Genomic DNA, 144,179 nt, shown 5'->3' on the forward strand with positions numbered 1-144,179 from the left:
ATCCGTAGCACACCGCAAAGGTAGCAAGGCAAATCTTCGGCAAGGAAAAAGTTAAGATATTGAATTGGTCTGCGCACAAACTGGGCCTCAATCCAATAGAAAATTTATGGAATGATATCAAAAGACAAATATCATAAAAACATTCAAAATTTTGGACAATCCCAAAGGAACGATCTCAAAAACTTGGGGGAAGTATGCAGCAAAGTTGGGAATAAATAACGAAAAATAGTGGATATAGCACAAAATACTAACCAAGTCAACAATTTTATGCCATTTATTAATCAGTTGTATACTTTTTTCGTATTATTCTAAATTTTTTAAAATTGTGCTATTTATGTGTCCCAGCTGTTTCGTTGGACTGTGATGTTTTCATCTAGAATAATTATTTTTGCGTTTTCATAATATGAAAGTGTATCATTTGTAAAATTAAACTAATGGCTCCCAATTCTTACACGATAAACTTAATGAAGAAATAAACGTTTTTTCCTGTTGAAGACCAAGTGTGCTATTTATGTGTCCATGGCTGTACATCTCTACTGTCGCAGCTTCTCGTATTTGGGCGACTCCATAAGATTTTTAAGCCAGCTCCGAGTGGCTCTTGAAGTAAATGAGATTATTTTTCTTGGAAGAAACGCACTAACAACCAATAAAGCACTAGTTTAAAATAAACTTTATTTGATACCAGCAGGGAAAAATGGAATATCGCCGGAATCCTTCGAAAGAATATCGCGAACCAGTAGCAGCAACAGGCTGTAGCAAATCTTCAAAGATTCATAAAATGAAAACGACGAACTAATATGTATCAACTAATATATGCACCACGCATATGATACTAATACTGAATAAAATTACGATTTTTTCTTATGTTATATAAGGAACAGAAATCTAAGTTTATTTCATTTTATATATTTCTTCTTCCAAAATCTTTTCAAATATTCATTGTTTTCAAATTTGCTTTCATTATGCTACAATTTATTATTAAAAATATATAAACTTATTATTGTTGTAGTTTATATGTAGAGCACATTTGTATGTATGGAAAACCGTTAGGCATAATAATAACAGAAAATTTTAAAAATTCCACACACAAAGCGCATGCAATTGTGAAATGATATGATCTCGAGAGTTGTGTTTTTTGTATGGTATGTTCAAAATGTATGCAGATGAAAAACGCTCGGGAATTACAAATTCGATAAACGCTTAGTAATAAATGAAAAATTCTGTTAAATTTAATACAACAGCACCATTGCACGCCTTGCTGCTGAACTCATCTCCCTCCTTCCTGCCGACTACAAAACTAACTAGTAAATATTTATAAACTGTTGTATAACTTTCGTTTGGAGCTAGAAAACATTTCTACTTTGCTATGTTGTTGTTCGTTGTTGTTTATACGGTACAAAAGAAATCAATCAATTTCGCATTAAGCCATATCCGTTACTTTGAGATTTTTCGCTTCATTTGAAAAGAATAAAATTTTAAATTTCATTAACAGGCTTAGTGTAATCCATGTTTTCAAATACTTCACAAATACTTGGTATATTTTTTTTTTCTTTTCCAAATCATAAATTAAGAGTTTATTATTTTCATTACTTTTCTTTTTGTTTGTTTTATAAAAACGGTGTATTAGTTCTTGCCCTCGGTAACCAATGGTTTTTTGGGACTTGGTTCTGTGCAATCCTCGTGATCTGGTACAGCGATGGCTTCAGCTTCCTTTGCCTCCTCTTCATGATTGGCTGCCGAACCAATGCCATTTTTCGTTTCGGCCGGCGCACGACATTCTTCCGGATGTGATACTTTTCGGAGTTCAATTCTCTCGAGTAGTTCTTTGTGCAGTAACGCCATATCCGCAGGACGTCCCATCACTAAAAATATTTTGATTTTACCAGTATTGTCCATTGCAGTAAGGCGCAGTGATTTGTTGCTTGGACGTTGCGCTACCATACCAGCCCAAACCTACAAATATTTACAAGCAATACTATGTAAATAAGTTTCGTTTGCACCTTCAATTTCAATTGTTACTCACTTTTGTGTTAAGCAAAAGGCGCAGATTGCCCGATGTACGAAACACAACACGAGAGCATTCCTGTTCGTTTTTCGAGTCATTCAAACGTAGACTGCCACGCCCGCGCTCTTCCCAGTTGCTGTTGACGAAGGCAAATAACTTACAATTCACCTGCAAATTATTAAAATTTTTTAATATATTAATATGATGCGTGCAATACGTGCAAATTTGAAACTTTCGGAAAACTCACATCGACAATATTTATTTCATTCTCTTCGCCTGTGAATGTCTCCACCTCCTCGTATTTGCGTTTCTGTGCACGACTTTCCTCGTATTCACGCGCTACATCGGTTAGTGTCTTTGTTTCGTTCTCTTTTGGCGTGGCACCTTTGTCCGTCTCCCCAGCCTTTGCCGCATTTTGTATAACACTTGAAAATAGCAATTCTCCAGAAGTGGAGCAGCTTGCCTCGGAATTATCTGTTCTCTGTACACCATCAGGATTGATATTCTCCTATAAAACAAAATTAAAAAAAAAAAAATAGAAAAATACAGAAATGTAAAACACTGTAGAACTTACGCCAACAACTCGTTCATGCACGTTTTGTCCAAAAACAAAACCGGATTTTTCCACCAGCGGCATAGAGCTTTTGGCAGCCGCAAAAAGATTTGCACGCTCCAGCCCATTTTTGCGCAGCAAGCTTAATGGATCTGAACGCTTAATAATTAACAAATGAAAATTGTTAGGTTTATAAGTTTCACATATTGTACAAATTACTCTTACTTCATCCGGCTCATCATCGTCTGCCGATTTTTTATCCTCCGTCGCCTTCTCACTAGCTGTTTCGCCGCCAACAGCACCTTCTGCAGCATTCGATTCATTTTCTGTGCTCTCTTCCTCATCATCATCTTTCTGTTCCCGCATAAAAGGATTATGATTGGTTGTGCTGCTTACAGAGTCCTCCTCATCGTCACCATTATTACTAGTGGCTGTTGAATTGGAAATCGAATTTGCATTGACATTAGCAAGTGAATTGTTATTGCTGTTGCCCAGCGCTGCTGCGCCCAATACAGATGGACCAAGCACCGACGGTCGCAATACTCCTGAACGTATAACAGGATTTACACCACCACCAGTTAAACGCGATGACTGTAAGATTGAATCGCTACCAAGACTATTTGATTCGTTGGAGGTATCTGAAAATTATAAACGAAACGTGCAATTACCGGCTTATACTTGCAGAAATTTTCTAACATTTCCCCAATAGATCCTCTAAAATACATGACTCCTAACAGCAATATATACGTACAATTATACTGCTATAGGTCACTCTCTAATTGACCATAATACATACCATTATTCTCGGACATTTTAAATGTATACTTTTTAAGCTAATAGAATTTGTTAAAAAATGAAATGAATGAAAGTCTTTTAAGTTTTTGCAAATTAAAATGCTGAATTGTCAAACTTCGCCGAGTAGGATGAGGAAGCCAGAAAAAGCGTATGCAGAATGTCAGGGCAAAGCAAACTAAAAAAGCCGTGCTAATAGAATTGCCATATCAAAATAAAGTTTAACGAATATATCAGCTGGCCAATGGGAGAATATGCAATTAGATTTTTTTTTTTTCAAAAAATTTGATTCTAATTGCCGTTGAATCTTATACAAATAGTGCATATAATGGAAATGAGTGGAAAAATATATTTTGACAACTTCGCATTACTGACAGAATCATAAAAAGTCAGTTATATAAGTAATATTTAATCGATGTAAGTATTTATTTTAACAGTTACATCTTTCTTTGAAATTAACCACTATAGATTCAAAATTCAAAAATAAATAAATTAGCAAAGTATAACCAACATTATTAAACGTATAATTAAAAAATAATAATTTTGAAGTAACCTTTTACAATTTTCAGTTTAATGATATGCTTTATCATTTTATAATTTATCGGGAGCAGTTTAGCTGATTCAAATTTGAAATAATTTCAACTTTTTAGAATTAAGGGGCCACTTTCTAAATAAGAAACGATGTTCCTCACCAGATTCAGATCCTTCGGATCTAAAGTTGCTCATTATAGAGAAAGTAAACGAAGAAGTTAGTAGACGTGACCTCTTCCAACTGGAGTACCATGAAAATATATTTGCGATCCAATTGCTGGACAATAGTATATATGTAAAGTAGATGATTGAAAAGGTACCACCATCTGATACACCTCCCCTTTCGATTCAATTAGTGATTTTTTTTATGTTCATACTACCAACCCCATTGTTTTCTCAAGATTATGGTGTTTATAAATTGTTTAGGGATAATTCGATAAGGAGAGATAAAACGATCTTTAGTGATAAACGAATAAAAAATCAGTTTTAAATTAATATATTTATATGTTTTAATATAAAATATATTAAAGAGTTTATTTCTAATGATGTTTTCATATAAATTGCTTATAATTATAATAATAAAATTACTGTTACAAACATATATGTCTGTATGTATATGCACTTTTCTCTGAAATCTTATTAGTATTCATTATAACTAACATTTGTAGTTTCGAAAACAATTTGTGACATGGATAATGAGAAATCTTATTAGTTCTAAATCAATATCACAGCTTAACAATTACATACTTCCAACTAGGTGCTACAACTAAGCTCGGCTTTACAAAATACATACTTATATATTTTTACTAAGCACTGCGCTTCAACTAAAGTATTGAAAAAATACTTCAAATGCCACACATTACTCACAATTACAAACTACTACTATTAAATGTAAATTGCCGCCTTCCACGAAATGAAAGTAAAATGCCCAGCTTGATACTTAAAATTGCACCAATATACGTCGATGTTTATGATAATCATAAATTTTAGAACGGAAAGTGACTAGCTCTAGGAAAGTGCCGCATAAAATATCTTGGTAATAAATAAATTATCAGATTTAACAATGTTTAGTTTCGCAGACTTCCTCCCTTTCACTTTTCACTTTACTTCCTCCGCACTCTTTTACACAACAGTTCCAGTTTGTTTCGGTCACGACTCTCACACGTACCCACCCTGAGGAAGGCAATCTGGTGCGGCTGTGTGACTTGGCGCAACCGTGCATATCTCGTAGCGTCTTAAACAATTAACATTTAAATATGCATTCATAGTTATATATGATAGCGTAGAGTTGTGTTGAAAACTTGTGTTGAATTAAATTAAATGAAATTAATGGCAATTAACTGCTAACTAAGTGAAAACATGCCTGACGTTGACAATTCCTTTGTACACTTTGTTGCAATTAAAACTAAGTCCACGAGTCTGTAAACGATTGTGTGTCTCCAAATCACCAGCGCCGGTCAACAGACTCACTGCTCGGCAGATAAAAGTCATCATCGTCGTTGACGAGCAACTCGCGCATCGCATAGCGTCGTCTGGTTTGAAAAACAAAACACAAACAAATAAAGAATAAATTATACCAAATGTATTAAAAGCTAAAATTATAGATAATTTATAACAGCGTGAAAGGCATCGCAGCAATTATATCGGAATTTAATTGCATATTTATGAAACATACAAGTTTTACTATATTTGATAGGCATGAGTTGCATAGGTTGACTTTAAGGCATACTACTTACTCAAGGTATGAACGCCAGAGTACAAGCGCCACATATAAAGATATCGAAAACAGCGCCACGAACACCAGCACCATTGTGAGTATCATGTGACTGTGCTTTGTGTCGCTGCCATCGTCATCATCATCATCGCCGTCGTCGTCATTGTCGTTACTTGCTTTTTGGAGTTTTTGCTTGTCATCAGCATTAACCGCGTTCACCTCGATATTTTCCGAAACGAAATTATCCGTGTCCATTTTGATGGCGGGTCCCCTGGAAATATATAAATTTAAAAGTATAAAAGTATAAAACCTGGTTCATTTCGTTATATGGAAAGGGTATCCTACCTAAATCGTTCCTCTAGCTCCGCTGTCTCTTTATTAATATCGCGCACTTCCAACACCTCCACATCGTATTTAAGTCGTTGATCTTCACTCAGATCGGTTACTATACGTATTGAGTCTTCATCGTAGTGTTTGAAGCCGGCTGGTTCGGGCTTTGGCTGTAATCAGAATTATGAATATTAAATAGTTATAGATGATTTTTATAGATAAATCGTGTAATATAAATTATGCAGTTAGGTGCTCCTCGATCGTTTCTGTTAAATTGATCGGTTTATAAATTATTTATATATGTACCTTAACGAGTAATTTGTTAAATATTCCACAGACTCGACTCAGTAAAAATTAAATCGAACTAAAGTGAAGACTTATAATTTAAAACTTATATTCGTAAAAAGTCTGTATGTTTATGCAAATCTGCTGTAATTTATTGCATTTTACTAAATAATAAATGCAATCGGAGATTTATTACGCAAGTTTTGAATTTATATACTTTATTTTTGGAACTTTCAAATAGTGGTCAGACTCTTACGAAGAAGGAAGCTCATTTAAATTTAAAGTTTCAGCTGATTTTATCGATATGACATGTGGGGACTCCTGCGAACAAAGAGCAATTAATGTGCAAGACATAAATAAATTCAGCAGAAAATCGTTTAAAAATAGTGTGAACATCGTTTAATGGAACGAAGGTAGTGAGTGCCTTAAAAAGCAAATAATGATTAATGCATCTGGCTGCTTGTATTTCAAGTAAAAGGGGATGGGCGACTTTCCAGAAATAAGTATTATAATTTGAGAGTGTCGCAGACTTTTCAAAATATTTATTTATACATGCAGACAGCAATCCAATGGTGCTTAACCACAGGGTAAATTAAAATTTTCCACAGATTAATTAAATTGTTTATTAGTACAAGTAGGTATTTACGGATGCGTTTGACAGAATTTAGGCTTTCGACATATTAAGTGGAAAATTTATGAGTCATGTGTATGACGCCAATTCGGGCTTAAAATGTATGTATTTATATGTAAACATGTAGGATTCGAGACAGGAGAAATGATTTGTACAAATATCGAGTATGTGCTTTAACTTAATTTTATACATACATACATTTGTACATATGTATATAAAAAATTGCATTGGTTGCAATCATCGTAATTAGAGTGTTTTAAATTCCATTAAAATTGTTTTCAAATGAATTATGTATTAAAGCGGTATTATGAAATTTGTAAGGCTAAAATGAAACCGGATTAACTCAGAATTCTACTGCTACGATTACTCAGTAGCAAATACGTTTATACAGTAAAGTTGTAATTCGCATTTGATTATTTTGTTTTTCACTTTCAACTAAAAATTTTTCACATCTAAATCTATATACTATAATATATAAGATATACATATGTATATAACTTTCCATACATACAAACACTACTTATATATATGTAGTATGTTTGCATTTGTTTACAAAAACGAACGTGACTCTCCAATAGGTGATTTATTCTCATACGCGAAACGTCAAAATTGGCCAAATAAACAGTTGCTGTGCTAGCAGCTAGACGTGCCATCGCGTAATCTCATTAGCTGACAAACTCACCCTCATTTCCATATGAATTAGATAATTCCGAATTACTTTCAACTACTGTCTCAACCGCAACAAGTCAATATATTATGTAGAAGTATATACTATATGTAGTAAATGTGAATCAATTCATTGTAGATTCTACGAAGCTTAATTTAATTTGCGTGTGACTCATACGAGAGACTCGCGTAGAATTCGTTTCGTCATCATCAGTCGAATTTCCCTGGCCAACGGGTATTCAGTTACACAAGCATACAATGTGTGTATAAATGTGTGACTGAATATGAATTGGTATTCATTAAATGGGAATCACGTTGGAATTTGTACTTTTGCGGTTGGCTTACCAGAAAAGAAGAAAGGCTTGAAAATACACGAATTACAAATCGCAGTGCCAATAATCTGACAGATTAAGTTTGGTCAATTTATCTTGCTAACGGTTGCTTCTCCAAAGATATACAGATGGTATAAAACGGGATGAGGAATTAAAGATTGATTAAATAAATACCAGTCAAATTCTTATTTTGATTTGGAGGTTGAGGTCTGCTTTTCTGTTGCGTCTTTAAGTATTTATAGTTAATTTCAAGAATATCCCATTTACATTACAAATTCAATAAAAGTATATTTTTTCATCACCAAAACTCCATTATACACATTTATTTATCCAACTATGAGTTATTTGTTTCTCTCATTTTGAAAAAAATCCTTACCTGGAGACTCGTTGTACGTTTCAGAGGTATCTTATTTAGATCGCTCAGCTCCGATCGGCGGGAGGTTTCGTCAATGGGACTCATGTTAGCTGTAAAGAATTAATCACAATATTTTTATAAGGAAAATGCTGAGTTGTGACGCCGATTAACAATAAGCAATAGGTCTATTTCCATAAGATTAACTGATATACTTTATATTTCAATATCCTACGAAAGAATTGACAGATTTTAGTGTTATATGCCAGTCTATGCCTACTTCAAAATATATGTAGATAAAAAGTGTGGTTCATGTCGAATTTCTAGTTGTACGTAATCTAGTATGTTTCCTGACTGGAACAACAAGTATGATGCTTCACTGTAGCATTAAAATGCACATTAATCTCTTTAAATATTTGATTTATGCACACACAAATGTACTTTGACTCGGAGCATTTTTAGCATGTTTTCACTTTACAACTTTCAGTTAATTTACGGCAATCAAACACATTTTGTATGCAAACGCCTGTTTTTCTAGTAAACTCACATATTTACTGCTGAGTGCATTTACATCTGCATGATTTTTCATTTTCCGCTGAAATTTTTCCAAGAAGTTCTATGCAAACTTTGCTATAGGGTGATTTTTTAAGAGCTTGATAACTTTTTAAAAAAAACGCATAAAATTTGCAAAATCTCATCGGTTCTTTATTTGAAACGTTAGATTGGTTCATGACATTTACTTTTTGAAGATAATTTCATTTAAATGTTGACCGCGGCTGCGTCTTAGGTGGTCCATTCGGAAAGTCCAATTTTGGGCAACTTTTTCGAGCATTTCGGCCGGAATAGCCCGAATTTCTTCGGAAATGTTGTCTTCCAAAGCTGGAATAGTTGCTGGCTTATTTCTGTAGACTTTAGACTTGACGTAGCCCCACAAAAAATAGTCTAAAGGCGTTAAATCGCATGATCTTGGTGGCCAACTTACGGGTCCATTTCTTGAGATGAATTGTTCTCCGAAGTTTTCCCTCAAAATGGCCATAGAATCGCGAGCTGTGTGGCATGTAGCGCCATCTTGTTGAAACCACATGTCAACCAAGTTCAGTTCTTCCATTTTTGGCAACAAAAAGTTTGTTAGCATCGAACGATAGCGATCGCCATTCACCGTAACGTTGCGTCCAACAGCATCTTTGAAAAAATACGGTCCAATGATTCCACCAGCGTACAAACCACACCAAACAGTGCATTTTTCGGGATGCATGGGCAGTTCTTGAACGGCTTCTGGTTGCTCTTCACCCCAAATGCGGCAATTTTGCTTATTTACGTAGCCATTCAACCAGAAATGAGCCTCATCGCTGAACAAAATTTGTCGATAAAAAAGCGGATTTCACATTTCGAACCGAACACTGATTTTGGTAATAAAATTCAATGATTTGCAAGCGTTGCTCGTTAGTAAGTCTATTCATGATGAAATGTCAAAGCATACTGAGCATCTTTCTCTTTGACACCATGTCTGAAATCCCACGTGATCTGTCAAATACTAATGCATGAAAATCCTAACCTCAAAAAAATCACCCGTTACTAGCGCCAGCATGTCGAGCATCTGTTGTTTTTGTTGTGTGAGGTAATAAAAAGCGGTCATATTTACATTTGCAGATATGAGATACGTGTAAACAAGCCTAGCGTGTAATTATGGAAGTGCATGGATATCTCATGCGTATCTACTTTAATTGCAGCTATCTCGCAGCAACTCGCTCACATCACAATTTAACGGTATTGCTTTTTATTACACTGTATTCATACAGATATCGTGGGTGTCAAATGACCTTGCTCTTTCTTATCGTTGCACTTTAAGCAAATAAAAATTACACAATTTTGATGAATTACATGCAAATAAGTACGATTGTAATCATAAACATTCATACTATTTATTTATTTCATGAATGTATAAATGGCAAACATGTTTCTCAACTTCTTTCAAGTTCAAAATCACAGTCGCACGAACCGTTTATTTGGCGCCCTACATTAAAATACTTTTTTGATTGCTATCAATTGGCATATTGTCCCATATTTGTTATACATAAATAGTGCCGAAGCCGTTAAAAATAAAAACAACAAGCGACTGCTCACTGCTACTTGTTACAATATGAGCTTCATGCGCTAATCTTTAATGTGAAGCAAGTCAAAATTATAAAGTTTTGGAGCTTCCGTTTTGTATTGGATTCAGCTAAGTGTTTTTTATTTTATAATAATATTTATTATTTTTCAAATTTCTATTAATTAATTTTTTTCCAAGAACAACATCAGTACGTAATTAAAACTTTTATTCATTGATTGCTAAAACTTTAGTAACTCGTTTCATTATTTTAGATTATGATTTATAAACAATATATTCTCTAAATATGTTTAATTTATTATGGAAGGAAACAATTAATTAATATTTTGGGCGATACATTAATCTAAAAGCTCCTATGAAATCCTAACATGTATGCAATTATAGAATATTTTGAATTTCGATAATTTGAAGTTATGTCATTTCAGCGTTTTTGCTTGCATTTGCAAACTCGCAATGCTTTTGTAAATGTCAATCAAATGAAATAAATCGCAAGCCTGCGTACTGGAGCTCACTTAGGTTTGCTTTGGTCCTACCTGAAGCGCCGTCGCTAATGTCATTTCGTATGCACAACAGCAACAAAGTATTTAGGGTATTTTCATTTGCATACAAATTAATGCTTTTCGTTGAGTACTGTCTTCAAAGCGTTTCTTTTCTTTGAAGCCAACAATTTAAACACATATATACATATGCACCTTTGGATGTGTGTACTCGTTGTGTTAAATGGATAGGCAAGCAGGCGCTACAAAATTGGCTACAATTGGCCACAATTTCTGCATTCTTTAACAACTTTTTGCAATGAACCGAATTATTGTTGACGAAAATATTGCCTAATGAAATTGAGTTGCGATTTCTGGCGTCATGGTCGGCGCTCGTAGATACATATTTAAGTTAATATGCCTGCCCTGTAGGAATATCTAATCAATTATTCCGGACTAGTACTGATTGAGATGCATTTTTACCAAAAATTCATACATACATATATATATGTTGTGATATGTTGTAATATCATATGGTAAATCGAGACAAGTATTGCTGTATGAATATTTTTATACTTAAATATTGCTCAATGCAAAATTTTATTTAAATTAAAAAATAAACACACTTTATAAAGAAAACTATAAAAAAGAGGAATTTGAGCAATTTAATCTCTGATTGTTCTCTGTTTACCACTTAATGCAACAATTATCTAATTTCAAAACAATTAGTAGTTAATAGCGATAAACTTATGTAGAAATTTCAACGGAATCTTGTTAAATGTTTTCAATGAGAGAGAAAATCAACTAGAGGAAACGAAAATCAGTTATAAGAAAACCCACAATACAGCCGAGATTTAATTGTATTATATGCTATAGGTAATCTGTTTGGCATGCCAATCAGTTTAAATTTTATAGTTTTCAGTTATTTCATAGAAGAAAGCCAGGGAAATGCATGCCTGAATTTCACACAGGGAAACTTGTACTCATGTTTGTTTGTTTGCTTGTAGGTATTTATCTACGTATGCAAAAACACCTGTTTCGCGCGCTTAGCTGACTCTGTGACGCTCGTTGACACTGATAGGGCATTGTTGGCAAAGTAAAAAGGTAAATGAAAGTAATAATTGTATTAGCTGGCTTGTTGTTGCTGACGTTAATTTTATGTCAATGAAAGCTTTGTATTTTTCATAAACATATTTGTGAATATCAAGCGGGTGTTGTACAAATATACATATGTACATATTCGTCAGAATCAAATGAATCACCTACTATTAATATTCTTATGATAAAATGTCCCAAAGGTGTCTTATCAACTTAATTCATTTATTATATTTATCTAATCATTTATCTTGCGACAAAATGTAATGAATTTGTTTGGTATATTGAATACTGAATCAAATTTTTTTAAATTAAAATTTAAGCATATATTCTGAAGGTCTTAATTGCTAAAGGTCTCGTGTCCCTGAATTAATTGGATTTCAAATAATTCATATTTTATTTAATTAATTATTTATTTATAATATCTATAACACATTTCAATGACAACGTAATTGCACTAAATATGATTATATCTGTTTAGTGAAATAAACATACCTGTGCATATAGCATATAGACGTATAAATATACATACAGACATACGTCTATTGTACATTCGTAATAATTTCGTCAGAATGTTGTTGCCGACATTGAAGAAAATGAATAAATTTGCAATTAATTAACTTAGCACAATGAAAAATAGAATTATTGTATATGGAAGTTAAAAAGTCAATGTGGGAATTCTTATCGAGAATGACATAACATATTTTTTATGCGCCAAGGTGCTCAAGAATGCAAGTAAGAGATAACTTAGTTAGATATTTACTTTAACTTAATGTAGTCGATATAGTTTTATTTATTAAAATATGTATTATCGAGTCGGATTATGTTCAGATATAACGATAGTGGGTTTGTAAGTATATCAAAACCGTAATTTAAGATATTTTGGTCCATGTCTAGAGAAGTGGGGATTCATTAATAAAACGATCCTCAGAGTTTATATTTTACTCAATATTACATCTACTTTAATTGGTGATTTCAGAAAACGAAGTTATTGTGGAAGAAAAGTCCGAAAATAAAAAATATTTAATAAAATATTTTTTAGGGGATGTGTATATATTTGTGAGAAACGTCTTATTTAGGAAGCCCACGTTAAAGTCATCCAATAAATGGAGGACACTCGAACTTTTAAATCGACACCGAATGGATGATGGATTTTATGAGAAGATTTTTCATCGCAGTTATACAGCTGAAGGTATTAAATACCGAAAAAAGTTGGGAATTAAGATAAGCTTTTAATAATTTCCGGCCTCTGTATAATCCGCCTTTGTATAAAGTGTTATACCTCATAATTCATTTGAAAAGCCATTCATTGACAAAAGAGTTTATGGAAGAGGTTCTTAATTAGCATACCATCGATATTTAAGGAAGTATACTTCCTAATTAATGACTTATCAATATTGCATTATTAGAGATATGTACGTAAAAATTCCAAAAAATTTTCAATTCCTCATATATTACCCTATAAAAACCTTGCTATGTATATTAAAATGTCCATATGAAGCAAAAATTTATGATTATTTTGCGAATTTGCAAATGTATAAATAGATGCTAAATATTCATTGTTCTCTTGAAAGACAGCATTAAAAATAAAGTATGAAACGGGCGGCATTAACATATATACATACATACATATGTACTTATTTGCATTTGTTTGTATGTAAATAAATATTTTTTGTTTCTTTATTTGTGGTTTATTCAGTAAACCGCTTGCTCGACTCGCTGAGGAACTTCCACATCCTCATCCTCACACAGATAAAGAAGCAAATAAGATTCCGCAGCAAAACGTCAACAAATACAACAAAAGTGAAGCAGAAAAATTCTTACGAATATTTCAAATTTGGTCGAAGACGTCGAAAAGATAGCGCAAAACACGCACAAACAGTTGTATAAATATCGAAAAGAATTCGCTACGCGCAAAGCTACGAATGCTGATAAAGAAAGACTCTTAAGACCTGCTATGAATGTCATCGTATATACAGTGTAAGTACATTTTGTTGTTCTTCTGTGATCTTACCATGGTCTAGGATGGCTGTCAATGCCACCAATACGAAAAGGGCCAACTTCGGCAACCGGCTCACGTACATTTTTGCTACTTTGTTATTGTTGTTCTTATTGATTGGTAAAAGTGGTTGATTTCTCTCTTTTGAAGTGATAGTGCGTTTCCTACGCTTGCAATTGATTGAAATATGTTTACAAATGCTGCTACACGGTTTGTACGTGTGTATGTATGATCACCTTATACGCGTACTGAATGGGCCAATAACTTTTCCGTTATCAGTCACACACACTTATCGGAGTGGTTTATATGAAACACACTTATCAAAAAGGTGATATTGAAATAGTCGAAGCTCTTAACGCCACCGTTATAAATTATGCGAATTTCGTAAAAACAAAAGTTAAATAAATTTACACAATTAAAGAATTCGAAAATAGCAACTCGCAGAATTTTGCTTTGCGAACCACGGCGACGACGATCATTACCGAAATGCGCTTACGACATGGAAAGCGGGAAAATTGTATTGAAAAACTTGACTTTTGTATTTAACAGAAGAGCGCGCACTTTAAACTTGATCTTGACTTCGCGAATGTTGCTGAAAGACTGTCTAAAATTGGTCGACAGCGCAGCGATGAAGTGGCGTTGATGACGCATTTCGTGGTGAGACTGAGTGGCTAAGAGAGTGGAATAATTACAGAGTCTAGGAGAGAAAGCAGTTTGGCGGTTAATAAGATACAGATCATAACTGGTTTCTCTGTTAGAAGTGTTCTTAAAGTTGTTTTGCTGTGGTATACCTGTTTACAATGAATTGGCACTAATGTAATTGTAAACATTTATTTTCTTTAAGTAATTTTAATTAATTCAGTAAAATTACTTTGATTGAATATTTTTCTTATCTTATTATTTTTAAAAAATTATTTTATATTAAAAAAATAGAAAACAAAAAAAATTTTTTCATTTGTCAGGTGTGGGGTTCGAACCCACGCTCCCTCTCGGGAACCAGAGCTTAAATCTGGCGCCTTAGACCGCTCGGCCAACCTGACTATATAGGAACAATTGTCAAAATCGCCACAAAAGGGGATTCGCCATTAAAAGATTTTACTGTCCAGGGGAAATTTTAATCACTTGGTTCTTGTCATTACTAATTTAGTTTATTCAAAAACCTGGGGAAATTTGTTTAGTATTGCCACTTATATAATATTTAGTGTTGAATGTATCAAATTTTATAACTTTGAAGGATTTATCTTAATTAAGGCAGTTATATTTACGTAAATTTTAAATAATAACTTAGGAGAATATGAAATAAAAGCAAATAATGGAAATTATTTTAAATAAACTCATATAGCATTTAGAAGTGGTTAGTGTTGTGAACTGAAAATTATATCCACATTTATGAACTTCCTCAACGATTGCTTTGAACATATCCTTACCTCTTGACGGTCATAACCTCACAATTATCGCACACGTTATCGTTGTTTAATAAAATATTTACACTTTTACTTTTTGGAATATGTTTAACAGAAAAATAAATGGGTCCGTGACGTCAAGAACGAAAAGAGAGCAAGTGTTTGATTACAATTATTATGACAATTTAATAGTTCGTTCCGTTTATGCTGTTGTGTGTCGCAAACTTGTCGCTACCATTCTTCGTTCTAAAAGAGTTTCACATAATAAACTCTTAGTGCTCAAAAATTCAATATTTTGGAATATTTAAGTTTATATAGTTTCTATTTCGTTATAAAGAAAGTATGTTGGTCATTTAATACATATCTTCCTTATAGGACCTATCTTCATTAAGAAATACAAATTAAAATTATTTTCTTTACTTGTATCATTTATCAATAATTTGTAAATTTTCAAGTTAATATTTTAACACATTCATAGGTTTGTTTAGAATTTGTATACTAAAAGAAATTAGTAAAAAAAGAATTTCCGTTTGTCAGGTGTGGGGTTCGAACCCACGCTCCCTCTCGGGAACCAGAGCTTAAATCTGGCGCCTTAGACCGCTCGGCCAACCTGACTACATCACTCTCTCAGCACAAATTCTTATTTATACTGAATTATTGTTATATATAAACAATTTGTTCTAGATGCTGCCGCCACAAGGGTTTGCGTCGATGCTTTTTGCTTTAGTGGAGCCAACAACCAGCATGAGAATAAATACAGAATTTGTTGGTAGATGTAGAAGATCGAAGAATTTAATTCAAACTTTTCTTATAAATTGGATATGGAGGGTACTTCATAGGTAGTACCAGGTATCACTTAAACTCCACCTTTTACTAACGTCCGTGTTCTTATTATTATCAATTTTTCAGCGGTTAAACTGAACTTAATTTTACAACGAATGTGAATCTCATTGTACTGAGTGGGAAGTGGCCCGAACACGAGCCCGAGAACAACTACTCCTTTTCAATTTACTTCTTTAAAGCTTGCTTGATAGAACTTAGACGGCCAAAACTCGCCTTCGTTTCAGTTACTAACGTATCCACTATGAAAAGGACTAACTCTTATAATTACTCGCAGAGATATGGTGCTGCCGCTAATATGCTCTCGGAACTGTATGCGTTGAAGACTTCTAATCCAAAGAAAATATATTGAAACAATGCAATTTCATGTATAAAGTATTTATTTTCCATAGATACTATTCATGTTAGTTGTAGTTTTGTATACATAAAATTATAAATAGACATTCTTAATGTGTAATTTCTTTAATTTCTTCAATCTACCTTTTTTGCTAATCATAACAAGACATAGTAGTTCACATATACTGTTATTTAGTAAAATAAACAAATAGCTCATAAGACTTATTATTCCATGTGGGTATGCCAATAAGTATACTCAAGCCGTACACATGCAATTTAAATCACATCAATTTAGTTTTTCTTATGAATTATGAATCTGTAGATTGCGTTTGTATGTAGGTGTATTGGTACTTGTGGTATTGCGAATGTAGACACAGAAAGTTTATAATATTATAATTGATAGAGAATTAAAGTACATTTATATACTGTTAGGAATCGTGTATTCGTTTGAGAGAAATGTGTTTACAATCAAGTTGTTGATATATATTTGCTTTAATAAATTTTTATTAAGTAGTGAGCTCACTTAGTGATTCATACATTAAAGTTTCTAGCTAATTCTGCTTTTATGTATTTTATGCTAAACGAATGTTCAAAGTTTTACAATACTGCTCAAAAGTTGTTGGTATTATTGCCATAAGATGGCATTGTATCAGAGTGAATGCAAACAAAAATACTTCTATTGTTGTTGTATAAATTCTGCAGCACTTTAATTTGAATATTAAGTGTAACTAATTATAATGCGTTTCTAGAAAAACCAACAACTGCTTCAAATGCATTACATCACGCTTTCACAAATTTTGCAACATTTTAAATACGAATTTCTGCAACTCATATAATACTAATAGATTTTTTGATTTGATAAGACCAAATCTACTGCTACATACATATATGTATGTATTTCCCTTGCTCTTGTAGACACATTGAAAGCACATTGACTGACGGTTCTTTGTTTGATTATTAAAAAATCGTTTTGCAAAAATACACATACAATTTCTGTAATAATTTATTTAATCACTACTTTTGATTTACTCAATCTCATCAACTTAATAGTTGACCCCTATATAAACTGTTTTCAATTAGTCCACATATTTCCTTTTCCTTACTGCCTTACTTCTTTGCGCGTACACGTGTACGACTGTGGGAACATGCTTAGCTATATTTTAGTTATTATTAGCACCCAGATTTTTATAAGGTTTGCCGCCGTTGCGTTCCCATTCACGATTAAATTCATGCTCCAAAATCTCAGCGCCACGTTTGCGTGTTAAACCGGTCTCCTCCAGACTAAGTTCGCACATTTGCATGTCATCCACGCCTATCATGGAAGAAGAAGAGAGAACATTATATTTAATAATAAATAAAGATATAAACACTAAAAAAGGTAAAATAAATTAATAACAAATACTCACCAGCCACCAGCAGTATGGGCGGCTTGTCTGCGTGCAACTCCATTTGTCGCGCTATCCATTGTCCATCAAAGTGTGCATACCAGAGACCGCGTTTAGCTAATGAAGAGTAAATTAAAAAAAAAAATAATAATATTATAATTTTAAAGTTGTGCTCACTGTTTTCGGGCGCATTTGCACGCATGAATGGTATACGGAAGTAACGATGCTGAGCAGTAGTGATTTCCTGTTTCGGATGAGCCAAAGGTGGTGCCTTGTAAGCTGTGTGAATTCAAAAATAAATGAAACAATTAAAAATATATTTGAAATAACGGCATAATTACGTTATGATTAGACTACAAAGTGACTCAAGTTAACCAAAGTTTATTAAAGCCCAAATTACTGTTTTTAACATTAAAAAAAAAAAAAATTTTAGGATTAGATCAAGGTCACTTACATTAAGTTGTATCTTAACTAACACTTTGATATCTTTAATGAAATAATTCTTCCAAAAATATCCCCATAAAAACACCTTAAAGTAAGAAAGCTTTAGGCATTGTATTGCAAATAACCGTTCTTTTGTTTATCAGTGGAAAATTGTAACGACTGTAGACGAGTGAGATAACTACTTTATCTAGTGTTTAGTATGTTATCATTAATTGTTTGCGATTATTAAATAACTCATTATGATAAAATGTGTGTGCAATGAATTCCCCTGTATATATTTGCAGCAAATGCTTTTAAAGCACTTTTTTAATATTTTAATAACAATAGCCGACATAAAAAATGTTTAAATTTATTGGTTTCGACTGCGTTGCATAAGTATAAAATGCACTGTCAAGGTCGTTTCGAACCTATTGATTCTATTAAAATATAGTTACATAACAGTTGGCTCACCTGCTTCCATCACGCTCTTCGGTGCCCGCTCATTCTCCTCCATGGTGGTGCGTTTGCGATTCTTTGCCTTCCAGGCGTGGTAGACCTTCAAGCGGCGATGGAACTCTTGACGGCAAGCCTAAAGTAAATAAGCAATTGCAGTTAGTAAGCACCACTTTGAGATTACAATTAGCTAAGGGCTTACTTCGAGCAACTCAATATCACAGGATGTGTTAATAGCATCACGTAACTCCGAGTATTTCCATTTAGACAAATCGTATTTCTGCTTACCCAACGCCTGTTGTTGAGCGCGGACGTTTTCAGATCTGAGTAAGGCAGAAATTTTATCAAACATCATATCATATCAAAATTATTTATAATTAAAATGAAGAAGAATAAATGAATTGAGTAAATTATATTAAAAATGTATTTATGAATAATCACATATTTATGTGGCGCAATAAATATTTGCTGTTGCATTTTAAAGCCGTTCCTTAAAGTTGGTAGGCGATGTGATAAATAAAGCTACATATTTTTCTAAATGTTATAGACTATGGTGTATGAAAATTTACAGTGACTAAAAACAATCGCCGTTTGCGCGTTATTGACTATTTTATAACTATTTAATATATTTAGATATACATTTGTTGATAGCTAGCAAATAGCTAACTTCAAGTGTGCTGATGTTGAATGTTTTTTGTAAGTATATACATATATACATAGTACATCTAAATATGTGTAATGGCAAAAAAAATCAAAATCAATGATTTTAAAAATGTTTCTGCATGAATTCAAGTGTAAATAAAAAGTAAAGTTAAACAATTCGCCAACTCACTTATTCAAATATCGAGATGCAAACGTTGTAACACCTCGCGTAAAACTTTTTTATGGTAAAAAATACATTCAAATTTTCAAAAATATATAAAATATATTAGTGGTTATTTCCAATTCAATATTAAAACTATTTGTTAATTAGAAGTTGTGCATAGTTTTTGTTTAGTACGTCATCATAAAATATTATAAAAAAAAATAAAGCGTGCTGTTGTGTACCTGATAAGTTTGTTGGGAGCCATGGGCGACACATCACTTTGACCACTGAACGCAGAGGAAAAGAAATTTTGTAAATATACAAAAAAAATTTAAGATAATGAATACATCACATATTACATAGATGGTGGCATGTTTTGGATATTTTATACATAAGCGCAAATTTTAAATATAAATAATATACAATGACTAAAATATGTACAGTTATTCTAAATAAAAAATAAAATTAAAAATGAAAACTAAAAATATATTCTATAAGTGGGGGATTTTCGTATGCCATTGAGCCAACCCCATAACCAGATTATGATATTAAAATTACTAATTCAATAATAAATTTATTATAATAATTTAATAAATAATAAATTACTACAAGTTACTCAGTTTTGGAAATAAAGCTTTTTACAAATATACTTTGTAACTTAAACACTCAACATACTTGCGTATAACCGGTGGACTTTCCTCAACCATGCCATTGGTTTCGTTGGCCAAACGCAATGCCAATTCATGATCACGCCGTTCCTGCTCCAATTGCTGCCTGTACTTGGCGTCGTCTTGTGCTTCCTTCTCCAGTTGTGCTTGCAACGCCAAAGCGGCCCTGCGATCCTCCTCCTCTTGTCTAAGCCGCTGCAGCTCTTCGGCCTTTCGGCGCGATTCCATTTCAGCTTTGCTGCAAGTGATTGAAAGTGACATTAGATACGTGTTGGTGGGTATTCAACTTGAGTTCTTTAGTAATTATTTTTGATGCTTACAGTCGTTTGTTTTCTTCCTCTTCAAGTTTCTTGCGCTCTTCCTCCTCCTTGGCGCGTCGTTCTGCCTCGAGCGCTTCCTGTATTTTGCGCAGACGTTCTTGCTCTTCTGCCTGCTTTTGTTCCTATAAAAACGAAGAAGAAAACCTCAGCATTATTATTGCAAGAACTTAGGTTAAATGTAGCAGTGACCACACATTTTGTTTTCTCTTTTATAAAATCGTTCGTAAAAATATGAAAAAAAAATTCACCCACCTTCAATTTGGAGTTCAAATCAACAGTGAGCTTATTCATATTGGCCATAACGACGGTGTAGAGGCCATCGATTTCTCTTGAGGATATTTTCTCGTTTGTCTGAAATAAAAAGAACTTTCGTATTTGTAATCTCTTGTTGTCATTTATTGTTGTTAAATGGACTCATAACGTACCTTAATCGTTTTTATGGCTTCGTCCACTTGGCGATTTATACCATTCACTTCGTTAATAAACTCATCGCGACCCTTCTTCAGGCCACCGGCAATTTCAATAGTCTTTTGCGCATTAATGCGGATTTTGTTGATCTTTGCGATGCCTTGATAGCGCGGACGATGCTGTTTGCGCGCCAAATAGCCACGCACAGTGCGTTGTATAAGTAGAACACAATTGTTGCGATACTTGATGCGATTACGTACTGCAGAATAGAAATCAAAAGAAAGTTTTTGAAACGTTGCTTAAAAATAATAAAGGTGCTCATTTCCACTCACACTTGATCACACACACAGCGCCGAGTGCCGACTTCACCCAGCGTGAACGTATCAACCATTTCTTGACCTTAGCCACGATCGCCAACAGATTTTCTGGATCAGATTTCATAATGCGATCGAATTCAACGAACTTGCCAGGGCGGAAGAATACCTTCTTCACGCCAAACTTGAAATCCTTTGAGCTGAGATTGAGCGATTGCAACATGGCCTCGCAGAAAGTGCGTGGCGGCAACTTGGCTAACTCAGGTGGCAGAACCGATTTGTACATGTTATACAAATCGGCGAACTGCACGCGCGACGGATATCCATGCTCCATGAGCTCCAGCACCGAAATTGTGCCGGAGCATTTGAGTTGTGCCAAAGCTAAGCCACCCTCGAAATCGCGATCGATCATTTTGCTGTTTGGCTTGATGCAACGTATGAAATTAGTGCCCTGGAATTATACATAAATTTATTATTACGAACGCAAATTCGAATATTGATTACTGCTTACATTCTTCTCTAATTTCTCCATCAATTCGGCGAGTTGCGATTTGAATTTGGAGCCAACAGATATGAAATTCAATTTGCCACGCAATGCTGTGTTGCTGCCCGATGGAAATAGTGTTTTTAGCAGCGGGTTCTCGCACTCCTGCACCAAACCCTCCAGCGAAGCATGCAAAGCATCATTGTTTTTCTCAATAAATTGCTCCTGTAATATACAAATAAATGGTTATCCGAATGTCACACTTACTCACACAACTAAGCACTCACCGTATTGTAGCAGACAGCGCCAGCAAAGTGGCGCACCAGGAAACCATCCTCATCCCTTAGCGTGCGATGCGCCTTCAAGCGCGATGAGCGCGGCAAACCCAAACGGTAGTGATTTGACCACGCCTTGTGCACCTCGGCGGTGAAGTGCGGTGCCGACGGCTTCGGCAGCTTCGACTCCTCATCCAAGAGCGTATAAATGCCGTTCGACTTCGCTTCGATTAAATCGATGATATCCTGATTATCGGTAAATGTGATTTCCGGCACATTCAAACCCTCGCTCTTGTACAGCTCTTGCTCGTTCTTGAGTATGTTGTCGTTGAAGAATTTCTGCAGTTTCTCATTGCAATAATTAATGCAGAATTGCTCGAACGAATTCACAGTGAAGTACTCGAAACCGGCGATATCCAAGACGCCAATGTAGAAGTTGGAGGCTTGGAAGGGAATGCTTTGATTAATTAAAGCAACAATGCGATCAAACAGACGACTGTATATTGCTTTGGCAAGTGCATCACGCGCATTGCTGGCCTCGTAAATCTTCAAGGGTACCCTGAAAGTGGTAAAAAAGATAATGCTAATTTAGTGAGCTTGATTAAGACACTTTATTTGTACTTACATAATTACTGTGCCCTTAAAGCCGCCACCCTTGCTTTGCATCACGCGCGATACCAGCGCTTGTCTCAACTCCGACGGGTCCACACCCAAGAGTTTCGATGTAATGGTCAGTGATTTCTCCGAAGTTTCTGACACTTGACAGCCACCACGCGCATCATCGGGAATCTCTTCAAAGGCAATATTACCCAAATGCAAAACGGCGGCCACCAGCGAATAGATTTCCAGCTTATTCACTTCGCTCAAACCCAGACGACCCAGTGCGCGATCGAGATTTTGAAAATGATTGTAATCATCTATTATGGGATCCTTAAGCGGTCCTTTTTTCACGTGATTTGTGGATTTTTGCGCAGCCGGAATCAGTTGTTCCGTTTTGGCATTGGCAAAATACTGTGTACAGCCGGAGAGATACTGGAAGACAAGAGAGAAATGGAAAATATTATAATTGAGCACTTTTGTTTATGTTTAAAAAATATTGTTAGCCAAAATTGCTTCTTTAACAAAATATACCAACTCTCTTATTATCTTCTTTTCATTTGGCCTATTTATCTATCATTTAATTACATGTGAACGGAATCGAAATAAAAATATGAGAAACAGTAAATAACAATAAAAAGTATTAAATTTTTTATATCACGGTCACACAAGCCTTTGCATATCAATCTATGCGCATACATACATACAAAAGTGGTATCATAAAAATCTTTCGGTTACATACACATTTCCCAACGCCTCACTCACCCGATAATCATCCGGTTTGCCCAAATTGAGCTTATCGCGCAGCTGTTGCGGCGCACCTGCGAGCAGCATATAGAATACATGATAGTTGCGCTCCTCCGAACTCTGCGTGCATATGCGACTCTTCTCCAGCAGATAATGGGAAATATAGCCGCCAACCACTTGACACTTGGCGTCATAGTGCACTTCAATGAACTTGCCGAAACGCGACGAGTTGTTGTTGCGCGTAGTCTTCGCATTACCAAAAGCCTCCAGCACGGGATTGGCTGCAATAAAAAGTGTAATAAATTACATTTGGCGGGCATAAAAGCGAGTGGCATGCTTGCTTCATTGCTTTGCTATGCGCTTACCATCTAGAATTTTTTGCTCAATCGGTCCGGCACTGTCGCTGGAATGACACAAATACTTCAGCAGATACTTGGTGGATTCTGTTTTGCCAGCACCCGATTCGCCAGATACGATAATTGATTGTGACGATTTGAGTACGCGCATATCGCGTATGGCCTTATCAGCTGCAACAATTAGAAGTGTAAGTATGTAGTTATGTTTCTTTAAGGTTTTCAGTGGAATTTTGTTTAACAACTTTTTTTGTTTTATTTTCGTTTTTTTGGTTGTAGATAATTGTTATCTTACCTATCGCAAACACATGTGGCGGCAATTCGCCCAAGGAACGTCCAGTATACTGCTTAATTGTAGCTGATGAGTAGAGATCACTGATTTCACGATAGGGATTCACAGCAATTAGTATGTTGGCCACATATGTCTGCGAAGAAATTAAGAATTCAATTTTAGTGGAAGAATAATATTATAAAAATCATGGTTAAGACTTTGATGGCAAAGTTGTTAGAATTAATATCTAACTTTTTACCAAATTTGGTATAAACTTACATAAATTTTATCTTTATAGTAACGTGTTTTTAAATTATCCAAAAATGTTGCTTCATTCAGCAGCATAAGTTCACCTGAAAGATATAATTCATATAAGTATGTTGTTGTTAACCGCATGAGTTTATTTGTAGCTTCATATTATATACAGGCGCCCAAAAACCCCACCAATAAATATTTTCAGGGTAATTAGTGAGTAATGTCTTTCCAGAAATTAGTCTTATCACTCAAAACGATTTCGGTGGCATTAGATTGTACATTAATGACATGCAACAGCTTTTGTGATTAGCTTTTTTAACGAAACGGAAGCACGAATCTGGAATTTTTGAAGAAGGCTTGAATGAAAGCTAAATTTGATATTGAAGGCGTGCCTTTTAAAATGCTTTCTGCTGGGTTATTATAAAGCAAAACAGAGTACTAAGCGCCAGAGTATATGCTAGAAAACATTTCACATGTTGATCATAAAAAAAGAAAGTTTAAGACAGTCTGCGCAATTAAAACTTATGATATTATTGTGCGCAACTTGTTGTATCTCTATTTTTATGATTTTTGTCATGTAAGCGATTGTGGTCATAAATTGAAGCGACTTTTAGCGCTTGCGGTCTCAAGTGATCTCACAGGCAAGCTGTGGTCAGACTGATATAACTTGCCTCAATAACTTAGGTTGTTTATGATAAACTGGACGTGAAGGCAATACTCAAATCGCTTGGTCAGTTCAAATAATCGAAAAGATGGTCAAGATTTCTAAAACAAATCAAAAAATCAGCAAAACGCTGCTAAACCGACAAATAGCTTTTACAAAAGCAAGAAGACCAGCGTTGGTGAATGAAGGGTAATTGTGGTCTAAACACACCTTGGTATGCCGCAGACAGCGCAACAAAGCGAGAAAGAGTTGCTTTGGCTACAGACAATTGTATTCTGCGCGGAATATGTAAATAAATAGGCCTTACAATGGTTGAGGTAAAACCATTTGATTCGTCTTGCAAGTTTAGATAAAAGACTTTTGTCAAATTCTAAAAATAATAAAAGATTTTAACAGTTAATCTTAAAGTCGTCGACGCTGGGTAGCACGTGATACTCGACCGCTGATAAGGTGCTTTGTTTTAAAGTCAGTTGAGCTAGATACACATGCATATATTCTATATAATTCTAATTTTGTCGTTGTATTTACTAAAACACTGTGATATAACACCGCTAATGAACTAATTATCTAAACAACACTCACAATTGTCGTCATGATCTTGAGGGCCATCGCACGATGAGAATATATCGTCGACATGACAGGAACGTTTTGGATATTTCCGATCGACGGGTGTTACCTCGAACTCCTTAGCACCGATCTCCGAGATGCGACACTGTATATAGCCCTCGACGGGATCGCGTGCCCACACCAATTGTGTGTCCATTTTGCGCACTGAAAGCAAAACAAAAACGAAACTCGTTATAAAATTGTACCGTTAGCATTTTATTATAAGTAAAAAATTCATATATACACTCATAAAAAAACACTTCAATAAATGCTTACAATATTTTCTATTTATCACAAAAAAGTAGCAGCAACGGGCTTATCGTGTGCTTATGCTTTCTAAACAAAAAAAAAAAAAAAACAAAAAAAAAGGAAATAATGAAATAAAGTAACAAAACACCGACACTCGGCTGAAGGCTCGTTAGAAAAAGCACTAACACGATTCTTTTCTGGTTAAAAGTGTTCCGCAACGCTACCAAAAGTCAACTAACTACGCGCTCCGACTGCAGAGCACCGCCAACCCGAAACCCAACAGCGGCGACGGGTTCAGCGAACACGCTGCTCCACTTCGATGCGCCGCTGCGGCACGAATCAAACGCTCCGCGCTCAGTTTCGTTGACTCGTTTAGTAACTGTGCTGGCTGGTTCATTGGTTGGCTAGTAGCTGATCGACTGGTTGGTGGTTTGGTCGGTCGCCGGTGTGGCAATCTCGAAGCAAGCAAGTTCTGTGCACTTTTTGCACAATCGCTTATTGCCATTCTCTCGCCACTCTCGCGCGCCTCGGCTGCCTTGCCGCTCTTCTTTAGGCCATTTCTGGCTTTAGGTTTTTTTGAGATATACATATTAAAGTTATAGTTGTTGTACTGCTTAATTGTACTATTATAGCGATTTTGCAAGCTGTGTGCTTTTCCATTTCTGTCGCTAAATATTTCTATATTTCTGTACAAAAGTGTTGCTCTGACTCATATTTCGCTACCTGATAAGATTAAGTTGCTTGGCTGGGCTCAAGTACATACCAAACTTTTCGCTATTTTGCTTTTGCTTTTGTTGTTGTTTGATGTTTTCATTCACCTAGGTGCGAAGACATGAAATACTTGTCATTCGATATCAAATGGATTGTGGGAATATTGCAATTCTATATCCTATATTTAACGAAGTAACAATTTGGTCACTGTTTACCACTCACGCCTTACCACCAATTTGCAAAGACAGCGAAAGTTACGCGCCAAGATCATTAGTGGTCATCGGTCGTGAGTGAGTGAGCGTCGAGTGTGAATTTAAGAACAAGTACTGGACTATTAAATTATGTTGTAGAGGATGACAACAAAGAATATTAGATAATGAGCGGTTAGTTTGCCGTGTAGGCGAATTATAATAAGTTTGGACTTCACCCACATTTGCCTATTACTGCGACCCCCAGACCGCGCGCACCGCTCACTTTTGGCGTTGAAAATAAATAAATTTGAGTAATAAAGGCGAAGCTTACGCAAATAAATGAGAGTAGAAAAAAGAGTGTGCGTGTTCACTAATATGTAAAGTACATATACATATGTATTATATGTATGAGGAAAGGTGGTTGGGAAAGCAAAACAATCTAAAACCGTTTAAGCGACTCGTTAAAATGTTCATAATGACTTTCCATGATGACTGCAATAGATGGCTGTTGGTAATAATGATGTTCATCATCATTGTTGTAGTTGTAGTTGTCGCTCATGTTTTTTCTCTCATGATGACGCTAACAGTTTTTGGTTTAATCATTTGGCAAGGTGAAATTTATTAAAACTGTCAGTTAGCAAACCTAAATTGCTGTCAGCGTTTACCGGGTGCATCAGCAAACGAGGGTGTGCACATATTATTTACATATGTACATATGTCTATAGATCTACATATATACAATTATAGGTCTGTATACGATAAAAACTTTTAATTTAATAAATTTTATTTCGTGCTTTTGTAGTATTTGCAATTGAAAAGTACATTTACATTTGTATAGTTAAGTGACATGTTTAGCTTGACTGTGCAGATGAGACCTCCGATAGCTTTTTTTGAAAGGAAAAATAATATCGGAGTATAAATAACTATTAAAAGAAAGCAATTAGATCTATCAATATATAATTTGGATACAAGTAGTATTAGATCAACTTTGCTTCCGCCGTTTTCCAATAGATGTCTCTAGGGTCAAGCACTCGTCGATTAAATCGTTTTATATCGATCTTGGACATTTGTGTCAACATTAACCCAACAAAATATTCCAATATTTTGAATAACATTTTTGTAACCGTTTTTATACAAAAAAAAAAACCTTAAATTTACAAAAAAAAAACAAAGTTGTAGACATAATATAATATTTGATATTTAATTTTACTAATGTTTTATGCTTTGATCTGGAAATTTTTATTGTTTCGCATTGGGAAATTTAATAAAATTAAATATTTCAATGACAAGCGTCTCAACATGTAATTAATTTCATACTTTAACGACGGTCAGCTAGCACTAAAATATATTCAATTCTCACAAGAAAAGAACTCTTTGCTTAATTGCATGCATTATTTTAAAATTTAGCTCCTTTAAATTATATATTACTTTAGGTAAGTGCAACATAAATTATGGAGTCTAGTTGCTCTATACACAGCTACCATAATCTCGTCTAAGTAAGTGCTCGAATTTCTTAAATTTGCACTCAAAGAAGCGCAACAAATTAGCAACAATTTCGCAGACAATTTAACATTATCTTTATTATGTTATTTCGTATTCTCTTTAAGCTCCTAACGAAAAGTAGTTTCATATAGCGGAGTTGATTAGTACAAAGTGGAGTTGCAGCACTAAGAGTGGAGAGCAGCCGCAGCTATCATCTTGCACTTAACCTACGAGTAGCTTGGTTGCACCGTATACGAGGGGAGTTCAAAAAATAACGGGAATTTTGGGTTTTGAAAAAATTGTTTGTTCATTTGTCTACATTAATAGTCCCCATTTGGCAAATACAATAGTGCTCACTCGACGACATAACGTTCTCTAACAATCGATAAGATGATTATAATCGAACTCCCAGTTCTTCTTTTGGAAACCGCCATCTCATCTTTTCTGGAACTCTTAAATATATATATTTCCATAATTTAAAATTAATGACAACAACAATGGTAAATTATGAAAATCAGTGTGTCAGCACACCCCTAGCTCGTGAATAGCACTCGCAAACACTCCTTTTTAAGATTTGATGTACATACAAAGCATGTCATATAGGACAGCAAACACTTATTAAGTCACAGACTACACCCTCAGTGCGTTAAATTGATGTGAAGGAAGTGTTATACAAACATGCAGCTATTAGATCACACATGAAGCTTTTTAAAGACGACGACAAATCCACAAATAAATTAAAAAAGCGAACAACACTTTGTCTCAGCTGCAGTTGCTATTCAGCCGTCACTCATTATTCGCATTTACAAGTATACATAGACTATATATGTATATTGTAAAGATGTGAATTTATATGCATGAATATGCTGCAATCGGTGGATGTGTTTCCAGTTGCAACTCATTTGACTAGTACTCTTTGCATTACAAGTGCGCTCAAGTGCAACACATGCTTCTTTTAATGTCGCTTCGTAAGCCTCGCTTTGGATTCTTCTTCTAGTTCTACATATGCAGATGTGCAATTTAAAGGCCATCTTCTACTCCGTAGAATGGACTGATGGCAGTGCAGTGTAGCAAACCAGTCGACATTGACAGTGGTTGGCTGGTTGGTTCTACGTTCGGTTGATGTGCGGAGCAGCAGCCACCAAGGAAACCCCATGAATTACGAATATTTGGTAGTTGGTTATTGAAATTGCGAATAGTGGAAATATGCACAAAGTCAAAAGTGACATGCCTGAGTGCATGCATTCAACATACATATGAAGATATACTGATTTTTTGCTATAGAGGCAAAAAGTAATACTTAAATTTATGTAGCATTTAGACCATGGCGAAGTGCAAAAGTGTTGAGCTCTAAGCCCTTACATACACACATCTGCAGTTGTCTAGATTATCGCCATGGTTTGTAAGGTTTGTTTCCATCGCCAAATACAATGTCCGTCTGTCCTTCCGTCTTCCGTTATTCATGCTTGAGTTTGTCACAAGCGCGTTGACATTGACTGGACTGTGAAGTACTAAGCACTCAGCGCTTAGTCGGATGTCAACGATTTATGAACATGCAAATGTAGGTACACATACATATATATATACAAAGTATATAGGATATTCATATGTACATGCGTTTGATTTATGCACAATGAAACTGCAGTGTTGTATGGAGGCGTTATGAAATTTGGGCCCGAATTCGCTACATACAGGAAATATAAATAATGTTCTATTGAATGAAAATTGCGGAACGGTCTGATAGGTCTTTATGAGATCTTGGACGGCATGAGTGGAAACTTCAACATTTAGTTAGACTATCAGGATAACCGATTGAGCGAACTTTATGGACTGACTTTTTGGAAAATATCGGTATGACTTGAGGATTACGGTCTATCCTCATAATCATTGTATGTTTCCTCTCAAACCAAACGTAATACGCCTCTGTGCAGTATTACTGGGAATTGCTGCAAAAGCGACAAGAGGAAACCCCGCTGACGATGCATGGCGATGCGCTTAAGGTTAAGCTTATGATATTCGATGCTTGTGTGACATAATTACTAAACCGTGAAATATTTGCAACTACAGCTATGCATATCTTAGTGGAAAAGACAACGCTGTACGTATTACTATTTAGTAATAACCAAGAAGCCTATGTAAAAGAACTGTTCTCTGTTTTTTTCGCTTGTTTATGCACTCCACTTTCGATACAACGCCTTTAAACAAAAAGCTACAATTTTATATATCGCCGTTGCACATTCGCTGTGTTCGCCTACGCAACCTTGACGCTTTTAAAGCCGCCAACAACAACAACTCGTACTATGGATAATGCAAAACTGCTGCGCCAAACAAGGCATAAAGAGGAGGTGGCGGCTCATGCATGGTTGAGAAGATTTCTGGGCATAGGTCTAAAAGCGGTAAATGGCTCTGCCCATGCAGGTTGCACTGCAAAGCCAGGCGACCAAAGTGATTAGTGCGATTTTGCCTTGGAATCGCACTTGCACATTGCACAGTTACTAAGTGAATGCGAGCTTTTTCGATAAGCTGAACAAAGTGACACTTTTTGCCGCAGAAATACAGGCCGTGGTAATTAATAGCCTTAACATCGTTTTTGAAAACGGCTCTATGCTGAGGTGGTGTACTGAGTGCCTTTAGACTTACTAAGCATTAATCCGAAAGGTTTGCAACACTACCAGCCGATGGAATGCCGTAAATTTGCGTTGAAAGAGCTGAAATCCTCATTTACTTGTAGTTGTTACTGTGAGTATTGCTTTGTGTAAGGTGGAATGCAACAAATTGAGAACACCAAAAATAGTTGCAATTGTTGCATGCGTCTCAGATAAAAAACAAATAACTTTGGAATTACAATTTCCATTGCAGTAAGAATTGAGGACAATAAGAAGATACGAGTAGTGTTCAAAATTAACGCGAAACCAAAAGTACAATTTTTTCATTAATTTGACTTTGAAGGCAACAACATTAATGTAGACGAATAAATAAATATTAAAAAAAAAAAAAAAAAAATCCCGTTATTTTTTGAACACATCTCGTATTACAATCCCAACTGCCAATAATAGCTCTTTAAATAGTATTAGCGCTTTTTTCGTAGAATTTGCCAATATTAGATCAGGGAAATTAGTACACTCTATTACAATTTGGACAGAGACCTCTAGTATATATTTGTATTTGGAAAATCTGCACACTCTTGTTTGCACTTATGCACTCCAACCAAATATGTCTAAATTTCTTGTCAGACAAAGTCAAATGACATTTGTCGATGTTATCTCCGTGAGTTGTTAGGTTCATGAACATTGCGCGCTGATAAGCAATCAGTCATTAAAAGGAAAGCGAAAAGACTGCAAATGTTTGCTTTTCTATTGGAGAAAGAGTTGATGTTGAAATAACAGTTAATTGCAATTTTTCTGCGAAATTAATACCTTCTAAGTGCGGCAATAAATTAATTGCGCGCTGTTGTATAGTACAAAATAATTGAACGACCGCTGCAGCAGCAAAGGGGATTAAACTGTCAATAAGAGAGAGAGAGAGACAGAGTTGAACATTCGCACAAACTGGTTAACAAACTTACCGCCGTCTTTGTCGTTGTGACGTTCTGCCTTCGTATAGAAATCCATTATAACGCTAATAAATTACTAATTAAACGTCGCGTTGAATACGAGAGTATCGGGTTCAAGTTGTGTCACCGCGCGCTCACATACACGGTTGAGGGCCCCCACTAAAGATCACACTCTCTATTCGTACTATGGATGTTCCACTTTTTAATTGGCTTGTGGGCGAAATCGATGCGTTTTTTTATTTATTTGTAGTTAACTTATTTGCATATGGCGCACACATACGTATACTTAAGTGTACTGCAGTACAGTTTGAGACACGTTAAAGCTCACTACACACCCGTATGTATGTCTGCGAAATCACACGAATGCGAATATCTACGAAAATTCTGCTTGTGCATATATTTGGTGTGATTTTCCACCAACCAATTGCGGCGTTGTTGCAAGTTCACATATGAATCAGTATAAAAAGTCGTTAATATTATTTTAATTTGCTCGGCTTCCTGCTGCACTCAACTGTAAGTGAATAATAGTTTAAGTCACATGCCAGAGCATATATGTTCACGTACAAAGTTAACTGTATATGCACATATAGGGGCTTGTAATGTCAGTAGTCACAAATACATACATACACATATCGCATATTTTCGCATCAATGTTGCAAGCAACTTTGATTGCCACATTTCTTCATAACGATTTTCACTTTCACTTAAACGATACCGCATTATTGTACATAAATATTTCGCAATTTATTAATTTTTCTGTAATTTCAATTTCCCCATTTCTTTCACTTAAACGCTACAATTTGCTTGCTCTCATGTATGAGGCAAGCCACATTTTCTCATAAAAAGAAGCACTTGTACAACAATTGTGGAGAAGAAACAATCAGACGATTGCGTTGCAATTGCACAATTTTGCAAATCACTCGCCTGTTCGCCAGACTTTGCGTGGATTTTTACTAAATCATTGTTGCGGCCCCTTTGTACAGTGGTCCCAATGTCGATTATTATTCATTTTGTAGTTAATAAAGATAAAATTCGCGCTCTTCAAAATTCAAAATTGTATTCTAATTTATTACAATTTAGAGAATTATTTAAAAGAATTCATTCAATAAATCTTGTTCAAAGAAACAAGACGCCTCTTGGAAAAAACTTCGACGTGGAACCTGTTAAATTCTATTATTTTATTCGAACATATTTTAAATTACAGATATCCATAATGACCTCAAATATATTTGCACCTAAAAAGCTCTCTGGAAGAAACATTTAAGCGGCTAAGTGCTGAAGAAGAAATCATTAAATGAAAAATCGGTAAAAGTAATCAGATTTATAAATATCAAGTAATCTATTCTATATAATTCAGTTTGTTTCAACCGATTTTACGGATAGCCGAGCTTTTCTATAAACCTTTAAAGTATTTCAACTCTTTAATAGAGCTTAAAGAGCGTCTCAAAAACTTTTGCGATTCTTAAATTCAATATTTTCTTTCGCATAAATCTTGAAATTAATGAAATTACCGCGTTATAATCTTTTTAAGTTCACTGTTTTTGTGTTGCAGACAATGCATGATGATGTTTGATTCACCACTATTGCAGATGTGGCAGCTAGTTAAGTCAGTGCCGCTGTCATTAAAGCCATATTGTTATTGTTTTTGCTGTTGTTTGTATTAGTGCAATTCTGACCTACATTACCACATCGAACAGTACGTCATGTCGTACGTAAACATAACGTGAGGCAGCTGTAACATGTAACAATAAAGATTTGCAGACAAATCACAATGCTTTACGCCACGGCGTGTAGCATTATCATACGACAGCTAATTTGGCTACAACAACAACAATAATAACGGCGAAAAGTCGAGCGTGCAAAATGTTATGCGGTATGGCAAATGCGAGTTTGCTTGATCGATTTTTATTTCACATTTCATTTCATTTTCATTTCCATTGCACCAAAAACACAGTCACTGAAACTGTAATAATAACAAAAGAGTTGAGATAAAATGGAACGCAACCCGAAAAATTGCCATATGACACGATACTGCAATTGCTCACACCACCGCCCGCGGGTGTTACTCGCACACCGCTTGCATGTTGATATTCCGCAAACATGTACACACTATTTGCTTGCAACATACGAGCGCACACGTACAACTTGCAACCACGAAAATATGCATTAAATTTAAATGCAAGTCGCGAAAGTGACTACAAAGCGTTTTACTGCCGCAGTGCCCGAGAATTCCTTTTTGTTTGCGTTGGAGATTTTCGTGTGGCACAGGGAAGCCAACCGCACCAGCGAGGTGCAGCCGCAGCTACTCCCTACACGCCGCCAACAACTGTGCATGTATGTATGTATGTATGTTTGTGCCAAATTTACCCAGTAACCGAGTTAAATACTTTGCTCAGTGCATAGTTCACTGTTTGTGTTTGTTCGCGTTACGAGTTCTCGTCTTCGGCGTTCGCGTTGTTGCTGTTTTTGTGTATTACGTGCTCCGCGCTTGTCGACGTCACGAATTGCACTGACACCGTTTTGCATTGACGTTAAATGTTTAGCTAGGATTTTTTATTCCAATCAGGGTGTGTAGCGTCGTCCACCCTTAGAGACTACCGAACACGGACTGTGAACGCATATGCACTCCGTAGGCGTGTGCCCATATCGTTTACGATATAATGACCTCGTACTCGTGTCGTTACTGGAGGAAGCTTTTACTTGCGCTTTCTAGTGCGCAGACTCCGTGGATGGCGGTCATGATGACGCTACACAGATGCTATAGATAAATTCGAATTAATGCCCATTGCACAGTGGCGAGACAATGCTTATTGCTAAGTAAGGGGAGTATATAGTATAATTGTGCTGGAAACTACGTGATTTGCTTTGAGAAGCAGCGGAGAGTGGATTAAAGAGAGAAATGAGATCGTTGCATTATATGTTCAATTATTATAAATTTGTGGGTTACGTCCTACACATAAACTGCTTTTGGGTTAACAACAAAATCTGACTAAGTACACTTTGCTATACAATACTTCTATCTCACCTTCGACCCCAATATAACAGATATTTAGAGAAATGCACTGCGACCTGTGGTCAATTGTGCCCTCCCTATGTCTACAAAAACTCCATCAGTCCCAGCACTCTTATAAATTACAGAATGATGCTGGGAGTGAGGGAGTTGATGCGTTCCTCAGTCGGGTTGCTAAGTCCTAACCTTTGACCCTAGCAGAAAATCATTTTATGGGTGTATTGCTCAGATACATAATCTGACAACCTGCTTCTGAAATTTTACTAGCAACTACCCATAAGTAGGTACATACATATAAATTTGTTAATCGTGCTAATGAACGCCTATTCTTGTTGTAGACTGTAGTTTACTGATTCTTGTGATATGTTGACACATTTTCTTGTGCGATGACTAATTTAAATGTTCTAATGTTCTTACTGAAAATGTAAATGTCGTTTGTTAGATAATACAGGTCAGGTTGGCCGAGCGGTCTAAGGCGCCAGATTTAAGCTCTGGTTCCCGAGAGGGAGCGTGGGTTCGAACCCCACACCTGACAAGAACTATGAAATATAGTATTTTATAAAATCCTTATTTTTTTAAGAATATTTAGAAATTGTTGATATAATTTGTAATTTCACTGGCGATTTAAGAAGTAGTCAGGTTGGCCGAGCGGTCTAAGGCGCCAGATTTAAGCTCTGGTTCCCGAGAGGGAGCGTGGGTTCGAACCCCACACCTGACATAAGCTAGGCTATACAATATTTTATAAAATTCATCAGGATAAATTAAAGGATAAATATAAAAAAAATATTTCCTTAAGAATTTCATTAAAGTGCTAGGACAGTGAAAGCCTAAAAAGCTATCTTTGATTAATTATACTGCGAGTAAGGAATGGCTTAAGATCATTTGAGAATAAAAATTATTGTTATTAATATTTTGCTACGAAATGTCGGCTACTGGATTAAACTTTGTAAAGACGTTTTCCAAGAGTTGGGTGACGGTGATTCTAGTAATTCATGCTATCATTTTAGAACGTACTTTAAACAAAAAAAAAATTTTTTAATATATTTATATATAGTAAAATACACAAATGTCTACATCAATTACAACAATATTATTCTAACCATATACATATGTATCCTTACAAAAAACACATAGAATTTCTTAACACCATACATTTTTAAATTCCAAACATTCACAGTTCACTCAGAAAGCTTGCAAGCCACTATGGCATTATGTTCATACAAATTTAATGCGTAGCCAAAGCTTAATAGCAGCCACGCTCCCTAGCGCAACGTTTAATTTGCATCCGCTTGAACAACAGATCAAAAGCCCCCAACGAAGTGACTTCCACATTTCTGCTCCAATTCACCGCAACGAGTTGAGTTAACGATTCGAGAACACCGCACCACACGTTTGAATTAACAAAAAAAATCTCTAAAGCGAGTAGATTTCTATACAATGCACTGAAGTGCACTTCAACAGGGGTTAGGAGAAAGCCAGAAAGCACATAAGCTATGTATGCGAGGAGCAGAGGAGAAAGAGAATTCTGAATGCTTTGACAATTTACACAAAGTAGTAAGGGTAAGGGGTGGATAGGCAGGTGTGCTAGCAAGCACTGCATAGAAAAGTCATTGTACATGCGCGGTACGCAACAACTTCCGGTTCAACAGCCAGTTCAGTAGTGTCAGCGGCTACTGCTGCAACATGCAACGCAACTGGCATTGTGTCAGCATGTTACAGGTAAACTTGCATAAAGTCAGCGCCATACGCATTGGCAGTGGAAATAAGCGACCAACACGCTACTAGTATTTCGTGAATTGAGTTATTATGGAGAGCTATTAAATATTTATTACTAAAGTTTTGCTGCAAGCTTTTAGCAGAGCGCCACACAAAGTTCGCATGCAAAATCAAAGAAAATGCTTGTAAAACAAAATAAACAATTTGAGCAGCGCGTGCTCTTCTATCAGATTTGTGTAATTCTCGCGCTTCCGCTCTTTGCGTGAGTTACGCTCGGTGCTCGTTGCTTTTTAATTTAGCAGCGCGCCTTAATTGCACTTGACATTAAATTTGCAAGCGAATCGCAGAAAATCGACAAAACACAAATCGCCAGAAAGAGCGGGGAAAGGTTGCTTATGTAAAATAGGGTGGTAAACAAGGGCGGGATGTGCGCCTGAGAGTTGTGTGTACATCGTTCTCGGCCATTGAGTTGTTGATGTTCTTGTTGCCGGTCGACTGACTGGCAAATTTTTTTCATTCGTACGCGATGACGTAGTTTTCTCTTGCTGATAAAGCGATTTGTGCGCGTTGTTCTATATGAGTCAGGTTGGCCGAGCGGTCTAAGGCGCCAGATTTAAGCTCTGGTTCCCGAGAGGGAGCGTGGGTTCGAACCCCACACCTGACAAGGCAATGTACATTACTAACAGAATGTGCAATATTTTGAAGAAATGCTTTTTTAAAAAATATAAAATTAAAAAAAAATTAAAATTTCGTACACCGAAATATATATATATGAATGTAATTGTAGATATTAATCAATTACTTGTGAATTTGTTAGAATAGTACAAAGCGATTTGCGATAAGAACTAGCATACGGTATTTAAACTCATAAATTAGTTGTGTAATAAAATTGTGAATGTTCATGAATATAAAAATAAATACAAAAGTTAAAAGTAAGCAACAACTTAACAATAACATGTTAGAACTAAAAATATAAGAATTCAAAGCTTCGGGATTTCACGCGCATTATTACTGTTACTTTTGCAGTACTTTAATATACGAGGCTCATTTTTCTACTCTACTCTACTGCTTAAAGATAAAACATTAAATTTTGCAAACAGTCAGAAAACATAATGAGCACGTGAAGAACGGGCGAAGTGTAAGCAAAGGTAAATTATGAATGTCTGCCTCGTTAGGCTGTCAGTCAGTCAGTCAGTTGCACAGACAGCCGGTGTAAAGCCTGTTCATCATTTGACTTTTAGTTGTGCTTTTCCGGTGCAATGTCTTTAACATTTGTTGTTATTAAAATTGTATGGCATGTTCGCCTGATTACAATAGGACAAAGACTGACTAAATGCAGGTATTAACTTGGTTGTTGGCATGTGCTCGGATAGTTGTGAATGATTCATGAAGAAATGCCGTACAAATGCATTATTGGCTCGGAAAATATTAAGTTTTTCCTGGCTAAAATGGTTCTAGATATATGGTGTTATGGGATAAGAGAGACACTAATAGTTACATCTTCATTATCACAGCTATTCTGTAAGTGTCATAAAATGGAATTTCTTTATATTGATATTAATATTTTAAGCACTTCTCGACTGGGAAAGCGGCTGTAAAGTCTAAAATTTCAACTGTGTTTGGGAGGAGATTTTCAAATAACACTGCCACTGGAGTTAACATAGCTTTTCATGTAACCATCTGGTTTTGGTCTTAACCCCAACAATGTGGCGGTAATGAAATATCGATGCCAACACCAAATGCATTTATTATGTACACATGTTACATGTTTCATGCAATCTTCAAAATCACTACGCCAGCGCTTGAATGACACACTAATGACACATAAAATTGCAGTAGATAAAGAAATGAGACAAACGAATGCATGGGAGTCATTTCGAAAGAACTCGTGCATTAAAACATCCACACAAACACAAGTAGGCATCCAGTAATTTAATTTTTTAATATTCACAGAGTTCTCTGGTTTCGGTTTCATGCTTAATTATATACTTTCGTTGCTTGTTGCCCCAGCGGAAAACGGAACAAAATGTAGCGTTGCGCTGACTGGTGAAGGAGGTTAATGCATATGTAAATTTAAATTTAAAAAACGGTACTGTATGTACACTTGCAACAGCAATGCATTTGGCGTGACCATATGGAGATCTTTCGCTCGGAACCATTAATTATGCCAGAACCAGTATAGTAGATTTGTTAATTGACGTTTGTGTGTGGTTGGATTGGGTACTGTTTGGTTATTATGTGCAACAAGTTGACAAAGAAACAAAATGGGAAGTGACTATACATTGATTTATGGCAACAACATGAAGTATACAAATAATTATTTTTTTCATATATGAATTTATGCGACTTTGATCCAGCAATAATCTTAGTCGCTCTCTATCCAAAAAATAATCCTTTGCAAATGACTAAAAGTTATACCAAACGTGGTGTTGAAGTGGTATAACATATGTCTAACCTATAACTATTTGATTATACCAGTCTGTATAATTTATATCAGTTTTTGTGCGATTCGCCATTCAACAAAACTTGTGGATTCAAAGACAACTTTAGAAAATTTATATTTTTTCAAATATGATACTTTTTTGCATTAAACTAAAATGCAAATCAGAAATCAAAGGTGAAATCTGAAGTATGACAAATATAATTAAAACAGTATTTTACAATAATTTCGAAGCAAATTTGCTAGGTAATTAGAATATTATTATATACTGGTTATAGTAATTAAAAATATATACATATATATGAAAAAAGGTATACAAAATGGGTAAACGCATGAGTCAGATAATTTCATTTTCACTTTTAAGCCTACTTTGCAACTACTTAACTCACAGCTGAATGAATTAGTCGCGGTTTGTATTAGTAAACCAAACCAATTTGCCAAAAGGTCAAAGTACTAAACTGTGATACATACATACACACTAACAGTTACTCACAAAAAGCACAGTATTCAAATAGAAAATTATTTTCCATATTCCCTCTAACCAAACGTGACGGACAGTTTCTGTGAGCAAAAAGTAAAACATAATGCATTGGTCCAACCCTTTTTGTATTTTGTTGTTGTTTGTACGTGCAAAAAACCAATTTTAACTCACGTTTAATGCCGAAATAGCCATGGCTATGCCACTTCATGGCATTAAAAGATCCAGTTGGTATACATATAGTTTATCTAGTTGGTATAAATCACGTTTAGGATCGAAATAAAACTTCTAGCCGACTTTGCCACACACAACACTAACATGGTAACTCAAAGAGAATTAACGGTTGCAGAGAGAGAGAGAGACAGCGGGATCAGGTGATTCGCACATGTGTGGAAGAAGCTGTTTTGTCGATGGGGTCCCAGTGATATGCATACTTTTTTACTTTTTTTTTTTTTGCAAAAATTGCTTTTCAAGTCAGCGCTCAGCTGAAAGGAGAAGCTTGCTGGCGTGGAATATCGCGCAACATTAACTGACTAAAATGGTACTTTATTGTGTGCCATTGCCGTTATAATGCCCGAAAAAACGTAACAATTTTCATTGTTTTTATGCTTTTTATGATTTTTTTTCGGTAAAGAATTGCTTAACTTTCCATGTTTATTTTACGGTACAGTGAACTATTATTTACAATACATATTTACATACATACATAGGTACATCCAAAGAATCACGTACACTCAGTAATTGTTTAATCATATTTATTTGTTTGTGTCAGTTATAAAATATATAAAAAAACTAATTAATTTGTTTTTAAATGAAAGCTTGAATGAAGTATTAAAAAAAGAAAGCTAATACTCACATGTATACATTTGAAATTGTACACATTTTATCGATCATAAAAATTAAATTTTTTTTAGAGAAAAGCGAAAATTTTTGAAGAAATGTAAACGAAGAATATTTATTAAGCTACGATTATATTAAATGAATCGCAAGAGGTCTACTGAGCTCTTCGTCTTTAGCAAAGTTCATATCTCCCTAGTCGTAGGAGTTCTAACTGGCCATTGACTCATCGGGATCCACATTGTTAGGTTAAAAATCTTAGGGGATGCTAGCTGTAGAAGTGACCTGGAAGACGACGACGTGGAATCATCTAATTAAGATAAAGATTTCTTGGACGTCACTTTTTTTGAACAACCGCGCAAACTAAGTGATATAGAAGAAGAATGTTGAGTCTTAATATCTAATCAAGGAAGGGATCCTGGCTTCACAAAGGACTGTCTCTCATAGTCTAAGTATGTCCCTATGGGGAAAAGCCTAACCTAACCATAATGTTTCTAGATCTTATCGCAACAAGAATTTAATATGTATAATACATTTTTGTAGCAAGACCTAACCTCCAAAAGAACACAATAGAATTGGTTCGCGAGATATAGCAATATGAGTAATGCCAGTTTCGTTTTTGCTTAATAAAGGAATAAAAAGGATGGTAGAAGAAAGTAAAGAAGGAAGTGTGTTATGGAATGCACATTATTTAGAGAAGAAAAAATAACAAGCAACATCGCGTCTTCGGAATACGTTAAAAAGTAAATGCATAAGAAGAAACTAACTGCATTTCGCTCATAAACCTGTCGCGATAACTGCCTGTCACCGTTACACCGCACAGCTAGTATGTATTAGCCATGATGTCACAGAAAGCGTAATTAGCTGCAACTTTTTTCAGTTAACAATTTGCAAATGCCTGACGTAAATAAATAAATTCCTTACTTGCTGCAAAAAAACCCACAATATTGACTACCTAACAGAGCTTTGTAATGACTTTAAAGACGCAAACAGCTTTTCGACATTTTAATGGGCAAAAACAGTTAATGAAAATGTAGTTGGGTGGTTCTTAAAGGGTGGTTGTAATGCAAGTTTTTTTTTAACTTATGATTCAAGCCTTTAAATTAAAATTTTCAAAGAACGTACTTAAAGAAAACTGGAAACTTATTCCTTACCTCCTCTGCGGGACTGAAAGATGAATTAGATAGAGTATTAATTACGAATTCTTAATTTCAATGCAGAAAATATGATTTCTTCGCTTAACTATCATTTGGACCACACATTACTAGCGTGTACAATTCACGTTAGCGTTTTGCCATTTCGCAACATTGTTGTGAGCAGACACTCATAAAGGTAAATGCTTTGTGGCAGCAACAGCACCGAAAGTCAAGGTGGTAGAATCTCCGGCCAAGAGACATTACCAAGTTGGGTGATTACTGGGCGGACGGGCAATGTATGGACGGCTGATAAGTTACACTGGCGTCGTCAGCGCAAAACGTGTTGAACCGGTTATGTGTACATATGTTTGTATGTAAGTATTTTTATGCCGCAGTCGTTGTGTGCATTGCAATGTAAAAGTTGCCGCAAAGTAGAAAATCCATGTAAGAAGAGAATACCACAATTAGCACATAAAACAAAAGACAAGCTAAGAAGAATACCGACTTGCGCGCAATTCTTATTGCTCGTACTTGTTGACTGCTGCCAATGCACCGTTAAAGACTTGGCCGATGTGTCGATACTGTGGCGATGTCGAACTGGTTGAACTTGATATTGAAACGAGAACGAGTATCGCTTTGGTGGTGAGGAGCTTCTTGACCAACAGTTTTTCTGCCTTCTTTTAGGTGCATACATGGTACATACGTCAGTTTGTAGTTGAAAGCAACTTGTAAATCCACCGCTATGTTGTGACGATTGTGCAAAAGTGGTACTACGAACCCGCTCAAAAATGGTGCGACTGCATCAACAATCGGCAGAATGGTCAAAAGCAGTGATCAACATTTAACCTAAGATTTAGTTATCAGTTAAAGAAGAACACAGCGAATTGGACTAAGAAAATTTTTTGTTTTGTTTTCAGATAATGTTTCTTCTTCTGTTGTTCGGGAAACTTGAGTGAAAAACAATTAAATTGGACTGAATTTTACTGATGCAACGACCTTATCATACCAACAAAACAACTGAATTTAAAATCAATTAAGGAAATGGGTCTAGAACTGATGTAGTTAGATGTTTGCTAGCAATGCCAACCAGCGAGTGAGTTTCTAATTAGTCTGAGAACTATTTAAAATTTGAAATTAAATTGGAAAAGCAAATCCCACTAACCGACAAAACACAAACAAACACGAAGCGCTTGCGAATACTCACATACAGCAAACCACCTAGAAACGTGCCCAGCGTAGGTGGTAAGAAAAAAGCACGTAATTACTGGTAATCAATAGTGGAAATATAAAAAAAAAAATTTGCGACGAATTTGAAATAATAAGCAATGGAATAAACACAGACAATAAATAGAAAAATCAAAAGATGGAAGGTCGTTCATGCATTTTCCAGCGCTTAACTCGGGCACGTGTTTGCCCTTCACATCATGACACCTTCCCAGCTCCGCAATAGAGGCATATGGGTACAGTTGCCATGACGAATGTGGTAGAATGCGGCGTTGAAAATCAGTGCCGCGAAAAAGGAATGTTGCTACACCCACACACACATGCATTTACGTAATCACATTCTTCCATTACCTATCTTATTGCAAGTTGTGATAGAAGGCTATCACACTTTGTTTTGCAAATAATTGCACGATCACTAATTGATTCGTCGAATGTGTGTTTTTTGTTGCGAAAAATACCAAAAACATACTAAAAATAGAAATACTAAAATACACAATTTAATTACAAGTTATTAAAAAAATTAAACGAATACAGCACCAAGGTCTGCGCGTAGAAAAACAGTCTTCATTATAGCGCAAAAATTTGTCAAAACTGAAGCGTGTCAAAACCGATTTCGTTAATTGAAAAGGAGTACAAAAAGCGTATACTTTGCTGGCAAATATCAACACTCTTTGATTGTCAAGTTCAAGTCGCAGCATTTATGGTCGCCTGCCATATTTGTATTACTTAATACTAGACGCACGTATTTGCTTATTGTATTTGTCAGCGCGCTGAAATGATAAATAGTTTTTTAAAGTCAATTTGTAAGCGACGCTTTTGTTGAAAGTAGGTAAATGTCTTAAAAAAACTCACAAATGTCTTACTAATAGATTTGTGTGTGGTGATTATTAGCCAACCTACTGACTGAATGGCGTTGCGAGTTTGCCAAATGCATATGTATTCAAGTATATAGCTATTTATATGCGTGTATTTCACGCTTGTAAGCCTATTCATTCATACAACTGCCATGTCTACAAACAATGCGAGTTTGTTATGAAAGACAGTCTCTCAATCTTTAGACAATTTGTTGATTAATTACTGTTTACGTATAAGAAAATAATGCAAAAAGCATACAAAAATGTGAAAAATAAAAAGAGAGGTGCAGAGTTTAAACAATAAATATTATGAAATTGCATAGTAAAAACAATAATAGAATAGCTATCAATGATTTTATAACACACATTGAAATTTTATTTTGGAAATATTTAATAAAATATAGAGGTCCACACTTTGACGATATAACGTTATCTCGAAGCATCTCTACTTCTATATATTTATTGATTTCAATCATTGTTGTTAATAACACCTGGAAATTTTAGTTTAATTTCGGTTCAAAGCCTCTCTATTTCGCAAATCCCTGAGCTCCGGACCATAAAAAATTAATATTTCTATTTACTGTATCGGAAAATATTGCAGTTTAATATAAAGTAATGATAAAGGTATAGTTTTTGGACGTGTACAGAAGTCTAACTCTTAGAAATATATTATCTTATATTACCAATAAGAAAAATGGGTCCATTGCTTACTTATTTCACAAAAATGTTAAGTTCTATGTATTGAAAAGACTCACTGTATATGAGTTCACATAGAAGAATTATGTTCAAAGCACTTCAAATCCTTTAGGTAAAATATTCACCAATTTACGACTGACTCATTGCAAAAATTAATAAATAAATATTCACGAATAACTCACATTTCTCCAATTCTTTCGTTGGCTTGTTTTCACAATGCAAAACCGGTGACATTTCGAATTTGTTTGACGTTTAGAATTAAAACGCCACTCTTGATGCACCAAACTCTGAACTACAACTAACAGTGGGCAATAACAAAACAATTCCATAACCATTGCCACTGTTGGATGGATGAGGACAATGCAAGTATAAACGTATGTACGTGTTATACACACACCATCTATAAATGGATTTACGATATAAACGAGCACTCATCATACTTGGCTACGTAGAAGAATAAACAGAGTTTTTATTGTCAAGGCGACCGCTCTGACTACGCGGCGGCACAGCTGATGTGGTGTTGACGGAGTAGAAACAACCCCAAATAAAAGTTGTGGGCTGTGTGGGAATACGAAAATTACATGCACCATATTGTCAGGAAGAAAACACCCTCAACATTCATGCCTTGTGATGCCTCGAAATTCGTTTGTTTGTTTAAAAAATTGATCTAACCATATAGCATGTGAAGTTAAAGAGGAAATGGAAAATTTATTAATCGGTGATCGATAGGCTGCAAATGTGCAGCATCATTGCCATGTATTATTCAGTAAAAATTCCTTATATTTAATGTTATTTTACTCAAGTAATATGCGCATGCACACATCATTTACGAAAAGCCACCGAAAGAGGAATCGAGAAAAGGTGTCAACGTACTGAGCGTTTAGCAAAGTTGAGCCGAATGACGAGCTAACCAGCCGGCCGGCGTTTTTCTCCCATTTAGGCAGCAGTAAACAAAAATCTAACGCAACAGCCTTTACGAGTAAAAGTTGAATTAGTATGCACACTGTGCTTTCCTATCAAACACATTTTCGATTATTTTATTTTTTCGCTATTTATTTGGTGGTAATTCACGCTGTACGCACCCACGACGCACGACACGCCACGAGTAAGGCTAAAGCCAACACATGTGTGATGGCAAAAGGAACAGCGATTTACCCGCAAAAATTACTGACCGTAGTACGAAGAGCGAGGGCGATCTTGTATTCACGGTGGTTGAACACCCACGCTTCATACATTAACCGTGTGTATTTTGGGAATACTCACTCCACCGAAGCAGAGTCACTTCCGAATTGGAATTACAAAAGTGCGAGTTTTGTCATTGTACGGTGTTCAACTACCATTGTTTGTTGTTGTGAAGTAACACGCTCCAGTGGGCCGAGCAATACAAAATACATGTATGGACTCATACTAATATTCACTCATGAACTTATATACACATAAAATTTTGGTCTTCGTGGTTTGCTTTTGCTTTCGAGCCAAACTCACAGAGATCCCAGTGAGAATGCAGAAAGCCCAGAACTTATAATTTAAACTTATTGTTGTTGTCATTTGTGTATCTATGCATTCGTTAAATTAAAATGCGTAACATAAATCCACATCAAGTTATTGTCAGTGCAGTTCTATGTATGCTTCAGAATTGTGCGTCTGCCTCGTACGCTTGCATTTTTCTGTGGACTCTAGTCTGCGTTGTGTCGCCAATGATTCAGACACTTTACTGTCGTGTCGTGCTTTAATCGAACTGCCTGGAAATGCAGAGGCAATTGTACATATGCAAATGACTTTATTCCAATTGGATAGCGCTTGTGGTTGATTAAGCAAGTCACGTTTCAACGTTGTCCATCGTTTTAGGGCTCAATATAAATTCACATTAAAAATAGTTCGGCTACTATAATGATTAAATGTAAGAGCAGTTTCCAGCAGGTTCAGATCGCCTCAAAATGACTCAGTACATTTTACTTAAACTATACAAAACTGGTTTCTACTTCCTTATTTCCAAATACAGTTGAGCTTCTCTAACTCGAATCACTACAAAACCATTCGATTTAAAGAGACTTCAAGTTATAAAATTTTTCATTGAATAATAAATTGTTCAAAAAACTGTAATTTATTTACTACGCGAAAAGTTTTATATACATACGTTAAAACCAGTATTCTGTAATTTCGTTTGTTTGGCTCTTGACGTCTGTATATTATGCCTTTTTTATATGATTTTTGCAATTCTTAAATGTGAAATCATATTTTTTGTTCGCCTATATATTGTATATGGGGAATCTGTTAAAATTTTGCCTCGAGAGTAAAATTTTAAATTTTGTTTTATGCCCCGGTCGAAAAGTTTGATTTATGGAATTAATTTATTTGAAATTTGACCTCTATTGGCAATTCAAGAGATCGAGTTACGGAGAACTTCGAATTAGGGAAGTTTGAGTTATGAAAGTTCGAATTACAGTGGAAGTATTAAGAATGATTTTCAAAATATATTCTTCACAAAAAATGTTTAATTTTAGTTCTTATGGTATCTTAGACTTTTACATTGACATTAGAAAATATTATGTCTCATCTTATTAGTTGATACAACAACAAAAAATCTATATTCCAAATAATCAATAAGCAAAAACCGGATTCGCTAATTAAAACACAATTTAGAAATATGCAAAGCATTAAGTGCATTTCCTATTGTTCCGCAAAAGAAATAAAGTTAGTATTGACTTGAAGCCAATAAGATTTCGAAAATAGTGTGTGAATTAAAGCGAATTGTTCAAAACACAAGCATATAATTTCCTTCATCTGCTTACCTGTTGATATCTGATGTTTAAGCTGTAAATATGATGGCTTGAGTTAGACTCCTTTTTTGTTTAGTTTGCTGTGTTTATTGTTACACGCGTTTTTTCTGCTTTCAACTCGCTGCGCTGCCGCAGTTTACACTAGGCTCCAACACCTGCTACACTAAAAAGAATTGGAGTTGGAGCTAATCAGCAGAAGCTCTGAAGTCAACGAATATCAAGCAAATTTAACACTACAATACATATACATAAGTCGAAGTTGAGAACTTGCATGCATAAAATATCTGCAGCTAGTATATTTTTCTGTTGACACAGCAATTTGGTAAAGAAATACCTGTGTAAGTATGTATATACGTTTTTATATAAAGAATTTCGCTAGTTAAAGCGACGCTGCTTTACGTCCGCACGTACACTTTTTTGAAATTACTTTATTTATATATCTTTATTTATTGCTCACTTCACTTTACTAATTTAATTTATTTAAGACATTTCGCGAATAAAAAGATAATTTTATTTTGAAATACTGCGCGCAACATTGTTTTAAAGTTGCGCGGACAAATACAAATGATAAATAAAATAGGAATATCAAAAAGGGAAACCGAATTGGTCGAGTGTCAAATGAAAACAAACAAAAAACTGTTGACAATAGATGTTGGCGGTTACTGATTACTCAGCTATATTGCTGGGTGCAACCCTGTTAGTTTAGCAACATGTAGCCGAGCTGCCACATTAATTAAATCGTTATTACTGTAAGAAAACTTTTTGTGGAGCGTAAATTTTATATTTACAACATTTGTGTTTCTAATAATATTAAATACTAAATCAATAAATACATATGAATATCAATTTATCTGGATTGCTGGTATTTGTTTATATTTATATGCACTTTCAGTTTTTAGTTTTAACTTAATTATGTTTTTCGTGTTCTGACGACAGTTGGGCCCATAAAATAAGAACGGATGCGATATATAACTAGCCAGAAAGTGTTCACTCAGCAGTATTCTTTAAATTTTTTGGAGGAATGTCCTCCCCTATACATCTACAACACGCAAACTTAGAAGTAAGACCCAACTCCATACTTATTGTAACTTGCCAATAGATGCGATTAGTTCCAATTGCCAATGTTTATTTCCATTTATATCAGAAAGTACGGTAGTTTTATTTGCATATTGTTTGTGTCAGTTGAACTTTATAATTGAGTAATCATAGATTAGTGTACATATGTATGTATTTAATATATTCTTAATACATTTTGTTTGAAAGTTCGTAAATAGCGGTTTCCCGAACATTAATTCAAATAACCATAAAAAGAAAACATACATAAAAAACTACAGGAAATAACTTAAAATATATAATATATATATTAGATACATAAACAGGTTTCGAGAAAAAAATATAGGAAATCAAAATAGGAAATTGAGAAATACGAAACATTCGTATTTTACTACAGAAAAATAATTCGCCTATAAATACAACTTATGACATTATCTTACTAATTAATCACTATCGTAATCATTTTTGTTGCCCACAGTAAGAGGACGTCGCGACTCGTCCTCCGAGCCATAAACAACCTCCTCATCTGAATCGTTAATCATCGAAAATGCGGGATTATCCTTGGTTACAGAGACTTCTGAAATACATTTTTTTTTAGTCACGAAAGCTTCTTCATAAATAATAAGATATACCTTGTGAAAAGCGCCCATTCGGAGAATAAACATAAGCCATTGTGTATAGGTAAAAATTCAGGAGCCCATAGAAACACATGAATTGCGCCGAACTGTGGTAGGTGGTATTAAGAGTGGCCACAAAATTATCCTCCAAAATGCCGAAGCCAAAGCGACATGTTGTTACCGATATGGTAATTGAGATGACGAAGAGCATTAAGAGCGTTAAGAACTTCAGGCGCATATCTAGAGTAACACAATTTTAAAATTAAACTATTCCACAATTAAATTTAAAGCAAATGTGTATTTGCAGAGTGCTTACCAAAATAAGGCATCGACCTGAGCTCAGTATAGGCGCGTAACACTAATAAGGCCAAATACAATATATACATACAGCCAGCTATGAAAAAGAACAACTTGAAGCCCTACAAGGATAAAATAGAATTAAAAAAGTGCTATATTTGTTAGCATATACGCACATTATAATTTCGAGTGTCCACAAAGTGACTATAGGTGGGATCGCGTAACTCGTTGCATTTCTCCCAAGTGGCCAGTACTATGGCGCATAGCCAAATTGGTAATATAACGATGATTTTGGGTAAGTAGAACCGTATGAAACGTCTTTCATTCTGTCGCAAGCCATGATATATACAAAGCCAGAACATGAGTAGGGAACACAGGAATGTAGCCTGAAGGATAGCGTCCAACATGCCTGGGAACCACGAGTTCATTAGAAAAATTAATGGGAAAAATGGATCTGTAAAAAGAAAGAAGACACAAGCTTGTTTAAAATTTCTAAATTTTATTTATTGTTTTCATACTTACTGTCATACAGTAAGAGTAGTGGTAGGAGTATTGACATCCATTTCTGTTCAATAGACCAATCGTAGATGGGATATTTGCGGAGCGTGTGAGCGTACCAACACTATGTATGTTCAAAACAAGGTACATATTCGAATTATGGAGGTCTTACATATTACATATACTTACAATTACAATGAACGTAAATAATAGAAAGATGAAGCGGAACCATATCTCGATTTGTGTAAACTCGGGGCTATAAGTTTTGAACTGTAAAAGCAAATAAATATTTTATTCTTTTTTTAATGAAATAATAATATCCAGAAAACTTACATAAAATGTTATGCTGCGTATATTATATTTCTGATGGAAGGTCTCCAGTCCATAGAAACGCACAGTGATTATATAATGTGCATACTCTAGAAAGCCCAAATGAAGTATCGTAAACTCCTCACAATCGTTTCGCACGCAGGACAAATGTCGAGTACGGTTACGAACTGAATCGGCGCGAAGTATGCTCAGAGGTTTGTGTTGTTCTGTAATGCCATCTATGGCCACGCTCACATGGAAACTCTTATCATACTTTTCGTCTGTAAAAAAATATTACATAAATAGACTAGTTATTACTTTTTACTTTACTATAACGCCTTTCAACTTACCATCATTGTTGTCCGTCACCAATTTGGCAATCAGCCACAGTTGCTGAGAGTATGTGGTCATGAGTGGTGATTTCATCGCAAATGGCCCCGTCGCCAAAACCGTTTTACTGTTAGCCAATGATGTGTTCGCCAGTATATTTTTGGCGGTGATTTCCGATGTGCTTGTAATGGGTGGTCCGGTGAGACCAATTACAATGGCCAAACCGAAACAGATTAGAAATCCCAGAAATACCATAACGAATTCGCGTTTTTGCATTGAATATAGACGCATATGCACCGAACGCTCGCATCGATCATGATGGTAGGCCGGTGCAATATATCTGTTGAACTCACTGAATAGATCGCTAAATTGTGATAGGGAATTCTTGAGACGTAAAAGTAAACCACCCGAGGGCAGGTGGTATGAGTAGCCCAGACCCGTGGTGTCTGTGGGTGGTTTGGACATTGTGACAGCACTTACAGAGTGGCGATGGTGCTTGTTTGGTATTAGCGATTTCTATCTAGAGCGGAAGCGATAGTATTCTAAGATATTATTGGTGATGAGGAAGGACGGTGATTGTAAGATTGTAATGAATATGGTGTTATTGTTGGTGCTGTCGACAGTTTTTTTTTTATTTTTAATTGTGTTGGATGTGCTTGTCTTGTTACTAGCTGGTGGGAGCTGGAGTTTAGTGCGCTTTTTTGCTACTGTTATCTAATCTGTGAGGAGTCGTGAGGGAATGAGATGCTTTTGTAATGGGACTAAATATGCTGTGAAAATATTTGTTTTGGTTTTTAGTTTTCAAACACTGCTCTCAAGCAAAATAATTGTGTTTACTTCATTTTCATTTTCACTTTCACATCACAATTATTGCCGAACGACCATGAACTGTACTACAAATAGTGGTCTGCTGTGACTACATTTTTCACTTATTCCACTTAACGGTCGCTAATGAAAAACGTTGTATTCACTTCAAGAAAAATAAGTTCGAGTGTTATTTTCGAGTAGTAATTGGAATTTTGGTTTTAATTTCACAAATATTTCTATTAATTTGTATGGAAATTGTACGCGGCTGTTAAAATCGATTATTTTCACTTCGTAGACAAATCACATATGGCGTATCACTTTCTTATTTAATAAAGCTATAGGGGTGTCAGTTGTTTAGCTACATGAAAAATACTCACGATTTGACAGTGACTTTTGGCCACAGTGCGCATGCCCCGCTGTTATCAGTTATTTTGTTTAGCATCTTGGCGCATGGTCTTGTCGCAGAAGGTGGAATTGTTTGTAAACAAATGCAAAAATGGTGTAAACAAATTTGAAATTGAGTGGCTCTGGGTGGAGTTAAATGAAATTCAGTTTCTCACTTGAGTAAAATAATACTCAAATAAATTTGGTTTTTGTTTTGATTGAGTGAAATGCTTGAGTCAAAGTACTGATAACGCAAACGTTTTTAAACGTATAATTTCTTTTTAAAAAATTCGGCATTTATCTTTAAAATATTATATTCAAATACACAGCTACTGCAGAATAAATTGTCGTCTAACAATTTCGTGAAATTGATATATGTAAGTCTTCAAAATGTATTCATAATCCATGTTTATGATTGTTATTTCTTTTGTTTTTATTTCTATCATATAAAACTATTACAACTGTATGAGGTGTGCAGTACTTAACGTTTTCCGCTATGGAGTGTCCTTGTTTTTGTTTGTTCTTCAACTAATCCCAGTACTTGATGAGGCCATCCCAACCAGCTGTCACCACTTTACTTGCTTCGTGCGGATGCCACATTGTGCTGATACACACACCCTCGTGCGCCTGCCATTTCTTGTACATTTTCGTTGTTTTCCAATCCCATATATAACATTTGCCATCGCCATCGCCGCTAACCAAATAACTCATGTCGGGGGAAAAGTCGAGCTGACAGGCATAGCCGGAAACCATGTGACCACTGAATGTCTTCTTGCGATTCATTTTAAAACGATTTAAAGCGGAGAATATCACGATTTTGTTATCCAACGACTGGCATGCCAACCATTTGCCATTCGGCGCAAGCGTTACAGCCGGCATGGAATGCATTGTGGGATCGGCTATGTACTTCATGTCGACTGGTATGTCCCATTCCCAAATACGCATGGACTTGTCATCAGAGGTAGTAACGAAACGTCGATTCTCGTCGACAAAAGTAATTGTGTTGACTGCACCCAAATGGCGATCATATTCTTGCACAATATCCCCGCTGCGCGTGTCCCACTGTGGATGAGAATTAAATGTTAATAAAAAATAAAATTTTTCTTGCCATCAGTAAAGAACTTACGCAAATAATTTTCTTATCAGATGTGCCTGCGACAAATAGATGTTGTTTGCTATTGTCCGGATGAAACTTGACGCAGAAGGGCATTTTTCGTGCGGTGAAACGTGATATAACATCACCGGTTTCGGCATCCCACAGTTTTATATAACGATCATAGGAAGCAGAGAGGAATTTCGTGCCTTTATTGTTCCATGCGACGTCCTTGATCGCTTGTCTATGGCCGGAGAATGTACGAATGCAACGTCGTTCGCCGAACACTTCCCACAGCTTTACACGACAATCCATGGAGCCCGATAGTAATAAGTGCGCGGTTTGTGGGAACCATTTGATTGAGGAAATACCTTTCGTGTGCCCAGTCCAAGTGTGTATGTGTGATTTGGGTAAGAAACATTTGTTGGGCGCCGACGTTGAGCGCAAGTTAATACCCAAGTCGTGTGGTGCATGCAGATACGAGCGTCCTTGATAATCGTAGGCATCTTTGACTGTAATTAAATTTTTTGCATATTAAATACCTATAAGCATTGCTATTTTAAACAACTTACTGTGAAGCACAGATTTTTCCTCCAATGGCTTATCCTCAACAATACGATTGCGCCTATGTCTTTTCGCTAAAATCTCTTCCAATTCTGCTTTCTCTTGGTCATTTGGTCGTGCTATGGATTGTTCATCTTGATATTTACCCCAAGGGCCGACGAAACCTTCTATGTCTTCGGGGTTGTCATTTTTATCTTGTTTGCGTTTCTTTTTCTGCTTCGGTGATTCAAACACAGTTTTGCCGTCATCGTCATACGCGGATTGCAAGTCACCAACAAATGCTTGCCCGTCAACAACTTCGTCGACGGATGGATCCAACGCATATCCATAAGTGTGAAATGTGCGTCGCTGATTTTCAAATTCAAACGCGTTAATGTGCGCCTTTTCCACATACCCAGAAAGTGTGTTGCGCGGCGCGCGCATTTGTTGTGTCAAATTTGGATTTTCCGGACCTTTCACAGGTGCATACAATTCCTCGAATTTTGGATTATATGTCACTTCTTTCACCGTAGGATCGAGTGTACGCGCTACGTCGCAGGCGTTCATCGGCACAACTTCTGGTGCAGCACACACTGCTAGTGACTTAGCAAGCGACAATGCGGGATCGACAGGTTTCAAATGTGCGACCGCATCGTTATCAGTAGACACTTTATTGGTGGCTTCGTCTGCTTCGGAATCACTTTCCGACGAACTGCCATAATTTTGTATGCCCAACATACTGCTTATTTTACAACAATCTCTTTAAAAGTAACTTTATTAATATTTTGAACAAAAATGCGTCACAAAAATAACAAGAACACAAATAAAATGTCAGCTGTTTACAACAAAGTGCGTTTGACATTTGTGTAGAGTTGCAAATATATTTGGTATGAAGTGGAAATGAAACGCAGTGTTGCAAATAATTGTACAAGGCATATATTTCCGAAATTTTGGTAATTTATTTAGTTTTTTATATATTATAAAATTTTACACACTAAAATTATAAATAGATTATTTTAACAAAATATAAATTAGATATTACATTACAATAAAATTAATTGTTTCATATTAATCAATGAGATTTTATTTTCAATTCCAATTTCAATTTGTTCTGTTTCGATTTCATTTTGGCATTTCCGTTAGCTTGTCAAATAATTGCGCGGAAGAGGATACACAGATTTATAAATTTTTGTAATTTAAAGAAATTCTTTGTGTGTTCAACGATTGTTTTCAATTAACTTATATTTTTTTTATAAAAACAAATTGATTAGATGTTTATATACCTTACAACAGTATGAATTGAGTGAATGAATTCATAATTTCGATGAAGCGTGAGTAAGTGTCTTTGTGTCCATGCAAAATGAAGTGACTTGTAAGTGGGTACGCACATCAAACAGAGGTTAATACCTAATCTGCCCTAGCAGAATTTTTCTTAAGGATGAGTGGAAAAAATTAACCGCAACACATTTTATGAAGGAATAAATCATATTCGTATTTGCTGGTAAGTCAAAATATATACAAAAAGTAAATGAATGCTATAAAATTGTGAAAAATTAACGCCGCTAACTCTCATTATTAACAACCAGACATTTTCTGCTAACGAGAAGTAGTTAAGCATACAAGAAAGATATGTCATATGAGTATCCTTCTAATCACAATCCCAAATCCCGTCCATATAAATAAAATTCATGAATTTAATTTTCAATATATTTTATGTTTTATTTATATTTTTTCATTCATTCGTATTTTTTAATGTTGTAAATTGTATAATTGTTATAATAATAATAGTTTTGTAAATTCATTAAGACAAAAATTGTGTGTGTATGTGTATTTTGTTTTGGTTTGCACACCTAAACATATGTATGTATGCATGCATGTATGAATGTTCTTCAACGCATTTGCTTCGTTTTATACTTCTTTAAACTATTTTCGATTAAAATACGTTTACGCCAAGAATGCATTGTATATAATATATATTCATTTATTTATTTATTTGTTTCATTCACTGTCATAATTACATATATTTTCAATTAGTCATTTATTTAAGTATATATAACGTTTAATGTTCAATGTATTTAGTAAAAAATAGCTATAATCGAGCTTAAGTTTCATTCTTTAACTTGAATGTTTGTTTTGCAAGCGTTTTGCATTTATACATATGCCAATGTATGTACATACATATGAAATATTGTAATCAAAGACTTAAGTATAATTAAAAATAATAATAAAACTAGTTTTAAATTAATAATACATACACACAATGTACAGAGAGAGATATATGAAAAGTCTACAAAGCTAAAAACAAGCAGTAAAAAATTATTAAAAAATTACTTAAAACTATGCAGTAAAACAACTCAAAAATAACATTGAACAGAGAAACACATACAGTTTGTTTGTTGTGGGCTTAAAGCAATATTTATGGTTTCGCTTTCATATATTTTAACTTTATGGCACTGTTGCTTTTATATAACCTCCAAGCTTGTTATTAATTTCTTTGGATTTGCGCTGAATTGTAGATTGGAGATTTATAATGTTTTTGTTTTTATTTTAATTTTAATTAAATATAACTTGTTGCTATAACTAACGATTTATAAGGCATTAAAACAAATTTCTTCAGACGCTTGCACGCTGCCGAAAAATTTGTGCTTAAAAATTATTTTTTTTTTTTTCAATTTAATTTCAACTTTAGTTTTAATTTAACATTCAAATTTTGTGTAATTAAACTTGTTTATTTATATGCTCTATACATAAGTTATTAATTAATGTAATTATTTTCTAATAATTACGTTCATCAATTTGATTTCACTCAATATTTTTGAGTTTATGGCCGCTAAGAATTCACTTTTTATGGTAAAAAAAAAACCGTTACATTATAATAAACACATACAACTATATACAGACAAGTACGAAGACGAGCACTTACAAATAAGAAATACATAATAGTCGTGAGGGTTTGGTAAAACTAACCTTAAAATATATTTAAAATTAAGCGTACATACACACAACTACAACCTTCGTTGAGGGCTGCGGTGGCGTTATTGCCACACTTATTGTGCGAACAGTACATGTCTTTGGATTTTCTAGCTTGATTGTACGGTCAGGATATAGAGGGCATAATTTCTTTGCGAAAAAATACCCAAAACCTTAAAACCGAAATTTTAAAAATAAAAAAAATTAATATTAATTAAGGAAACATATACGTAAGTATATGGAAATAGTTAGTGTTGCGACAAGTGGTTTGTGGCGACATACAAATTATTATTTTTTAACTTAAATTTCACTTTTTTTTTGGTTTAAATTTAAAAATTTTCATTTTAACTGTGCTTCTCATGGGTGCTTGAGGAAGAAACGAAATGAGTTCGTTGTTTAGGAAACCTTTTTTTTATGCATTTGAGTTTCTTCAATTTTGTGTACATTTCATTTTGGCACATTTTTTATATATCTCATATCCTTAACCTGCTGTTTATTTTAACTGCAACTGTATTGTTGTATTTTTTACTATTGTGATTCGTTGTAATTGCATTTCCTGTATTTTGTGTGAGTTCATTTCGATTGTGTTATTCGTATGAATTTAACAAGGGATAGTGCAACATTGGAATCATATTTTTTTTAGTACAGATAAAGTGTCAATTTGATTTGGTGAATTAATTTACAAAAACAAATGCAGGTAAAATATTTATATGGCGAGGAAGCTTTGGAAATTTCTTATTACGAAACTCATTTAAATTTCCGTTTAAAGTTTCTTATTGTCCATGATTTTTTACAAGTAGGTTAAGTAGTTAATTTATTTTTTGCAAACATTATTTTGTTTAAATTTTATGTTTTTAAATTTTAAAGTATTTTGGTATAATAACTCGAGCTTAAAAGTTTGTGAAAAAATTTTGCTATGTTTTAATACAACATTTTTTTTTGTTTTCTATTATATTTTTCGCTTTTACCTCAAGTTATTTATTTTGTAATGTTTTTTTGTTTTTAATTTAACTTCAAACTCACCTACAACACAATTCCGCAATTTACAAGCTAAAACTAATTTTAATATTATTTACTAATTTTAGCACATTTAAAGTTCCAAATAAGTTTCTTAATAAGGCCAAATTAATTCTTTCTTAAATTTTAAATTTTTTTAATGGATTTCACTTATTTTTTCAAATATTTTTTTTTATGATTTTTAATTTTAATTTTTTAATCTCTTATGCCAAAATTTACACTTAATCAAGTTCCTCATGCAGCTTCGTTTTGTGTTTGAGAACTTTTCACTTTACACACCAGATTCGCTTGTGGAATGCTCGTCGTAGTGATTTCCTGGTATACACCCTAACCTCAATCGCTTACATTGTTTGAAGGGGTTTATAAAAAATATTCAATATTTGTTTTAACAGTAAAGTAAAGTAACAGTTTTAAAGCAAAACGAACGTTTAAGTGTAAATGGCATGTCATTTTGATTTTGACGGTATGTTTGTGTGTGTTTAACTTTTAAATGAATAAATATTACTTTATGGCTTGAAAATATACTATTGCATAGTGGTCTAATACAGTTTGTGTGTTTTTTAAAAATACAATGTTTGAATACTATTTTTCTGCTTTTTACATCTTTTTTAGGAAATCTATTGTGCGGGCAAATACTAAAGTAGTCGGTGTAAACTTACACTATTTACACTTTCCACTTGAATTGTTAAAATGATGTTTAAAAAATACTAGACTGAAATACGAAAACAAAGTAAAAATATTAAAAAAAATATATAATAAAATAATATAATTTTTTTTAATATTTTTTATATAAGAAATCGAAACATAAAATTTGGAAATCTTTGTTTTAGTTGTATTTAATGATAATTAATTATAATCGTATAATTAATGACAGTTAATTAAAATTTAAAAACCCAACATTATGCATAAATATTAAAAAAAATATAACAAAATTTAATATATTAAAAAATTAAAAAAAAAAATATTCGATAACTAAAAAAATACTTGTTTCCTTTAACTAAATTATATTTAGAAACTTACAAATAAATATAATTAAAAACTAAATTAAAAATTATTTTCGAGCGAGTATTTGCTTGGTACTGGCCAACGAAATTGCTTGTGAATGTCGAAAATTATTCAAAACTAAACTTTTTTAAACTTTCAAAAGCGTATATGCACAGTTCGAAGATTATTAGACTATACGAAAAAGTATTGATAATATTATCAATTTTATTAATAATAAATTCGTTAAAACGAAAGGTTACTCATTTTATGAAGATGAAAATAATATTAAAATTTTAGAAATTAAAATTATTAAATTATTACCGGCTGTTTGCTGAAGAACAAACAATTTTTAAAACTAACAAATTGTGGCATTTACAAAGTACACTTTCCATTGTACTTTTGTTACGAGCTTCTGTGCCTGCACAAAAATAAAATTCTTACCGAAAATAATTTTTTCCATTTTAAAAATTCGCAGTATTCATTAAAATAGTTAAAGTAATAAAAAAAAAATAAAATATACAATACTTTCTTACTGTGTGTTTTCCCCACTACACTAACGACATTGTATAATGAGCATTTGGTTTTCGAATGTGCTTTTGAGCTTATTCAGCCTAAATACGATTATTAATATAGTTATAGCTTAAGTACGAGCTTAAGTGCGGAATTCCATTTACGTCTTATAAATTTCAATTTGACTGGTGTACACGTTATGCAAACGTTCGTTTACATAGTTCATTTTGCTAGCGCTGTTGGCATTTTACTAACACGAGCGCTGAATACGTTCACGTATTATTAAGCCGCGAATAGGTTGTATGCAGCCATGCAGCATTAGCATAAGCAGCGATTCAGCAACATGCTTGCAATTTATTCACCTCTCTGTATTACGTTCTTAACCATTCAGCTACATTGACCATCAGTTCAGCAGCCCCATTTTGTTGTTGAAGAAATCAAAATATTGCTGGCGTTGCTGATGGTTAGTTGTGGGCGGCATCGTTGGCATGGCTGCTCCCGCGTAACGTGGTGGTGTCAGCAGCGCTTGATCCAACATTTGGTTGGGCTGTTGGTGGTATAGCGGCGTCTCGCTCACACTCAGATGCGGCATATCGTGAGCGCCGTGCAACAGTGGCGGTGGCGGCAAATTTGCTGTTTGTGTACGTTGCTGCTGCTGCTGTTGCTGTAACTGCTGATTAAGTGGCGGCGGTAACATACCACCCATACCAACACCGTTCAACGGTGGCCAAACCATATGCGGAGGCGGTGGAGGTGGCGGTGGCAGCAAGCGTTGCGCCTGCAAACGTTGTTGCAATTCATTATGTTGCTGCCGCTGATTCTGCTGCTGTTGTTGTTGTTGGCGTTGCTGAAACGCCGCATTCGCCATTGCTGCGGCCGCCGTTTGTTGTTGTTGTTGTTGCAGATGGTGGTGATAGAGAGCACCATTGGCTTGAGTGCCGAATTTCTTGCGAAAGTCAGCGATATTGAGCAGATTCCGCGAAGCGGCCGCTGAATTGCGTCTATGCGCTGATTTACTGTTATTCGTTGCAGTTCTTGTTGTCGACGATCTTGTGGAGGCGGATGTTGTTTGCGCTGAGTTGTCGTTTACCTATTCCCTGTAGGGTTTGCAGTACGAATAACGGTGATTCATGTGCTGACTATAGGAACCGGAATGTGAGAAACGTTTGAAGCACTTGCTGCACTGGAAGGGCTTTTCGCCGCTATGCAACCGCTTGTGTTCGGTGAGATGATGTTTGTGCTTGAAGGCTTTCGGACAGTCTACACACTGGTAGGGGCGTTGACCTGTTGAAGAGATGAAAAAATGATGCGGTCAGTAAAAATGCCTAAACTTCGTACTGTGTACAGAAGAGGAGGGGCGCACTTGATGGCGCTTTTGCTCACCGGAATGCTCGTACTTGTGTCTCGCCAGCGAGCTCTGCTTTGCGAACGCTTTGTCGCATTGATCACACACAAATGGCAAGTCCGGATCACCTGCATGCCCGTGTGTCTCCGCTTTGGGACGCTTCGGTTTCGGCAGCAAGCCACCGCCAATGTAGTCGTCATCATGTGAGATACGCGAGTCATCGTCGCGCCAAGAGCGTTTCTCCGAACCGCCTGGACTGAGGCTGGTACCGCGATAGTCGGGAAATTTAATACTGTTGATGAGCGGATTGCAGGCATAATCGCCGGGTGTCATGCGGAAAATCGCATCCATAGGCATCATACTCCGCTGTGCACCGGTAGGCAGCATATACGGTGGCAGATGTCCGGCTAGTGAGGCAGAGAAACTATTGTTGTTATTGTTGTTGCTCACGCTGCGCGGTGCGATTGGTTGCTGTTGTGTTAGCGATGGCGCCTCATTTGGTGATGGTGTTCGTCGTTGGAAATGATGACTCCCCGAGGGTGCGCCAAAGTAGACAGCCGCGTGTTGCTTGAGTGACTGCGGTACGGATGCGGCGGACGATGGCGAGAGCGAAGAGGGCGGTGACATCGAGGCAGACATTTTGCGACTCAAGTTAATAGCTTCGGTGAAATCACTGCTCCCGCTGACACTTTGCATTGGCGCAATACCGTATAGTGGTGAATGTTGTTGTTGCATGCCATTGCGCTTTGCTGCTACAGGCCAATCGCGCTTCAACGACAAGTCCAACGGTTGCTCTTCTCCTGTGCGCAAGCCTGTTGACACTGAGGCGACACTCGCTTCGGTTGGGGCCAAAGGCAGTTTACCATTCGCTTGCTGATAGTTTTGCATTTTACGCTCGCGCGAACGATTGTTCTGGAACCATACTTGTACAACGCGTGCGTCCAACTGCAGACGTGCGGCAATCATGCGGAACTCTTCGCGACTGGGGCGCGCATTCATGGCGTAGTGCTGCTTCAGCTGTTGTTGTTGTTCCTCGGTGATGGCCGTGCGTACACGTACTTTGCGCTCGCTGCCTTCGCTATTGCAGTCGTTGCGCGAGTGGGAATCCCGCTCATCCGGGTAGTCTTCAGCGTCGCTGGTGTGCAATAGAGAGGTGGCTGAGATGGCAGATTGTTCGGCGGAGTCATCCATGCTGTGTTGCGACCGCACAAGCGATTGCGGCTGCTGCAGCTCCTCTTCATGCTCCTGCTGCAGTCGCTGAGAGTGTTGCTCTTGGTAGGAATGTTGTAGCTCTTGCTTGATGAAACCGCATAGCACTTTTTCGTGTTGCACTAGCTCTGTTTGGTGATTGAATTGCGTGTCGCAGCGGCTACAGCGTAGCTCAGTTGCATTGCATGCACTGGATTCATTATGTGATTCTTGTTCTACTTTGCTGGTGGGCGTTGAGGTTTCCATTGGACGAGATTGCTCCATTTCGACCGTGCTGTCTAATTCCTGTTTGATAACAGGCATAGTTTTCGCACTCTCCACTTGATCAGCGCGTTCCTCATCCACTGGTGTGGCAGGACGATTTTCTTCCAGCTTTATTTGTGGTACTATGTTTTGCTCGGTGGATTCCGAAACTTCATTATTCTCTAGTCTCACATTAGTCTGTTCGTTTTCTTCCAAAGCGGGCGATTTAAGCGACTCATCTTGTCTCGCTTCAATTTCTGAATTTTCAATCTTCTCCTCATCAATAAGATAGGAATGATCTTCCGCCTCCGATGCGACTTTTTGTGACTGAACTTCCTCTTCATCATCAAGATCTCCCTCTTTAGCTTCACTCTCATCTAAATCCATCACTAATTTGGGCTCATCCGGTATCTCCTCCTCGTTTGTCTCATCAATCGAATCTTCAACGCGCTCACTGTGCTCTTCTAATTGGGGCTGTTGCTGTTCCCGTTCGCTAAGGCTTTCTTCCTCGCGTTGCTGCACCTCCTGTTGTTGCTGCTCTTGCTGTTGGTGCTGGTGTTGTTGTCCCACTGCCGTCAGTTCCAGCAGACGTTGTATGTTGTAGGGGGATAAGCGCGGATTCAGGCCCAAACTGTAAAACGGATGCGGGAATGCGGCCAAAAGCGCAGCATTCATGGCATTCATGTTGTAATCATCGTATTTCTGCAATATATTCGGATAAAATGGTGGCGTGCCTCCATTCATAGCCACATCGCTGGCATCCGTAGCATAGTAGTTCATATGTGATGGCAAACCCGCTGACAACGCGGCGTCCACATTTAAGCTAGACTCCGTGGGTCCAGCGCTTGTATTCATTGCGCCGCCATTGTTCGCATTGTACCGCTTCGCGTTTTGGCCGGGCGCATTCTTTTCCAACGCCTTCAACATAGCGCGATTCGGATTCAGTTTCATGCCCATACTAATGCATTTCTTCGAGGTCATGTGCGAGGAGTAGGAACCGGAATGTGAGAATCGCTTGCCGCAATTGTCGCAGCCGAACGGCTTCTCACCCGAATGGATGCGCACATGCTCCTTCAGATGATGCTTGAATTTGAAGGCCTTATCGCATTGATTGCACTTGAACTTGCGCAGCAGGGCGGACTCATCGTGACTGATCATGTGACGCTGTAGGCGATACACATTGGCGAAGGCTTTGTGGCATATCTTGCAGCTCTGTAAAGAGAGAAAAGAGAAGGTGTATTAGTAAATAGGATCGGCAGCAGAGTTTATATAGTTATGTCGCCAAAGTTACTGAAAATACTAAGAAATCTGTTTTCAAAAATGTATTGTATGTACTTATTAGGTTGATACTGTTGATACTCTTCACAAATACCCCCCAAATCTCAACAATCACGCCAAATCGCATTGTCAAATATATTATTCACGGAAGTAATTATTCCGCGTGAGTTTTGAACTATGTTTTCGTCTAAAAGTGATAAGGCCGCGCACCCGTCTAAATTCGCGCTCAGCATTGAGGTAACTAACTACGCATTTACGTGCCGCACAGCTAGCGGGTTACGTTATCTTATCAGATTTGTACCTACAAAAGTATTTCCACGTGTTTCCAGCTTTCGTATTTCATTTCTTTTTCAATACTGTGATGAGATCATGGAATAATAAAAAAAAATCTAAATCAATGAATGAAGCTGAATGAACTTGCTGATAAGGATTTTAGTATTTCAGGGAGAATAGTGTGTGTGAAAGCTTTACAGCTTAAAAACTTATTTTTATATTGAAAAATATATAATTTTTTTTTTATTAAATATAGATTTCGAATTATTTTTTTTTTGTTAAAGATTTTTTTAAATTTTTTATTTAAAAATAAGTTTCATATTACTAAATAATAAATTTCAAATTTCTTGAATGCCCAGCTCTGACACTTCAAGCCTCAGTGGAGAGGTGGACAGGGTTATGGACATTTTATGTCAAAATTCAAGCAAACACAACTAAATCATGCCGAACAAAATATAATAGCCTTAAGCGCAAACTAAATGATTTATTAGCTGGCATAATGCATTTATAACAATACAAATGCAAAGCGCACAAAAAAAGCATTAGATTCCATAAAAATGTGCAAAAATGCCATTGAGAAAAAATAAAAACAAACAAAAATCAGCTGAAAAGCCAGAAAAAAGTTGGCAAAAGTTATGGCAATAAAAAGGCGAAACAAATGAAAATTGCGGCTAAATTATAGAAATATGTGGCGGATGTCAACAAAAATGTAAATTTATGCTTTCCAAACGGCCGAAACAAAAAATGATAAAGCAACAAATAAATATTTACCAAATGAAAGCTGCTCGGAACGCCGCCGCTGCTAGGCAAAAGAAGAACGCTCATTATTTAACGAACTTTTACTGTGTGCACCATATACTATTAATAATGTTTAATAAAAAATACGCGCTTGGCTTGCCGTGCATAAAAATACAGCACAGGTATAATAAAATGCCAACCGAATTAACAGCGCGATGGACGGGCGATCATAGGCGATCAACAAAAAAACAAAAACACACCTTCACGTAGGAGAGCATAAAAAATATGCATTTGTTGTTGGTGTATAAAAATTGGAGGCATAAAATTATATAGAATAAACAGGAAACAATACGAAAAAAGTAGTAAAATAGACAAAAAATAAGTCAAAACACAGAGTCGTATGCGAAAGTTTGGTAAAAAAATTAATTTTTATACTTTCTAAATATAAAATAAAACATATTTGGCACAAAATAATTTTTTGAACAATAAACAAAAACAACGAAAAACACTTCGAGGAATAAACGCACTTGTAAGCGTACACATGTCGTTCTCCACGATCCCCCCTTTTCAATGGTCGCGGCTAATGAATAATGGGAGCAAAGTTGAAGGTGTCAAAGCAGTGAGAGAAAATTATTCCCATGACAGTTGTTCCAACTGCAGTGCACACAAGCTGCGGTTTACACGCATATTTATGTGGACCAGCACTCAGTCGCAAAGGTAAATGACATGATTTCCTGGCGTTCCCCCCCCAACGCCTGTTGAGTGACGAGTTGGAAATGCAGCGCAAAAGGGAAATGTTTCACGATTGATGCCCATTAGCAGCTGAGTTACGCATGGGGCAGCAGGTGGGGCTTGACAGTATCATGATGCCATGAAAGTGGTGTAATTGAGAATTTCAAAATTAGCTCTTCAATGCTTTTGTGGTTGTATGAATGAGAAATATCGAAGAATTGAGAGTAGTTCTAAGCACAGCAAAAAAAAATCTTTGAATAAATTTTAAAATATTTCATTTTGTTGTGAAACGCCTCAAAAGGTAACTGAAATGACAGCCGTCAGGTTGGTTGAGTCATCGCTAATGGAGGTAAACATGCAATTTAAAATTGACGGAATGCATTTTATTCATTAAAAAAACAACAAGCGAGAGCGTCAGTGTGAGAGCGAGCGTATGTGAGTAAGTAAGACTGTAAGCTAGCAAGAATGCCAATTGTTGTTGTTATAGCGGAAGCAGCTAATGAACGCAAGGTGTGCTCATCGGCGTTCAAGTGGCTGGATGCACTCAAATGTATTAACATATACTATGAAAAGGCTCAAACTAGGAGAAATTGAAACAGTTGGGGAAAGCGGGAGAGCGCATAAAATAAATGAAAATTATAAGAAAATATGAAGGTCCAACGAATTCCATCACAACAAAAGTAGTTTTACTTCAAAAGGCGAAAAAAATATTTTTTTCCTTCCGTAGCCACTTATCCCCCTCACTTGTATGTACAACAAACAAAGCACAACAGAGTGCATTAAACACTAAGGAATGTAATAATTTGCTTGGCGTGTGGCACACACCTTCTTCTGACAGCAGATCGCTTTGGTCGCTTTTATGGTTGATGCTAATTTTTGAGAATGTGCACGCTTTGATATGCACACTCAAACGACAGCAATAACAATAAAAGAATATATACATGTATATACAACAACAACAAAAATACGCAAATGTCTACAGAAAAGATCAAATATGCAAACAAGTGGATGGATGGATGTGTGTTTCAAAACAAAATTTCAGTGATCGACACAAACTGCATCAATAAGGCACATAACAACAACAACACCAACAATAATAATAATAAGAGCACCGAACTAGCACAGCCGTAAAATGGAAACTATGTTAGCAAAGAAAGGCGAAAGAAAAATAAATAGAATTTGAAGAGAAAAATCAGGAGAGACGAAGAGGGAACTGGAGGTTAAATAAAATCTCCGTGCGTTGACAGCAAGATTAGAAGATCAGGGCAGCACAGTGACACTAATATGAGTTAGACTTGTTTAGAAGTTACTGGCAAAGTGGAAAAAGCAAATATAATAACAAAAACAATAACGATAATAATGTACGTGGTAATGATCATTAATGATGCGATATTTACTTCCTTAGAATTCCTTTCGAAAAAAACCGGTTTTTCTTCCAATAATTTTCTAAGAGTGTGCTTTTTTCTCGAAAACTAATTATGAATAACTAGAATAGAATACCTATAATTAGAGAGAACGCTCTTGATTGCCATTATTGACGTAAAACAAACTAACCGTTAGCTATTTGAATGACAGTTATGTGGCTGCGAGCACATATGAATGCGCCCAGCTGCGTGCGCGCCAGTCGGCGACCCCAATTCAATCGAGGTGTCAAAATGTAATGCCAACTCGGGCACAAACTCACCCGCACAATGCCACAATGGCATTCATTTAAATGGCTTTAGCCATTTCAATTAAATTCTTACTCACATAATAATTGCATGCAATTTACGCGTATTTTTCTTACACTTTTTTTTAGCGCTTTGTTGTTACTGGATCGTCTTAATTGAAAGTGTGAATCATATTTCACCGGAGCAGCGGCGAGTGGCTCATCATAGTAAGCAACGTGAGCGTGACGAGATGCGCTGGAAGGCAAATTAGATCAATGCACAGATGGATGGATGGATGGTTGGATGCCACAACAGATACATCAGTACATATATATATCTGTCTAATTCGTGTGCAAATACGTGCCGTTATGTACATACATATATACTACGTGCCTTTATGACAGATGACTACTTTTGCCAACCAACCAACGGCTGCCACCGCCGGAGTGAGTGACTGAGCGATTGTTTATTTTGGCGATCGTGATCAGCATGACGATGGTGGCGTCTGTTGTTGTTTTTTTTCGTTAATAGTTTTAATAAAAATTTTTGCATTTCAAATTGTTTTATATTTTTATTGTGCCTTACATTATTCATATGAATGTTTTTGTTGTATTCGACAAGCGTGCGTTGTGTGGCGCGTGATCATTTAGCTCTACTCTGGGCACGCTTACTACTCCAAGTGTGCAGCAACAACAAATAATTTTCGTACATCCATATGCATATGTATGCATGTAAGTAAATAAAATGTCTTTTGTAGTTTTTTAACTGCTCACTTTTATGTTGATTGTATTTAAAAATGGTGGAAGCGGGCGGTTGGCGGAAGTGGCCAGTAGCTGTCATTTGATTTTACTATGCTTGCTACTTGATTGCTGAAGTGCCAAGCTACAAAAGCTAGTTTAGAAACATGCTTCATCTTATATGAGTCCCTGTGTTCACATATTCATGTGTTTGTGTGTGTGTTTGTGCAATGAAAATGTGAGTATTGCTTTTGAACTGTTAATTGAAGTGAGAATTAGTCATGCGGTCGTTAAAACTATTGTGGGAGATAAACTTCAAAGTGTTCTTATAACAGTACATAAAATAACTGGTGGGCCACATAAAAAATTTACGATTAAGTATATATATTGTGTGACAAAAAGTGTGTGGTATTTTAGAAAACTTTAATAAATAGTTGTAAAGCAAATTTTGATACAGATTATATAAAGTTATAAAATATTTTCTTTCATATTTTAATAGAAAAAAACACAGATTTTTAATACATTAACATTTTTTATTTTTTTATAATTAAAATATATTTTTTATTCTATTATTGATATATATATATATTTTTAAATGCATTATTAAAATATTATTATTATTATATTTTAATTTAATTATTATTTTTTTATTTATTATTAAAATATTATTTTTTTTATTATTAATATATTTATTTTTTTATTGAAATACTTTTTTTTATTTAATTATTTTTTCAAAATTTAATTTTTTGAAAAATTATATTTTAAAACCACAACTTCAAAAAAATTAAGTTCTTAAGTTCTTCCTTTAATTTCTTAACATTTTATAGTTTACATATCCACAATACAAATCCAATCAAATTGTTTATGTTTTTCACATTTGTACATTTGGGTACTCGACGCTATCTAAATACACTAGCCCGTCAGCCAGCAGCTTGGACACATTCGAACAGGAAAATAAACAAACAAATTTCGAATTGACTTGTTTGGAGGGAAAAGTGCGCTATATGTATCTACATAATTTATTTTAAACTTTGTTTCTAACACTAACAAATGTACATTTCCGCTTCCGTTGTGTTGCACATTCTGTTGCTGTTGCTTACCTGTTTATTGTTTTTAGAATACTTAATGTGAAAATAAATAAATCATTGCGCTGACTTTGAGTGATGGCATATTCTGCGGAGTTGTCTTAAGCGATGGCACAATAGGCCACAAAACAAAACTTATCGGTTGCAAATAGAATAAATTTTGGGTATTATATATTATATACTTTAAATGCATTTGATGAAATTGACAAATTTATATAAAATTCACATTGTTTATTACTATTATTTTTAAATCTTTAATACTTTAATTTAATTTTAATATTTTATAATTAATAATTTTTTTTATATTTTCAAAAAAAAAAAATCTTTTTTTCATTCAACTGAGATCAGTTGCTTTTTATTCTTGGCCAATAAGAATATTAAGGTGTTAACTCTGCATCTCTTTCTCCCTCTATCTTCCATTACAGTCATTTTTTTATACAACCTTTTTGCTCTCCAACTAGTTTACCTGTCTGCGGTTGCTCACACTCAAACGCCAACAAATAACGTCGTTTGTTGCGGCTTTCAACAAATGAGCGCTTATATGTATGCACACACAACCATTTTCTACACCTGTTTACTCTTCAACTATTGGCATTTGCTCAGTAACGACTATGCAAGTCAATGCAGCGAACGAATGCTGAGCTCATTGGTAGGTAAGAGAGGATAAGCACATGCACATATACATATGTATATGTAAATGACTGCATTTAGATAGGAAATTACGCCTACCTTTGCCGCCATTACAGTGGCACTTATTTACTTTTAAACACGAAGGCAGCACAATGACGCAGTAAACAGAGTTAATCATGAAATCAGCACACACATACATATACAAATTCAGAAAATGAAATGTGTGTGTTGATAGTGAGGCATAATTATAGTAAATAAATTCTTAAATTAACTCTTATCGGTTTGAAAATATGCACTCGAATGAAATGACGCGATCACGTCCAAATATTTTTTGCTTTAATAAAATGAATATGTATGTATGTATATGTTTGTATGTATGTATATATATGCGAAATCAAAGCGAAGGGAAGTAAGTGAAATTTTTCAAGTGGAGAGTTCATGAACTTCATTTTGATTTTATTGAAATCAGCATTCATAATCACAAAGGTATGCATGAGTCAAGCACGGCCGCGACTGCGCGCGCTCAGGACGGTGACTGTAGGGCACCGAAAACACACAGTCAACGACCGGATGTGCTCAATTGTGTAACCACCTTGATGATTGGACGGCCGCGAATACAATACATTGGAATGGAGCGATATGAAGTAGCAATCAGCAGCAGAAACAAGCAAATGAAGGGAAACAAAAAAGTAAAAATGTAAAAGAGAAAAAATTCTGTAGCTCCGTGTATATATGTACAAATAGAAACCACAATTTTCGTGATACAATCAAAAAAGTGTACTGTTTTCCAAGAAACATCCTCGCATACTACCCAACAACCGGCAGCAACATGTGGTAAATTAATTAGTCGCTCCACAATTAATTCAATTGTTTGTTTATTAATTTATTTCCAAAGTATTATTATTATTTTTGCCTTCGAATGAGTATGCTTCCCGTGTCAGCGACTCACCAGCGAATATGAAGCTGTCCGTCTCAGGTTATGCGCTGTGACCTCTTCGGCGTCGAGCGAGCACCCACCCGTGTGTATTCGTATGCTTGTCGTTGATTTATATAAATTTATATGTACATGGAAAGCAAATTAAGCGGAATATTAATTATTAAAAAAAATTTCCTGATAACTGTGAATACGGGCGTATACACGCCAGCTACGAGGCGTTGCTGCTGAGTGGAGGTTATGGCGGTTCGCTCACCTTCAACAGCGCTATACATATATGTACATATCAATATGTATTTGCAGCGAATGTGCTTTACAAAATGGCACTTCTAGTATTATTATGAATTTCATCAATGACAGCGAAAAATCCATTCGAAACCCGTCCGTCTTCCTGAGTTATGTGTTATTTAATTGTAAAACCCCATATTTATACAATTGCTTATCAGTAACGGTTAATAAATGCATACATATATGTACATTGCTCTGTCTTTATCGCTGTTGTGCTCATTAACTGTTGTTGTTGTTGTGTGTTTTGTACGAACTAAGGTGTTGATATCGGCTGCGACTGGTACCATTTTGCTGTGGACTCACACAATTATACTCTTCTTAACGGTATATGTTTTTGATATGTTATGTATGAGTTAAACTTCGTCATTGCTGGCAATCTGTTCGCCTTCTACTTTTTTCATGAAACTGGTTATTTTATTACTATCTCAATTCTATATAGTATAGAATTTATTATTGAAATATGGCAGGTATTAACATATTTTTTTAATAATTAATTAATTGCGTTGCGCAAATAAATTATAATAAAAATATCAAAAAAATTATATAAAAAAAGAATTGTATCAAATTATCTTCTGAACATTTTGAGTATAATGAGTAATGTGCACACTAATTAATTTTTAATTTTGTTTGAAAATATTAAATTTTTTTTTGCTATTTTTTTTTTTAATTCCTGCTCCATTTTTTTATAAATATTTTTCGCAACGTAGTAATTATGCTTTTTGCGCGTTTCCAATTGCGCCAATTTCAGAAATGTGCAAAACAATGCGAGTGAGCACATACTTTGATTTTGCACTGCTCGCCTTGCGTACTATACTTTCACTCCTGCTTGTCAACATGGCGTATGAGTGACGTGCAGCAAAGCGCCTAAATAATTGGCTATCTAATGCAAGCCACTCGAACAGCCACACGAACATGCGACTACGCTGTCTTTGCATTAAAAGCTCGTGTCAATGAACAGGCTTACCGCTTGGCGCACTTGTATGCCAGCCATTGCACTGCCGCCTCACCGCGTCAACCGCCATCCAACGTTCAACTGACATCACTCAAAAGGGGCGGCCACATGCGACGGCGGTGTATTGCTAGTCAGTCAGTCAGTCAGTCTCATTCAAATTTCAAATTTCGTTTTTGTTTTACAAATCTCTAACCCCCTCTCACTGCCCCTCCACCCGTATTGTCGACTAATTTGCGCTCGTTTTTGTGCTTTTTGTTTTCTGTTGGCTTAATGCGCTTAATGTGTCGCCACACAATCGGCCGCCGTGTCTGCTCGCACTTCAAGGCGACCAGACTGCACGCAGCCAACACACGCGCAAACGCACACACGCACGCCACTGTACCATCTATCTATCTAGTATGTGTGTGTGTGTGATATGCGTCGAAATGAGCTGACATGCGTTGTTTGACAAAAAATAGCACTCAAATCGAATACAGAGAGGGCGCACGGAAAAAAACTTGGCGCACCTGTTGTTTTAAATTAAGCGGCGTTGAAAAATTATAGAGAAAAAAATCAGTGCCATTCTACGCTTCCATAAACACTAATCTTTGTGGTTGTTTTTGGGTTTTCGACTTTTTTTCTGCTAGCTTTGGAACGAGCGATAAATTTTCAATTATACAAATATGCGAAAAATGTGTTTGTGGAAGAGCAGCAAGAAAAAAACCCCGTTGGCACATGCGATGGCGAGGCGACAAAGTGCAAATCGCCAGAGCAGCCGCAGCACTCAGCGTAATTATTTAGCGATTGCGCGCGGTTCACTTTAAGTGCGCTGGACATTTTTTAGCGCTAAAAAAATGAAATAAAATTAAATTAAAATAATATTTACTTAAGCGCATTGCTTTGTATATACATACATATGTACACGTTTGTGCTAACAACCTGTGTTGGTGACGCGAGAGCAGCGATTAACGCACTTAGCCCGAGACGCGCATTTACTATTCTGGGTGGCAATCAATTGTCGCCTGTGCGCTGGCGGTGCGAGGTGTGTGGTGCGCGTTTTCCGCTTGCGAGCGACCCAGATTAGCGGTTTGTAGTTGACGTTATCAGCAAAGTGTTAGAACTTACGTAAAAGCATACATAATTTAGCAAAGGTTTCTAATCTACACTAAGCAAATGTTACTTTGCTGAAGAATTGAAAACATTACTTCGAACGGTATTTTTTTTAAACACCCGTGAGTTTTATAAACAAATAACTTTATTTGTGGTTAATAAAAACAAAAAAGTGGTTTTATGAATTTTTTATAAAATATTTTAGCTTGGAATATGCGATCGAAAGTTCGACTTATGCACTTTTAAATAAAATAAAAAATATTTATATATCATAGCGAATACTATATAAATAATATAATATTAGATTTGCTATATACTTTATCTCCTCGTTTATAATAAATAAAATTTATTAACTTTTAATACGTTTATATTGTGTTGTCGCAAATTAATGGAAATTCCGTGCGGGGCGTGCACATTTTTCACATTAATGCCGCGCTGCGAAAGCTACTAAATTCTTAATACTTTGTTTTGTTGGTTTTTCTGCATAAATCTTTTTAATTTCTTTTAAACTTTTTTTATTTTTCATATTAAGCACTCCCTCCCTTTGTATATTATATTTCTAATTTTTAATGCATTTTTTCAACTTTTTAGAACATTTTTTAATTCACTCGGTTTGGCGCTGACAACAGCAGCAAATTGTGCGGAAAATGCAAAACACCTTTGTGTGAGAAATCAAATTTAATTGTAGATAAATTTTTTTTAGTCAAAATGCCAGCCGTACAAAGTAAATTAATTTGATTTATTTCGGAAATTTTTGTGCAGAATTTCGCAACTAAATTTTTATATATATTTTTTATTTTATTTTTATGTTATATAGTAATATATAAGCAAGTTAGTTGCATGAAGTTCGTAAAAATGCATTTTCAATAAAAATTTAATAGTAATTTTAATGCATGTGTGATTTATATTAAACATATTGTTATTTCAATTAAAATTGTTATAAAAAAATTTATATTTCTGAATTAAAATTGTTTATAACTTTCAAATGTTTGCTTAATTCCAAAGCCACTTGATGAATATATATATACATAATCTTATATATATGTATGTATTTATAACTGTATATATGTAGATATATAATTTTATATGTATGTAGGCGAAACAGCAGCAACTTGAAAGCGCTATTTCAGTTGGAAATTATTTATGTGTATTTAAGAAAATTTTGAAACAAATCTCAAGTGTATAATAAAATGTAGACAATAGAAATATACAAAACGGCAATTTTGTGGTTTATTTTGATATTTATTTTTGATATGGTGGGCAGCGCAAATATTTGAATTAGACTATATTATTTATATGTTAATAAAAAATGCAAAAGAAAATTAAAAAAAAAAAAAATAAAAAAATATTTAATATTTTAAGCGAACTCCAGATGCAGTTAATATAAATAGAGAGGGAGAAGAGAAAAAAATTAAGATATAAATGAACAAATAATACAAATAAATAAATAAATATACATTAAACAAAATAAAAAATAATTAATTATATTCAAAACTAAAATTCGAAAATAATTATTTTTATTTGCAGGCAAAAAAAAAAATTTAAACAGAAATAAAAAATATATTAATAAAGAAATTAAATGAAAATAAAAAATGAATAAAATAAATAATATACAAATAATTAAATATAAAACAAAATAGAAACAAATTATTACTATTTAAAAGTAAAAAATCGAAAATAAGTAATTTGTTGGTAAAAATATATATTTTAAATAAAAAAATATATATGTATATATAAATAGAGAAATTAAATAAAATGAAATAAAAAAATTACATATAGAAAATATTATTATTTCATTATTTAAAAATAAAATTTCGAAATTAAAAAAACCTACAAACACAATTCAACGCCAAACCGCCGCGCCGCTTACTGCGTTTGGTAAATGAACCCACCAGCGCAAATGCAGCTGCAGTTGCAGTTGCATAATTAATGGGCGTACGGGCACCTTTGACTTTCGCCACTTTTAAATTATTACTATTTATTTTTCATTAATATAATTTATAACTTTGTTAATGACATTTAAACACCTTGTCACCATTTCCTGTATTCGATTGCAATACAACAAATACACAACTGCATACATACGTACACATGTACGAGTGGGTATGAGTAAATAAAAGCATATTTTCGCGAGCGCACAGTGACAACAATAAAGACAATTAATTTGCAACTATTATTTCACAAATTATTGCTGTATTTGTTGTTGTTGTTATATACATATGTACATTTTTTGGTCACTTGGGGGACACTGTTGCATGTGCGTGAAAAACATATGTAGCAACATATGTAAAAATTCGCGATTATTGAGTGTCTGAACAGCAGCAACAATAACAGCAACAACAACGACTACTACAAATGCACAATTATTAAATTGCCACAAAAACAACAATAGCAACATAGTTATATATATAATACTATACACATGTATAAATGTACACAATTAAATTATTATGTGTGAAAACAATTAATTATAGTACAACAAAAACAAACACACGCAGGAATATATTATATGTAGTCGCGCGCGCAATATGCACCGTTAGCGATTGGTTTGCTGAAGCGCCGCGCGGTGAAGTGAAAATTCCAATTTGCACAGATTAATTGCGCATTATGCGATTTTCATGCAGAAATCGCTGCGAAACGCTGGAGGAGGATGAAGAAGACCAAGAAGGAAGAGGCGGAGAAAAGCAGTGCAGTAGAGAGTGTGTGCAACACGGCGTATACGCTCAATTAAACGCCAGCATATATGCAATGCAGTCATAAATAAGCCAGTACTATGCGTTGCAGTGCGTAGTCTCTCATGTAGATCTGTGTGTGTGTGTGTGCTTTAATGATTATTTTTTAAAAATTTAAAGCTTAAAATGGCGCTCAGCTGATTTGCGCTTGATTCTTAAAGTGCGGTTAACCTAGTTACAGCAGACGTACTATATAGTCTGTATAGCTAAATGTATACACACACCTATTGCTCCGACGCTTGGCTGCTCCACTTGTGATGAGTGCAAACAGCTGCCAACAAACGGTAAACAAAAAAGTTTTTATTTCCAATGAGTCTGTATTTAAGTGTATAAGTATGCGTCTGCTTTCCGGCTGTCTCAGTAGTGCACAGCCATGTGGCTGCCAGTGGTCAGTGCGGTGACATTTAAGCACCTAGTCCATGAGGACGCTCATGCGTGGCATGCAACATTTAAAAAGCATTTGCGTTAACCGCGCGCCAACCGCGAGCGCATAAACGCAGCAAACACCCACACACGTGCATATGCTCATCACACATACATATGTAAGTATGTGCGCTACCTCTGCGAGTGGCATCAACAAAAGCTCAAGTGGCAAATAAAATCGGTCAAAATGTGGCTTTAATGCTTGGCAATGGCGGCGGCGTTGAGTTCACAAATGGTTACAGCAAAAAATAGAAACCCGATTAGACGTATGTTGTTGTTGTTGTTGCCACTCGTTCACTTTTAATATAAGCGTTTTTATTGTGATTGTTGTTGCTGCAAACACGGTTTCATCATAATCATTAACAAGTGTATGTGAAAGAGTATGTGCCTCCAAAGCGCATGTTGTTTGATTTCTGTACTTCAACATAGTCTCTCTCAGCCATTTCACGCTATATGGGCTGTGCAAAGGTCACACACACACACTTGCAACGCGGCGCACATAATTGCCGACCAAATGGCCGGCCATAAATTATTGGTCAACATTGTTGCTCAAGTGAAACTCTCCAACAACACATACACACACACGCGCGGGCGCATTTATCAGAAAATTTAATCTAGTGTTGGGTGAGAAAAAGTTTAAAAACTGAAACAATTAAATTCTTTTTTTTCGCCGAGTTTAAATGCCTCGCTTTTAAATGAGCGCCTCGCATTGTTGTTGTTGTAAAGAACTTTTGCCCACATTTCATTTGCCTGCAACTCCAACCACTCTACATACATGTGGCAATATTTGCATGCAAGTTACTACACCGTTATTTACTCATTGGCGCACCGTGAGTTTTACGAGTGCATGGAACGGTTACTGCCGAATGGGCATCAAATTGAAAAATTGCATGCACTTTAGGTGAAAATATCTGCCACAAATGAAAACGACGCAACGGCGGCATGCAGCAATTGTTTGAGTGCTTTACTGCCTTTTTACTTTAAATACATATACAGTACACAGTTATATTTGTTTGTGGCATATAGGCATAAGCAAACAGTTATCACATACAGTGCTGCCCAGTGAGCCATTTCAACTTTGAATATTTGGAGTTTGTATAAAGATTTTTTTTTTTAGTTTTATAATATTTTTATTTGTATTTTCAAAATTAATAAAAAAAAAATTAATTTTGAAAATTAATAAAAAAAAAATATTTAAATTTAAATTTTTTTTTTATTATTTTGAAAAATTAATATTTGAATGAAAATTATTAATTTTTAACAAAATTTATTATACAATTTTTCTCATTTATTTGTTGTTTTTACATCGTTTTTTAGCGAAAATAAAACATGAAACATACAACAACAAAAACAATTCCTGATACACCTTTCGTTTATATTGACTAAACTGCTTACTCACCGCCTGTATGACTTTACATGGCAACAAAGGTATTTATTGCTGTTGAAAGTGTGTAAAATAAATGTGCTGACCATCAACTCCGCTCCGCGCTAGGCAGGGCTGGCAGTCAAAAGGTCACATGTGTCTGTACGAGCAATTGCTGCGTGATGCTTACTCACCATTGTTTGTTGCTGTTGTTGTTTTTTCAACAATTCGCGTTTGCGAGTGTAAGAAATTAATAGCAATTTATTTTAAATAATATATATGAAGCTGAAGGTGGAGTGCAAAAAAAGTTCGAAAGCACAGTAGAAAATGTAAAGGAAAGCTTTATTGGATTCTTCTACGAAATTAAACGAAATATTGCAATTAAAGTGAAAATATTTTTTTAAATCATTTTAATTATGTATTTAAAAATATATATTTAATAACAATTTTTACCGTTATTCTATAATTTAAAATTCATTTGTGTTTCCTACTTTGAATATCTAGCGAAAAATTCTATAGCTTCAACGGGCACTAACTTTAAAGTTAAACTTGCGAGTTTCCAAAGTGTAACATAACTGTAAACGTAACAACGCATAGTTGTAGAGAGCGCATAAAAACACACATAACGCACACTTTCGAAAAAGGTAGTCAAGCAAAAACTTTTTTATGAACACTTCAGCAAAGTTTCATGCATAACAAATTTCGAGATGCCACACTTCCGGCAGCAAAAGGTTTGAAGATTATATTTTATTATTTTTTTGTATTTTCGTTTTAAAATTTTGTACTTTTTCTACATATTTTTACAGTTTTTTAAGAGTTTAGTTAACGCTTAAGGGGTTAAGACCAAAATGGCAAAGAGAGAGTTGTGTAAATTTTGAAGTATGATGTAGAGAAGAGGCTGAGAAACGAAAGTACTGTTTTGATATTAGTTTTCACGAGCACATGAACTGACATATTAGAATAACGGTACAACATTTGTATGTCCAGAACACCGGTGGTGTTTATGAATGACCGCAATATACAGCAAAATTCAGCTTTGTAGCCAAAGGTATTAGGTTTCGTGCTAATAAAAATGCCAAAAAAAAAAAAACAAAAACAAGGCAGCTCATATGCAGCACGAGAAGCATACTTAAAGCATTATGAGCATTTTTTCACGCTTATGCGCACGGCATATTAGTTTGCTTTCGGGCGCACTATTCCTGCAGCCAACAGCTTCTCATTGCTACAAATAGATGTGTGTGTCCGAATGACGTTACAGATGACGTTATTGGTCAAACGTCAAATGTAAGCGAATGCTCGAGGGAGTATGAGTATGTCAAAAGAGATGGATCGCACAAAAAGTGGCTAGAGAAAAAATACTAATACTGCATGCATGAAAAATGTATGAAAAAAGTGAATTCGCATGAGCAACTGAAGGTGGAAATCACAGACAAAAATGGTTATTAAAGATTCGTTCGTTGCGCTCCGCATATTAGTTTGCTTAGCAAGTGTTCACCTCAAGCGTAATGAGAAAAAATGACCAAAAATTCTGCGAGGGTTGCGGCTCGAGCGGCAGTCTCAGTGAGGGTGGTGACCGTTGTGGGTTGCGCGTCACACATGCCACACATGTATGGATTTTTATCGTCCACTCTCTCGTTTTTTATACTGCTTACAGCACTTTCAGCCGCACTTTTATTAAAAAAAGTTGCAAAGCCAAAATATCAAATCATAATTTATGACCATAACAGGCGATAATAACAGGCGTCTGTGTGTGGAGGTAGAACGTAATAACTCGAGGCCAAGTAGGCTTAGTGCGAGCAAAAGTTCGGTTTTATGATAAGGAAAGGCGAAAGGCAAACGCCTCTATGCCACCTTACTTGTCAGCCGAGACAGCGACGATAGTTAGGTGCGTAGGTCTCTACGGAGTACAGAACTGTTGTTGTTTGTTTTTCTACTTTTGCTCACTTTTATGGCCTACCGCAGTGGGCGTATCTTTCGTGTGTGTTGTTTTTTTTTTCATTCATTCTCTTATCATTACCTAGAAAAACAGCCATTTCATGCCTTATCGTATGCCAAATATAAATAAGTGTTATGATGTGTGTGTGTTTGTGTATGGAATATGGTCCTCCACTAAACAACCGTTTTATATATTTCATAATTTCCCTTGCCACACTACCGTGCGCTTATCACCACCAACTATTGCTCTACGCATTGTATCGCACAATAAACAATCACAAGTTATGACTGTGTCTGTGTATTAGATAAGAACTAAAAAAATAACAACTAAAATATCTACAATAACAATAAAGTACTCGGTGCTCTGTGATACAGCAGCCGACATTCGACGGTAAGACAATTGCTGGCTGATAGGCGCTCAATGTAGCGAGCGGACGGAGTAAGTGGTGATTGCCAACGGTATGATAGGCAGTTTCCAACTACAACTACAACTAGAACACGACACGCAGCTCCAATCAGCGCTTAAACGTCTTTACAGTGTTGCTAGTGAAGTGTTGACCTGAGACTGTAGGTATCAACTAAGTAGGCATTATTGTTCATATATATATATCTACAAATATATTTTGTTGTGTTTGTTGCTGCTTTTTTTTGGTTTCTGTAATATTTTATTTTTTATGGCGTATTTGTTTACGCCTATCTTTTAGACTTCATATTCCCCTGTGTATGTATGGATATGCCAGATTACTACATTATCTGCAGTTGTTGTTACAATGCAATGCAATTACAATGTTGTAATCTTTCTAGAGAGTTTCTTTATTTACTGTTATGATATAGGTGAAAGATGGTGAAGTCTAAGATTTCAAACCTAAAATATGATTTTTGAATATATTTTTTATTAAGACTGAATTCTACTGAGTTGATATGGCTCGAGGTATATGAAAGATTTCATATATTAAGATGAAAGACCCCACATTGAGAAATGTTTGTATTTTTTTAATTAAAAAAAAACCACCCTGAGATAACAGACACTTGTTTTCATATCCATTAACATACTCTTATATATAAATACAATACATATATACACACTTTCATTCTGCTTTGTTTTCATTTCCACCAATCAAGCCGAGTGGCATCTCACTTCGCCAACAAGCAACTTCAATCAAAATCATTCTTTCACATTTGAGTTTTTATGTGCCTTCCAACTCAAGTGGCAATTTATACGTACTGAGTTAAGGTTTACTTGGAATTGAGATATGTATATATGTTTTTTTTATTTCCGTTAGTCACTAGTTAGGTAGCAAGATTGCATGTGAGACAAAGGCGCTTCTTTGTTTCGCGTGATAGGTGCACATACAACGCGACTTCACTGAGATCTCGCGCTTTTTCGATGCCAAAACAAAGTTAAAAAGGTGACTATAGGACTTCAGTTCTTTGAAAGTCTTCGCATAAATACTAGCTTATACACAAATAGAAAGAAAAATTGTACTCACTTGATTCGACGCTTGCGTCTGCGCGCTAGGCGAGTGCAGCACTTCGTGCTTCTCCAGTTGCTCGCGCGTCTGGAATGTCGCCGGGCATTGTACGCAGTGGTAGGCGCCCATTTCGCTGCCGCCAATCGAGCCGGGACTGGAGGTGGAGCGCGCCGCGTCCATGTCGTAGACGCTGCTGCCACCGTTGAGCGCATGCGCCGCCGCATGTGAATGATGTCCATTGTTGGCCAAAGCCAGCAATTGGCTGGTGGGAGAGGTGCGCGCAGTTGGGTTGGACGCTGTCAATGCTGGAGCACCTCCACTGCCGTTATGCGCACTATTTTGCTGCTGTGCTTGCATGGCAGCCATGGCGGCCATAAGTTGCGCCGCCGCATGCGGATGCATGCCATGTGGATGTGTTAGATGTGGTGGTAAAGGCGGGAGTTGGTGTTGTGCAGCGGCTGCTGCTGCTGCTGCGGCGGCGGCGGCTGCGGCGAATGGTGAGGTGGCAGCGCTGAGATCGTTCGGTGGTGTTGGTGAGACGGTGGGCGTCACATTGGGTATCATATTTGATTGTTGTTGTTGTTGTTTACTTGGTGAGTGGGAAGTGTTGAGCGCGCTGTTGTGGTTGGCGGCACCCGGTGTTGCAGGTGAACGACGCTCGTATTCAATATTTGTAATACTATTGTTGTTATTGTTTTTAATATTGCTATCGTTGTTGTTGTTATTATTACTATATTGATTTGGTGAATTTGTGTACTTTAGATTGCTGCTATTGCTATTACTGTTACTGCTGTTGTCGTCGTTATCCTCATTATCGTCATCAATATCGACGATGCTATCTTGTGCGTATGATTGTTGTAGTTGATGCAGGTGTTGTTGTTGTTGGTGGTTATGTAGTTGATGATGGTGGTTGCGGTGGTGGTAGGCAAGACTGGATGGAATATTTTCGGTATTAAGTGGCTCATGTGGATGCTCGCTGGCGATGTGTTCGCTCAGAGACTGGAAGTATGGAGGATAATGAAGACGTTGATTAGTTGGTGAAATAATGAATAAGAAACTGGGAACAACTAACTGTTTATTTTCATATTTTGGCTACCTCGTTGAAAAAGTATCTTATGATTTTAAATTACTTACCTGAAACCCTAGTCGCTTGGGACATTGTGGACATTTCACCGTAAAATCTGTATGTGGTGAAATTGGACCCGGCATAGAGGTGTTCTCCTCTTCAGCGTTACTGCTGTTCTTCGCACTGCTTTGATGATGTGGATGGTGCAAACTGGATGCCAATGAGGGAACTGTAATGAGGAAAAGAAAAAATTGATAAATAAATACAAAAATAAAATTTAAGAACAATGAAGGAATGATATTAAATTTAGAATCTTTTAATTAGAATTATTACTCATTAAGAAATTGATTATGTCAAATACTTTTGTTATAACAAACTACTGCTTTTTTCGTAATTTTCTAAATAAGCCACGCTGACTCATATTCGCTATAAATATACAAATATTTTAGTAAAAAGTCACCCGAAGCGCACCTATGACACATTTAAGCTAAGCCTAAATCAACAAAAACTCAGCTGTACGCCATTTTAAGTTCGTGTATGTATCGTGTGTTTTCGTTTCGTTTACCTTCTTCGTGTAGTTTTTTGGTTGTGTTCGTAACTCATTTCGTGCCACCACCAATTAAGCGACCGTTAGCGTACCGAAGCGAATTTAGTCACATAAGAAATGTGGTAAACAAAAAACAAGCGACGAAAGGTCGAGGCTGGAGGGAATGGAGGGAATGGAAAAAATAACAAAAACTTCAACGCTACACGAAAAAATAATTAATAAAAGCAAATTAAGTGTAAAAGATATTTTTCGAGCGATAAGTCGTTAAACGAATTTGTAGCGGTCGCATGCGCTGGTGTGTGTGCGTGTGTGCACGGGTTTGTCCCTGCAGATAAGCTGCCAATAAGATTTTGCGCTGAAGAGCGAGCGGGTGAAGCAACGAAAATGCCACACACAAATGCTTGGCAACAAGTTGTGTATTTGTGTGGTTTTGACATAAAAAACTGTTGAGTGTGAGCGTGTGTGAGGCTTAACTGGAATTTCAGCGGTTTCACCTAACTGTGACTTATGGTATAAAAGTATAAAAATAAGCAAGTTCTCGCTTAAAAATGCTTGCATACCACACAGTTTAACCTTTGTTTTTATCGCTTTGATTTAATGCCACGCAATTTTTCCATGGAATTACAGCAGAAATTACGAAAATATACATACAAACACACATTACATAAACGCTTGCATTCTTGCTGCATCAATAATCAGCGGCTGCAGCGCACTTTGCTCCTCTCACAAAACGCAACTTATCAGTTTTATGCGCACAAAAGTCAGGGATGGCCGCGAGATCAACTCTTTCTGTATGCTTCATGCTTGGTTTGCAAGTGAATCTTCGAGCTCAGAATGTATATATTCATATAGCAATTGTATAGCTATAGGCACAACTGTTGCATGAAGTTATAATTATATAGCTCATGAAGCCATTATATGAGGGTCCATACACATAAAAAACAGTACCAATACAGATATAGGAATACTTATGTATTGAAAAAAGGTTCACATATCACTTTTGTTGTTGTTATTTTTTGTTTTGATACATAGTAAGTAAGATGATGATCTCATCGTCAGGTCTCCGCACCAGGTCTCAAGCTACACACCAACAACACAAGCATGTGAATAACAACCACCAATAATCAGACAACACACTGGCTACGATAGACAGACAAAGTACTTAAAGGCAAGGAATTCTTATTTGCTGCCAAAGCAAACGTGAGTTGAGAACTCGTCGTCTTCAAAACAGGGCGCAATTAAGAGAGAGAGAGAGAGTGAAAAATGAAAAAAAAAAAATGAAGTAAAAATAGCTAAAGTATGACTTCGGAGATGGTGTCAATAATAAAAGGAAGCGCAGGTTGAATTTTATACTCTGGATGGTATTGAATGATGTTAGGTACTAAACTGGAGTTCAATGAAATAAGAACAGTTTTAAGAGTTCTCAATAGAAAATATAAAATAAATGTTCGAAAATATTTTTTTAATTTTGAAATAAAATATCAAAAAATAATCCCATTGAAAACTCATATTATCACTTCTCTCCATTATTGCTGTGAAAATAACGTATATAAGGTGTACCTTTCCATTTTATTCTCCAACACTTTCAAGCGCACAGCAGACAACAAATCACAGTGAGGCAGCGAGTGTTGCTTTTGTTGTATGCCCAAGCGTAGGTAAGCAAATTGGAGCTGGGGCGAATGAGAGAGAGATGTTTGAATGTGTGTGTAACCAATTACGTTCGTGTAGGTGTGAGCGAGAGTGAGCACAAAGATACAATGACCGTTAACTTGGTAAAGTGGCAACAACAAATAAAAAATGAAGCGAAGATAGCCGTAAAAAAGCAGTAAAAGTCAAAATGGTGCACAAAATGGAGTTTCCACCGCGCTAAAAATGGAGCTTGAAACGCACGAATAAAGCGCAAGCATTCAAGTTGAGCGCACAAAGCAACTGTGTTGTTGTTGCTGAGTAGGTATGCTGCATTAATTTCAATTAAAACGAATACTTCACGTAACGAGCTGTAGTGTCGCCGGCAAGTAGGTAACGCTGCAATGAATGCTGTTGCAAGACTTGCAAGTGTAATGCAGCTGTGAGTTGTTGCACACACACAAGCATATATGAATTTTATAAATATTGCATTGTTGTTTGTGTAATGTTTTTATGAGCGCACAACTCTTATCATTTCGATCTCATTAAGTCGTCGGCTTTGTAGCTATTAAAAGAGAAATTAATTTCGTTAAGGTTTTTATTAAAAGTGCCACGAAGGGCATTCATCTACAATGCTGTCGTGCCATAATAACAAATGCAGTTCTTCATTCAATTGCCACTCTTCTCCCATATATGACACAAACAATTTGCGTGGTTTCTTGTAGCTTTCTCTGCATACATACAAACACAATGCGGTGCCACGCAGCTCTTGCTGTGAGAGTCTTCACAATTCATTTGTTGATTGTTGCTTTTGTTGTCATTTGATAGTTAACCTTAATTTACCTTAAATAACCGTAGGCAAGCGAGCAGACATACAACAAAAACAACAACAGCACACAATTTATTGAACAACATGCGTAGCGGTGAGGCTGTTGACTGCTGGCAATGAGTATGTTGTTACTGTTGTAGCAATACTAACAGCCAAGCAATACTCAATGGAAGTTTATGCGTGTGCAAGGAATATTTCCATCGTTTGTGTAATGACAGCGCCAATAATGCTCTAAAATAAGAAATCAAAAAGTCCAACAACAATCAGCAATATTGAAGCAAAAACCAAGTTGGTTACCTTTTTGGAGCAAATATTGAGCTTGTTGTTGTTGATTGCGTGTAAATGTTGTAGTTGTTGTTGTTAGCGCATTTGTGTGTGTGCGCTACTATCCAAAGCATGGGTACTATACTATAAAATTATTTTTTGTTGTTGTTTTCATTTATTTTATATTTGCTGTTGTTGTTGTGGAATGCTGCTGGGTCGTTGCATTGCATTTGAAGTGCAACGTTTACAATTACAATCGTTATTATTGCTGTGGCAATTGTTGCGCACATTTGATGCAGTTGTTGTTGTTGTCATTGTTATTGTATTTATGATTGGAGCAGCCGTTTAAGCTTTGAACGTTGAGTGAATGAATGCAACTGTTTGTTGTGGCAACATGTGTGCGAATGCGCTTGTGTATGTGTGATTGTGTTGGGTAAGTGAGTGCTTGGCGTCATCAAGAAGAGTTCGTTGTACGACAGGGAAGAAATTATTTTCACTTTCTTTACAAAGTGATTGGAATATACTATGTATTGTATATATTAATGGAAGAGAAGTGTAAACTTAAATGACTTATAAGTCAAAATTGTACAGTTTTGGTGATCTCTTGAATATATGTATCTTCTTCGTGTAGGGTATTAGCTCTAACACTCAGAATTCTAATATACTTAGTATAAGATATAATATAATATAATATAAAAATTTCTCTAATATTTTTAATTTCCAAAAAAATCAGTCATATTTCAGCAAGTGGCGCAGTGACACGCTATTCATCATGTCAGGCGACCTTGAAACTTCAAAGCTAACACACGTGGTACAATTTCCGTTAGCTAATTGGTGGAAAATGTGAAATCGAAACCAAAATTAGCAGCCAAGTTTGTGTCAAAATCCACAACGTTGGCAGTTCTTTTGACAGTCAGCTGTCATTAAAAAATGCTCACACAATTTAGGTGCTGACACTTAAAAATTACCGCCATCTCAACAGGTATGTGCCAAGTAAGCGCTAAATTTAAACATTTCGCCAGCGACAATGGAAATTAAAAATTATATTACGGTAAAATATACAATCGAAAAGTGACGAAAGCGCCGCCAAGCGCTAAAGCTCGGCACGTCAAAGCACCTGCTCGTTTTGACACACCGCTTTCTATTTGGAAAAGCTTGCTCACCTTCGTGCGCACTGAAATTATATTATTTTCCAATTTCTTTTTGTATTTTCTTATTGGCATTTTCGTAGATGTGTTGGAAAATCATCATAACATTTTTAAATGCCCATAAAAAGTTTGAGAAATTTGTCAAATTTTAAGTGTGAAGTAAATAAATTATAATTATTATGAGTTGAGTATGAGATGAGCGAACTTTGGCGTGGCCGCTAATTTACCAGCGTCAAGTGAGCTGAGTAGTAAAACTAGCGAACGAGCCTGTAAATCACGCAGACCAAAACTGAATTCATAGCCAGATTTGAGGAGGCGTTGGCTAACACTGTTATCCGAGCAATTACGCCGAAATGGTCCGTTGCAAACGCTCATAAAATGGGGAAATCAAATGAAAATAAAGCAAATATTATTTTAAAAAGCGAAAAGCTCGCCGAACGCTCGTCACAGGTGAGTGAGTGCACATGATAAATGCAGCAGCTTTTAGAATTAGACAACTATGAAGAGACCATTAAGCCTCTTTGGCGGCACTCTGATGTGTCAGCGTTTGATCTCATTGTTTTGTGTTTTGCTTTATGTGGCGGCGTTTTTTAGATGCCGTTATAATATTTTTTTGCAGCTTCTTTTGTCATAGTTTCTGATTTGCTTGTTTTTACTTTTACTTAAAGCTTAGGTAAATCGCCGAATTTCGCAGCAGTTCCAATTCTACATTTCCACAACCACAATCCGCTTGTTGGCCATATAATATATTTTATTGGTGCGGGTTAACATTAAATGCGCTCGTAAAGGTGCCAGTTTTATTGGCCACATGGAGAAAAACGACCACAGCAACGAGCTGTGAAGGCAATGGGCGCTGAAAGCAGCAAACAACAACATACAGTGGGCGTAGCGGACGGACAAGTGTCCCCAAGACTGCCGCCGACGCTGGCGTTGGAGGCGAACATGCGTTCTTGCCCTGAGGCGGTTTAGTGCGTGCGTCCGCCGCCAAATCTCTTGTGGCCATGTTCGACAAGCGTCGGTATTTAGGAAAATTATGAGCGAAATTAAATTATTAAACAATGGTAAGGCAAAGTAAAAACATAAAATTTATGTATAAACAATTAAAAAACGGACGCTCTCGCTCGCTTAAATAAACAAGTTGTTTATGTCCTGATTTTGTATTTGCTGTGCTTATTTTATTTTATTTGTTGTTGTTGTAGAAGTGAAATAAAAACATTAAAAACTTGTATTTTGGCTTTTCTTGCTTTGTTTCTACATTTGCGGTTTTTTCGCCGTATGGAAATGACAAAAATTATAATTGAATTTGACGTTTATATAATTAGTTAGTTAGAAGAAAGTGTAGTTTGTAAACAAAAAACTAGCATAACGAAGTCACAAACTAATAAATTACTATATTAGCATTAATGGCTGAACATTTATTCTCAAAAGAATTGGAACGAATTTAGTGTCCATTTTGTTGAATGAAAATATAAATCAATTCATTTAAAAAAACATAAACAAATTTTTCGAGCTTTCTTCTCACTAAAAAATCCATTTAATTTCAAATAAAATTTTCAAAATCATTTGCTATCTACTGACTTGAGTTTATGTCAGAAACTATTTGAGAATATTGAAAGCTTCCAAGTCATTTAGTGAAAGCTCCTGCTGGTGAAAGCTTTTAAAAGTGAAAGCTTTAGAGCTTTTAAATCATTTTGCCGTTTAAATTCAGTGAAAGCTTCCTCACGTGAAAGCTCCTGCAGATGAAAGCTCTGGCAAGTGAAAGCTTTATAGCTTTTAATTTTTTTTTGTTAAAAATAAAATATTGTACACATTATTAATGGAAATTTCTATTGCACATTGGTATTCTTCACATTTGTGGCACAAAGCATAAAAATGTGTGTTTGAATGTTTCATTGGATCATAAATTTCAATTATACGTATGTCCAAATATTCCAAGACTTATCAATCACACTCAATTGATATGTATCAACAAAAAAAGAATGTGTGAGTGCATGGAATTTAAAGGGAATTCACAACAAATAGTGAATGAGAGGTATAAAAGTGGGACTGGAAGCAGCGAATTAATGGGCGTAAGCGCGTGATTGTGTTATTTCATATTATAATTTTGTAGTAAAAGTAATGTAAACGAATTGAGTTATTATTATTTGATAAGTATTGCTTCCTAAAAAAAAAAAAATTTTTTCAAATTTAAATTACTCATTTATTTGTAAATTCGAAAATTTACACAGACAAAATGGTTCGTTTAACCGTTATATAACTTTTCCATTTAGGCAACAACACTTTTTATTTCAAATTGATTGAGCTAAATGAACGGCTGACACACTTACTACGGCGCTATAAATTGAAGAAAACAAAAAAAAAAATAAAGTACAGTTAACAAAAACAACAAGTGCACGCTTGTCTGTGAAATTGATGAAAAATATGATTAAAATGAGAAGTCATAACACTTGTTGCTTATGTTGGGAGCGCGGTGCTGTGAACGGCAGCGATGGGGAGCTGTAAACAACAAAATAGGTAAATCATCAAATGAAATATTCATTAAAGCGTTTTGACAAAACGATGACATGTGAAAAAACGTATGCGTGTGTCGGTAATTATTAGAAAAGTAATAACAACAACACATATAAATATGATTTGAGAAAGCCTTTGAAGAATGCCAGCCGTAGTGATAGTTGGTGATCTACATATATAGCATGTGTATATATTTATGGAAGTGATTCTATTTACATGTGTGTAGTTTCATATTTGATTGAAGAATATGCTTTATAGCGCGGACAAGAAAATGCCATAAAGCGTATGTAATGTGCCGGCAGCAATTAACCTGATTATGCAATTAAAAGCACCGCACACATTGCTTCGATGTGGTCTGCTGACCGCAACCGCCAGGCGACACACGTGTCGCGCAGCGCAAACAATAAGCATGACATAGCGGTGAATTGAGGTGATCTATATGTAGAACTCTTCAAGTACGACTTTCCTTTTTTTTACAAAAATTATGCAAATTTGAAAGAAATTCGTGTCACCCTGTATTATCTGGCACTTAATTCATTCACTTCCGTGAGTAGTCATTGTGAGTTGATGTGCAAAAATGTTATTATCACATGCTCATCATGTGACAACATTAACGTCTAACGTGTGCGAGTGTGACATTCTCCATGCATAAATTGATTTCCATGAAGCTTTTTCTTTTTTTCCCAGTCATGTCTCATGCGCTTACTCAATGAACGCACAAATTGGCTGTAGTGGAAGCTATAATTTATGGGAACATAAACAAAATGTTTTTCGTTGTAGAGGTAAAGAGAATTTAAAGGTGACTAAAATTTAGAATATAATGCTTTAATTGTAATTTAAAATTGTTTAATAATGATCGCCATAATCCAAGTAATCAGAAGAAGTAATCAAGAAAATCTAATTACTTTGCAATATTGAGAAAATTAATAAAATATATATTATTTCATGTAAATAATGACAAATCAGTACCTCGGTAATCGATTAAAATTTTTCAAGTACTAAATAATTATAAAGTAATGCTAGTCAAATATCAAATACTGCGTACATTAAATGATGTGACTTTCTTTATTTTAGCTGAATTTTATATATAAATGTAGTTTCTTAATAGCAAGGATCACGATAATCAAAGCAATCAGCAGAAGTAATCGTAAAAATTTAATTATTTGACAATATTGAGGAAATTAAGAAAATTAAATAAATAATAATTTTCAAATATACTTATTTCATGTAAATAATTACAAATCAGTGCCTCGGTAATTAGCGGTAATCAATTACAGTACTTTAATCACTTCAAGTAATCAAAAAGTAATGTTTGAGTAATATTTATTTACCTGTCAAGTACTTGAATCAAATATCAAATACTGCATACATTAAATGCAATTGCAACAACAACAATTACAACAAACAAAATTACTACCGAAACACATTAAATGTGGCAGCACAACAAAAACGCATTTGCATCAGTATTCAAGTGCATGTGAAATTAAGTCATAAATTAAAGGACTTAATTACCAGCATTACTATTGAAAATTAAAGCATTTGCATAAATAATCAAATAATAATGATTATGTTTTTTTTTGTCGTAGTTGTTGCACAAATGAAAATTGGCGCACGCCGCCGAAACACCAAAGCAACAGCAAAGCCATCACAAGCCAACAGCAACAACAACAACCAAATTCATTTGAAGCTATTAGTACTTTTGCGCTGAGAGTACATTTGCAAAAATTACACAAATAAAAGCAAATAAACAAAGTGCATGGTGACGGCACACACAAGTGCAGCGGCGCTGTGTCTGTCTGTGTGTGTGTGCGAAGCAGCAGCAGCAATGCATTCATTGCAATGCGGATCCATTTGAAAGGCGTAATTTGTTAAAAACTAATGGAACAGCAGCAACGCTTGAATTATTACAACTGATTGCTAGGCGCTTTAGGCACACACAAACACCCATATTCACATACACATATTTCATAGATACTCTCGTGAGTGTGAGTGTGTGTCCGTGTGCGCTGTTTTTGATTTATTGGCGCATAATTCATTGAGCTCCACCTTTGTGTTTATTTGTTTATTATTTATACGCTGGCGCATCATAAACAAAGCGGAAATTGCAATACCTGTGAGAAAAATGCGAATTCGCTAGGTAGGCCTAGGCTAGCATTACTTTATTACATTACATTACTGCACAAACAGACAAACATGTGTTTGTAAACAATCAAGCTCACACAACTACTGCATTTGGGTGGCGGGTGTGAGAACGCCACCAGCGGCAAAGCGGGGCAATGAAAATAAACAACGCGCGTGCATAAGTTTATGTTTGTATGAGTGTGTGTGGACGTTGCATGAATAGTGTAATAACACGAAATTACACGTTCACGCGCCTCTAATGGGAAGGTGCCACAAGACATCAAAACATTTTGCGTTTCCTTGGTTGTTGTTGTTTTTGCTGATTTTCCGTAGTTTTTTAGTTCACGCGTTGGCGTTATAAGCGACGTCGGAAATTGTCGCACATAATTCACCAATAAGGTGCGAATTGATATTTAGAAAAGCATTAGTACTTAAGTACAAAAACAAAGTGTGTGTGCGCTTGAGATGAAAGCGACACTGTCGGCGGTGAAAATGAGGTGAGCACAGTGGGTTGCTAGGTGCTTAAAATTTGTTTAGATATAATATAAATTAATATTTGTTTGAAAATGAGAGTGAAGCCATTAATGAGTTTGAAATTAAAAATTGTAAAATTTAAAAATTAGAAAATATCTTTCAAAAATAAAAAAAAAATAATTATTTAGATTTAAAAAATAAAATTTTATTTAGAAACATTTATTTAAGAATTAAAAAAAAAATGATTTTAAAAAATATTTAAAAACTTTATTTTTTTCTAAAAAATATGTAGCTTACTTAAAAAATATAATTTTATTCAAAAAAACTATTAAAAACAACAATATAAAAAAACAAAAATTAATAAATTAAAAAGTATAATATTGTTAAAAAATAATTAATAAATAAATAAATAAAATATTTTAAATTTAAAAAATATAATATTAAAAAAAATAATAATTTAAATTTAAATAATGCATTAAAAATTATTTATAAAAATATAAAGATTAAAAAAAGTTATTAAAAAAATTGATATACAAACAAAATTATTAAATATAAAAAATATGATTTTACAATATTAAAATATTTAATTTTTTTTTTTTAAGTCGAATCGTCCCACTGTGCGCCTACACGAATCTCCAACACACACGCACACACAAATTCCGCTTTGACAACTACTTGATAGCATGGGAAAACTGTTTTGTATATATTTATAGGTATTGCAGGCAGCGGCGTTGCTCGTATTTCAGCGCAATAATTTAATGAAATTGTTGTTGTTGCCTGCCTTTCTAAATTGGCGCTCGTCTTTTGAGAATGCATAAATTTTCTTTGCTTAAATTTTTGCTTTGATTTCGCTTTGTTTTTTCACGAATTTTATCAAAGAGCTGCTCATCTCTCCTCCTCCTTGATGTTTTTCCCTTTCATGAAAGCTATTTCGCCTGTCGACTTTGTATTGTGCGACTTAAGCCATGCTATAATTCTTAACGAATTTATTATAATAGCTTTTATGAGCTAATAAAGGTGTGCGTGAAAAAATGTGGCGTAGGTGGGCGGCGGCACTGACGCTCGGCTGCTTGCGCTCATAAACGCCAAGAAAACAACAACACACCGTTGGAGATAAATTTAAATGAAATAAACGAGAGCGCGTTATTATTTACGATTATGCGCCGTCGAACAGGTGAAAGGCAACACAAAAATTAATTGCTGCACACAATAAAGTATATTTATGTAGCTTTTTTATCGTCTGATGTTGTTGTTGTTGCTTTCTATTCTTTCTTATTATGATAGGCAATTCGGTACGTTCAAAGGTGACATTGAAATCTATTTTGGATAAGTTTAAGGTGATGCATGTTGTAAGCTGTGTTGCACAAAGCGGCGGCGGCGGCGGCGAAGAAGTGTGAATTTATTGTTCAAGGTGATTTGCTTGATTTATAATAACAGCAATAGCAATGCATTGCTTCACATGTCACTGCGGCGACACAAATACGCTGGAATGCAGGCCAAATGCGGCACACACGCACTCACCACTCCGCTCCCCTCTTCCAGTCAAGCCATCTTCGCCTTATTTAGCCGAGCACTCCCGGAGACTCTAAAAATGCACAGCCATTACTGGTGGCGCAGAAAAACGGTTCACACAAAGTCACGACGCAAAAAAACGAAGCACAGACAACGGTAAACCATGTAAAGCGCACAAAAACTAAAAACTAAATAAAAGCGAGCAACTAAAAACATGCGAAACTGTAATGAGAAAAAAATCGCGCTTGCAATCTGAAGCACTCGGCAACAGCATCGGCAGTTGGTACAGCTCGAGATGCTACCTCAGCCGCCGATATTCAGCCTCAGTCTCCGCTGCGCCACACAAAGGGCACAGAAGAAATGTGCATTTTTCATGCAGAACGTCATGGATGCAGATTTCTATATTTAGCATATTTCGTGTGCTGCTAGCGGCTGAGCAACAGCGTCTCAGATTGACTGCGTGATGCACCTTTTGAAAATGGAGCCAGCCGCTTGGCGGACGCAATGTGGCTACCTTCTGAAGTAAATGAGCAAATATGTTGCATGTAACTCAAGCATGGAACAACCACATCCATACATATGTGTGATTGCATGCAGGGAATGGACAGACTACAGTATGAACTGTGCGAGCGATTGTGGAGACAGGCGAAAAAACACGGTCAAGGGGACTGCGCTAAAGACTGCTAGTACGAATACATATATATTTGTTGTCTACTAACTAAACTACTATATATACTTACAAATTCACATATTTATGTTGGAATTGGAATAGAATGTTGAAACTCACATATGTATTTTTGAAAGTATATACATGTATATATATACGAGCATATACCACACATGTGCGCTATAAGACGATAATTGACTTTTCACTGATGCCTTTAAGATTTCTCAAGCGGCGCACAAGCGTTCCGCTTACCTAAGTCACCTTTTCTTTTCTCTGGCCATTGTAAAGGTGCATTGTCGTGCCACTTGAGAGTCGCCATGAGCAGATATTATATATACAGATATTTAAAGGCACATTTGTAGGTAAACTCGTAGTCTCAAGCGGTGCTATTGTGTGTCTAAATATAGCATCTATAGAGGCAGCAGAGAGGCATGAGCAAATACACACAACTAATTCCCGGCTTTGACGGCGATTTGCCACATTTTGTATGAGATGAGTATTTGTTTTTATTGGCATTCGCCTACAGAAACAACAGCAGAAACCAACGAGAAGCACTTAAGACACACACATGTGGGCATTTGAAAACCCTCAATTACCTCCTACCTATGATTGTGCTATTGGAATGTCCAAATACAACTAGGTAAAAACGTACCTACGCACATTAGTGGGCACACACACGTATAACGGTTTTTATTTTATCTCTGTGTTTGTGTGGACATGTGCCGCTCATGTGTGCGGACGCTCGTGGGAGTGTAATTTCTGCTTTTGAAGTGGCATCATTGCCACACAAATGTTAAATGCGATAATCGGTTAATGTGTAGGGCCAGCGTCTAGGTATAGGTACATAATGGCGTATGGGAAACGCAGGAAAGCGTATATTTGAAGTGAAAGGATTTTTCCAAATTGACTTTTGTGGCTAATGGAGGCGTTTAGGTGCAAACAAATGGGAATGCGTATTGTTATAACGCGCTTACAAACAAACAAAAAAATTTCAAAATTTTTCAAAAATATTTTTGAAAATTTTAAAAATTCCAATTTAAAATTAGTAGGAAGGTTTAAAATAGTAATTATTACTACCTCCGAAATATGAATGAAATTTCCAAAATTTTCAAAAATATTTTCAAAAATTCAAAATGAAAAATTTATTGACATATTTTAGGGGTTAAAAAAGTATTCCATTTATTTAGTACCTCTTAACTTCAAAACTTTCGAAAACTCCTACCAGCACCTTGTGTGAGTGGCCAATAATTTAGTTAAGAGTTTAAATATAAAAAAATTAAAATTTATTAATAATATAAACTCACTTTGGTAAATAGTAACGGTATTTATTTGGCCATTTCCAGTCACAATTACAGTGCAAACACATGAAATTTATTGCAATTGAGCCGAAACGAGGCAAACGAAGCGCGCAAAGCAAGCCAACCACATACAGTGTGTGCAAAAAGTGCAGCCAACAGCATGAAGTTAGCTGCTTTTCACTGCTCAATTGAGTATATGAAAGCGAGTGTTTGGTGCAATTGAAAATTGTTTACATGTTAATACGCCTTTGCGCACAAGCAATGCGCCGCAATGAAAAAATGCAAGAATTCAAATAAAATAAACTCGCTCAATAGCAAACAAAATAAGACAAATCAAACCAAAACAAATAAATAAGAATTGCAATAAAAGTTAAAAAATCGCAAGCAAACAATTTTCGCCACATTTGTTAAGTGTTAAAAAGTCACTATTTTGTGCTTCGGTGGCATGTGCAACACATGTGTATATAACGCCACATTTACATTTATAGATGTGCATATGTGTATATTCGTGTGTTTAACGGTTTCGCTTGCAATTATAAATACCCTTTGGGTGCGAATTTTTTCGGCAACGGCCATCAGCCATGTTGTACCTACAAAGGATTTTTCGGGCTTTGACTGACTGCCGAAAAACTCGTCAAATAAAAGTAAAAACAAAAAAAATCTGTCAAAAAACAACAATTGGTATGTAAAATGAAATGGCTCTGTTTTGCCTTTGAGCGTACAGAACAATTTCCAAAAAATGCGCTTTTTAAATAAATTCAACTGCAAACATATATTTATCTGCATGCCTGCCTGCATATGCTCTGTGTGCCTGCGATAGCCGAAAATAAAGAAAAAATTAATAAAATACAACAAAATAAAAAATAACAAAATTTCATGCAATTTTCAACAGCACAATTGTTTCAAAGATAATTCCGAACAACCGACAGAGTTTTGAGCTGCAACGAGCGCCAAATATACTTGTATACAGTTATGTGTACAGTTGCCTGTGCGAGCATATGCGCCAATTGTACAAAGGCCGCATTTTATTTAACAACTCCGGCGAAAATCAACGACTGCAAAAATAAAATAAAATTAAAGTAATTACAACAAAAGAAATATTGGCAAACAATTCACCTTCGAAGCGTAAATGCAAGCAAGCAAGCCAACCAACCGACCAACCAACGCACCGGCAACAGCCAAACCGTTGGCAACCGCAGTAAGAAAAGTAAACAAAAACAAATTTGCACAAAGAAATCAGCGAAATGGACGACAATCCAGTTGGAGCTGAGTGTGGAGTGCTAGAGGGGAGGAGCTGCACGCTGGTAGGTGCTGCGGTTGCACGGTGGCACAGCAGCAGCAGCTACCTTTAGTTTATATGTGGGTATGAGTAATTTTGTATAAAATGGAGTTGTGTGCTTGTGTCCAACGAATGCCGAAAATTTTACACCAAATTCATTTTCACTTTGTGGCACGATAAAAAAAGATAATAAAAGGAATCTCCAAAAAAAGAATCAGGCTTTGACTAGCGTCTCTGTGAGTTACATTGATTTATTAAACGCTTTTCTCTCGGCGGTTGGCTAACGAATAAAGCTACATATACTCCAGTAAGCTTTCAAGCAGATACCAGAACTTGCCAAGCAGGAGAAGTCAAAATGAATATGTTGTAAAGGATGCTCGATGGTAAGATCTTTTAGTTTGATCCTCGATTTTATACAACTAGACCTTCGTAGAAGAAGTTATGGTCACTAGTAATTTTAAAAAATAATTTTATTATTCTAAATTTCTGCATCCTAAAATACGCATTTCATTTTAGTAGAAATGAGAGAAGCTCCCATACATAATATTTCCAATTGAACACAAGACATTTAAAAATTCGTAAAAACGTGGCAGCCAACATCTGTCTTATATTCTGCAATATTTGCCATTTATTTAATTCATATTCGGAAAATATATTTAATATATATGCAGATAGCCAATAAACGACACACACATACATATATATGAATATATGTAAGTATGTATGTTTGTGCACTTGAAATCGATGGCGCAAATCAGTGAAATCGAAAATGCACATCTATTAAACTGCGCTGAAGAGAATATGTACTACGGCAGCAACAAAAAAATCACAAAAACAAAAACAACAGCAGCAGCACTAAAATAGCAAAGCAGCAGGCGGCAAACGAAATTGGCAAGATTTCAAGCAAGTTTCCATTGATGGCAGCAGATGCTGGACGCTGCAGCTAAGAACTGAAAACTGAGCAAAGACAATAGAAACAACAAAAATGTGAAAGCACAAAACCTTTTACTATCAATGAAAAGTTCAACTTGTTAGCATAATCTCAATGTTTGCCTTCGACTACTTAGGCAATGAATGAATAGTACAGCGAAGAAAAGTAGTTTACCTTAAATTGGAAGATGAAGGCGAACGCGAATCAAGGCAGTGGCAGAGGGTGCGAAAATTAATTAGCAGCAAGCAAGATTAGTGTGTTTAAGATTAAAATATATTTTAGTATAAACATAAATGGATGAATCCACTACTTGAGAAATATGAATTATAGTGTATACATATATTATTGTTGTTTTTGTGTTTCTTATATGCTCAAAATTAGATATATAAGCATTTAAGTTGCACGTAGTTACTTAAAGAGTAAATATTCGCAGCCATTTTGTTGTTTTGAGACTCAGGAGAGAGCAGTGACAGCAGCAACAACAACAATAGTTGCAAGAACAACAACGGTTATTAAACTGACAGTCAACGTCAAGTTGCCGACAAACACTACAAATGATTAATTACTGGCTTGCACATGCACAGGCGACAGGAGTGAAGGCACAGAGTTAGGCTTTAAGGACTTCAATTAGAGAAAACTGGAGAAGACTTCAACTAGAAAAAAAAAAAACAGAAATTGAAAGATGCTGGAATGTGTCTCAGAAATAATGATTCTTTAAGGTCATGGAAACATAAATATTGCAGCAAAATTAACTGGAATTTGGAGAGAAAGATGCTGTTAGGGTTCGAAGGGTTTTTCTTTAATTTGAACTAAAACTAACTTTGTTGTTTTCTATGCCTAAAAAATTAATAATTCATATTTTCTTTAAAATTTTTATATAGATCTAGTTGCGCCGAAACTTCTTACAGCCGCCGCTAATTCAGCTGTTCCACTGCTTGTAGAGCCATGGAATTATTTTCGCTAGTCTCACATGTGTTTTTCTTCTTTGTGCTCAATGCCAAGAGCGTCAAAAACTATGAAAAATTACTTTTTGAAAAGTTATGAAAAATTGCGGCTTAATAATATTTTCATTAACAAAAGTATTAACAAGTCAACAAAATATGAAATATAAATAAGACAAACGAAAACAAAAACAACAATTTGCTTTTTAGTTTTTAAGCGAAAAAAGTGACGAAAATAAGCCAACGTGTTAAGCTTGATTTATGGGACTTGATATAAGGTACACATACTAAGTAGAGCAGCGAACGGAAATGAAAAAATAAAGCAAGAGTGTGGCCAGACTTTGGAAGAAGTGAAAAAATTTGGAAAATATTGAAAAAAAAATTTGTTATGTAAAAAATATAAAAATATTAAAAAAAACATAAAAAATATTTGTTGATTTTTTTTCGAATTTTAGAAATCATTATTTTTTGTTATAAATAGTTAAAAATTTACTTACAAATAAGCAAACATAGAATTAATTTTTAAACACTTATAGATCCACGTGTGTTACTAAGTGCTTAAAAATGCGCCCACTAAAGACCCTCACCGCATTATGGCCGCCACAAGTCTAAACCACGAAATACCTTTGGCTTTCGGTGAACATGTTTCTTGAAACATTTACATAGACGCCACTGGGTAACCCCCTACAAGCAGACAACAAATTTAGAAAAACAGAAAATTCTGATTTATTGTTGCTGTCTCGACAGCGTCTATGTGTGCTTGTAAGTGTGCTTTTGGACATCACCTGTTTGCGTATGTGCTCTCTCGGGCGTCATTTTCCAAATCAAAAACCAACAACAACAAACAGTTATACACAACTGAAAATATGCACTGAAAACTTTCATAAATTTGTAAGCAATTCGACAAGCGCAATTAATTATCTTGCTACAAAATAAACTGAGGAGAAAAGCGAGAAAACATGCAACACTTCAATGTTCTATCAATTTGGTTTCGCTTCGTTTTGTTGTTTGCGTTAAGGTGCGTTCTCAGCTGTTTAACGCCATCAAAATTAAATTAACTCAACGCAAGTTAACTTGTCACGCAATAATGAAATATTTAGTCGCGAAATATCTTGGCGTCAACAACAATTAAAATGAACACAAAAACGAAATTAACATGCGCGCACAGTGGGCGCCAGCTAACTGGTACTATTGTAGTGAAAAAATTGAGGTTTTTGTGGCGTTTGCTGCACTGTGCGCAATGCCCACCCACACACACACCGCTACTCTGAAATATGGCCCGTCACTGATTTTGACCTGTTTAACAAATTGAAAACGGCTCAGCATTTTCGGTTTACATTTGATCGATTACAACGTCAACAGCGGCTAAGTGCGTTTTCCTCCATTTGTACTCTACTCTAGTGTGGTATATAGACGGCTAATTTTCATAACCAGCACAATGTCAACCAGCAACAACATCGCCAATAAATTATATATTATTAAGAGGAGGTGATCATACACCTTCAAGTTTATACATATGTTTGTTTTTGTTGTAGCCAACCTGCAGCCATTTTTGTCTTCTGTCCTCAGCTGCCATCAGCTCAAGTGGCATTTGAAAAAGTGCCACCGCAACTGAAGAATTAGCGAAGGATACAGCGTCCATTCGCATTAACGCAACGATGTTGACTTGGTGTTGTTGCGTCGCGCTGAAGGCAGCGTGTGGACGTGCGCAATTAATCTGCTAGCGTTTGAGCAAAATTAATTGCGCTGGATTAAGGTGTTTGTAGTGAGTTAAATATATATTTTTTAAATTTAATATGTGGAAAATATGCAAAAAATTATTAAATAAAATATTAGGAATACAATTATATAACAACTAAATAGTAAAAAAAATAATGAAAATATAAAAAAATTAAAACAAAAAATAAAAAAATTAAAATAAAAAAAAATTAAAAAATATATAAAAAAGATATTTAAAAACCAATTTTAAAATTTTTTGAAAAAAAAAAAAATATTTTTAGAAAAATTAAAAAAAAAATTAAATAAATAAAATAAATAAATAAAAATATAATAAATACATATTTTTTTTATTTAAATTTTGTGTATAATATACAATTTTTTTTTTAATTTTTTTTCTATTTTCATTCCCTTTTTTTATATTTTCTAATTTCAATACTCTATTCTTTCATAACTCTATTCTTTCTTTTCAGCAACTGCATGCAACGCTCATTACTCTCTCAACCAATGCGCATTAACGGTACACCTTTACGCATATGCATTTCATAAATTTCCAACGAAACGATAATTGCTTTGGCGGCATTGCAGCGTCGAATTCAATTAACTGTGTGAATTTCCACTAGCGAGTAACGGATTGGAGTTGCAGCAGCACCTCCTTCACACCTATGCATGTGTGAGTGTGCTGTTGTTGTTGTGCGATTGCAGCTTTTATTATTTATATGCATGCTTAGTGTGTGTTGTTGCAGCGCGCATTTGTTCGCACCTTCAATTTGTTGGAATGAGTTTAACGCATTGACAGGTTTATGTTTTGTTTACGCTCAACTTCGACATAGCCATCAGCGCACACACACACACTTACCCATACACCTTCATATAAAGATTCATGTTTAAAAGCGTGTGAGTGTGTGCGCCAGCTTCATTTTGCTTAGCCGCCGGTACTTGCGTTTGTCAGTCAGTCAGTCGCACATAGCAATAATAACAGCAATAATAATACCTATGCAGACACACATACATACATATATAGAGGTGTGTTTGTGTGTGTGCAGCACTTGTTTGGCTTAATGGAAAATCGTATTAAATTTTCAATAATTACAAAACCATCTGAGCGCGCTGCGTGAGAGCACTTACCGTGTTGTTGCTAATAAAACAACACACACACTCGATCATATTTGCCACATGTATGTATGTTGTTTGTACACACACTAAATGCAAAGCTAAAGAATTATTATAAACAAATACGTCTGATGCGAAAACCTCATACATCTTGTTAAGCGTTATTTGTACTCCTCACCGCCCCCTCTCGCTCTCTCTCGTGCATTAATATTTTTCAATTTATTGCTTTGATCACCATTATCTACTCGCGCATCTAATTTTTATGCTTTGCATATGCTCCACGAGCGCTTCCACTTACATAAGCTATTTATTTATTTAAAATAAAATTTATTCAAAATAACTAATTTTTGTTTTTTTTTTGCAAAGCGTAACAAATGCTCGGCTAATTTATGCTGTCGTTGATGTATTTTGTCTAAGTTTTAAGTTTTTATCGAATGGAACATATTGTAGACTGCGTTGGTATATATCAATCAACTGGCGCCACGCGTGTGTTTTTTTTCCAAAAATTAAAAAAAAGAGAAATATGAAAAATATTAATTCTATTAAGTTCATTGCTAAGAAATAATATTAAGTTGTAGTTTCAACGAGATTTTCATTACGGCTGCGAAGGTTGGCCGTTTGATTATGTGTTGCATGGCGTAATGTATGGCAGATTTTATGATTTGTATGAAATTCGCACAAATCTCAATTTATTATGTTAAGCTTATGTGGTTAGCAATTGTATTTAGAATATATATAATATTTGAATAGTGCAATGGAATCCAGCAGAATCTTTTGTATAATTAAATTTGGTATACATTAAAAATAGTTTTCTACTTATTAAAGAATTCTTGAGGTTAAACGAATATTGGAAATTTGTTATGCTAGTTTTAAGATCAACTCCACTGAACTTTAAGAAGAAAAATAATAATATTTTTAATGATTAAATTTTATATAAATTAAAGATACTTTTTCAATTTTTTCGAAGAATTTTTGAGGTTAAAAAATATTTTAAAGAGATTATGTTGGTTTCAAGACCAACTTCGCTGTATTCTAAGAAGAAAGAAATGGTATAACATTTATTTTATGGAGTTCGATCCAAGACAACTTAAAATAGGATAGATTGCTTTTCTCTCATTTTATTTGCCATGAAGCAACGCTAAATCTTCGCTTCCTAAATCAATACAAATTTTTAGGTTATATTTAAAGCCCTTCATAGGAACTGTATATATTTTGAGATTATGTTTTGACACAAAAAAGTTTTGAATTCTGTCAAAAATTAATACCGAAAGTATTATGCAGTACAGTATCGAAAAAAATGGAAAAAATCCACGAATGTACGAAATAATCAAGAACTTCGAAATGTCATCAACAGTGCATAGATAAAACCGTAATAAATCAATTGCTACACGAATGCAAACGAGTTTCAAAGGTAAAACGATAAAGAGTTACAATAATAAATCGCTCAGCTATAACCGGTGGACAGTACAGTAGTAATCACCATGCTGTGAAACATAGCAAACAGATTATGACAAGTGTAACGAAAACAACCACAAAAACAAAAAGCAAGCAGACAAAGGTGTATGAAATGGTAGCAGACAAACAACAACTACAAATGGTGTTTTGTATGCACACAAAAAGGCAGGATGATGAGCGGACACATTAGCAACACAGAGATTACAACAGGAGCACAAACACCAATAACAACAAACACAAACAAATCACTTGCTTGCCAAGTCCGAATCGAAGGTGTGTTGTAAGCTATGTTGTACTAGTTGTTCTTGCTTTGACTTTTGAAACACCGACTGCCTGCCTGTCTGACCGCTGTCTGCTCATAAATTTAGGATTCCCCGCATGCGGCAGACAATGGAATTATTTACCTTTTTCGTGTGTCTGCCAACAACTCCATTCACACATTTTCAGCGGTAGCACTGCGTTATTGACTCTATGGAGTACACAGGTGTGTGTGCTGTCACGTGACACAATGCAAAGGTAGCATGTGTGCTTGCCACTTGCCACAAGTCACTGTGGCTGGCCAAGTCGTCGCTTGCCGTTGTGTACCTGTTCGCGTGCGCATGTCCAACAACACTACGCCACAAGCCATAATACACTCAAAGGTGAGTTTATATACTTATGTGTGATTGTTGGTGTTGTTCTACGAGCACACAATGAGGGTTAAAACCTGTTAGCTTGGTTGGGTACCTGCCTACAAGCCAAGTATATGCTTGGTTTGTGTGTGAGGTAGTTGGACGACGCAGGTGCGCGCTCGGTCGACTGTCATTTGTAGGTGTGTTGACTTTGCTTGTGGTTTGACTTGTTGTGGTTGCCTTCGTAATTGGTAGGAGGTGCTTGCTACCAATACACAATTGACTTTGTATTTGTGTGTATGTGTGCGGCCTTTCTTTCACTTGTTTGCTAACAAATGTAACAAATTATATACGGTTTAACAGGTTGTCGTGGCTTGACGGCAATGGCGCCTTTTGAATGATGGTGCCATTAATGGCTGCTTAAATGCTTAAATGCCGCGAAGGTGCAGATATTTATAATTGAAATTAAAAATACTTTTTTTTTTTAACTTCACACAAACAAACACACACTTATGTATATACATATGAATAGCTGTTGAAAGCATAATGCACACACACATTTTGTGACAATAACAATTAAAATTAACAATTTGCAAGCAATTTGCTACACTTTTTTTCAGCGCAGCGTCGACAAGCGTTGTTTTTGTATTTTGCCTGCGTTTTGTCAACGTTTGTGGCGAGTAAAAAAGTGCGAGAAGGCATTAAATGAAATTAGCCACATGGCTGCCAAAAAATCAACGCACACACACGCATTGCTTCTGGCTCATATGTGTGTGTGTGCATAAATAACATTTCAATTGGCCAGTTTCGTTGCGGTGCAGCCCAAAAACACATACATTTACAGAGTGTGCAAATAGGTATTTGTTGCTTTATGTGTTAACATTTTTTGTTGTTGTTTTTTTCATAAAAAGTCTGCACACAAAAAATTAAAAGCATTTTTATAATTTTTGATTTATGCGCTTTTCAAAACAAAATTATCTCGATATGAAAAATTGTCTTGTCATAAGTGTGGAAAATATTAAATATAGTACATGAAAGCAAATTGTTAAAATTGCATGCTATTTTTAATTAAAAAATGTGATTTTTTACAGAAAAATTTGCAAAAAAAAAAATATTTTAAATATTTTAATTTTTTGTTCGAAGTTTTTTTTTTCTAAATTTTCTATTTAAAATATAAATATTTGCTCGGGATGTACAAATAATTTAATAATTTGTGGGTATATAAAACCAAAGGAGTTGTAAAGATCAAAGGTAGCATACATACTAAAGTATTTAAAAAAATGTTATTCTTCAAAAAAAGTAATTTTTTTCAACATTTTTAATGGTTGAAAAGAATGTTTAAATAAAATATACAAAATTAAATGGCATCTCAATAAAATATAAAAATCTGTATTATTTTTTTGTAAATTTTTCACCAAAAACCAATTCTAACGTATATTTCGAAAAAGTTTGATATAAAAAGGTTCTTACGAAATCTCTTTAAAATTACTCGATTACAAAAATAAGGAGTTTAACAAAACTGTTATCGAAAAAAATTAAATTTTATGAAATTATTACTACTCATTAATCACAAAAAACACACTTTTCAAAACCCCTCAAACTCAGTTAAGATCAGCACCTTATGTCACTCATTCAAAATACATGCAAGAAACCTTTCATTGTCTTCCAATAAAGAGAAAACGACAGTTTCGCCTACAAAAACACAAACAACCATATCATATTTTGTGCTGCTGCTGCAGTGTAAACAAATCTCCGCTTGCCAGGGGTATATTTCACATTACAGCGAATGAGCTGAAAGACGCTACAACAACAAGAGCAGTGTGCAGAAGTACAAAAAATAATTGTTTATAAATTCAATGATCTTTTGTTTACAAATAAAGTGTTTTCCAATTATTGTTTTCGGCGCTGCACGGCTGATAATTTTGTTGAAGCAGCATTTAAGGTGTTTATTATTATTATTGTGCTTTTTTCGAGAGAGAGAGTTATCGCGCTGAGGTAACATTGTATGGCACACTAAGGATACAAATTTGTTTGAGAGTATGTGTGTGTGTGGAACACTTTACTTATACTCAGTTTAATGTGCAGGCGGTGTTGACAAAAGCGTGCTTGGCTCAAACTCAAACTCTTTGCATTGTTGTTGTTGTTGTTTTTGATAGTTTTTGTTGTGTACCTCAAGTCTTTTTGCGATCTGTAATTTGATGCTTGATGAACAGACGGTGTATTTATTGTTGTTTGTACACTTTTGCTGCCACGGTTTAAGGTGAATTTTTCGTATATACAATGAGACATACATACAAACACACTGTATAGCCATATATGATTTTGGTTATATTCTATGCACTGTATGTATGTAATATGCTGATCGCCCCCTTGGAGTTTTTTGTATATTTGACGCTTTTCTGGGTTATAAGGACCACACATTGGGTAGCGGTGATCTTGAAAAAATACACACATACATATGTATGTACATATATATTTTGAACCTGAGTTTGTATATAATTAACATAAGAGACGTGCTTATATTTATATGACGTAGGCAGTTCAGTTTGCTTTGTTTTTTCTTTTTTAATTTGAGCCGCCGAATTATTAGGAATTACTGATGACTAATGCCGATAAGTGCAGTTTATGGCTGAGGTCATACGTTTACAAATTATATAATTCTTGAGTTAAATAAATGATTTCAGGTGATTTTCTTTGAGAAATTTTATTAAAATAAAATATTAAAAAAAATATATAAAAAAAAAATAAAAAAATAATTTTAATTTAAAGTATTTATTTTTGGTTTCATAAAAATTAATTACGCAGCAAAATTAATTATATTTTTTTATGCATAGCCAATTGGTTGATTTGTTTTTTTTTTTAATATTAAAATTTACAGTTTGAGTGCATAAAAATACTAAGGAAAGGATATCTTTTAATGTCTTCAATGAAGTATCGACATACTCTCTTCAGTTGAATTGAGCTCCATGAGTACCTACTTGAAGAATTTTACTGCATCTTTAATATAATTTCAATTACATATCCGTTAGTTATAAAACCAAACTGTAAATATTTGTTTTACTTTAGAAATTAACCGAATTATTAGTTTTGTTGACAGGAAAAACTACCATCCGCAAAACACTCAAACTTTGTACCGCACTAAAGCTTAGTAAGTGAATCTGATAAGCATTCTGGGGAATTTTGAAAAGTATTTATTATGCACAAGAGTCGAAGAATGCAAATACAAAATAAATAAGTGACTACATACTTATACATATATAAAATATATAAGTAAGCAATAACTGATATAAAATTTGCAATAAAACGCATTAGAAATTAATAAATCACAACAGATATGTATGAGTGGACTCTCTAAAAGTGTATACATATATAAAATTCGATTAGATGATTTTTGAGAATTATGAATGAATCGACTGTCGACAAACGCTAATGAATGCTTACAAATAATTTGGCGTAGGAAAAAAATCACTACTCAAAGTGATAGACCGTTTGATGTCGTAGCAAATATTGCAAGCCTCATACGGGTTATATAAAGTTCAACAGAAATATTAAGTCTGAAGATAACGCGGTCTCAGAAAAAGGAAATATAAAAGTCAAGAAAATAATAGAAAATTGTAAATATTTTGAAACAATAAATGATTCAGTAAACATTTAAGAGGAAAATTCACCTCAGGAAAACAGTATAGTTATGAAATAATACAATTTGTGTAATGTACCGTAATTTGTAACGAAATCTTGTGAGATTACATAAAGCTTTTATACGAAAACTGAATAATAACGCATAGTTAGAGAATAAGTGAACACATTAAGGCCTTAAGTATATTTACTCATGAATTATCTTCCACAATTGGAAATAAAATAGGTGAAATAATTACATGAAGTAAATATTTTAGAGCAAAATGCTGTTTTTACTCAAAAATAATAGAGGTTCTAATATATCTTTATAGAGCGAAACTAAAGTAACGATAAAATAACTCTATAAAATATATAGTTCAGACCAAAATGGCGTAATTAATAGGAAACAATTAGGTTTCTACTATATCTTTATAGAGAGAAACTAAAGATCTCAAGAAATAACTCATTATTCTTTAACAGAAAGATCTATTGGAGTACCTTTGATCTGTGATAACAGCAAAGGTTAACTATTACTCTATTATAAAGTCCTTTCAATCCAATAGCAATAACCTTAATAATACTAGCTACTATTCTCTACTGGATAATATGTGATCTTGTCATCTACTTACATTGCACGGCGAACGCTGGTGATGATGGCATACTTTGGTTTATTATATTATCCTCTTGGCCAAAACGTGATGACGACGGCACCAAACAAGACAACATTGGAATGAGCTGATTTCTTTGTTTGCACGCGGACTTTTGTGCTTATACTTTGCTAAGTGAAATTAGCAAAAGCGGCGGCAATTGGGTACACTTTATTTTAATTTTGAGCGTGTTAGAGCATCATTATGCACTTGGTAACATTCATTTAGTTATTATTGGCATTTACAAGCGAATTTTGTTTTTTGGTTTTGAAAATTTTTCGCTGGAGAAAATGGCGGCGCGACAAGCAGATCAACAAACTGCTAGTTTTTTACACACACATGTATGTATATATGTTTATAACTTCAACTTGTCGGAAAACTGCACAGTGTGTGCTAAAAATGTTTGCACTTAATTTTGATTTTTTAATTATTTATGACACTTGCTTAATTATTTGTTATATGTTTCATAGGTTCACTTGAATGTTTTCGTTATTTAGCAGCGGCAAAGCTACCGGTCGTCGAGTGTGACACTTCGACTTTTTCACGCGCAATCTTACGTTTTTTGGGATTTTTTCAAACACGCATATTTAGCATAAATTTTCAACGTTTCCTTTGTAATTTTTTGCGAATTCTCAGCGTTACACAACTTGACTTTGTTATTTACAGTGTGCACTGTTTATTCAAACTGAACAAATTTTTCGTAATTCTCTAGGTGTACGGTATTTTTCGATACGGCTTTGTTATAACTTCAACACTTTATCTGGCAAATAGTGAAATCCAAGGTTTCAATTTGCTTTCAACTGTATTTGAATTGAATTTTATTTTGGGAACAACGTGTGTGTTGACCGCGCGACGTGCTAGTCGCTACTACAATATCTTGTGATGATTTTTGTGTGGCTGTTCCGCAAGCATGCTGCCGTGCTGCGTGACTGCTGACTGCCGCAGTCGACAATCAGCCTGCGTATACCGTTAACGGCATCGTCCCGATTTGGCAGCGGCGCTGGCGTAGCTGCTACCACCGCTTGCCAGAGATGTGTGTGTGTGTGAATGTGCGTGTGATACACAGAGCAGTGCCAAATTGGAACTCGGAGGGTTGAGGGTATTTTAACAGTAGCAATAGCTAGACACGAGTACTACCCACTGTAGCGACAAGCCTCAGCGTAATTACCAAGAATTCAACAACAACCACCAAGCAACAGCATCAGTGTGCATTTGTACCAGAGAACACTGTTAACTCTCGGCTGCCGTGTGCTCAGTGTTCGACCAGCAAATAGGAACAAATTTACGCTATGCTCTTTCTGCTTTCATAAACAGAATTAAACACGGGTGTATACCGCTATGCTACGCAAAGTACCGTTGTGTCGCACATCTGTTGGTGCCTCAGCTACTACAGAAACCGCTGATAGAATATCTGCTGCTCTGCACCGCTTCGGCTACCTTTGCTATTGCCATGTGCGTGTGTATGTACAGTTACATATGGCGCACACATCGGTACATACACGAAGATACCTCGTACAAATCCAATTCGTAGCGTTGTTGTATGTTTTTGTTGATCGTGCTGTCGGCTGCGGCGCTGACGTTATTTGGTGATGCTTTCGAGGGCGGCGTCGCTCTTCTGCCACAAGGTGCGTGTGTTCTCTGGTTTTGGTGGTGGAAAGGTGTTGGTGTTGGGGTTAGTTGTGGTGGTGGTAGTTGTGTTGGCGTTTCGTGTGTTGTTTTTGTTGCTTGCGATAACGGTACGCTTGTCAAATGAATGTGTGCTTGATTTTGTTGTTTTTGGCGTGCTCTCTGTTTCTCTGCTTGTGGATTCGCTGGCAGCGCGGCTCTCTGTCATCCCACAAATGTTAATTCAACTTCAAATTCAAATCAACTTAACAGCGCGGAAAACATGTTCAGACAGGAATTGGCAATGTTGTTGCTAGAATTCACAGAGCCGTTAGAGGGGTGATTTAAATTTTTAGTTTACTTTGAATATGTAGGTTAATTTATTAATATTTTAATATTAATTATACTTTTAAGATCTGCAGTAAAAAAATGAAAATTAGGTAAAGTTTTTCCAATTAATGAGTTTAGATTTCAAGAACATTTTTAAAATCTTTTTGTTTTAATTAATTTTTGTTTTTGCATTGAAGGTCTGAGTTTTATATAAAAGTATTAAACAGTTTTCAAAAGGAATATAATATAATGTTTTGGCCAAGAATTTAGCTTTATTAAGGGTTTGCCATTATGTTTTAAAAATGGTTTCGGGCAAGTGACCTGCGGCTGGCTCGAATAAATTCCAGCCAAAAAGTCCAATTTTCGACCACTTTCTGCAGCAATTGGGGCCGTTTGTCAGTAATAAACGTTGTTTCGGAGTAAATCCCGCTTCATTATGTGTATATGTATGTACATCAAGTAATAGCTGTCAAATAGTCAACTTGTTAAAAACGTTATTTTTTCTTCCAATCAGTATTTATTTTAAAAACCCAAAATGGTTATACAAGTTTAGAAAATAAAGTTTTAATTCTACCACTAATACATTTTCAAATTAATATTCGGAATTTAGAACGACTATATACCGAATATGCAAAAACGTTATCGTGAAATGCCAAAGCAGCGAATGGGGCCAAATGGGGCTCTGTTAAAACATGCTTTCTCAGCTACTGTTAGCAACATATGTATATTTACCAGAGAATGTTAATGGCAAATTCTCTTTGCTTACGTTATTCGTCGTTATGTTAACGTTACGTATACCTTATACCGTAATGATAACTGAAATTATTGGCTTTATGCAAATAGGTGCTTATAAGGAACCATATGGTGCGTTTGAAGGAATTTCATTATGAAGTACTAGTAACTAAAGTGACTATAAATACTATAGGTGCATGTACATACGAGTCTAATTATATGTATATGGTACATACATATGTATGTATATATGTACTTTGGCAAAAATAAAAGTGTGCCTTTGTGGCTTTCTGACGTGTCAATAAATTTGCATAAATTATTTTTTATGGTAACTCATGTGTTTGCCAGTGATGATGACTAAGGGCGCTTTAGACGCCATATGGAAATATAAGAAACTTGATAGGCGCACTCCACTATAATTTAATTCATAATTACATTTGATAATTTATTGAAAGTATTTTTTAATTGTACAAATAAAAAATATTCTCGTTTTTAATGATAAATGTCGGTTTATTCTAAAAGTTATTACTGAACTAGTAATTCTTCTAAATAAGAAATCGTCCTAGGCTTAGTCTTTATTTTTGCTAAATATTTTAACATAATTTAATATTTTTTTGAATTTCGAAATTTGAAAATACTTTTGAGTCAGTATCGAATAAGATACATATTCATTCTTATTTTCCAATTTAGTTAAATAATAGTATATCTTTTTCTAATAAATTGGCAACAAATATGTATGTATGTATGTACATATGTATGTATGTATGTAAGTAAAATATTTTCTACGATACAGTAATTAAAATCAACAAGATTTCTATTTTAATTTCCTTTGAAATCGAGGATGGTATTTTATCGGCAACCAAGCAACTGTGAAATCAATTCTTATTACCTACAAAAATATTTACATACCATTTAATATTGTTTCATAAATAATAATTTCCATAGCAGAAACATTTCCGAGAAATCATTGAGGTTTATACACACATATGAAAATACATATTTTCTGAATAAAAATTAATTTACATTAAATTCGATAAAATACAACCTTTGTACCGTAGTTGCACGTACCCAAGTAGTGAACCGTTTTACTTAACCACATACATACTTGTACATATGTACAATCAATGTATGTATGTATATATGTACACGTGTAATCATTCAAACCATTTACAAGTGATTAAAAATATGTTTATATTCATACAAAAATAATATATACATATTTACATACATACATACTCATACATGCACCTACTCACTTTACCCGTTAAAAAAATAATTTCTTCGCCACTTTTTTCCCCATCCACTTGGACTTTACTTGACAAGCGACGGTGTTGCTTATCAGTTAAAATGCCGAGGTCCATTTTTTATACATCATATGTACATATGTATATATAATACATATATATATATATAATAAATATGTATGTTCAGAAGAAATACAAAAATTAAAAACACACAAGAAAGGAGAAAAATAATGAAAAGAATTAAAATGAAATGCAACAGTGCAACAAAACAATGCAACTGCTTGAGTAAGAATTTCAGTGGCGAATGGGCCGCTACTACTACATACCCGTGCATACATATGTTTGTACATTTATATGGCAGTACATACATAAAATACAAAAGGCCTTTTTGGAACAACAATAAAAAAACATCCAGATAAAACCACTAAAAACACGTAATATCTAATATACATACATACATACTTATATATTTATGAACATGCAGATATGTACATTTGCATGTGTATGTGCAGTTATGTACATTTTGAATAACAAAAGACTTCACAATTTCTTACAATAAAAACAAAGTGTGCCTCATATCACCGCTGACAAACGAAAACAACAACCTACATACATACATACATTCAACCGATTAAACTTTGGAGAAAAAAATATGATAACAAAACAGCAACAATTCCCTATACTAGACTAAATATCTTTAGCAGAAGAGAAGAAAAAAAATAACAAAAAATTTTACCGTACGCAATCGAAAGAAAATATTTCGAAATCGCTAATGTAACACTCAATTATTCAGTGATCGTCTGTCTCACCAAAGAATCTGTGTTTGTGTGTCGCAAAGTGAGCAGCCAACTACATACAGGCATACATATGTATGTACATACACTCGTATCTATGCTTGTTTGTGTGTTTTAACCACATTGGGGCTAGGGGTGGAGCTTACGATTCATCGTTGCTCATGCTCGCACTCACCGTCGCTTCTGTCGTGGTGTTTGTGAGAAAATATTATTGTTGTTTGAGGTATTGCGCGCACATATTGTGGGAGGGGGAGCCAATAGCGCACACATACACCAACATACATGTATTAATTGCTTATTTGTTTGTGTGTGAAGCGTAAAAAATGGCATAATCATTGCGCACCTGTTTGAAGGTGGAACGCTTGGTACACTGTAAAAAATGAAGTATGAAGTAAAGCGAATTTTGAGAGGGAGTTGGGGGATTTCATTCTTGATAATTTTTTTATGCTTAAATAGATAAACAAGTTTTGATTATTAGTATTTTTATATTTTTTAAGCCACATACATACATACATATACTGTATTATAACATAGATAAGTGCATATAACCAAATAAAGATAATTATTTAGTTATGGAGTTTTGGAGAATAATTTTATGTTATGGAATAATTACTAATTTTCAAACTATTGGTGTCAGCAATTATCGTTGTTGTGGAGTATGTATGTTCATTATGGATGGCTAACCAAAATATAATATTGTCAGGCCTGTTCGCTATATCGAATTTTTCGTTAATTCGAGTACTCACTTAGAGGTATTTTTATCAATAAAAATGAGTTAAATATCCGTAAATTGCAGTTTAATAAATTGTTTTATTAATTATTTGTTAAAAAATTAAAACCCATAACAAAACTATTCAAATCCAATAAATTCTTTCAAAATGGACCAATTCTGACACTTATACTTATATTTGGTGCTGATCAATAATTTTAAGTTTTTCTTATAAAATTCAACATTTTTTTCAATTTGCACATTTCTTTTGAATTTTTTCAAGTTTTATTTTTTCTTTTGGTTCGATGTTATATGATTTTTTGAAAAATATAATTTTTCTTACTAGCGGAACCGGCCAACGTTGTCCTACATGATATTTCAAGCTATAAGGATTTTAAATCAGGTTTGAAATAAAACACACATTATACAAAATAAATAAAAAATTGGAATTAATATAAAATTGGATTGAAGATTTGGTACACTGACAGTAGTTCAATTATAAAACATTTCCCAATCAATCTTTAGGCGGTTTCTATACAGTAACAATGGCGCCCTCTATTTTTGGCAAGCATAAACCATAAAAAAAGCGCTTTTAAAACGAATAGTGACTACAAAATATTCCCGAATCCAGCTGAATACATGAAAAGTCCATTCAAGTCGGTCCAGTCGTTTAGGAGGAGTTCAACTTCAGTTCAAAAAAGAAATAACAAAGTTTTCTGTCTATATGAGAAAAGGCCGACATTTTTTTGTGGATATAGAAACCTTAATGTAATACATTTGGTATTCATCTGTTTCTTTTCTTTCACTTAGTGACCGTATTTATACTCATATGTGACAAAATTAAGTCCTGAGAAGAAGAAGCATAATTATAATAATTGTGAAACTTGCATATTCAATCAGTCATCTACCAAAGTCAATCAAAAAATCTTCCATTTCTCCCCAGCAACTTTTTCCCATGCAAAATAATTCGTTACGGATTCACTTAGAATGCATTCAAGTGACATAGTACTGACATACAGACATGTTGCAAGCGCTTGAATATGCTTCGAGTATTATATTGTCACATAAAGTGTGAAAACTGTATGGTTGGTGGAGAATTTCGAAATTCAATTGTGGTTTGCCAATGTTTCAACAAACACTTGAAGTTCCAATATATGCGACCGCATTTACAATGCTGCGCTGCAAGTAAGTATTTACATATGTACATACATACATATGTGTGTAAGTACTTATGTATGTTTGTGTAGCAGCCAATCTGGGCATTGCCCCCTTTTAACACTTTGAAGCAATCTAAGCGACAAGCGACATCCCCATATGACTTCAAAGTGGACCTCAGTATATTTTAATTTATATATGTGTATGTGTGTGTTTCTTTTTAAGCAGTTTTAGTGTTGTTGTGCTGTGAAACGGCGACTAATGACAACAAAAGTTTACTGCTAATTAAAAATTTGAACAAAACATGCGCAATTTAATACTTTTCTTTCTTTCGATGTTTTTCTATGTTTGTATGTATGTAGCACACATATTGGATATTTATAAGAGTGACTCGGAAAATTTTCAAATTGGACAAGTGGAATATTACCATTCGCCGCATTTTCTTCTAATTGGGCGCGGTGTGTAGGGGGGTGTGCGTCGGTTTTTCCAAGCACTGACATCGGGGAAATAGCATTTGGAAAAGAATGCATCGTAAATTCGTAACCCCGTCTTTCGATTAGCCTGCATTGCAGTGACTAGGCACTGGGTGCGGGTTCAACCACAACACGAGCACTGAATACTGCATTTAACGGCTGAAATTTATGTGTGAAATAGCGGTTTTAAATAAATACATACTCACATATATACGAGTATATATATGTGTTAAGGAGAAAAGGGTAAATACTTTCGACTAAAAATAACTACATGTTGGCTTCAAATTAAATTTTATTACAATTCTGGTTTTGAAATAAGCGCGTATCGAACCACAAGCTGACTAATAAATACCTCTCATTTCTGATAAAAATATTCTGAAATCTAGACTTCGAATAGTAATCAAGGAATTCCACGATGTTGAATAATCGGTTTTTTGCAAGTGTGAGAGCTTAGGTTAGGTTTAGTTGTATGGTTGTTCCCCAGAGGGAAAACACACGTAGACTATGAATGAAAGTCCTTTGTGAGCTCAAAGCGCCCTGACTCCACTACTAATCAGCAGAGATTTTTCACTTCTATATCCGCTATTTCGCGCGGTTCTCGTCTCGTCGTCCTCATCCAGTCAGCTTCTATAGCCAGTATCCGGTAGGATTTTTATCCTAAAAGCGTGGATCCCGATGGGAAAATGGCCAGTTAGAAACCCTATGACTAAGAAGATCTGCTCGTTAAATCTCCTGCGATACACCTAAGGTCAGAAGGATATGGGAAGACTGTACAATTGCTAGTGACCTTGCAAGTTCATCGATTTCCAGGAACCCAGACCAGGCTAATCGAAAAGTAGAGCGCTGCCACTGATAAGCATTCCTTCACCAGCCCTGAGCGCATAGTCAGCGAAGTCAAGGCTAGTATCGGCGTTCTACTATCAGAGTGAATCGTCACCTCTCTAAAGATTACTGCGGTTTGGAGCAATATATCCGCCGCTATCTTAAAGCAGATACTTTCGCTTGAAAAACCTGCAATAGTCGGGAGGCCAGAGACTAAGGTCTTACAAATCTCTCTCGAAGAAATACGAACAGAAAAGTTTTTGTCAGGGCTAGGCTAGTGGGAGAGCTTAGGCGAGAGGAAGGTTTACTTAACTTTTAAGAGGCTAGAGACTAAAGTATAATGGAAGCTGCGGTAAAGGAACTATTTTAAGATCCATTTCTTTCCAAAGTTATCATTCTAATATCTTCGATTGGAAACAACAATATGTAATATGAAATATATTATATGTATATCACTCCAGTTCACATTCTGTGAGAAAAACAATAGCAACACGTAAGAAAAGGGTGTTAAATTCGAATAGAATATAAAAAGAAACTTCATGGCAATTGCAGCTTAATTGGACAATGCTCCGACTACATAAAACCCCGAAATATTAAGATGTTTGTGGTGTCTTTGTTTTTGTATGTATTGTAGCTAATTGTGAAGTGGCCGTTACTGTGAGTACTTAAAATCGAATAATGTGGCGAAAATTTGTGGAAAGGGGTGTGAGCCGTTCTCACGTTCCTCAGCAATCGCGTCCCATCCTCGGCTAGCGCACATGTGTGAGCCAGAGCCAGAGACCGAGCGCGATCGGCGCGCTCAGATATCAAGCACTACACCAAACATACTTACACACACATAACACTTTTATTGAGGGTGAATTCGACACACTCATCGAATTCTTAAGTGAAATAAATTGTTTTCCGAAAACCAATAACCAAAGTCGGAAAAAAAAATTAAATGTGAAATTCAAAGTTCGCGCTAGCCAGTTAGGTTGAAAGTGTTGAAAGGTTTCATCATTTCCACAGATTTGTTACAAACCGTTAATGAGAGGATATGTGTCTGCGTATTGATTTGGAGTACCCGCAGTTCTATGTCGAGATGCAGCACACGATCGCAGCGCCGAGTCGAGGATCAATCGAATGATCACCAACTGTGTGCGTCAATATTGGCATGTTGTTTTTGTTGTTGGTGGTAGCGCTAAGTGCTCTACATTGGTTTTTCGAGAGTTTACAGGGCGGTTTTACAAAAACACTTCATGCACATAGTATATGTATGTGTGAGTGTATGTGTATTGATTAAAATTGTCGGTGGGAGTGTGAGAAACGCTGTTTGAGTAAATCAGTTTTGAATATTGGATTAAATGAAGTTAATGAGGAAATGACATAAGCAGCGTATTGTGTGCAAAATGTATGTATGTTTGTGTGCATTTGTGTAGAATTATATCGAATTGCCTAAACATTGAACCTTAATTGATGAGGGACCCTTGTATAGCAGCAGATAAGAATCGTGTGAATGTCGGCGTGCAATATTTTTTATTTTTATAAATCATTGTACGTTTTTGAATTAGATTACAACGGATTTTCGTCACATGAGTTCGTAGGGACTCCTTTAGTATTAAATTATTTTTGTATTCTAATATTTTTATATTCGGAACTCGAATGTAATGCCGCTTAAATTTGTATGTTTTGAGTGCTTTCCTTACCGCAATACATATTATATTGTACGAATGAGGTATTGTTTGATGATTTACATTCAGGAATTTAGTATTCTTCATTAAATGCTTGTTTGAACTGGTCCAAGCGAAATTTAACTAAAGATCCATATTTTAATAGTCTTTGGAATGTAGTTCAATAGTTTTTTTTTCATTTTTGCTGGAAATTTGCCTCAGACACAGTGATCAACAACATATAACAGTCGAACTTGGTAGGTTAGGTTAGGTTGAAAGATCTCCACGGCTGCAGAGAATCTCACTTAGACAGCTTCAACTGTCCTTTGTGGCACCCAAATACTCCCAACGGACCGAAAGATTCGACAAAGCGCTAGGTATGTATATTACAAAATTCTTAAGTCGTCTAATATCGATTCTATCCACTTCAGTGGGTTCGCCAAAGGAGTGCCTACCGAGGTGTTTTACTCATAGCCTGGACATTAAACCTGATGATTCCTCTTCGTCTTCCACCAAACAGCTTTGGAAATTTGAGTCTGGCTTGATTCCTAATGTCACCGCATTGGATTGGATAATGAAAAGTAAGCACGCCAACAATTGATCTTGCAAATGTACAGGTGCTGGTCAGTATGTCCATCGTGGACTACGTACCCGCTTTTGCTCTGTAATCATCAGCGATTCCGTGGTAAACAGGTACCTGCAAAGTAGTTCAAAGCTACTGTTAAGGTTGTTAGACACTCCCTAACTAGCCTAGAGCGTACTGTCATCGAATCCAAGGCCAGTATTGCCGCTCTGCTTTCGGAGTGAATACACACCTCTCTGAAAGAGGCCGCACTTTGGAGCAGTTTGTTTGCTACTACATTACCTCCGCCTGAAAGACGCTGCAATGGTCTGGCAGCTGAACACTGAATACCCCTCGTTCCCGTTTGACTTTAAGGTCGTGACCTCGAGATGAACAAGATAGTTGAAATAATATTATCTTAAATTAATACAAACTCTACAAGTCTCTACGGTGCAGAAGCGTGGACGATGTCAACATCCGATGAGACGGCACTAAGAGTTTTCGAGATAAAGGTTTTGCAGAAGATTTATGGTCTCTTAAACATTGACAACGGCGAATACTGCAGACGATGGAATGATGAGCTGTATGTGTTATTCGACGACATAGACATAGTCCAACGAATAAGAAGACAGCGGCTACGCTGGCTAGGTCATGTTGTTCGAATGGACGAGAGTGCTCCAGCTCTGAAAGTGTTCGATGCAGTACCTGCTGGTGGAAGCCGAGGAAGAGGGAGACCAGGTGGAGAGAGACCTGGTTTCGCTTGGTGTAACCAATTGGCGCCAAACTTCCAGAAGGAGAGATGAGTGGCGCGCTGTTGTGGACTCGACTATAACCGCGTAAGCGCTGTCTACGCCAGTCAAGAAGAAGAAGAATAATAATTACATCTGAAACATTCATATAAAGCATTTTGGCCTTTATATTCCAATACACTAAAGATAACTGGTCCGTTGGCTGCATTTTCCTACCGGCAGATGAAATAAGTACTAAGGAAATATAAATGTACACACTGGTATGTACATACTTCAATAAGTATATATGTATATATGTACGTGCATTTCTTCCAGTGAAAAAATGCGTCCCCATAATTTCTATTAAAAATTAATAATGATGTTGGCCATTCAATGAGGCTGTAATCCTATTATATTGGCGCAGGCGCTTACAAACAATTAAATGCCATAATGAGTTCATCCATCATCTTCAGCCAAAATCGAGCAGTCGAGCAAATGTCGGAACAAAAATTGCAAGGCAACGTAAATCAGCTGCTCAACCGTATGGTCTCAATATGTAACCGAACATGTACGAATGCTTAGCTCGTGACACTTTCTGTCACGCGCCCATTCTTGCACTCTACGCAAACACTAAATACTCCATATACACATTTGATAATCTCCAAGGCTTGAGTACAGCAACAAAAAAAAAAAACATAATCCGCAATCCTTTTTGCAGCCAGACACAAGCTGAAGTGTTTGTGTGCCGATGTGTGACAATAAAAAGGCATCATCTTCCGCAAATAGTGCCACAAATGTCAATTGATCTGTCAATGCCACCGACAAACGTCCGTACCCTTCAACAACTCAAAACACGCCACACAACTCGCTGGCTGCTCATTCAAAACCAAATCATCGACTGGATGTCCTTACAGATATCCTTATGCATATTCAAGAGATTCATTCATTCATCAGCTCAAAGCGCACGACATAACCTCAATCGGGCTCTGGGGAAATGCGTACTCGCAGCTTATTGCAATATTGTTGTTTTTGTTATTGCTCATGTGGCTGCTGCCAAAGAATATATGTGTCAGCCTCAGCTGCAAAATGCAACAATGAAATTCTGATTGCAAAAATATGAATATCTACCTGAAACATAAGAGGTCGAGAAAGAGGCGCGTGCACCCGTGATTATACAGTCATACAAACATACAGATATATGTACATACATACTGTAAATACATTTGAATATTTATTTATTGTTCATGTAATGCACTCAGTTTGGATAGGAAAATGTGCATTTATTCGATTTCATATGACTTTGGCGTGCGCGCTAAACATGTTTGCCAAGGTAGTGAGTCCGTTATGCGCGGGTTGCCAGTTATTCATGGCACAAACGCAAACATAAAAAATAAAATATGTGTGTGTTTCTGACAAGCATTTGAGTCGTCACTTAACTGTTAAAGGATATTTTTGATTGAAATGAGCAGTTACGCGTATATAAGGGTGTATTGATTATCCTTTAATAATAGGGTTGCCATATGTGAACGAAAAAAATTTGATAAAATTTACAATAATTAGTGATTTTGCGGGAAAGAGACTTTTATTTTAAATATTTTTCCATGTGATGTAAATTTAATAAAAGTCTTCCTATTTGGGAACCGTTATTTGACTATATTATGAATATGACATGACATAAATTGTGTGGATTTTTGGTCTTAGCGTTCAATTCCATACTTTATTTTTCAAAAACTTATTCCAAAATGTTAAACATTTTAGCCACATTAATTATCAAAGTCACATTCCGCTATTAATTGATGCATACATTTAGGCGCCAACATATTAAAATTTCCTAAAATTAGTTAGATAGAATAAAAAATCGATGAGTAAGTTACTTTTTTTTAAATTGACATTTAATTATAGTATCTCCCAAAAAAATTACAGTTAACTCCAGTCATCTGAAATTATATTAAAATGTATTCAAAACAATTTTGCATGGCAACTCTGCGTCAATCACCTTTGGTTATATTATACTTTTCTCGCACTTAAATTGCATTTTAATATATATAATATTTACTTGTGGCGCAACAATGCTTCACTTCTCCAGATGATATGCTCGTCCTTCGTAACATGTAAACTGATCAGATTTTTTCGATAGAGGCGGACGCGAGCCACTTCACTGCTCAAAACCTCGAATCCATACATATTTACAATACTCGTTCGTACACTCGTACAAGGCTTCGTCAATAATGCACTCGGCTAGATTGCATTATTGCTAAATAGTTTTGTAATGGGATATTTTGAAGTGAATCCTCAATGTGAATCCTCAATGTGAAGGGGGGAAAACTGAAAGTAAATATTTATTTAGCGGTGAAAATGGTTGAAACACTTGAAAAATCGTGAAAATTGCGGAGATAGTGGAAAAAGTTGTGAACTACTACGGTACCGTTTCATGCAACATATTTATGTTTGTACGTATGTACGTCTCTATGAGCATACAGCTGGGTAAATTAAAGTGAGCAATTTTTTGCAGTTAAAATATGGCACGTTCTCGGGCAGCTGATAAACTTACGCGGTTTTGAATGCAGTGGCTTGCGAAAACGGTAATTCTAGACGAGAAGGTCATGCGATATTGGTGCGGGGGCAAGTTCATTCCTTTCAGCAATCAATCAGAAATAATAATAATTATGAAATGAAGAGTTATGGAAATTTGTAGTTTAAGTTAGGAGTTTACTCACTTGAAAATGTGTGAGTGAAGTTGGCTGCGGTTTTTTTTATTTACTCGTACTTCTCAAGAGTCCGTTCATAATGAAAATGTTTTCAAAATTTCTTTATTAATCTCCCTTAATTCGATAAAATTAGATTATTTTGACGTTTCTTCTTTGAATCGTTTCGAAGACAAGCATTTTTTTTTCAAAAAACCGAAAATTCCCGTTATTTTTTGAACACACCGCGTATATCTTCAAACGAAATATTTTTGGTTTTTGTTACAATTTGTTTATAAATGAATCTTTACTCGCGCATTCCTAACTGCGTAAAACAGATTTATAAATAAATTTTGCTCTTATCTTTCAATTTGACGATTGTTTTCTTATGACACGCGCCTTGCTGTATACACAGACAACGATTCAAAGCAAATAAACTCCAAAAAACTTCTACCGTTTCTAAATACCAACAAACATAAAGATGGGCAACTGATGATGCAGTTATTAAATTGGAGAAAAAAACGTATATTTTGGAGTGGTCTGAATAATAAATCGCAACTTGCTGACGGTAAACAAAAAAACCATGAAATTGACTAACCATTTTTATGCCAACAACAACGTAAATACCAACAAACGAGATGATATAACTGACAGTTAACCACTCCAACCGCGGTTGTCAAAGGCAAATTTACCTTTATACTGTTATTATTTATTGCGCGCTCTCGACTCACAGGACGAACGTTTGTAGTGCGCCACAATTTGTGTGTGAGCTAACTGTAAAAAAACAATCCAATATGTAAATAAAGGAAGTAAGGTAAAAAGGTTATGAAAAAATTAACTGCGCTCATGAAAATGGTTGCGAAGAAAGTTGAAAAAAAATTTGATATTGAAAAATCTCTTTTCTGTTGGAAAGAATCTGCGGCTGACTATATGACGCCTTTATAGACTAGTAAATATTATCAGAGTTATAATAGCCTAAATCTCCAACATATCTTCATTCTTTTCCCATTTAATTGTAAACTGAAATATTCATTTTTGGAACATTGTCCCTATACAGAATAATGTCCTCAATGTTTTTTCGATCAGGTTGCCAAACGATCCACAAAGTGCAAAGGCTCTAAGAACTCTAAACTTCAAAATAAAAGAACTTCAGACAAAGTGTTCCAGGAGTTCTGTTTGAGGTCATATCGATCAGAAAATGAATAACTCCTTCATTTGTCCATTTGTCATTCATTTGTCTACTTTGAAAACGAGTTTCGAATAAAGGAAAAAAATGGAAGATACAAAGTTATATATATATATTTGGCGTAGGAACCGCTTTAAGCGATTATAGCCGAATCCACCAGAGCGCGCCACTCATTCCTCCTTTTTGCTTTTTGGCGCCAACTGGAAACACCAAGTGAAGCCAGGTCACTTTGCACTTGGTCTTTCCACCGGAGTGGAGGTCGTCCTCTTCCGCGGCTTCCTCCAGCGGGTACTGCATCGAATACTTTCAGAGCTGGAGTGTTTTCTTCCATCCGTACAACATGACCTAGCCAGCGTAGCCGCTGTCTTTTTATTCGCTGAACTATGTCAATGTCGTCGTATAAATCGTACAGCTCATCGTTCCATCGTCTGCGGTATTCGCCGTTGCCAATGTTTAGAGGACCATAAATCTTGCGCAAAACCTTTCTCTCGAAACCCCCAAGAGTCGTCTCATCGGATGTTGTCATCGTCCATGCTTCAGCGCCATACATCAGGACGGGAATAATGAGCGACTTATAGAGTTTGATTTTGGTTCGTCGAGAGAGGACTTTACTTTTCAATTGCCTACTCAGTCCAAAGTAGCACCTGTTGGCAAGAGTGATTCTGCGTTGGATTTCAAGGCTGACATTGTTGGTGTTGTTAATGCTGGTTCCCAGATAAACGAAATTATCTACAACTTCAAAGTTATGACTGTCAACAGTGACGTGGGAGCCAAGACGCGAGTGCGCTGACTGTTTGTTTGATGACAGGAGATATTTCGTCTTGTCCTCATTCACCACCAGACCCATACGCTTCGCTTCTTTATCTAGTCTGGAAAACGCAGAACAAACGGCGCGGTTGTTGCTTCCGATGATATCAATATCATCGGCATACGCCAGGAGCTGTACACTCTTGTAGAAGATTGTACCCTCTCTATTTAGTTCTGCAGCTCGTATTAATCTTTCCCTAAGATGAAATATATATAGATTTTGACTACCACTCTCATTGTTTGGAGCGAAATTTTATAGAATAATTTTATTGCTTACTCATTTGCTATTCCCAGACTTAAGTTACAACATTTGAGTAAGAATGTGTTTAGACATTCCCCGAAGATCGTCTCAGCTGCATTAGAAATTCGTATCTTTGGTAGTCCTTTTATTTCCCAATTAATTTAGACATTTTCATATCTTTCGTATTGCACCGTGTTCCATAATACAGGGAGGGAAACATCTCGTTTTGGACCAAATCACGTTAGATTGAGTTAAAATAGCAGCGTCATTTTTGAAGGATCAGCAGTAAAAGGGTTTGATTATTCCTATGCAAATCTATACTAATATTATAAAGCTGAAGAGTTTGATTGTTTGTTTGAACGCGCTAATCTCCGAAACTACTGGTTCGAATTGAATAATTCTTTTTGTGTTGGATAGTCCATTTATCGAGGAAGGCTATAGTCCGTGAGTACCGTTTTTGTAATTACTAATTTGGTCGAAATTATTTGTTAGAGTTGTATTAACATAATAATATTAATCTTTATCCAAATAAATGTGTTGTTGGTTAAGGTATTTAATTCTGAATAAAATTGTCTTTGACGACACTTAATTTCAACGAACGACTTAAAAGATAATATTACAAATAAATAACTCCGAAATAAAATTAACTCGCACTCTGCGTTGCGCTGGCCGGCGGGCGAGACGCGGTGTTTGCGGGCGCGCCGGAGGGGGGTGAAACCACCTAATTTATGCAACGGGACCCGACTTCAAGTCAAATTTCTTCGCAATAACGTGATCATTGCAATCGTTTTGACTGGTCCAGCAGTTGTTCAAACAGTACTTATACCTCGCATCCCGATGATCCCAAATGATATACCTTTTAATTTTAAAAGAATTCAATTTCCCCTTAAGCTATCTTTCGCCGTTACAATTAATAAATCGCAGGTGCAAACATTTAAACACGTGGGGATCGATTTACGCCAAGACTGCTTTTCACATGGCCGAGAGAGAAGTTCTTTGATAACAGAAATTGATGCGGACGAAGATAAAGACGAAGCCCAAAATCACGATTCCACACGGACGAAGTCGCGGACACAGCTAGTCTAATTATATTTTTAATACTTCTTTAAATCAAGGCTATTGGCTAGGCACATAACGTTTTCCAAATACCTCACAGGAATTGCTCAAGAATCCATTTTTAAATTATTCATGATAACTAGAAATGTAATTTTGAGTAACTTATGCAAATGTATTTAAAGAATCAAAGTACAAATAACTTCGCTTGCAGTAAGGATAACTTGCCTAGTACCAACGACCACTGTACCCATGTAGCTCGTGTTTGGCTGCTGGCGAATGATTTATGAGAATATGAAAAAAGACAGCAATGATTTCTGATTACAATTATTTGTTGCACAGTGATCACAGAATTTTTTTGACGCCACTCTTTGGGTGCGGCAACGCAGAATTGCTTATGTAAATATTATTATTGTTATTTTTGTTGCATTTACATATAGGGTTTTTGTAGTTGCTTTCTGATTTTTATTTTAGTATAAAAACTCACGACACACGGCACACGACCTACCTCATGCCTGATGGCATGCAGACAAAGAAAAGCCCTCTTCCAGCAAAGCGACAGTAAAAAGGAAGGTAATGTGGCAGCAGAAAAAGGGAGGGGAGGTTAAATTCAGTGAAGAGAGGAACAGTGGCAGCGTATTGTCAGCGATCAGCAAACAAAAAACTACGAAATTGTGAAATAAAAATATTAGTAAGGCAAATCGCACGAAAAGGACAAAGGCAAAACCCGGAGATTTAGTCAAAGAGGACAACGACACCTTTCTGCAGCAGCGAGTGCCTTGATATTTCGCCACAAAGCAATGCGACAGCGGGTTGTTGGATGAACGATGATTTCGCTGTTGATATTAATGCGCGTCGCATATGTGTAAAGGTGAATTGATAAAAGTGTGCGCTGTCTTAGGGGTGGTTCCAGTGGCGACAGTTCTACTACACGAGACTCAATCACACTATTTTCGTACACCTTACCGGTGTTCTGCCGTGGCAATTTGAGATTTTTATTTCACCTTGCTGAGGCAAATTCAAACCGGGGGTTCGTTGTCCTGTACCCTCAGGCGCTGCTAACAGCCCTTTAATGAACGCTTTTAAGGGGTGGATTTGATTGTTTCATTTATTCGAGCCTTTGTCTACCACCTTTCGGGCACTTTTGCCGAGTGTAATCACCTTCATCATCATCAACGGCGGCTGCAGCAGCGGTGGCAGAATCGCAATCATCAACAGTTATGCGGCAGTTACCATCCATCGATTGCCATCGACTGCCACAGCCGCGCTCGCATATCTGCAGCAACATCAGTGCCATCAGCTTTGACAGCCTGCCGGAGAGCCGCAGCTCACCTCAATTTGGTACTTAGCAGCACTACTTCCATGCATCCTTACAGCAGCCTCTAGTTTTTGTTTTCATAACGCTCATAAGCAACCCTGTTGCAATCGACTGCCGTCACATATTGGTTTCACGTCACTGCATTGCATGCGGGATTCCAGAAATTAAACCTGAATTATTTTGCCATTGTGTAAAGCGTTCCTCGGAGCGGTGTGCAAGGGGAGGGGGTTAGCGAAATCATAATCATAGTTACTTTGTGTGGCATGTGACGTGGCGTAAAGTGAAACCGAATGTTCGCCACTAGTGTAAACCCTACACTTGTTGTTGTTGTGCGGATAAGGATTAATGTGAAAAGTGAGTTTAGATGCTGTAAATGGTTTGGAATTTCGTGAAAACTTGTTGTAGAAATCATATGAAAAAACTTGTTTGGTTTTATTATTTATTACAGCAAAAATACAGGTTATTACTAGGAGCGCTTACCTCGTAATAACCTGTATTTTTTGCAATCTAAATATCCGTTAGTTTCAATATGTAATTCGTTTAGGTCCCAGTCCGTCTGCGTATTTTATATATAAAACAAGAATTAGATTATTGAGAAGCACCGATAATTATCAATTCTTGCCTTAAAACAGACCAAATCAGAATCAAGATCGCTCAAAATGTCTTATAAAAACCCTTTTGGTCGAATATATATTTTTAAAATCATCCATTCGGACTCTCGATTAAGAATGATGTGTTAAGATTCCCGAATTACTATGAGCCATTAGACCATGAGATTACTCTTGAGCTTAAGTTTTGTTAATTTGAAACCGAAAGCGTGTAAAAGATTTATGCAATATGTTTCATAATTTTACTTTAGGAAATATATATGTTTTATGGTCTTAATGAGAACACCCTTTTCGGGCTCAATTATGTAGCTCTAGATGCGCCATGTTGTTACGGTCTTAATGAATTCATACTGCTTTTCCCGGATCACGGAGAGCTGAGTCAGGAAAATGCCCTTGTACAATAAATCAATAGATGTGGTACGATAAGTGTTTATTTTTGCAACTCTTTCCGAGGACATTACCCTGAAAGATTTAGATTCTATGGTATGGTTCCAATCACCACTGAATGCGGTTCCAACAAAAGTTCTTTCTATAACAAAAAAATCCCGTCAAGCTTTGGATTCTTTTAAAACTTTTTGTTGAATAAATCTACAAAATCTTAAGCTAAACCTAATACTCCTGTTATAACAACCATAACGGAAGCCCGTCAGAAAGTCAAATTGCTCATATAACATTTGAGGAGACGGTAACGCTGAAACGAGCAACGGCGGTGGGTATGTTGCAGAAGCGTCATAGAGTGAATGTCAGCAGCGAAGCGCAGCTACCTTTACACGTGCTACCTTTAACACGCCGTTCAGCACATATGTACCTAAATTTGTACTGCTCATTTGAATTTCAGCAAGAAATCAAATGAGAACAATACATTCAATTCCTGCTTGGCTCGTGTTATGCGCACGGCATCGCTCTGCCTCGGCTTACCTTTCCTCTGCTGGCTGCGAAGCGAATCGAGCATCCCTTAAAGGCAAACGATTCTCAGCACACGCTAAATTCTGTCGCTGCAATGCAAGTCCGTCGGCTTTGCAAATCGGAAGCTATGGACCTCGTACCGTCGTACCGTTACTTGCTGGCGCCATGAATTCTGCTTTTGCTTTTCTGATTTCTAGCTGCTGCATTTTTGGTGTTTGTTTTTGCGGCAATAATCACTAAATCTTTACATATTATGCATATGTTTGTGTGTAATAACGGTACATATGGATGTATATACATATGATTTACAGCGCATTTACTCATTCATTATAATAAGAAATGTGTGTGTGTAAGTACTTTAAATGCATTAAGGTGGGCACAGTGTTCGCTTGCATTTTCGTTGGGGTGGGTACCTACTCATAATAAATTATGTGAGTATATAACATAAAAATGTATTATTAGATACCCGAACAAGCTTTACTGCGGTTTGTTGTTCGTGAATGTTTTTTCATAATAATTCTAGATATTTAATTAGAAATACCTCGTCTCATTACTTACTCAATAAGAATATCCATAATCTCATTAAGGTACGCTTCCATCTTCTGTTAAGATACATACAGAGGTCTCTCAACAGAACCAGAAATCAATTTATGTTCAAGGGTTTAAGGTTTAACACAAGATCAATATCAAATAAATGGTGAAGGTCGTCATTCGAGATGAGTTGTGGTTCAGGTTCTTTGATTCATAGTTGACAAGAAAATAGGAATTATATTGCAGAAGCATACGACCTGAGAGATATAGCACTGAGTTTTCAATGCCCGCAATTGGGAAGAAACCCCTAAAGTCTAAAAGCTTGTAAGTCTATAATATTTGAAAGATCGTATTTCGGTTGTTTACAGTTAGTAAAATATGTAGAGAATGGGAACACACAGGAAGTGAAGAGAAAAGCCTTAAGTGAGAGAAAATCAAGACTCAGAACTAGGTAGGTGGTAGGTCCTTTAGGATACCCATTGTGCCACCACTGGGACTAGAATCCCCCCACATCGGGTCTTCTCCATAACAACCTGTGATCTTGTTAAAGTTATTTAATTCTTCAAGTTTTTTAAGCGTAACTTTCGAGACATCAACAAAAATATCGGTCACATAGCCTTGCAGCCACATAGAAGATGTTCTATAGTATCCTCTTCTTCTACTTCTTCTAACTTCTACAGTAATCATTGTAAGGTGTTTCCAGTCTGGTGGCATGTCTACCAATCAGACAGTGACCTGTTATTACTCCTAATAGATGTCTTAAAAGGAACCACTTTTTGAATTTCAATTGCTGGCATTTGCGGCCCTTACTCCATTTAGGGATAGTTTCATTGCTGATAGTTGAGTTCATAGAGTTAGATAGTTCATAGAATTCAGGCAGATATTCTCATTAATAGCTCAAGGCATTCTTTCACTATCATCGAATTTGTTAAAGAGATAACCCTTCTTTGATTGCAGTAATCTCTGCTTGAAAGACACTGCAGTGACCTGATTGTCGGAAGACGATTCTGATGTCTAATTTTTCTGAAAAGCCACCACCTCCTACTCGTTCATCTAGTTTGGAACCATTTGCAAATATACTTAGGATTAAGTAAGGCCAAGTTGCAAAATTTTCAAAGCCTATGCTGTACTTTGGTACTATTTGGCACATTAAGATGAGGCTGTTATATTTTCGATAGATTTTCGTCTAAAAAGTGTTTACATATTAAATTTCAAGATGCCCGAGATTTCAACTGTTCCAACCTAAATACATTTGTACAAATAAATATACAACGGAATGAATGTATTTTGATATTTTGCTATCAAATGCACACGACAGTCGGACGAGCACTGAGATGCAGTGAGATGATCCCGCACAACCCCTTCGCACGCGAAACCAAATCGCACAAAAGAAAACGAGTTTATCGCCGAATTCTAACATTTCCATTTCCTTTTCCATTTCCATTTTCGGCTGTTGGCAATTTCGGCAATCGGACAGATGGCTTGGCTCAAGCGCGCAGTGGCTTGTTTCGCTTTGAAAAAATCTGCGCTCGAGCAACAGCAAAAAGTGACTTTGCCAGAGTGACTGACGCGGCACACGTTGCACGCACGACGCGAAATGTGGAAGTTGCATTTATTTTATTTGCGGGTGCAACGCAGAGACGCCGCGATTTCGTTGATCCTTGGTTGGGGTTGTGCGGAATATGGGATATCGAATTGTGTGTGTTTGCGTTTCCTATTCACTTTTTTTGCAATTTCTGACAGGCAGTAGGATATGTGCTGAGGTTTTAGTTTACTTTTTGCTCTACCTTTCGGCTGCAACAAGCGTTTTGTATGAGTTTATTTTTTGGAAAACTCGTTTTTTTCGACTGAGTACGGTATTTGATCAGTGCCGTGCTACATATGTGGATGTGTGTGCATGTCGTATTGTGAAAAAATGTTGGCAACACGAATATTACGGAAAATTGCTCACTTCCAGCGCTTACAATTTCATTGCGAAGGTGAAACGGTTTTTGTTGCGTTTATTTTTTGGCTCATCTCCACAGGAATGGCGCGTGGTTGCATTATTTACTTTTTTATACAAATACAACACTGGTATAAAACCATTGGACCTTTGCCATGGCATTTGTAATTCAAAATTTAGGAAGGATAGTAGTTAGAGACGACCGATTATTGTTTCTTCCTGTGATAACGACACCGTTAGAATATATTTATTGCTGTGATATAACGGCATTCAGTTTTCTGAGACTCAGTCCTAGTTGAAAATATTTATACTAGGGTCTTAAGTTGAACTAAGTATTTTCTGCTCCACCAACTTTTCTTCCAGACATTGATCTGTCTAAACTGACAAAGCATAGGTCTCAGCTGAAGCATCTGATAGAACGATATATGTATATGCATAGCAGTTTTTAAGGTTAACATCACTGAGAAACACTTTTTTACGGTAATATATGACTAAGGATCTGAAATGATCTCACAAATTATCGCATTTTTCGCTTAGGCAAACAGTTCTTACCTAAATCCATAAAGCCCTTATACATAAGTATACTAACAATTTCTCAAAGTTCCAGCAGATTGGGTTTTGAGGAGCTGTGTTCAGAAAATAACGGGAATCTTAATTTTCATCTACAATAATGTTGTCACCTTCAAAATAGTCGCCATTCGATATCACGGACTTATGGCAGCGCTTCTTTCTATCGTCGAAACACTTCTCAAACCTGAATTTTGGGATAGCCTTTGACTCTTTCGGCAATTTCTCGTGTGCGTGTAAAACGACGGCTGTCTTTTCAGTGGAAATCCTTTGTGGAAATAGGAAAAAGTCACTTAGAGTCATGTCTGGTGAATATGGAGGCTGGGACATCTTAGAGTATTTGGGGTGATTTGGACGATGGATGCGATGCTTGGTCGAAGTTGCAAGTTTAAGAGTGAATAAAAATGCAAAGCAGGTAATATCTAAATACATATGCATATAAATCAGGTGAGAGTCATATAAAATATGCGCACATCTGTTCAATTGCAGCGGCTTCGGCACTCACAGCCTCTTGCAGCATATTCACGCAGAAGCCTCGTTTTCTATGAATGGCTCAATTTAATCAAATTTCAAGTGCCACTGCAAACTCAGCTGAAAGTTGCAACGGGGGTTGCTTATTACAACACCGTGCAACTGCCACACTGTACACCAGGACACAGACTTTTCAAGGACGAAAGGTAAGCGAAGCAAGTAAACCGGATTTGGCTTAACACTTTGCACGCGCGAAACCAAAGCGAGCAGAGAAACCTGAAAATAAAGAAAAAGAACTGGAATATAAAGCACCATTCACCATCCATACGATGTGTGTTGCACCCCTTTCACGTGCAACTTTCATTGCCACTGATTCGCTTATTCTCGCACAACACAAACACAAACAAAGACAGGCCGCTCACGGCAACACGCTTGATCAACCTGGAAAAAAGTGATTATGCATAATCGTTGCCACTTGTGCCATTGTGCCACACGGCATAACGTGCAACGTGCTGCAAAAAGCAACGCGGTAGCTTGGCTGGCCGCTGGTGTAAATCTGATGAGCTTAAGCTTTGGCGGCGCCGGGAAAAAACGGAACAGTTGTTGCATTCGTGACTGCGAATAAGCGTCATGATGAGCGCACAAAAAGCTACAACAAAAATACAATCGAAAAAAATGGGAAATTATGTAATAGACATAGTCTGCTTGGTGATAAATGCGTTGCATGGGGATAAAGAAATTTAAATTAGATTAATTGATTGAAATGCCGTGCACAGCGGTGGCGATGGTGTTGTTGCCAGCACTGGTGGTTACATTCAGCTCTTCTACCGCAAAGATCTTGCTGCGGTGTCCTTACTGCGTCGCGTTTTGGTGGTGATGCGCTGACGTGTTGCATGATGAGCTGCTGTCGAGACACACACATACACACCAGTTTATGCAAAATGGTCGTCTCTTGACGTTGATGTCGACATTGTTGTTGTTGTTGATGATGATGTTGATGAAGACATCGCTTTCAACTGTTGATGTCTGTTGGCTATTAATGGTGGTGATGGTGGTGGTAGATTGCATGCTCTAGATGAGTAATTTTTTAGTTAATGGCTTTACAATTTCTATGAGTCCTTAGTAGTTTTTTGTACTGTCTGTCCTTACCTATTTTCGATTATAAAGCGAAGATTAGTGGCTCAACACATGGTGTGAAAATTTGTGGTATTTGTTAAATGAAATGAAAAGGATTAATGATTTGCATTAACGGGAAATAAAAAAAAAAAAACAAAAAAAAAAAACATTGGGTCTTCACTTCGCTCAAAAACATTTTAATACTCTCAGAATTATTATCAGAAAAAAGTTATGTTTCAAGAAAAGTGTCATTGCCGATCTGCAATTACTTTTTAAGGTTTGAAGTTACAGCTATAAAATTGCTATAATTTAGACGTGTGGTTTTCAATGAGTGAATACCGTTTTCAAAGTTGGTATTTTTGACAGGTGTTACTTGATTTATACTCACTCTGATTGGACTTGATCCTGAACATCGTTTGTTGCTGACAGACAGCCGCAATTGCTTCAAGAAGTAGGTCTCTCGGCTGAAATTTATTCGAGCCAGACGCGGCGGACACTTTCCCGAAATTTTTTTTTAAAACTTAATGGCAAGCTCTTATCTTTATAATAAAGCAATACCCATACGATTAATTTGTATGACTTTTATTTCTTCTTGAAAACCACATTTTTGAGACATGCCATATAACAAACGACCAATAAATCGTATTTTCTGTTTTTTTTTTTGTATATGCCTAAGTCCATTAAAGAAAAACAGCTCCAGACCACTTACTGCTTCCTGTTTGGCGTACTGTTGTTTGTGGGCAATCTCCGCTGAACCATTTACTTGACCTTCTCCATACACCCCGGATACCATTTGATCTACAGACCAATTTTCATGCTCTCATACATACCGATGTTTGCTCATGTGTTGGTTCAAAAATGCGCCGTTGAATTCTGCCTCACTCCTGTCGCATCACTAAGGTTCTTTTTAACACGATCTGTCTGACGATCTGTCTAAAGCGATACAGTAGACAAGACCATCGGATTAGTCTTGGGCGACTGTCGTCTTTCGAACACTTCTAGACTCTTTTTCCAGGCTAAATAACCCGTATCTAAAATTTTTTTGATGAAATCTGTCACATTAGCCTGGCTGAATCCCACAATGCTCGATATTTATCTGGATCATTGAATATGCTGCGATAAGCTATTATTTTCCTTCTTGATGTCAATCATTGTCATGTCACATATTTTGCGTTAGAATATTGAGTATTAACAGTTAAAGCGTCAGAACCCTAACTTTAAACTTGGAGTGAGGCTGCAGTCGAATATGCATCGGGAAAATATAATGTTGGGTCATCAAAAACTTATCGAAATTTCCAGGTTTAAAGATGACCAATTATGTGGGCTTACATATTAGAGGTCGTAATTTTTAGGAGTGTTGTGATTTTTACTAAATCTTTAAAGAAGTTGTTTCGTTTCTTTTTTCAGTATTAATGGCTACAATGTCATTTGAGAAATTTCATGAGGTCAATCCTATATGATATAATTAGCGTATTTTCAGAACATTTAAATTCTTTCTCATGCTCTTTAATAAAAGTTCATTGAAAAAGTGATTTCATTTAACCTGTAGATCGGGATGAGGATTTTTTCCAAGCTTGTGTTAATGACAACAAATATGCGAAATATGCACGAGTTCTTTGAGTCGTTGAAGAAACTGGCGTCAATAATATGTCTAATGTTCAAGCAACGAACGTGTAACTCAACAACTTAATTTTAAAAAGCACTTCAGCTTAATATAAAATACATATCTACGATACTTCATGCCTGCTAAGTTGAGTCTCGCTCCGTACTCAGTAACACGTTCCGCTGAGCTGGACTTTGTGGTGTTTCTGGCGTTGTATTTGTAATTTTTCGCACTTCCATTGGCTAAACGGCTATAACTCTGAATATGAATACATACACACATATTCATATTTGCACATAACAATATTTCTGTGCGCTATTTTTAGCATTGGGGGCGTACAAGTGTATGACGCATGCGCATACTTCAATTACATATGCTGTGGCTATACATTGACTTGAGCGCACATTTGCAAACCCTTAATTGCATATCTTCCACTTTTTAACTTATTTTTAGCAGCTTGAGTTGTGTAACTCGCGGAGTTCGCTGGAGTCATTGTCCTTTGGTTTGGCGAGGCGTCGCTTCAATTAAGCCCAGTATTTGACACTTTTAATCCCGTGGACCGACTCGATCGTCACATCATTACAACAGGAATTCCAGAAGTCTACAGTTCATTAGCAAGATCACACTTACATGTGTACACACATGCCCGTTCGTATTCACCGATGACGATCACTTCTAAAAATAGCCGATGAGTAGGTTTTTCAGTTTGAAGCGGTTAGAATTTATAGTTTTTTGCGCGTTTCCTTCATAGTTTGTTTTGTTATTGAGAAGAGTCATTCTGAGTGTTGTTTTTGTTGTTGCTGATGATATTTAGCTGCTGGTTTTTTGCACTCATTTATGTTTATTAGTAGGCTGTATCTATTATTCTGGTTGTGTGTTGAAACTTTGTCAGATCTAAATATGTTTGTGTGTGTGCGTATGTTTAGATGAGTCTGAGCACTTGTTAGCAATTCTAAATATTTTCACACGACTCTTCGTACGCATGCATATAAACATAAATTTTTTATTAGTCAGCCAGACGGATTCGTAATTCAATATTATTTGAGCACAATCTAACGGTTTTCTGTAATACTAGATTTTGAGCTGGATAGCTATAGAAATTTACGCATCGTCATGACGCGTAAGTTATCGAGTCAAAATTGTGATGTTCTGTTGAGTCTCATCACATGTGGTAATGTCCGGAACTCAAAGTAGTATGCCTTATCCGAAAATAAAAACGATCAACCAATAATAATTTATAATTTATAAGATCTTTCTGTCGAGTGTTCAATAAATGGTATATTCGTTATTCGATGAGTTCATGATCCATCCTTCCGTGGTGGTTTATATCTAAAAGGAATTTATGGGCTGTAGGTAATGATTGGAACCGAAATTATTTGTGATTCTTACTCTTGTAGCGATAAAAGTATTCCTCATATAATGTTCTAGAATATTGCATAAGTGATATTTCAAGATAGTAAATGGAACGGGGCCTTTCTCAATTATGTATACTCAACGGTAGTGGGACCGGAATTTATTACAAAGTTTGGAAAAATTTACAACCACTAAGTTGCTTCAAATTAAACGACTATAATTCGGTCTTTCAGACCAATATTGTCGGATTAAGGGAAGGCGCTAAGTTGGCTTGCACCCTAACCAACCATCAACTTTTCACTAATTTTTTTTGTGGATAGCCAAGCGGTAAGTAAAGCTATCCGCTGAGCCAATACGAAGTCTCACGGCGTTAGATCATGCAAAGATGCTAGGTACCCAGGTGTCATAAAGGCATAGAAGGTATTGAAAAGGCAGATGAGCTGACCCGCTAAGCGGTAGCTGGGAACGCAAATCCCTTAAGCTGCCTTACACCTTTCAGTTCACTCAAGCGCTGCCTACAGGAATGGATGCTGGGGTCTTGGAACATTTGCAACACGGGTCGTACAACCAATATACTATGGGGTAATGTTCACAGTGAACAACCAAAAAAATTCTTATTTTGAGCGAAAGAGAACTAAGTAGTATTACAGGGGTCATCAAGAGGCACTTACCTCTAAGAGGCCACCTGCAGAGACTAGGTATAGTAAAATCCACAGAATGCAGGCGAGACGCTAGAGCATTATTTTTGCAGACATTTGGTCAAGATTCGGATATAGTCAGATGTTGTGATATGGTTATGAATTATTCATTGAAAACCAATTTTTGATCTCTAACGAGTAATCGACGCAAATCATTACGTAATATGGATTACATAATACTTAAAAATACTTATGATCCACTTATCAGAAGTGACCTTGTATAGAAACCATAACTAACAAGCTGCTAAAACGGAGTCTATTCCGTCAAAGTCATCAAATTAACAGCGAAAATGAGCTGTGAAGTGCACCAAAGAAGAAAACGAAAGAACATATTTGCATTCCAATGTAAAAATCAATGTGTGTCTGTCCACCAATTCTACAAGGGTTGTTAAAGTTAGTAACGCCTCTGAAATCAATGAAATCAACGAACATTTGTCCAGTGTGTCCAGCACGTGGGCTAACAAGCTACGAGTGTTTGTTTGTAGAAAGCGCCTGTCTACAGCTGCTCATTTTGCGATTGTGTTCCAACTACATATTTGGCGTGGCATTTGACACAGATAAGCCACCGAAGGAAGGTACGAGCGTTTGGTACAAACAAAGCGAATGTGTAAACAAGCAACTGAAAATTTACCTAAATGAGCCAATGAGCAAATGAAGTCAATACAAATTACATTATAAATACTCATGTGGACTGGAGTATTTATGCGATAAGACTCGGAGGCTCGGAGGCACGGAGGCTGGTGGGCATACAAAAGTGAATGATCAATAATCGTAGGGCAGACAGACTCGGTAAACAATGCATTAAAACACACACACACACACACATGCCCTCATATGTTTGTATGTATTGCTGATCTTCAGACCTGACCACACCGGTCGAGAGCGGCGCTCGCAGCGACACAAAGCCTCCTCGTGCACGGCAGTAAAATCAAATATTGTACGCATGTGTGCAAAACATTTAATGATGAGGAACGAAATGAGAAGACTGGCTTTTTATGTGCGCGCTCACTGCAATTGTTGCCTTCTGCGCATGCGCCCATGCTAATGACAAACGAAGCAAAGCGAACAAAAAATCACCAAATCAATTCACACCTCTGCGTCTGCGCTGTCTCGCCGGCGACCACATATGCGCTCATATGTGGGCTCTGGCCCTCAGCAGCACTTCACTTTGTTGGAATTTTTTTGCGTTTATGTGTGAATTGGCCTTTGAAGCCATAAGCCTCGTACTCACCCAGTATTTGCTGTCAGCATTTGGCCAACACATGTGCACCGAATGAAAACATTCCAGGCATTTATATGCACGTTCGCTTGCCTTTATATTGTAGCATTATAATGTTCACATATGTTTGTGTATGGGCACGCCTACCTACCTACCTTACAGCTAATTAGAAGTTAATTTTTGGGGGCGATTTTTTTATAAACTCAAATTTAAATATTGTTCTTTATACAAGTTTCTCTTCATTGATACATAAATGCGATTATGTATATATTTTATCCTATGAGATTCTTCCATTTATTTCGTTCTGGCGCTAGCTCCCAAATTTGATTCCAAAAAGTTACCTTAGATATTTCGATGTGCAAATTTATTCTCCAGGTTAGAGCGGATAGTGTTTCGTGTAGATCTTGCCTCAGAATAACCCCGATTTATCCCCATTTTCTTTTGAGAATTTCGAGCCACGTGGACGGGCCAAAAAATGCGGCAAATGCTGTGAAAGTATCGGTTTTCAAAGTTATATGATGTCAGAGGCTACGAGATTCCGAACAGAATAGACTTATAGGGTTGACTTAACACTAGAATTTAATATTGTTGTTTTGGTATTAATATAGTTTCTTTCAAGCGGCACCCCCCAGAAATAATATAAATAAGATAATGCTTTTTCCATTTCTCACATTTATTAAGAGATATTTTGGACAGACTTATGTATGTTATTTCTTTGATGGATTTATTATTTTCACAGTTGTGGCAGTGGTTTTCATTGAGATATTTCAGTTTTAGATAGAGATAAAAGTCGTAGATTTCTAAAACGTTCAATTCTTCGAGATAATACTGGCACATGAACCATAACAAATGTGAAATATGAGTTTGAGGATTTCTCCATACTATTTCTCCGACGTTTTCACGTGTTGTTGTTGGTTTTAGTCATCCGATTCGAGGTTCCTGGAAGAGTTTAGAAGTTTTGACTTAAAGTAAGATAATTTTTAAGACTGGGTTATCACTCATCAACCCATCTGAAATAAGCCCAATTGATTTCCAATTTATATCAAGATCCAAAGGCACCTTTATTCGAAGAATTCATGTCGCATCCTATATCCGACTTTTTCGAGTCAAAAATGTTGAAAATATCCGGCAATAAGTCAATAAGCCTATCATCCAATTTGTTGTGTTGTTATGCTATCCGACAATGATTAGTTTAATATTTTATGGAAGGCGAAAAGATGATATAATATTCTAAATTACATCTAAAAACTCCTTACTCCGATGAATGTAATTTTTGTAAAAGATAGTCACAGTCCCTCCTGAGGTTCCAGTTAGAAAATAGAGGTTTTGGTGAAATAATATAATGTAAGAAGATTTGTAGAGACAATGCTGATGTTATATGCCCTCAAATAGAACTTACAGGGTAAGTGCCGGAAGGAAGTAGCTTCAAGTGTTCTGGAACATAGTACTTAGTACGGAATGGTTTGATAAAAAATCATCTATGAAAATTCTCTCTCTACAAAAACTGCAATACAATTAACCCACAGTTAGTCACCTAACTAAAAGTGACTTCCGTGTGAATTTATTATCTGCCACGTGTGTCTGAGTCTACAAAGCCCTTTAAGTCGCGTGCCACCTCAAAGTTGGGTCTCAAGAATAAGTAACGTTAAATTGACTGCCTGAAAAATGTGTAAACTTTTGCCACACTTTTATGAACTGCAGCAACAACAAGCCGAGCCGAGAGAAACGAAAGCGGAAGTTCATTTTAATACAAAGAAAACCGAAAAAAAATAAAAAAATCTGTGTTGTTGCACGAAAAGGACTCACACAAGAGGCAAACGGGAACACTCGCACAAAATGTATGGAACTTCTCGACAATCACCGGCGAAAGTTTTGCATTCGAAAAATAGAAACTTGCATAAAGTATTTGAAATAATATGGGAGAACAAACGAAAAATCTGCATTTACTTAAAACAAACAAAGCGCTAAGGAAATAAGCGCAGCTTCCGTGGAAACGCTCCACAAACATATACATATGTAAATGCACATGTGTGTGTCCATATGCAAATATGCACGCCAAATCAGGATATCAGCATAGTTTGCATTTAAAAAGTCCTTGAAGTCGTATTTGCGTTAAACGTGCTGCCTGGGGACGGTAGCAGGCGGTAAAGGGATGCCTGTGTGGGTGTTTCTGTGCTGCTTATTGTTATTGTTATTGCGTTTGTTGTTTGCAATCCGTTTCGCTTTATTGTTACGACAAACTTTTGCATATCCTCGCAAATAATGCGCTTCACATACGCAAACACAACTCAACTCCTCACGCCGTACACATACACATCCACGACCCACCTTATATGGGAGCTTATGGATCTCGCCAGCTTTCTTGCATTTTGCATCAGTGTTTGGATGTAAGTGTTTGTGAATTGTGTAACTTTTCAAGATTCAGCGTTCGCCATTGTTGAGTTAATGTTGTAAGATATATGGCAACCTTGGATTGGCAAAGCGGGTGTGGCAGCTTGAGGAATATATTTTTGGTTGCTGTTAGATTTTTTACAGATCAACAGGAAACATATTTCTCTACTCATTTAACGGTGTTATGAATTTCGGAGACTACTTTGTTTACAGAACTATCTTGGAAAGAATATGGTATGTAGTTTGGACTCTATAGAAGACTCCCATTGACGAACATATGTATGTTGAGGAAGTGATCTTTTGCAACGTAAGAAGAACTGAGTTACGAATCGTAAGCAAAACCACAATTGTAACAATAAAAGAATTGGAACAGTTGTGTAACGAAAATCAAGCATTATTGATCTATAGAAATTTCTGTCAGAAGGCAATAGTCTAAGTAGCAAGGAAGAAGATGAGCTTGAAAAGTCTAGACGCTTTATCTTTCACTGTCCAACATTTTAATTCGATAAGCCGTAGGCCGGCGAACAGATGAACTGGCCGGAATACATATTAGTCGTATCGTCAACAAATTTGTCGACTTTTGGGGGTCTATGGCACTCATATCTAGGAGTTTGCGACATCATAAAGGACCGACGTTCTTACTTATACAAGTGCGACCTTTTATCGCTCTGTCGCAAGCGTCAGTCCTATAACCTAACCTAATCTATATAATCACTGATGAACCATATTAATTGAAGTGGACCGTATTATAACCAACCGATTTTTAACTAAGGAACTAATAGTTCTATGGTTTTTGCTTTCAATGAGTTTGACGCAATTTGAGGCAGAGAGGGAGTTTAGCTAAGAAAATGGAACAAAGTTTAGGCTTAATGTTAGTTATCGATTAATTAATATCGTTTTCTCCACAATATCGGAATGTTGGCAGTGACGTTAAGGAACCGGATTTATAAGAAGCAAGTTTAAGTCCGAAGCGAAATCGAATCGAAACTATATATACAAGAAAATCTACATAAACCTACTGAGTTTCTCTCTACCACTTTTCCAGTTTTTAATTCGAGAGATTCTTACTGAGGAAGGGCACTTTGTAACAAGTAAATGCCTTCTTATCAACAGCTGATTATTTGTATTTATTACATATATAATATCAATCCCAGGCTCTCCTTGCACTAATTCCATCCCTTTTCTCAGAGCTTCTCATTCGTTCCCATTCATGAAATGAAGCCCCTTTGCACATGCTCTTTGGGTATAAAGTATTTCCTGGTGTTTACGACGGATTTCCGTTTGGCGTGCGCCATATTTAAATACACTTGCCGTGCACACAAGCCGAAATGACGGCAGTTTACCTACAATCTAAGGACAAGTTTCATTTATACAATATCTGTATGTGTGTATGTATGCATTTCATAAGCTCACATTTATTGAGCCAGAACTTGTGCAAACATGTGTATATGTATGTGTGTGCACTTCCTTCCGTTCGCGCCCTGCAACAGTTGAACCATGCAATTTGTTGGCACATTTGCAATCCGAATCTCGAATCTCTTACAAACAAACACACTTGGATATCTACCTTCAGTTATTTGGCGGCGAAACTTTTCTCCAGCTTGTCGAGCAGATATTGGTTGCAGTTATAGCTTGATGTTGCTTTTGTTGTTTACTGAAAGTTAACAGTTTGCAATGCAGTTGATTTTCGAGAATTTCGAGGAGGCCACGAAAGGGTTGCCACTTCGGCGTATTGTTAGCGGAAGTGATTGCGATATTGTTTTGAGTCAATAAGACGAATTAAGAGCCGATTGTAAGGGCAATTGTTTGTTGTGCGGCTGTTGAAAGCAATTAAAATGGAATGCAAATAACGGGAGTGAGTGTGGGGGAAATGGTTTTGATGGGCTTTGCACTTATTTGTTGCCAATTTTTCCGGTAGTATGAGCAAAAGGTTGTGAAACTCAGGAATTTTGAAGGGGGGAAAGGGGTAGTTTTACTGCAAAAATAATAAAATTTATTGTGAAATTTTTGTTGTAACGATAGCTCTTAAGAACACAATGAGAAAGCAATCGGTGAGTTCGCTGATCTTCAAAATCATCTTATATAAAATCAATAAAATTTTCAGAATCGATTTCACATATTTGGGACCCTTAAATCGGGAAGCAAATATACTTTTAAGCCGTTTTTGGAAGTTAAAAATAAATCTAGATTATAAAAACTTTATTTTTAAGCACTTATAAGACCCAATTTTAAATGTACTTTGACCATAATTTTCTATTAATACCGTCGATAGCTTCTACTTCAATCACTAATATCGCCTTCAACATGCCATCAATTCACTTCACGTTATCTCTTCATCACTTGAACAACTATATAGCATACTTTTCGGCGATTACACCTCAACTTTCAGCACATAACCCCAAAGCAATTTAACAATGAACACACACACATTCCACACGCATGAAGAACTGCTTCACTCACTTTGCCAAGTGAAAGTTTCTCATATAGAAAATTGAAATTAATGTGAAGTTGCAGCAAAAGTGGCTTAAGAATACTCACGGGCTTCATTTGGCAAATTGGCATGGCTGTGGGCACGTTACAAGGAGCGGGTGAGAGCGAGTGGAGAGAGAGAACAGAGGCGAACTATTGGTGTATTAATACATTTAGTACTTATAGTTTTTGTTGCCACTGTTGCAGCGTCGCAAACTTTTCTGCACACACTCTTGCAAAGTGCCAATAAGTTTACGAAATCCCCCGGCTGCCCTTCGCGCTCCGCACTCACAGTGAGGTACATACTGTTGCTGTTGTTCGTTACACCGTTTTGCGGCAAACAGATGTGTGCTGCAACTTTTGCGTCAGAAACTTTTATCTGCTTGAGATACAAACGGTTGTCGGTTTATGCCACCAGCTGCCGCAGCTAAGAAAGTGAGGCTTAGCGAAGTACGAGCACAACGGAGTTACCACACTCTTCGTGTGTTGCACGTGCGTTCTATAGGAGGAGTGTGTGTGTTCTATAGGAGGAAAGGTTAAAGTTTTCATAAGTTAAATGAAATTTTGCATTTATCGCAGATTTAAATGTGATTATAAATATTTACTTTTCCATTGAGCACATTGAGTGATTAGAATCATGAATTGGTGATGAGACGTATGAGTACGCGTGGATGAAGGTATTGAATGTGGCTGATATTCAGTCATAAATTTAATTAAAATAAATACATTAATAGATTCAGTTATTAAGTGAAAATATATTATCATATATATTTGGACAATTTCATTAAGAGGGTATTCTGCTCTAGATGCATGAATTTCAGGCATTTAAAAAAAACGGTGCGTCCTGGTTGACGATTTTTTCGACCTTTTCGAATTTTTTAAAAATACTTAAAATCAAAATTTTTGGAAATCCAAGGCAGACACGATATATAAAGAAGATATATACCAAATTTCAAAGGAATCGGTTCAGTAGAACTTGAGATATCATGTCAACCACCTCAAAAAAGTAGTTTCGAGAAAAACGCGTTTAAAGTTTAGGAGACCGCTCGGCCGGCACGGACGCCACGTCACAAAATCGGCTGTATCTCCGAAAATCAGTCGAATTTTGAAAAATCCTTCCAAGGTCATATTTTTGAAAGTCTAAACTTTCAAAATATGCAAACAAAAAAAATTTTCAAAATCCTAGACCAGAATACCCCCTTAAATGATTGTGGTGTTTTCTAATTCTCTAGATTCATCCATAGAGATGACTGCAGGAAATGTCAAGATCAAGGTACCAGCGAAACAATGGATCATCTCTTGTGAGTTTTCTCTGCATTGTCGCAACGGCTCCAGCATTTGGAGGCCCCACAGTATGAGAATCTGGAAGACGTATCGATAGTGAAACCACATAACCTTTTAAAATGCACATCAAGCGTAGGCATCCTAAAGGATGACTATTCCTCCTCGTCTACGTGGCGGACTGGTGTCGCAAAAACCAAAACTAGTCTATGTGTTACTAACCTCACATAACCTAATTTATAATCGAAAACAGGAGAACTATGTAATTAGTTCCAGACCATTTCTTAGTAATGTGTATCCGTACTATAGAGGAGGAGTTCTAGAAGGAACTTGGAGTGTATGACATTAAAGGCATATTCACATTACATACTTATATTTATATTCTAATAGAGCATTAACATAGAAAACATAAAAATTGTTTCGGTTATTGGGTGAACTTAAACTAAATGAATAGGCTTAGAATCCGTTTACTTCTGGAATTGTTCTATGAAATTGTTTCACAACGAATTCGTCAATCGAAAATTCCTTGGAAAAATATGGTGTTTGCATTGGCGATCTGTTATTAGTGGTAAACGATGTAAGTTTTGATTAAAGTATGTATCTGCATTTGGTAGAATGACCTCTCCATCAACATCCATCACATACTAATATAATAAATAAATGCGATAAATTAAAATCACATATGCGCAATGAATAGGAAAAAGAGTGAGAATGAGTGAAGGCGAAGCACACAAGCTGATGAATCTCTTAAATGTTGATGGATTGGCACGGTTCATTACTTCTGCAGTTTCACCAACTTAATAGTTTTCTAAGAAAATGCTGACTAATTGCACGGACAGGTCGCCAAATATGCGACCATAAGACCAGATTTGAGACAAAAAGGTAAAGTAGCTTAGAAATTATTGCTAGCATTAACAATTAGCTTCACACACCCCCACGTTAAATGAGCGTGGTTAAGCAATATTAATTGGCCAAGTAACCGCAAGTCTACAGTTGCTCGGAATGAGTACCTCAATTTGTAGCTCGCCGCCATCCTTCCTATATACGAGGGTGTATCGTATCAGGTGCGGCCACACTTGTGTCCTGTGAATGTGTGTGTGTGCGTCAACCGCATCGAATGTGTGTCCATCTTCGCTGGCACTTGTGTCAAATTTCTTAATCTTACACATTTATTTTATGCCACTTTAATATGGTGCACCTTCACAACCCTCCGACTCGATCCGCAATCTTTTACAACTTGCGCAACCCTTTCACCTCACTCGCCTCACCTCCCCTTCCACCTTTCCTCCTCTGAGCGCAACAGAGCGTATTATGGCTGTCACGAAGAACACGTAAGAAGCTTGTAAGTACCGTTCGTGTATGCCCAACAGCATGTACACGCACACCAGCGGTGGCAGACGGTCGTCCGAAGACACTTGTCGCCTGTCACTTGTTTTGCATCTTTTTGTGGAAAATGTTAAATTTCCAAGGAACTCACACCATTTTGCGGCATTCCATATTTCTGTGTCAGTTGTAAGACAACCTAAACTTTGCATATGTGTACGGTTATCTTCTGTTGCTCAAACATACACACCAACATATTGTTGTATTTTAGAAGTGTACACGGGGTTTGTTGTTATTGTTGGAATTTTCTTCATACCTCGAGGGATGTAAACTTATTAGTGAAGTTTTCAAACATCAAAACTGCGATAAAGACACTCGGTCGCCAACGTGTTGTAGGGTCTCTGCATTACTTTTGTACTCACTTTTAGAAGAGTTAAGTGTATAACTGTATATGTGTAGTAGCTGAAAGAAGATAGTGCCTGTTCTCAAGACAATCATATATACCGACCATGATTTACTTAAGTATAATAATATGACTCTCACATCTTTTGGTTTGTCACATAAGTTTTAAGTCTCAAACGAAGGTCGGACGAGCTTTCATGTGAGCTTTGTGACACTAATTTTTTAGTGTTTTAGTAGTAAGAGTTGATTTCATGGACAATAACCCGCTCCCAGTAGCACATCGCAGTTTGTAGAACAAAAGTGATCTGGATAAATCAGGAAGATAGAATGTTTGAGATTGTCCTTACGACCATTATCTTCAATTGTTTTGAAAATATGGGTCGACAAGGGCTACAACTATGAACTTTTTCTGATTGTAACACGACAGTCGTTTCTTTACTTTACAAGGATTCCCAAGTTCAAAACCCAAGAAAATATAAATATATATCTCTCTGGTCCATCTATATCAGAAGAGATCATATTTAGAGACATTGCCTAGACTTTACTCGCTGAACTGTATTAATGCTGTTATAAAGTTTTCACAACGTAATGTTGGTTACAGAAGGTTTCTCTCGGGAACCCCAAGGCCTATGTTCTGTCAAGAGTTTTCATTTGATATGCACTTTATTGGTGATTCGATCTGGTCTATAGGCCTGACGGCACGGGCTATCATTCATTTGGGCATATTGAAATTTTCTTGGGATCTAAAACGTAATAAAATAAATCTTTCTTACGAAAAAGTTTAATATTCCAATTGAAAAAAAATTTGAAAGTCACCTTTTTTGAACTAACCTCAAAGGCATAGATACAAATTAGAAACAAGGTAAAAATGCGAATATAAACATAAATCTCTCATAATTATATATACCCGCTGTGTTGTTAAAGACCCTGAGCAATTTGCACCGTTCGTCGTTCGCCCGAGACAATAGAGCCCACCCGCTGGGCAGCGCTGATTTCTTGTGCCAAAAAGTTTCGAAATCAAAAATCAGTGTCAGGCTAAGCAAACAACGACTTATTCTCTCGATCATACACATATGAACATTAATACATACAGATTCTTATAGAGCGTTGGACACCTTAAGGCATTTCAGAATGTTAAATGTGTTTACTTTGGCAGCAGCGAATGGCCTCTACTGAATATGTATTGGCAAAAATGCCTGAACACCTTAGAATTGTCCCAAATATATGTTCATGCAAATTAAAATTTTCGTTAAAATATTATGAAATAAAACAAGCAAATATCTGAGCAGTATACACTGCCTTCGAACCGCCTGCTGCGTCTACTGTCAGCCAGCCAACCACTTGGAAACTTTTATTGCCGACCACAAGTGAGTTTTACACACCTCACACGTGGCAAACTTAATTGATATTTATATGCTGAGGAAAGTGCCCGGAAAAGGGATCAGCATAACGCTTTAAGTACCGTACGTTTTTGAGCACAAG

The 144,179-nt window shown here is 35.9% G+C and overlaps 7 protein-coding genes, 2 long non-coding RNA genes and 5 other non-coding genes across 30 annotated transcripts; 5 read left to right on the forward strand and 9 right to left on the reverse strand.

Moving 5' to 3' along the window:
• Nucleotides 1-1,307: 1,307 nt before the first annotated feature.
• LOC105218722 (ran-binding protein 3) lies at nt 1,308-3,516 on the reverse strand. The gene is made up of 6 exons (XM_011194471.3): nt 3,355-3,516; nt 2,784-3,196; nt 2,580-2,717; nt 2,253-2,513; nt 2,024-2,173; nt 1,308-1,953 (listed from the first exon to the last, which is right to left on the reverse strand). Exons 1-6 carry the CDS (start codon nt 3,368-3,370, stop codon nt 1,624-1,626), a joined length of 1,308 nt encoding a protein of 435 aa, XP_011192773.1. The 5' UTR covers nt 3,371-3,516; the 3' UTR covers nt 1,308-1,623.
• Nucleotides 3,517-5,146: 1,630 nt separating this feature from the next.
• LOC105218706 (uncharacterized) lies at nt 5,147-14,482 on the reverse strand. The gene is made up of 5 exons (XM_011194451.3): nt 13,887-14,482; nt 8,216-8,304; nt 5,941-6,095; nt 5,618-5,866; nt 5,147-5,413 (listed from the first exon to the last, which is right to left on the reverse strand). The coding sequence occupies exons 1-5, from the start codon at nt 13,954-13,956 to the stop codon at nt 5,326-5,328; spliced, it is 651 nt and encodes a 216-aa protein (XP_011192753.2). The 5' UTR covers nt 13,957-14,482; the 3' UTR covers nt 5,147-5,325.
• A 345-nt stretch (nt 14,483-14,827) lies between these two features.
• Trnal-uaa (transfer RNA leucine (anticodon UAA)) lies at nt 14,828-14,911 on the reverse strand. The gene has a single exon. It is a non-coding gene; the product is annotated as a tRNA-Leu (tRNA).
• Nucleotides 14,912-15,087: 176 nt separating this feature from the next.
• Nucleotides 15,088-16,934, forward strand: LOC128919923 (uncharacterized). 2 transcript variants are annotated; one of them, XR_008470043.1, is made up of 3 exons: nt 15,088-15,614; nt 15,959-16,123; nt 16,184-16,934. It is a non-coding gene; the product is annotated as an uncharacterized LOC128919923 (long non-coding RNA). The 2 variants fall into 2 exon arrangements; XR_008470042.1 differs by having other exon boundaries at nt 15,104-15,614; nt 15,959-16,113.
• On the reverse strand, nt 15,806-15,889 carry Trnal-uaa (transfer RNA leucine (anticodon UAA)). The gene has a single exon. It is a non-coding gene; the product is annotated as a tRNA-Leu (tRNA).
• Nucleotides 16,935-17,386: 452 nt separating the features above from the next.
• LOC105218659 (myosin heavy chain 95F) lies at nt 17,387-47,322 on the reverse strand. 12 transcript variants are annotated; one of them, XM_011194440.3, is made up of 21 exons: nt 44,238-44,304; nt 25,455-25,643; nt 24,233-24,306; nt 23,978-24,107; nt 23,695-23,856; nt 23,348-23,610; nt 22,611-23,017; nt 21,998-22,544; nt 21,738-21,935; nt 21,245-21,677; nt 20,930-21,171; nt 20,757-20,855; nt 20,505-20,626; nt 20,192-20,422; nt 19,759-19,803; nt 19,544-19,588; nt 18,914-19,034; nt 18,730-18,847; nt 18,013-18,114; nt 17,857-17,952; nt 17,387-17,762 (listed from the first exon to the last, which is right to left on the reverse strand). In XM_011194440.3, the coding sequence occupies exons 1-21, from the start codon at nt 44,287-44,289 to the stop codon at nt 17,611-17,613; spliced, it is 3,828 nt and encodes a 1,275-aa protein (XP_011192742.1). In that variant the 5' UTR covers nt 44,290-44,304; the 3' UTR covers nt 17,387-17,610. The 12 variants fall into 12 exon arrangements, with proteins under 12 accessions (XP_011192742.1, XP_054081621.1, XP_011192697.1 ...); XM_054225646.1 differs by having other exon boundaries at nt 20,757-20,870; XM_011194395.3 differs by lacking the exons at nt 19,544-19,588; nt 44,238-44,304 and adding exons at nt 31,677-32,175; nt 34,032-34,260.
• On the forward strand, nt 35,126-35,209 carry Trnal-uaa (transfer RNA leucine (anticodon UAA)). The gene has a single exon. It is a non-coding gene; the product is annotated as a tRNA-Leu (tRNA).
• Nucleotides 35,309-35,392, forward strand: Trnal-uaa (transfer RNA leucine (anticodon UAA)). Its single transcript has one exon. It is a non-coding gene; the product is annotated as a tRNA-Leu (tRNA).
• On the forward strand, nt 36,971-37,054 carry Trnal-uaa (transfer RNA leucine (anticodon UAA)). The gene has a single exon. It is a non-coding gene; the product is annotated as a tRNA-Leu (tRNA).
• LOC128919924 (uncharacterized) lies at nt 40,236-41,083 on the forward strand. Its single transcript, XR_008470044.1, has 2 exons — nt 40,236-40,597; nt 40,689-41,083. It is a non-coding gene; the product is annotated as an uncharacterized LOC128919924 (long non-coding RNA).
• LOC105218636 (transmembrane protein 181) lies at nt 47,242-51,374 on the reverse strand. Of its 4 annotated transcripts, none has more exons than XM_054225655.1 (9): nt 50,777-51,374; nt 49,960-50,291; nt 49,634-49,890; nt 49,490-49,570; nt 49,325-49,424; nt 48,979-49,256; nt 48,822-48,924; nt 48,521-48,745; nt 47,242-48,465 (listed from the first exon to the last, which is right to left on the reverse strand). In XM_054225655.1, the coding sequence occupies exons 1-9, from the start codon at nt 50,785-50,787 to the stop codon at nt 48,332-48,334; spliced, it is 1,521 nt and encodes a 506-aa protein (XP_054081630.1). In that variant the 5' UTR covers nt 50,788-51,374; the 3' UTR covers nt 47,242-48,331. The 4 variants fall into 4 exon arrangements, with proteins under 4 accessions (XP_054081630.1, XP_054081628.1, XP_054081627.1 ...); XM_054225653.1 differs by having other exon boundaries at nt 49,960-50,303; XM_054225652.1 differs by having other exon boundaries at nt 49,960-50,459.
• Nucleotides 51,375-51,523: 149 nt separating this feature from the next.
• LOC105218626 (pre-mRNA-processing factor 17) lies at nt 51,524-53,625 on the reverse strand. Its single transcript, XM_011194333.3, has 3 exons — nt 52,796-53,625; nt 52,257-52,735; nt 51,524-52,192 (listed from the first exon to the last, which is right to left on the reverse strand). Exons 1-3 carry the CDS (start codon nt 53,502-53,504, stop codon nt 51,659-51,661), a joined length of 1,722 nt encoding a protein of 573 aa, XP_011192635.2. The 5' UTR covers nt 53,505-53,625; the 3' UTR covers nt 51,524-51,658.
• A 1,282-nt stretch (nt 53,626-54,907) lies between these two features.
• Nucleotides 54,908-59,115, reverse strand: LOC128919922 (putative mediator of RNA polymerase II transcription subunit 21). Its single transcript, XM_054225656.1, has one exon. The coding sequence runs from the start codon at nt 59,113-59,115 to the stop codon at nt 58,651-58,653; it is 465 nt and encodes a 154-aa protein (XP_054081631.1). The 3' UTR covers nt 54,908-58,650.
• A 222-nt stretch (nt 59,116-59,337) lies between these two features.
• On the reverse strand, nt 59,338-106,924 carry LOC105218609 (zinc finger protein 1). 2 transcript variants are annotated; one of them, XM_011194311.3, is made up of 5 exons: nt 105,708-106,924; nt 80,489-80,649; nt 79,373-80,353; nt 59,631-62,256; nt 59,338-59,531 (listed from the first exon to the last, which is right to left on the reverse strand). In XM_011194311.3, the coding sequence occupies exons 1-5, from the start codon at nt 105,802-105,804 to the stop codon at nt 59,338-59,340; spliced, it is 4,059 nt and encodes a 1,352-aa protein (XP_011192613.2). In that variant the 5' UTR covers nt 105,805-106,924. The 2 variants fall into 2 exon arrangements, with proteins under 2 accessions (XP_011192613.2, XP_028900772.2); XM_029044939.2 differs by lacking the exons at nt 79,373-80,353; nt 80,489-80,649; nt 105,708-106,924 and adding an exon at nt 63,367-64,172.
• Nucleotides 106,925-144,179: the final 37,255 nt, after the last annotated feature.

Source organism: Zeugodacus cucurbitae, chromosome 2, assembly GCF_028554725.1.
Source record: "Zeugodacus cucurbitae isolate PBARC_wt_2022May chromosome 2, idZeuCucr1.2, whole genome shotgun sequence".
Classification (NCBI taxonomy): Eukaryota; Metazoa; Arthropoda; class Insecta; order Diptera; family Tephritidae; genus Zeugodacus; species Zeugodacus cucurbitae.

Coding starts and splice junctions, on each gene's coding strand:
- LOC105218722 (XM_011194471.3), bottom strand. Junction 2,174..2,252: donor ATGAAATAAATATTGTCGAT/GTGAGTTTTCCG, acceptor AATAATTTGCAG/GTGAATTGTAAGTTATTTGC. Junction 1,954..2,023: donor GCCTTTTGCTTAACACAAAA/GTGAGTAACAAT, acceptor AAATATTTGTAG/GTTTGGGCTGGTATGGTAGC.
- LOC105218706 (XM_011194451.3), bottom strand. CDS start 13,956: ATGTACGTGAGCCGGTTGCCGAAGTTGGCCCTTTTCGTATTGGTGGCA. Junction 8,305..13,886: donor GACAGCCATCCTAGACCATG/GTAAGATCACAG, acceptor AATTCTTTACAG/CTAACATGAGTCCCATTGAC. Junction 5,414..5,617: donor CTCTGGCGTTCATACCTTGA/GTAAGTAGTATG, acceptor TTTTCAAACCAG/ACGACGCTATGCGATGCGCG.
- LOC105218659 (XM_054225644.1), bottom strand. CDS start 44,289: ATGTCACCGGTTTTGCATTGTGAAAACAAGCCAACGAAAGAATTGGAG. Junction 25,644..44,237: donor AACGAAAGAATTGGAGAAAT/GTGAGTTATTCG, acceptor TTTTGCTTTCAG/TGCGCAAAATGGACACACAA. Junction 21,936..21,997: donor GCGCTGTCTGCTACAATACG/GTGAGTGCTTAG, acceptor TGTATATTACAG/GAGCAATTTATTGAGAAAAA.
- LOC105218636 (XM_054225652.1), bottom strand. CDS start 50,404: ATGTCCAAACCACCCACAGACACCACGGGTCTGGGCTACTCATACCAC. Junction 49,571..49,633: donor TACGCAGCATAACATTTTAT/GTAAGTTTTCTG, acceptor TTGCTTTTACAG/TTCAAAACTTATAGCCCCGA. Junction 49,425..49,489: donor TATTTACGTTCATTGTAATT/GTAAGTATATGT, acceptor GAACATACATAG/TGTTGGTACGCTCACACGCT.
- LOC105218626 (XM_011194333.3), bottom strand. CDS start 53,504: ATGTTGGGCATACAAAATTATGGCAGTTCGTCGGAAAGTGATTCCGAA. Junction 52,736..52,795: donor GGAAAAATCTGTGCTTCACA/GTAAGTTGTTTA, acceptor ATTTAATTACAG/TCAAAGATGCCTACGATTAT. Junction 52,193..52,256: donor CTGATAAGAAAATTATTTGC/GTAAGTTCTTTA, acceptor TCTCATCCACAG/TGGGACACGCGCAGCGGGGA.
- LOC128919922 (XM_054225656.1), bottom strand. CDS start 59,115: ATGGCGAATGCGGCGTTTCAGCAACGCCAACAACAACAACAGCAGCAG.
- LOC105218609 (XM_011194311.3), bottom strand. CDS start 105,804: ATGTTGTCTTGTTTGGTGCCGTCGTCATCACGTTTTGGCCAAGAGGAT. Junction 80,650..105,707: donor ACCAGCGTTCGCCGTGCAAT/GTAAGTAGATGA, acceptor TCCTCATTACAG/TTCCCTCATTGGCATCCAGT. Junction 80,354..80,488: donor CCAAGCGACTAGGGTTTCAG/GTAAGTAATTTA, acceptor CCATACTTCCAG/TCTCTGAGCGAACACATCGC.